At 36.6% G+C, this 144,179-nt stretch overlaps 1 long non-coding RNA gene across 1 annotated transcript; it reads left to right on the top strand.

Annotated features, from left to right (window-relative positions):
• Positions 1 to 38,457: 38,457 nt before the first annotated feature.
• On the top strand, positions 38,458 to 130,904 carry LOC149193224 (uncharacterized). The gene is made up of 3 exons (XR_016254928.1): positions 38,458 to 38,523; positions 38,614 to 38,643; positions 130,681 to 130,904. It is a non-coding gene; the product is annotated as an uncharacterized LOC149193224 (long non-coding RNA).
• Positions 130,905 to 144,179: the final 13,275 nt, after the last annotated feature.

Raw genomic sequence — 144,179 nt, 5'->3', positions numbered from 1 at the left:
ACTTCGTCTATTGGAAGGTAAGAATCACAGCCTACCTTCAATCTCTTGGTACAGAAGTCTGGGATATCATAGATACAGGGTACACATTTCCATCAACAACTCCTCCAGATCTGGCTGGGAAGAAGCAATATGAAACAAATGCAAAGGTTGTCAATACTCTGTTAGGGAGTCTATCTCAAACAAAATTCGTCAACATTATGCAGCTTAAAATGACAAAAGAAATATGGGACAAGATCATTCTGAGCTATGAAGGAGATGAACAGGTAAAACGAGAAAAACTTCAAACCCTTAGAATTCAGTATGAAAATCTCAGAATGCACAATGATGAAAGTGTGGCTAACTATTTCTTACGTATAGATGAGATTGTTAATTGTATGAAAAACTTGGGTGAAGAAATAAAAGAGGTTGTTTTGGTCGAAAAGGTTCTAAGGTCTTTGTCTTCTAAGTTTGAATCAAAAGTTTCCGCAATAGAAGAAAAACAGAATCTACAGAGCCTTACCATGTCGCAGCTACATAGAATTCTAACCGCTTATGAAATGAGGAAAGGGGGACCATTAGACAGAAGAGAAGCCACATTCAAGGCCTCAGGAAAGGGATATTCCTATGACTCAGGACATACGTCAGAAGAAGAGGAAGAATCGAATTTTGTCAAAAACCTTCAACAGGGTGCTGGAAGATTTAGAGGTAAGTTACCTTTCAAATGTTTTTCTTGTGGAAGAGGCGGTCACTATGCTGCCAAGTGTCCTCATAAAGACAAGCTTGACAAAGGCAAGGAACCAGTTAGATGGAGTAGAAAACAGAATGTAAATAAGAAAAGCTATTACACTCATGAAGATAGTGATGGACTTTCAAATAGTGATGAAGATAAACAAGGTAATAATTATAGACTTTTAATGGCTTTTGAAGATGATGATTTTTTGGATGCTATAGATGAAGAAGGTCATTATGAAGAGATTTCTAAACTCAAAAATCTGTTTAGAAGAGAAAAATATGATTATTGATACTCTGCAATTTCAACTGGCTGAAAGGGAAAAACATCATGAAAAGTTAGAATGTGAAATTGTGGGACTTAGAAAAGAGATTGAGAAAACAAAAGCTCTCAATCTTAGATTTGTTAAAGGATCTGAAACTTTGGATGAGATTATCAAAGTGCAGCGTTCTCCACTAATCAATATAGGTTTGGGATATAATGAAGAAGCATCTCAAGCTCAGAAACCATCCACCTCAAAAAGTTATCTTGATGCAGCAAGGAGAAATGAGCAAAGGCCCAATGGAGATCACCAAGTAAATCACGGACAATTTACCTCAAGAATGAACAAAGACTACCAAGTAAAACGGGGGCAATCTACTTTAAGGATGAACAGAAGCTACAACCAGCCACAGGTAAAGCCTTCTCAATTTTCCTCAAGAATGGATGTCAATAGAAACTACAATCATTTGGATGGTAGATTTGATGATCGCAGGAGTTTCTTCAATGGCCAATGTTTCTCTCGTCATAACTTTGGTCACAAAGCAGCTCAATGTGTTGCCTATAAGACAATCATGACTAGAGAAGCTCAAAAACAAATAAGTATGGCTGGGATCATGAAAAGGACCTACAATAACTTTTCTGCTCTTGAAAATGAAATAGATTGTTCTATTTGTAACAACTTTGGTCATGAAGAGTCTGAATGCAGGAGCAGGTTTTGGCTGAAAACTCAGAAGGAACAAGCCTCAAATGCCAAAACATGGAGAATGAAAGAACTGCAACCAGAAAGATGTGGTATTGCCCTATATGCGGAAGGACAGGAAAATCAATGGTACATTGACAGTGGATGTTCGAAACATATGACAGGCGATAAAAAAAAACTTCAGTCATATAGTGCCTTAGAAAAAGAGAAGAAGGTCTCATTTGGAAATGACACCCCTGCACTCATAAAAGGTAAAGGTTCTGTTCTTTTAAAGGAAAAGGTCAAAGAAGGAAATGTTATGTAAGTTGATGGCTAAAAGCATAATCTATTGAGTGTTAGTCAAATGTGTGATTAAGGAAATGAGGTGATATTTCGATCAAATGGATGTATTGTTCGTGAGCTTGATACATGAGAAACAATGATCAAAGGCATGAGGACTCCAAATAATCTATACATTCTCAAGGGAGGACAAGAACAATGCTATCTGAGCGAGAATGATGAACACTGGCTATGGCACAGAAGATTGGGCCATCTAAGCTTCTCTCAGATAAGGAAAGCATGCAAATATTAGGTAGTTCGTGGTCTTCCATACATCAGGATTCTAGACAATATAATATGCAAATCATGTCAGTTTGGCAAGAAAACTAGAACTAACTTCCTTGAGAAGGAAGGATCAGCTAGTAGGCCACTTGAACTTGTCCATACTGATGTATGTGGTCCATCTAGGAAAAGGTCACCTCGAGGAGAAGAATATTTTCTATTATTCATTGACGATTTTTCAAGGATGTGGTGGATAGGACTTATGAAGCACAAAGACGAAGTTTTTGAAAAGTTCAAATCATTCAAAGCCTTGGTAGAGAACGAATCAGATCGTAGAATCAAATGCCTCAGGTCTGATCGAGGAGAAGAATTTACCTCGAATGAATTTTTCGATTTTTGTGAAGAACATGGAATAAGAAGGGAATTCTCTAAAACCAGGAATCCTTAGCAAAATGGAGTAGTGGAAAGGATGAACAGAACGGTTCAACAAATGGCTCGTGCTATGCTTGATGAGTCTGGAACCCCCACAACCTTCTGGGGTGAAGCCGCATTTGTAGCAGTTATTAATGTCAACAAGACAAACGTCTGGGTAAACAACACTCAGACTCCTCACAAACTATGGTATGGTAAGACTCCCACGGTAAAATACTTCAAAAATTTTGGGAGCAAATGCTACATCAAAAATACTGATGAAAATCTTGGCAAGTTTGAACCTACAGCAGATGAAGGCATTCTCCTTGGTTACTCTCCCCATAGCAAAGCATACAAGTGTTACAATAAAAGGCTTGGAAAAATTGTTGAAAGCATTGATGTAGTGGTTGATGAAGAAGAAAGCACTCCTAGGCAGGTAAGATCTGAAGACTTTGAAGATGATGAGGACTACCCATCAACATAAAATCATATTCATGATGAAGAAGAAACACGTGAGGTACTAGAAGAACAGATAAGGATAGAAGAAAAGAATCCATCCAGGTACGTTCAGAAGAATCATCCAGAATCTCAAATTTTGGGGCAAAAAGAGGCAGGTATACAAACAAGAAGAACAATTGCAGAAACTTCAAGCTATTTGGCATTGCTCTCCTCCACTGAACCACAAATTGTAAGAGAGGCATGTAAAGATGAATGCTAGGTCAAGGCAATGGATGAAGAACTTGAGCAGATTGAAAAGAATAACACTTGGGAGTTGGTTCCTAGAACTAAAGAGAAGAATGTCATAGGGACAAAATGGATATTCAAAAACAAGTTGAATGAAAATGGGGAAGTTATTAGAAACAAAGCTAGACTTTTTTGTAAAGGGTATGCTCCTTGTTTGTAAAGGGTATGCTCAACAAGAAGGAATCGACTTTGAAGAAACTTTTGCTCCCGTTGCTAGACTTGAGGCCATCAGAATGTTCCTTGCTCTCTTTAGTTTTCAGAAGTTCAAGGTATTTCAAATGGATGTGAAATCTGCTTTTCTAAATGGAGACTTGGATGAAGAAGTGTATATTGAGAAACTAGATGGTTTTATACTTGGAAATGATCCAAAGCTTGTATGCAGACTCAAAAAGGCTCTCTATGGCCTTAAACAAGGTCCAAGGGCTTAGTATTATCGCTTGGATAAATACCTCTGTCAACAAGGTTTTATAAAAGGATCAACTGATATCAATCTTTATATAAAATTTGACAATGAAAAGTTGCTAATACTTGTTGTATATGTTGATGATATCATCTTTGGTAGCGACGAAGAAGACATGATTCATTTGCCTTAGTAATGCAGAAAGAGTTTGAAATGTCTATGCTTGGTGAGCTCACATATTTTCTTGGTTTACAAGTCCAACAAAACAAAGATGGCATCTTTCTATCACAAACCAAGTATCTCAAGCAGATCTTGAAGAAATATGGGATGGAGGATTCGAAGCCAGTATGTACCCCTATGGTGACAAGACGCAGCCTCAGCACAAATGATGAATCGGCAGCAGTACATCAACCAACCTATAGATCCATGATTGGTAGTCTAATCTATCTAACAGGTACTCGACCAAACATTATGCATGCAGTGGGAATAGTTGGAATGTTTCAGGCAAATCCAAAGGAAACTCATCTTCAGGCAGTTAAAAGAATGTTCAAGCATCTTCAAGGAACTCAAAACTATGGCTTATGGTATCCTAGAGATACAGATCTCACACTTCATCCATATACAGATGCGGATTGGGCAGGAAGCGTGGATGACAAAAAAAGAACTAGTGGTGGTGCATTCTTCATGGGTCCTAGATTAGTATCTTGGTTCAGCAAGAAACAAAGTTCTATTGCTTTATCTACAACTGAAGCAGAATATGTAGTTGTTTCATCTTATTGCACACAGCTCCTTTGGATGATGCAAACATTGCAAGATCTTCAAATCACTTGTACTCCACCTATCTCCATTTTTTGTGATAATACAAGTGCTATCAGTATCTCAAAGAATCATGTCATGCATTCAAAGACTAAGCACATACAGATCAAGTACCATTTTCTCTGGGAACAAGTACTGGAACAAAATGTCAAATTGGAGTATGTTCCCTCTAAGGAACAAGTTTCAGATATTCTCACCAAACCACTGCCCAGGGAAACTTTTGAATACCTCAGACAGAAGCTGGGAGTAGTTGATGCATCATCTTGCTGTTGAAACCTGTCTGTTTCAGAAAAAAATTGGTTGTACGCGAGTTGCCTGAGGAGGATCCGCGTACATACACAGTTTTATGCAAATACAGTCGCGTATATGTTGGTTTGAAGGAAATCAGTGGGGACAGACTTTGGTTGAAGAGAGTCTGATATGGGTCTGACAGAGACCATCTGGCACAGGTTCAGGGGGAGCAGATATATTTCTAATAATGCATTGTTGGCATTACATTAGAATATCTTGGTTCATGTACATAAGTTGTTTTTGGTTTCAGGGGGATCAGGTGCAGAAGGAGAACATGGTTGCTGATCTAAATAATGATGCTTCTGATATTTGTTATTGGTGATTTTCATAGTCTTGCTCTAAATTTTTCGTGTCTATATCTTTTACTGTCAAGGTCATGTAACGGCCTATTTTGGTTTCCCCATTATGCCTGGGATGAATGATGTAATGTACTTGGTTGTCATATGTAAACTTCTGATGTATCCCCACTTGTTTGGGTGGATGACCCCCACTTGGTTGGGTGTGTTAGAGTCGGTCTTTACATCCCTCTGTTAGATATCATTTCTCTTTTTTCATTTCATTTTTAGGTGTCTCTTTCGATTCACTCAGTTGCATTCTGCTAGGAGCATGCCATAAAACTGATGGAAGGGTCTTGTCATTCATTACCCCTCATGTCTTATCCATTGTTGGTTCAGGTTTGTTCATCAAAATCAAGTTTTAAAGTCACTTACAGTCCTGTTTCAGTTCCTAGATCACAAGAGTCATTTCAGTCATTAGGTCTAGGGTTAGTCAATTTGGTCTTCAACACTGTCTAATAATGCCAATAGGCTCATGAGGGAGGTTCTTAATAAGTTGTTATTTCAAAGATTTTCATCATCATATGGATGGATTATGACTGTTCTTCAAAACTCTGTTTTGAAGAAAAGTCAACATTTTGTCTTTTGTAATATTTTCAAAAGTTTTTTAGTTGATTTCTTCAGCTGCAGCCCTGGTCTCCTTTACCTAATTCCATGTTAGCTATCCCTGCAAAAAATTTCCAAGAATTTCATCATTTCAGTCAAAAAATCAAAAAGGAAATTTAAAAATAGAGTTGTATTAAAATGGAAAAAGTGCCAATGCCAAAACATTACAAAGATGGGTCTTGGAGAGTTAAAAATCAAATCCATGTCTTTAAAAAGATATTTTCATGAAGATCAATGTCATTTTCATGCCAAGGCCAAAGAGAAGCCACTCAAAGCCAATTGGTTGAGTTAGTGCATGATTTGGGTGAAGTTGGAGGAAACTTGGCCGGCGCGGCACATAGAGAAGGTGGCACGGTGCATTGGGAGAAGTTGTCCAGTGTAATTCTGAATGGGCGCGATGCACTAGGACGGCACGACACATTGGGTGTGCGGCGCGGCGCATACAGTCCAAAGCCCCAAAACGTTTGGAATTTCTCCAAATTTCCATTTATTTGTGTGGACTTGCCCGATAGGGTCAACATCTTGGTGTTTCATCCATTTTTGTGTTGAGTGATGGTGGTTTATGGATGCTAATGCTTGAAACAAAAATACAAACCCTATTTCAACGTGTCTCAAAAGAAATTGCTGTGGTTTTCACAATTCACTGTTTTGCTATCAAAGTCACTCCTCCTTCCCATTTCTCTCTTGTTTTTATCATGCCCTAATTTTCTACCCCACCTAAGCACATTAATCCCTTCTCCTAAATGCTCTGTCCCAAATTCTCCAATCTCACACCTCAAACCCTAAACAACAATTCCTAACCCTATACATAAAATCCCTCAAAACCCTCCTAAATTTCCCTAATCCATATAGTCCCAATAGTCCCTAATCCCTTACTAATTTCCCTATTCCTAATAATCCTTTGTTTCATTTGTTTCCCCTTGGTGGCAGAATTTGCACACATCACTAAAATAGCAGTCCAAACAGTTTTCATACACCAGCATCTTTTTCTCCAAGGCAGTTTAAAAAACAACAGTCATGGCATCTCAGCATTCATATGATTATGAAATGGAAACCCAAAGTGACTCTTCCATGGAGGAACATGCACCCCGGAGGCCTCATAGAGGAGGTAGACATATTAGAGAAGAACCAGTCACCCTCACTGAATTACATGCCTACCCTCTTGCCATGTTTTGTTTTCAACATCAGTCATGCTATGAGTTTTGTCAAAAGGTGGCTAGTGTTCAATTTCATCATGAGTTGGCTGGTCTATTTGTGTTGTATTTACATGGAGATCAAGCTACCTTAGCCGGTGTCACCTTCACACTTACACCAGAATCTGTCTCACTAGCAACCGGCATACCAAACATTGGGGAACCATGGACCAAGAGGAAGAAGATTGACCAAAAGCATTATGAGCCATACATTAAAACCAGTTTCTTGAGGCAGCTCAAGAGAGTGTTTCCATTTCGATATTTGAAAGATGAATATGCTCCACTAATGAAATTGATCATGAAATATTTCGGCTGTGAGGGATGGATCTCTCGTTTATATGCTTATCACATCAGGTTGCTCATGCATTTCACCAGGGTACGGATGATGAACATTCTATATTTTGTTTTCCGGAACATAGAGAGGATGGCCACCCTTGTGCAGCATAAAACCCCTCAGCAGCAACTTAACAGTGTGTATCATTTTGCTCTTATTAAGATTTTGGTGGTCCATTAGCTTGGATTATAGAGCATCACTTGGGACGATTTCATCTCTCGTGACTTCTTTAGAGCTTCAAAGGGATTATCAGAGGTAAAGAAGGAGACAGATGGACCTTCTCATCAGTATGAGTGCCATGAGACCGCTAGTGTGCCGGTATTCATCACATATCAGAGGGGCACTAGACATTTGTTTGCAGCAGCAAAGCGAGTGTTATCTCCACCCGGTGTGGAAGGGGCCTCACTTCTGACATCAGCACCACAGGTACAGGACAAAGGCAAGAGGCCAATGCAGGATGAGGGGCCTTCAGGTGAAAAAGACACCGACTTCATTCTCATTCATGATGATGACACAGATACGGGCCCACAAAGTGCCAAGATTAGGGAGATCATCCAGGAGCAACAAACAGAGATCCAAGCCTTATCCCTTGAATTGGAGAGAGCTAAGTGGAACATGAAATACTTGGAGCAGAGGAACAAATAGCTTGAAGATTAGCAAGCTATCATGGAGTTACAAAACATCCGCAAGAATCACCAAGCTGCACAAAGGAGAAGAATTGAGCTCACGTCATTGGAGCAAGAGATTAATGAGGATCGGGAGTCTAGTCTCGAGAGAATCAACATCCACTTGGAGAGACTGATGGACAAGGCCGATAAGGACCATGCATTGCTGAGACACATGGCTTTCCACTACATGGCGCAGAACAAGGTCTATAAGGCACGAATCAGGACTTTAAAGGCAAAATTGAGGAAGGCAATAAGGAAGAAAAAGAGGCAAAGGGAGCTTGATCATCTTCAGATATTGGCCGAAGCCTCTTTAGCCTAGCATGACACTTAATGAAGAAGCTCCAGCCCAAATTTCAGGAAATCTGGGGCATTTTTTGGCATTTTGACAAATTTTGGCACAAAAAACAAGGTTTTTCTCCCTATGTGCTGCGCCACCTGGCGCGCGCTTTTGCTACGGAGCTCCAAATTGAAAAAAGTTTATATTTCTAGATTTTTCATGCAAAATCATGGTTTTTGGTACATAGCCAAGAAATTTGGGCAAGTTTTGAGTCCTCAGGAGGTCAAAAACACTCAAAAAATGACATCACTGCCCCTATTTTGACACACAGGAAGTAGTCCTAGGAGATTGCAGTTTTGGAGGGACAAATGACATCCAAATTGAAAACTTCCACTTGGGTTGGAAATTAGACAGGTAGGGCTTTCCAATGAGCTATATTAGGCTCAATTTGGACTTCAGGAAGTGCCTCAAACTCAGCCTCAAAGTGGCGTGATGCATAGAGGATTTGGCTAGGCGCATAGAGGACTTTTGCTCAATTTTTCACCTTCTAGCTCAGAATTTCGGCCAGTTTGACTAGTTTTGCTTTTTGATGTAATTTTTGATCTACCTTGATGTAATTGGATAAACATGATGTAATTTTGGCACTTATTTACTTGTTCTAGAGGATTCATTCACTAAAAACTGAAAATTTAATGAATGAATCAGTTTCCTACCTTATAGAGGCAAGTGGTTTTGATTGCCTAGATTTTAGTGCTTTGTTTAGAATTGGTTGAAACAGCTCCTAGAATGATGAGCTCGACCCCTAGAGGCAAGGGAATGGGTTGGGCTAGTCTATATCATGTAATTCCTAAGTCATTTTCAGGGTTGGACACTAGGGATTGCTTTGGCATATCATTCTACATTCTATCTTTGCATTTTTGGCTAAGGAAAGACCAGGGTTTTGCATCACTGTTTTGGATCCATGTGGCTTTATGTTTTGATGGTGTTCTTCTCTAAGTAATTGTAAGCTCATTAGTGTTATGTGTATCATTTTCCTATCTCTTCTTTTGAATTTGAACAAATGAGTGATTAAAGTAGAATCCATTAACTGTTATGCTCTGCCTTTGAATTTGTTTAATTTTCCATGTTTTCATCTGTTCAAGGAGAATTATTGAGACTCTCTTGCTCCCCTTAGCTCCTCACCAGTCTGATCTATCCATTCACTCACTTGAAAGCATCAAAACGATTGCCTTCCTTGCCCCAATCATAACTCTGCAGAAACTTTTCCTCATCCTTGAGCCCAATTTGCCTTTCCCTGTTTCCAGCACAAAACCCCCAAAAACTTAAAACAAATCCTTGTACTTAATACATAGCTTAAGATTAGCTTTTATTACAGTCATCTCGAGCCCCATCGATTATCTTTTGCCGAGATTGACCCGGAGAGAGCCCTCTCCTGTCCTCGTAGGGCTAGCTACGAGGCTGAGCGTGGTTTGATGTGGACCTAGAACCTTATCTTTTCAGCTTGAGGCAAATCTAGGCTCTAACATAGTGGCGACCATACTGGGGAGAAAATGGTTTGCTTATTGATGTCATTTGTTGTATAAGCTACATACGGAGCCTGAAGTTATGCCAGGTAGCCTTCGAAATGCTTTTGCTTTGCATTAGCGCAAGTAGATAAACCCTGCTTCAGTCAATCTCCGATCTAGCTTGTAATTGTGACACTTGACCTGAAAATCGCCCCGGTACATTTGAGAATTCTAAGCTTTTGGATGATAAGTTTAGACTTTGAAACGCTGAACAAGTTGTTTATGTTCCTTTGATTTCTTGAAAATAACATGCTGGCTTCAAAGAGATATACTAGAACTAATCCAGATCCAAATCCTCCCCCTTTTTACGAAAATCCAAATCTGATTTAGGGAATTATTCATCAAGAGAGCTCTGTGACTCCCATGTTTAAATCTCGTTCATGTCCTACAATTTTCAAGTATCTTGAAGAGCTTAATTTTGATGAAAAGTTTGAATTGTTATTGTTTAAAACAAAATTCGAAAGTGCTCTTGAGTCTATCGTCCCGAATCCGGACTTTCTTGCTACTCTAGAAATTGAAAAATCCAATAAGTCCATCGAGAATTTCATTCTAAGATAGCTCCAAGCTGATATTGAGGCTGCAAATATGATTGATTTCCTAGAAGCTGCATCTGCAACTCTTGGAGTTGTCGCAACTCCATCTAGCTCAAGGGTTCCCACTGAACCGCCTTTCATTCCCACCCTTCCCCCGCAACCTACTATTTCTGATCAAAAGTCTACTGTAAATTCACCTCCGCATACACCTCCTCATACACCTCACGCATCAGTTGCACCTTCTCCCCAAACATCTCCAAGGCCGATTGCAAATCCACCAAGAGAAATGGCTGCTCGTTTTGCACCTCTCGCGCTGCCTCAAGTTTTGGGTGACACGCCCACATATTATCAGAGTAAGATTCCATTGTTTGATGACACTGCTAAAAGTACCACGGCTCAGCAACATGTGGACAAGATGACGGATTTCTTTGAGCTTCATGAGATTGATACAGAAAACGTTACCATGAGATTATTCGTGCAGACTTTCGTAGGTGAGGTGAGAAAATAGTTTAGAGCTTTGACAACTAGAAGTATTCCCACATTAGAAGAGCTTCAAAGACAGTTCTCGGATCGCTGGGAAGTCAAGAAAGATCCTCTTCAGATCACTTCTGAATATACCAAGATCAAGCGCAATGCTGGTGAGTCCGTGTAAGACTATTGTATTAGATTTAATGCGGTTTATAATGCAGTTCCTGATGATTAAAGGCCAACTAGAAATTCAGCTTTGCTTAAGTTCCCGGATGGTTTTGATCCAGACATGGCTTATCAATTAAGAGAGAGAGATCCAGCTACCTTAGAAGAAATGCAGAAAACCGTCGTTAGTGTTGAGGCAAATTTGAATGACAAGGGAGCTAGATTGAAAACCGAGAAGAGAGTTTCAATAAAGGAAGAAGCTTTACCTCAGATTAGGTGCTCCGCAAGGTAGAAAAGATGATTGAAAGGTTAACACTTGATAAGCCTGAACCGCAGATTCAGAATCCTAATTTCCGTGGACAGCAACAACCTCAATTCAGGATCAAACAACGTGAGCAACGAGCACAAGAAACAACATCACAACAACAACAAGTAAAGACACCTCTTCAGCAAAATTTTGTTGGTCCCGAATCTAATGATGAAGACCATGTAATAGGAGAAGAAAATCACTTCTTTACTCCTGATGATATGCCCACCTTTATCACTGAAGATGATGAGTATGCAGAAAGTTCAGCGGTACAGCAGGATGCATATTTTATCTTGCCGAATGACACAGCTCTTGAAGAGGAGTCAGATGAGTATTAGAGAGGGTATATGCATGCCTTGTCCACCCAGCAGTGTCATTATTCATTAAGAAACAAGAATGTCCCCATCAATCCAATCCATAAGAGAAAGGAAGGTCTAGCATCTAAGAATGAGCCACCTGTTGCACCAAATAAAGGAAAAGAAGTTGTTGATCCTATGCCTAACAAATCTCCACTAGCAAGTATCAAAAGATAAAGCTGAGAAGAAGGAGGTTCCAGCCAAAGAGGTAGAAAAGACTTCTTCCTTTAGTTTAGAAAATGAAATTTCTAAATTAAAGGCATCCATTCCCTTGATTGAACTGATGAGGAACAGAAGTTATAGAGGTCAGGTTTCCAAAATTTTGAATTTTGATCCAATGTCTGATATGGTGAGTGTGGAAGATGATCAACCTGAGCTGATTTTTGGACTAGCATTGAATGGTGAGTCTCCGGATAGTGATGTGCCTCCTTTCTATTTCAGTTTGAGAGTGTATGAGTTTGTGTTGCATAATGCTATGTTTGATTCTGGCACCTCCCACAATCTTATGCCGAAGGCTATCATGGAGAAGTTGGGTTTGGACATCACTAGGAAATACCATGATCTTTATTCATTTGATTCCAGTAGGGTGAGATGTATTGGGCTTATTAAAGACTTGGTGGTCAGTTTGGATCAGATTCCGGCAAAAAACGTTTTGATGGATGTGGTGGTGGCGGATATACCTCCTAGATTTGGAATGCTTCTTTCCAGATCTTGGGGAGCAAAGATTAAGGGAACTATACAGCTTGATTTCTCCTATGCAACAATTCCTATGTTTGGCCAAATGAGAAAACTTTATCGGGAGCAGAAAATGATTACATGATTACAAGCAAGGAGAAACCAATTAATCATCCGATTAATTATGTACATACAGATTTAGAGTCTTTTGTTTTGTATTCAGATAGTTTCAATGAGATTGATAGTCAGTTAGTTGCAGCAGATGATATTGCAGAGATAGTAGAGAATTTCAGAGAAGTTTTGAATAAAGAAGGACAAAAATAGCAGAATACCGTTGAGCAATCAGCCCAAAACAATGGACAACAAGTAGGAAAAACAAAGGTGACAGAGTTTCAACACTTGGAAGAGGAGGAAGATGGCCTGTGGAACATGGATTTCGATGGAGCAGTGGGAAATGATGGTGCTAGAATTGGAATTTGGGTACGCAGTCCTTTTTCTACTCCGAACAAAGTGCCTAGTAATGTGCGGGTATCTTCTTACAAACTTTCTTTTGATAGCTCAAACAATGAGGCTGAGTATGAGGATTTTATTGCTGGCCTAAAAATCCTAAGAAAGCTAAATTATAAAAGGATTGTTGTATATGGTGACTCCAAATTGTTGATTAAGCAAGTTAAAGGCAGATATCAAGCAAAGCATCCTCGGATGCAGGCATACTAGAATGATGTTCTAGACATTTTGAAGCTGTTTTCAGATTACACCTTGACGTGTGTGCCTCGTATTAAAAATAGTATTGCTGATGCACTTGCTAAGGCAGTGAGTAATTTGAAGATTCCTATGAGTTCAAGTAATAAATTTGAAATCCATGTGAAACATCGTCCGACTATCCCGGAAAATCAGAGATATTGGCAAGTTTTTCAAGATGATGAGGAGATTGATGATTTTTTGCAAAGTAAAGGTAAGTTCAAAGATACCTCAATTGATGTAGAATATGATGATGGTAAAGATGATGTGCAGATCAATCAAATGGAAGTGTTGCAGCTCAAGGATAACTTGATTCCTAAAGGCTTGATACCTTTAGAATAACTCTTTGATCATGATGACGTAGCCCACAAACCAACTTTGTAGCCAACAAAGAAGGAAGTCGAAGAGGTGAATATTGGAATAACTGAGCATCCGAAAATGGTAAAGCTGTCCAAAGCATTGCCCCAAAAGGTAAAGGCCAAATATATCAGTTTGTTGCCATCATTTGCTGATGTGTTTTCTTGGGACTATTCTGATTTGAAAACATATGACACCAATATAATTCAGCACACAATTCCTATAAGCCTAATCAGAAACCTTTCAGACAGAAGTTAAGAAGGCTTAATCCAAAATTGCTGCCATAGATTGAGAAGGAGGTAAACAGGTTGTACAAATCAGGAATCATTGTTCCCATCCAATTTTCAAATTAGATATCTAATTGGTGCCCGTATGAAAGAAGACAGGTGAGATCCGTTTGTGCATTGATTTTCGGAATCTCAACAAAGTTTCATTGAAGGATAATTATCCACTGCCAAAAATGGATCGCATACTTCAGCGAGTACTTGGAGCATCTTGCATGTCACTACTCAATGGTTATTCTGGATATAACCAAATTTTGGTCCATGAAGATGACCGGGATAAGACAGCGTTCACCACTCCGTGGGGAACCTTTAATTACGCCAAAATGCCTTTCAGTTTGAAGAATGCAGGTGCCACTTTTCAGCGGGCAATGGATATGGCTTTCGCAAATGAGAAGGATGTCTTCTTGGTTGTGTACCTCGATGATCTGACGGTGTTTTCTAATTCAGATGAAGAACACTTGTATCATTTAAAAATTGTCTTTCAAAAGTGCAGAAAATATGGTGTGTCGTTGAATCCGAAGAAGAGCTTGTTCGCCATGGATGAGGGCAAACTACTTGGGAACGTTATCTCAAAGGATGGCATTCGTATTGATCCAGCACATGTGGAAGTAATTCAACAAATTGACCTGCCCCAGAATAAGAAGGAGATTCAATCGTTTAATGGTAAGATGAATTTTCTGCACCTCTTTGTTCCTAATCTTGCTGAACATCTAAGAGAGATTAAAAACATGCTTAAGAAGGACAGCCAAGGGATGTGGATAGAAGAGGCTATAAAATCTTTCAATTTAGTAAAATTGGCCCTTTCTTCAGCCCCGGTTCTAATCATCCCGGATTATACTCAGGATTTTATATTGTTTTCATTTGCTTCCGATCATACTACGGTAGTTGTATTAATGCAGAAAAAAGATCAGCATGAAAGACCGACTGCTTTTTTCAGCCAAACTATAAGAGATGCTGCTTTGAAATACAACATTATTGAGAAGCAAGCCCTTGCACTTGTAAAAGCACTGAAATATTTCCATGTACATATTCTGCATTCCCATATTTTAGCTTATGTTCCTAACGTTGTTGTCAAAGATGTTTTGGTCCAAACAAATCCTGAAGGAAGACGTGGCAAGTGGATTGCAGCTTTACTAGAGTATGATGTGGAGATAAGGCCCACAAAGCTTGTTAAAGGATAGGGAATGGCAAAGTTAATGGCTGAATCAAATCTGCACGTCTTAGACATAAATCTGATTGCTACTATGTCTGATGAAAATGAGCAAGGTCCATCAATTCAGGTAGCTGAAATCTTTATTCTTTCTCCATGGTATTCAGATATCATATATGTACTTCAGAATTTTTCCACGCCACCTGGTATGGCTAGAGACAAAGCTAGAACTCTTAAGTTAAAGGCTGCTAAGTTTTGTATTTTGAATTCTGCACTTTACTAGAAAGATCCCGGTGGCGTTTTGTTGAATTGTTTGGTGGAAGAAGAAGCGAAGCAGGTCATGGAGGATTTCCATAAAGGAGATTGTGGCAGCCACCTTTTTTGGAAAACAAGGACAGATAAAATTCTGAGAGCTGGATACTATTGGGCGACATTGTTTGCTGATATGTTCAAGACTGTCAAGAGCTGTCATAACTGTCAGATTTTTGAAGGAAAGCAGAAATTACAGCCTTTTCCACTTAAGCCCATTGAAGTGAGTGCCCCTTTTCAGTAGTGGGGGTTGGATTTCATTGGTGAAATTCATCCTGCTTCTTTAGGTCAGCATAGATGGATCCTCACAGCAACAGATTATTTCACGAAGTGTATTGAAGAAATTCCCACTAGGAAAGCTACAAATGCGGTAATAATTTCACTCCTTGAGAATAATATTTTGTCTCATTTTGATTGCCCGAATAAGCTAATCACTGATAATGCAGCAGCTTTCAAGTCAAAAAGGATGGTTGGGTTTTGTAGTAAATATCACATTACTTTGGGGCACTCAATTGCCTATCATCCACAAGGCAATGGATTGGCGGAGTCTTCCAAGAAATATTTGGTTAATAGCATTAAGAAGATGCTGGAAATAAACAAGAAAAGTTGGCATAAGAAGTTGGTCCATGCACTTTGGGCAGATCGAGTGAGTCAGAAGAAATCCATTGGTATGTCCCCCTTTGAGCTAGTTTATGGAGTTGATACAGTGTTTCCTACCTCTCTCGCAGCTCCGGTAGTCAAACTTCTTTAGGAGGCTGGTAGTGAAGATGATCCAATGCAGAGAAGACTAAACCAAATGATCCACTTGTAGCAGACACGGGAAGATGTTTTTCAAAACACATTCAAGTTGTAGGAGAGAATTAAAAAGATTTATGATAGAAAAGTAAAGGCGGACAATCCAAAGCTCCAAAACGTTTGAAATTTCTCCAAATTGCCATTTATTTGTGTGGATTTGCCACGTAGGGTCGACATCTTGATGTTTCATCAATTTTTGTATTGAGTGATGGTGGTTTATGGATGTTAATGATTGAAACAAAAATCCAAACCCTATTTCAACGTGCCTCAAAAGAAATTGCTGTGGTTTTCAAAATTCATTGTTTTGCTACCAAAGTCACTCCTCCTTCCCATTTCTCTCTTGTTTTTATCGTGCCCTAATTTTCTACCCCCCTAAGCTCATTAATCCCTTCTCTTAAATGCTCTGTCCCAAATTCTCCAATCTCACACCTCAAACCCTACACAACAATTCCTAACCCTATACATCAAATCCTACATCAAATCCCTCAAAACCTCCTACATTTCCCTAATCCTATAGTCCCAATAGTCCCTAATCCCTTACTACTTTCCCTATTCCTAACGGTCCTTTGTTTCATTTGTTTCCCCTTGGTGGTAGAATTTGTACACATCACTAAAAGAGAAGTCCAAATAGTTTTCATACACCAGCATCATTTTCTCCAAGGTAGTTTAAAAAACAACAGTCATGGCATCTGAGTATTCATCTGATTATGAAATAGAAACCCAAAGTGACTCTCCCATGGAGGAGCATGCACCCCGGAGGTCTCATAGAGGAGGTATACATATTAGAGAAGAACCAGTCACCCTCACTAAATTACAGTCCTGCCCTCTTGCCATGTTTTGTTTTCAACATCAGTCATGCTATGAGTTTTGTCAAAAGGTGGCTAGTGTTCAATTTCATCATGAGTTGGCTGGTCTATTTGTGCTACATTTACATGGAGATCAAGCTACCTTAGTCGGTGTCACCTTCACACTTACACCAGAATCTGTCTCACTAGCAACCGGCATACCAAACATTGGGGTACCATGGACCAAGAGGAAGAAGATTTACCGGCAGCATTATGAGCCATACATTAAAATCGATTTCTTGAGGCAGCTCAAGAGAGTGTTTCCATTCTGATATCTGAAAGATGAATATGCTCCACTAATGAAACTGATCATGAAATATTTCAGCTGTGAGGGATGGTTCTCTCGTTTATATGCTTATCACATCAGGTTTCTCATGCATTTCACCAGGGTACGGATGATGAACATTCCGTATTTCATTTGCCGAAACATAGAGAGGATGACCACCCTTGTGCAGCATAAAATCCCTCAGCAGCAACTTAACAGTGTGTATCATTTTTCTTTTATTAAGATTTTGGTGGTCCATCAGCTTGGGTTACAGGGCATCATTTGGGATGATTTCATCTCTCGTGACTTCTTCAGAGCTTCACAGGGATTATCATAGGTCAAGCATGAGACAGGTGGACCTTCTCATCAGTATGAGTGCCATGAGACTGCTAGTGTGCCGATATTCATCACACATCAGAGGGGCACCAGAAATTTGTTTGCAGCAGGAAAGTGAGTGTTATCTCCACCAGTGTGGAAGGGGCCTCACTTCCGACATCAGCACCACAGGTGCAGGACAAAGGCAAGAGGCCAATGCAGGATGAGGGGCCTTCAGGTGAACAAGAGACTAACTTCATTCTCATTCATGCTGATGATACAGATACGGGCCCATAAAGTGCAAAGCTTAGGGAGATCATCCAGGAGCAGAAAACAGAGATCCAAGGCTTATCCCTTGACTTGGGGAGAGCTAAGTGGACCATGAAATACTTGGAGCAGAGGAACAAACAACTTGAAGATCAGCAAGCTATCATGGAGTTACAAAACATCCGCGAGAATCGCCAAGCTGCATAAAGGAGAAGAATTGAGCTCACGTCATTAGAGTAAGAGATTAATGAGGATCGGGAGTCTAATCTCGAGAGAATCAAAATCCACTTGGAGAGACTACTGGACAAGGCCGATAAGGACCATGCATCGCTGAGACACATGGCTTTCCACTACATGGTGCGGAACAAGGTCTGCAAGGCACGAATTAGGAATTTAAAGGCAAAATTGAGGAAGGCAATTAGGAAACAAAAGAGGCAAAGGGAGCTTGATTGTCTTCAAATATTGGCCGAAGCCTCTTTAGCCCAGCATGACACTTAATGAAGAAGCTACAACCCAAATTTCAAGAAATTTGGGGCATTTTTGGCATTTTGACAAATTTTGGCACAGAAAAAAGGGTTTTTCTCCCTATGCGCTGTGCCACCTGGTGCGTGATTTTTCTAGGGAGCTCCAAATTGCGAAAAGTTTATATTTCTGGATTTTTCATGAAAAATCATGGTTGCTGGTGCATGGACAAGAAATTTGGGCAAGTTTTGAGTCCTCAGGAGGTCAAAAACACTCAAAAATTGACCTCACTGCCCCTATTTTGACACACAGGAAGCAGTCCTGGGAGATTGCAGTTTTGGAGGGGAAAATGACATCCAAATTGAAAAATTCCACTTGGGTTGGAAAGTAGACAGGTAGGGATTTCCAATGAGCTATCTTGGACTCAATTTGGACTTCAGGAATTGCCTCAAACGCAGCCTCAAATTGGCATGATGCATAGAGGATTTGGCGGGACACATAGAGGATTTTTGCTCAATTTTTCACCTTCCATCCTAGAAATTCAGCTAGTTTGACTAGTTTTGCTTTTTGATGTAATTTTTGATCTATCTTGATGTAATTAGATAAACATGATGTAATTTTGGCACTTATTTACTTGTTATAGAGGATTCATTCACTAAAAAGTGAAAATTTAATGAATGAATCAGTTTCCTACCTTATAGAGGCAAGTTGTTTTGATTGCCTAGATTTTAGTGCTTTATTTAGAATTGGTTGAAACGGCTCCTAGAATGATGAGCTCGACCCCTAGAGGCAAGGGAATGGGTTGGGCTAGTCTATATCATGTAATTCCTAAGTCATTTTCAGGGTTGGACACTAGGGATTGCTTTGGCATATCATTGTACATTCTATCTCTGCATTTTTGGCTAAGGAAAGACCAAGGTTTTGCAACACTATTTGGGATCCATGTGGCTTTATGTTTTGATGGTGTTCTTCTGTAAGTAATTGTAAGCTCATTAGTGTTATGTGTATCATTTTCATGTCTCTTCTTCTGAATTTGAACAAATGAGTGATTAAGGTAGAATCCATTAACTGCTATGCTCTGCCTTTGAATTTGTTTAATTTTCCATGTTTTCATCTGTTTAAGGAAAATTCTTGAGACTCTCTTGCTCTCCTTAGCTCCTCACCAGTTTGATCTATCCATTCACTCACTTTAAAGCATCAAAACGATTGCCTTCCTTGCCCCAATCAGAACTCGACAGAAACTGTGCCTCATCCTCGAGCCCAATTTGCCTTTCCCTGTTTCCAGCACAAAACCCCCAAAAACTTAAAACAAATCCTTGTACTTAATACCTAGCCTAATATTAGCTTTTACTACAGTCATCTCGAGCCCCATCAATTATCTTTTTCCGAGATTGACCCGGAGAGAGCCCTCTCCTGTCCTCGTAGGGCTAGATACGAGGCTGAGCGTGGTTTGATGTGGACCTAGAACCTTGTCCTTTCAGCCTAAGGAAAATCTAGGCTCTAATATGATGATGGATGTTTGTATAGAGTCTTTTGGTGATAGGAAGGTCTTCTATGATATATAAGTCATGGATCTTGAAGAACCTCCTTTTGCAGATCTTGCCTACAGTCACGGGGAGCATGGTCAGCACAGCAGAGCAGAGATTCCGGCATGTACTCAGGGGGAGCATAACCCTTTGCCCTTGATGACAAAGGGGGAGAATGACTTTGGGGTTGCCATCAAGTCCAAAGGGGGAGATTGTTGGCATTATGACACAGGTTTGGCGCTATGGCACAAGTGTGGCACAGGTGTTGTCCTTGATGGAAACTCACTCTGGTAACAGATCTCAGTTCAGCCTCTCAGAATGAAGGAAAAATATATATACGTAGGTTCATCGTGATCAAGCCGCGTATACACGCGGGTTAGACGTTCTAAAGACACGTATGCGTATACACGCACTTTCACGCAAGGAAAAGCGCGTACATGTGGGAGAACTTATGTTTGGTCCATGGTATTTGTCCATGGTATTGATTTGTTATGGTTTTCGACTGTGGTATTGTGAAAGGCCTAAGACTATAAAAGAGGAAGGAGATCATTAGGCAAGGTCATGATCTGAATGATTGAATATTTGAAAAGTGCTAGATCTGGAATACTGGGATTAAGGTTATGGTGCAGAGCTAGATCTGAACAAAGGAGGAATCTAAGCGCAAAGAAAAGGATAAGTTGTGTTGATGGGTCAAAATCTTAAGGATTGAATAATAGTATCTTTGTATGATTTTGATTTGTTATATGTGGCGCATGCTTGATCTATAAATATGATAATCTGGGTTAACTAATGTCTGAATATTTGAAGGAGTAAATTATCTTTATTGATCTGTACATAGGTTCAGTGAAGTGAAGGCGTGTATACACGCTGTTTCTGTAAGTCAAAAGTGCGTATACGCACGTTGGTCTTAACACAGAAGCGTATGCACGTAGGTTTCTGAATATTGAAGTAGCGTATGTCTCTTAAATTATGTTCTAGCTGCTTTTGTTGATTACTACAGTGATCTTGGTTCAGAATTGGTGTATGGTTACTGTTACTGTGTTCTGGGTACAACTGTCAAGTGTCTATTTGATTCAATTTAGATTGGTGAAAAGGAGATTGTTTGATGATGTTTGATTAATGTTATTCATGGATCCAGTCTGAAAATTTATGAAACGAGGTCCCTGGAAGAAAGAGAAGGTTGTAGCCTTCTGTAGGTCAGCACCTATGTACTAGTATCTCAACTAGTACAAGAGAAAAGGGGGTTGTAGCTCCCTTCCAGGAGAAGCTGGAGAACGAGAGAGGGTTGTAGCTCTCTGCAAGTTGCAGCCTGCGTACAGGTAAAGGACTACACTAGTACAGAATCATTGTAAAAGGAAGTTTCTAATTGAAAAAGATAGAGACATATTGCAGCAAGTGGTTTTCACCCACATTGGGTTTCCACCTTATATCTTGTGTTCTTGTGTGTGATTGTCTGCATTTTCTTGTTCCTGGTTATTGTTTCTATGGTTCTGACACACAGATTTAAAATCAACATCTGAAGAATAATTAATTTACAAGTCTATAAGTTATACGCGGTTTTCCTTTACTGAAGTTGCGTATATACGTTGGTTTATCTAACTAAAGTAGTGTATACAAATCTGTGAAAGAATTGTCTTGATAAAACTGATTCACCCCCCCCCCCCCCCCTCTCAGTATTATTTCCAACAGCAAAAGGGGCTTTCAACATGTTTCATACTCGCATCCACTAAGAAGTATCTGTCAAAATTCATGGAATCAGGATGGATGTTCAACTCAAGGTAGTAATTAGATGTTTTATTATCGGCTTGCAAAGCTCTTTTGCAGCCACTCTATAGTTCTGTACTCATAGCATGAATTGTGTATTTTATTTGTTGTCGACCCTGATGGAACAATGTTACAACAACTTTGTGAGACAATGACCCATTTCTTCAGCTGTGCGATAAGCTTTAAAGTGATTTTGGCAAGTCTTTGGAGCTTCAAAGACAGTTCCAAAAATGATACGTTATGGCTGTTAGCAAGTATCTGATTCACATCGATAAAAATGCCTCCATGCTTCTACACATGGAATGATGATGAGGGGTTGCTCAATGTTGCAGGTAATGCTTGAATTATTTATCTTGTTCATTAGCTGTAAGGAACTTATATCTATCTTTTTATCTCCTGTATATATTATTTTCTGTAATATGGTACACTATCCCATCATGCAATTTTTGTCACGTGTGCATTCTGATAGGATATTGATATTAATCAGAGTAACTAATCACATACATAAGTACTACTCTGACTCATGTGGCTACAATTCTAACATTACAAAATATTGACTGCACTGAACTGACTAAATTCTTACATAAGCAGACACGAAATTGAGAGATTCTCATGTCCTGCCAGGGCAGGCAATATGGACATCGTGTGTTGTATACCTATTGTGAGGTCATGTCCATGGATTTTAAACCTTTGCTATCATGGAACTACTGGCCTCATCAATAATCCTTGTCCTCTGTCTCCAAACAATTTTTGAATTTTTGTGGAAATTGTTTCTGCTTCTTGTATCCAGTAATCATCTCTTGCCTCCAGTTACTGGTATCTATTATTTGGATGTTTGACTGATGAGCCATTACATTCTGTACTCCTCTGCGCTCATTGGACTGTCTTCCTAATCAATCATGATAGCCCTATGTCGCCAAACACATCATGAATGTTTGTCGAAATTATTCACGCTCATTGGTTCTATCTGGTAATTGTATCTTCCTTTTGATTACTGACATCTATTATTGGGCTATTGGAAAGAACAGTCATTCTTATCCTGTATTCCTTTGCATTTCAAATCGATTCAAGTTCTAGCTTTTTTGCTTTGTCCGATAACCATCCTGTGGCTGTATTTTTGTATGAAACCTTGATGGTTTTTAGAGTTGTTGCGACTCCTCCATCTGGGTTCCCGCTGGATTCTTGCCATATTTTGGCTTGCATAACACAATTCTTTTTCATACTCTACGTTTAGCTAATTAGAATGTTTAAAGGTACATCATATTTAAACATGCCTATCTCTACTATTTCATGGATGTTCTCATTTTTAAATTTTTTTTCCAAATCTGTTTTGCAATACCTTTCTTACCAGATAATACAAGTTACCACTACCACATAAATCAAATTAAGTTGAAATTTCAATCATGGTTTCATTTTTTTATTTTCACTTCCCTAGTAAATTGTGGTAATGAATTCAGTTAATGATGAACGAGAAATAATCAAATGAAACTCTGTCTTTGCATGTTCTTAAATTACATAATTTAAAGGAAATACTGGCAAGTATACTGGTAGCATTCAATTTGTCAAATTTATTCGGAATTTGCAGATGATTTATAATTTATTATATATGGCTGATTGATACTCAACGTTACCATTTACCAGATGTCTAGCAAACAAATTTTCATCCATTTAGTCAACAATTAAAATTGGATCAATGAGATGTAATCTGCAAATGAGATCTATGAAGAATCAATGGGAATAATTAAGATAAAATTCTAGGTTTGCACTTACAGGTATACTGGTAGCATTCAGTTTGTCAAATTTATTCAGAATTCGCAGATGATTTATAATTTATTATATATGGCTGATTAATACTCAACATTACCATTTACTAGATGTCTAGCAAACAAATTTTCATCCATTTAGTCAACAATTAAAATTGGATCAATGAGATGTAATCTGCAAATGAGATCTATGAAGAATCAGTGGGAATAATTTAGATAAAATTCTAGGTTTTCCTCTAGCTTCAAAGGCTAAATGACACATTGTCAAGTATTTCAATATAATGTAGCAGAATTGATTAAATCATAGACATTTTGAGTTTGCAGGATACTGTTTAATTTCTTATGCACTGTTATACTTAGCACTGCACACGTTGAATTCCTTCTCTTTATCACACATGTTATAGAAGATCGTTCAACATGTCTTTAAGTAACATGGGATCTTGCCAGCATTCTAAGACATTCGGGGATGGGTTCAACTCTCCAAAGAAGAATCATACAGAGAAGAGAAACATGGTTCCTCAATTGCATTTTCTTAATCTCAAGATTCTAAGATGCGCTCTTTTGTTATTGTTTTTGTACTCAGCTAGTTGCACTACAATTTTCCAGCACAACTAAATTAATAAGTGTCCAAGGATTCAGATTCCTCCAGCTGGTGCTGCATGCATTGACCACAACATTTTTCTCCATTGTTGGTCCTCTTCTTGCAGTAGGTGCAACATCCTCCCAACGGCAGCGCCCCATTTACCTTCGTGCATATGGTAAAAATGATCTCTGGGAAACCCTTTATGGGGTACTCTGCTACATGAGTGGCATTAATGTCCATATTTAATAATTAGTTCCAGGTATGATTATAGATCAGACCTTCCTTCTTTAGTTGATGGCCCCATCAATTGGATCTTTATCTTTACTTTCCACATGCTTAAGCTAGGTCCTGTGGGTTTCAGATCTTGTGGATTGGCTTTGGCTCTTGCTCAAACTTTTGCTCTAGCTATATTCAGACTCTCAGGCTTTAACTCTGACTTGGTTTTGGGTCTAGCTTCACGGGTTGAATCTTAGAAAGAGTCTCCTACATAAACTTTACAGATATTACAATTTAAGCCTGGCATTGGCAACAAGGATTCAGATTCCTCCAGCGGTGCCAAATGCATTGAACACAACATTTCTCTCCATTGTTGGTCTTCTTCTCGCAGCAAGTGCTACATCCTCCCAATGGCAGTGCCCCATTTACCTTCGTGCATATGGTAAAAATGATCTCCGGGAAACCCTTTATGGGGTACTCTGCTATAGGAGTGGCATTAATGTCCATATTTAAGAATTAGTTCCAGGTATGATTACAGATTAGACCTTCCTTCTTTAGTTGATGGCCCCATCAACTAGATCTTTATCTTTACTTTCCACATGCTTAATCTGGGTCCTGTGGGTTTCAGGTCTTGTGGCTTGGCTTTGGCTCCTGCTCAAACTTCTGCTCTAGCTATATTTAGACTCTCAGGCTTTAACTCTGACTTGGTTTTGGGTCTAACTTCACGGGCTGAATCTGAGAAAGAGCCTCCTACATATTTCTCTACATTTCTTTTAACAAACCCTTCCAGACATATATGACTCTTATTCACAGCTGATTATTTTGTCTTTTGGATATTTATATGACTTCTTCTTAGATAAAGTGCAAATCAATCTAAACAAATGTTTAGATAGAGTGCAATCAAACTAAACAAATGTTCAAATAATGTTGTTCTAAATTGTCCTTTTCAGCATTCAACTGAGATTCTTCTGCCAATGCTTTTGCCTTCTTTTGAAGATCTTTCTGCAAAACTATCAATTATTCCATATCTTGTGTTTTTTATTCTTGTTCTAGCAACCTCCACTGGGTGTTAGAATTTTACCTTTGTTACTCTAAACGTGTTCATCCTTCAGCAACACAGCAATACACTGCAATATCCCATAAACAAAGAAGCATACCCAACAGCAACCTTGCACTGTGTGCAGATGGGTTAAAGGTGTAGTGAAAATCAGAATCAACATGGTGCAAAAGTGATGGTGGAGTTTACATTTTTGAAGGTATTTCTCCTTGAGCATTATTTCATCTCAGCAGATCCGTGGAACTACATATTCAAATAAAAACTTTAGCTCATAAGTATTTTGTACAAATTCATACTCCTGTGCATATAAATTATCGATTAAATTCGTAGAATTACCATTCCATGATAATAAAACAATTGTAATCTCGTAACCTTATTCTTATTTACAAGTTTCTTTGTTTGCCTTTAGGATAGTAGGCAATTCTTATAATTAATAATTTGCAGTATTCACATCACACAAAAAATGTAATCTCGTAATCTTTTGCTTATTTACAAGTTTCTTTGTTTTCCTTTAGGATAGTAGGCAATTCTTATTATTAATAATTTGCAGTGTTCACATTACACAACTGTACACTTTTCTCCTCTTTCTTTGCTTTTTCTGCCAAATGTTTGCACATATCAATGGAATACAATCCGTTCTATTTTCACAGGCCACGTAACTTGCTCTAATAACAAAATAATATGTCTGGGTACTCCTGCAAAACATATTTCATAACTAGGGAACATTGCTGCTAGAATATGGTTTGGAGAAGCAAGGAAACCCAGCTACTAAACGGTTTTAATATGATGCTCTGTTAAATCTAAGTGCGGTTCAAAATACTAGTTTCATCATTAAATATAGGTCTATGAAGGTATGATGCTCTGTTAAATCTAAGAGCAGATCAAAATACCAGTTTCATCCATTAAATACAGGTCTATGAAGGTGCCCAAAAACATAACTAAATTTGTGCTTAAGGCATGATTATTCTTCTCTGCTACGCTACATCAATGAGTAAAATCAAACAGTAAAAGGAGATTAAATCATACAACTTCGTTTCTCTACAGACAATAATAGTTCTTTATTAAAGGAGACTTTACATATATTACAATTGAAGCCTGGCATTGGCAACATACTCTAGCAAGTGTTGCATCCATTGACAACAACATTTTTGACTTGAGACTTCTGTGATCCATATCAATTTTTTGAAGAATCTTCAGCGAAAATCACATAGAAAAACGTTTGTCAATGTGTTTCGAACCAACCAGTGTGGTTCATCGTCAGGAAAAGTTGAATGAGCAGACCTCACTTTGCACATTAAATAGATTGGCTGACAATGAACCACACTGGTTGGTTCGAAACACGTCGACAAAAGTTTTTCTATGTGATTTTCGCCGAAGATTCTAAAAAAACAGCATTTTTCTCTGTCATTGTTCTACTTCTTGCAGCAAGCGCTACATCCTCCCAAACATCAACGCTTCATTACCTTCGTGCATATGGTAAAAATGATCTCCAGGAAAACCTTTATGGGCTACTTTGCGACAGGAGTGGCATTAATGTCCATATTTAATAATTAGTTCCAGGAATGATTACAGATCAGACCTTCCTTCTTTAGTTGACGGCCCCATCAACTAGATCCTTATATTTACTTTCCACATGCTTAATTGAGCCAATAGTTCTTTTTTAATAGAGACATGTTCTCAATGAAGTTCAACAAATTTTCACCCATACATTGCTTTTAGAAAAATTGTTTTACAATACTGCAAATTTGATAGACTTCAAATACAGCTCCCCTCTTAACCAAACCCTTGCAATGTTTGCAAAGCCCATGGCTGTATGCAAAGTACAATTTGCGCTAGATAAAACAAAAGCAGCAATTTCCAAGCCATTACCGAGAAAACAAGCATTACTAGGAAGTTGTGAAGTTGTATCCGCAGGAAGAAAATTGAGGAATTTGGGCTAGATAAAACAAAACCAACAATTTCCAAGCCATTACGGAGAAAACAAGCATTACTAGGAAGTTGTGAAGTTGTATCTATAGGAAGAAATTTGAGGAGACTTGGAAAAATAGTCACTATCTATTGAATGTAGTAAGGCTAGAGACCTTGAGTTACGACACCCTGCGTTAGATTTGGGAATTGCTTCCATAGAAAATGAATGGATAAAATTTGTGCTAGAAAACTCAAATGCCAATTTGTAGAGTGATGAGGTTCCAATTATTTTATGTAAAAATGGGGGCATTTTCAGAGTGTCTCTTTTGTAACTGTTTCATGTAATTAAGATGGAAAACAAGTTTTGTTTGAAATCAAGTTTCTTCTTGCCTTATCTGTCTTTCTATGATCCGTCTGATTTCATGTTAGACGATTAAAACATTTACGACCATTAGATTAAAGTTCTCGTTATAACTAAAACTATCCATATCTTACCTCCTTGAAACCATATAAATAACGATTTCCGTAGGTTTTATGAAACACTGTTCTACGAATCCATGTTCGTTTTCTTGAATCTGCTCATAAATTTCAATCGTCCAGGATCTTGCTTGAATCTCCCGGCCATTGTGCAGGTAAATTTCAAATGGCAAGGGCATAAATTTCAAAATGGAGTGTGTAGTCTCGATTGTTTTTAGTTTTCAATGATTTGTTTTTAATGATTTTTGTTTTAACTGCGAGGATGATTTGTTTTTAATGACTTTGGGTTTTAACTACGAGGAGTTCTGTGGCGGAAAACTAGAAATTGTCAGGATTTCTATGACAAAAAACTAGAAATTGCAGAGGTTTCTCAGTTTATGCAAAATCTTGGATGAAATCTGTTGGGCAATGTGCAGGTAAATTTCAAAGTGGAGTTAGTACTATTGAAACGATTATTTTTAGTTCTCGCCCTCCATATACCACAATGCTTCTTTTTAAGATACCCTAATGTCCAATGTTGATCTTCCACCAACCATTTGAAGGGGACTATACTACTAGTATGTCATGAATGCCCATGTCGCTGTGTTGAGTAATTATTTCAAGGTATGAGACCTTCCATCAATTTTATGGCCCCCATAAGCAAGATTCCTCTCTTCTCGTTCAATGGGCCTACCTGTGGCAACAAGATCTTGTGCCTTCTTTGAAGAACCCTAGCTTTTAGAATTCAAATTCCTTTGCACTATTGATTTTTTTTGTTTTGCAAGTTTAAATTTAGGCACATTGATTGTTTGTCATACATTGTGTTTTCTCTGGTTATTTTGCTAGAGTAGGAGCAAGGAATCGTCTTGCAGTTCAATGAATTCTAACAGGCCTTCCACGGGAGAGCGATGTCTTCGTACTCTACAAAAACAGGGTGCTTCAATGAATAAACACAGTGTGTGCATTCTCTCGTTGTTTTTACAGATAATTTATATGCTGCAAACATGTCATTCCCTCAATTGGGTTTATTACAGTGAAATGTGTCTAGGGGGCAAGAGGTTATCAGCCTCTCTTCTCAACCATCGAATTTTTTTTACGTGGATACCCTTTTTTGGTACGTTTAGTTGGAAGTGTGAATCAGGATTTCGTTTTATTGTTTTTGCCATCACAGAGCGACAGATTTATCCTGGCAAGAGGATCCATCGATTTGGAGGTAGCTAGATTCATGATCATGCAGAAGCAAAAGGACAGTGATGATACCCATGTCCTCTCCCCTTCCCCCTCCCCTTCCAGAAAAGCATACAAGAAGGAGATGGCAGCCACTTTATTGAAAAATGCCCATTCTATGGACAACAATTTCAGAATTCTTTCTTTCAATGGTAAATCATCGACTATTTCCTAGGCTTCAGAAGAAAATGTGCTAGCTAATTTCCCTATTTCTAGAAGAGCACGCAGATATATTGCCCAGGTAGGCCTGGATTTCATTTTTTTTATAGTCATTTTCACTAGATATTCCATAATCAAATCTTGAATACCATTGATGTTTACTCATTATTGAATCAGAGCCCTTGATCCTATTTTCAATTGCAGCATTATCAAGCTTGAAGTTTAAAAACATTGGCGAATCTCACTATAATGGATTGGAATGTGCCTCTATACAATGTTGGCGAAATTTTTTTCTTCTTCATTTGTAACGCTGAAATCACTACCACACCCATTCCAATTTCTTAATTTTGTTTTTTTTATTTTTATTTTTTTTATAACAGAATGCTGTTAGAAATCATTTTATTACAGGAAAAGTACCCCTTTGCAAACAAAGCCATGATAGCATTCCTTTTTTTAAACCATTGATAGATTCTTCAGACATCACAGAAACTACATAGTATTTGGGGTTTTTGTTATTAGTACACTAGATATGCCTATTTGAGGACCATTGTCCTTTGTCCCTTTTTTTTCACCTAGTAATTTAACTTATCCATGTTGATTGTACCCTGCAGATAGAACCCTGGATGCGCACGACCTTCTGGATGATTATTACTTGAATCTATTGGATTGGAGTTCCACCAATGTTTTGTCCATAGCCCTGAACAACATTGTATACTTGTGGCATGCTTTTGATAGCTCTATATATGAGCTTCTAATTGCATATGAAGAAGAGGGTCTCGTTACCAACGTTAGTCGGGCACTCGATGGGATGCAAATTGCAATTGGGTTGAATAATTTTGTTGTACAGTTGTGGGACTTGCAATCTAATAAAAGGGTAAATAAAACCTGTTTATCTCTTCCAAGGTTTTCTCATTCTAAGATAATGGAAATCGCTAAATTTGACATGATACAAATTCAATTGCAGCTAAGAGCCTTGAAAGGTCATCATGAACGTGTTGGTGCACTTGATTGGAATGGTCTTATTCTCACCACAGGAGGGCTGGATGGGATTATAATCAATCATGATGTTCGCATCCATGGCCACATTATTCAAACATACAAAGGACGTACCCAAGATTTTTGTGGATTGAAATGGTCTCCATCTGGCCAACAACTTGCAAGTGGCGGAAATGACAATCTACTCTACATTTGGGACAAGAGCATGGCATCCCATAATCCTTCCTCTCAATACTTCCACGAATTAGATGAACATTGTGCGGCAGTCAAGGCCTTGGCATGCATGCTTTTTCTGATTACTTATGCATGCATCCATGTTTTCCCTTTAAATTTGTCCTAACGACCCTTACCATTGATTTAGTTCTTCGGAGTCCTGATGGGTACACAGTTGCATCTGCTGCAGCAGATGAAACACTCAGGTTTTGGCAAGTTTTTGGGGCTACCAATGACTCAAAGAAGACTAAGAATAAAGATGCAAAAAGGGGATTTCAAAATGTTTCATACTCACATCCGCTAAGAATTATTTGTCCAAATTCATGGAATCAGGATGGATGTTCAACTCAAGGTAGTAATTAGATGTTTTATAATCTGCTTGCAAAGCTCTTTTGCAGGCACTCTATAGTTCTATACTCATAGCATGAATTGTGTATTTTATTTGTTGTGGACCCTGATGGAACAATGTTGCAACAACTTTGTGAGACAATGACCCATTTCTTCAGCTGCCTGATAAGCTTTAAAGTGATTTTGGCAAGTCTTTGGAGCTTCAAAGACGGTTCCAAAAATGATACGTTATGGCTGTTAGCAAGCATCTGATTCACATCTATAAAAATGCCTCCATGTTTCTACACATGGAATGATGATGAGGGGATGCTCAATGCTGCAGGTAATGCTTGAATTATTTATCTTGTTCATTAGATGTAAGGAACTTATATCTATCTTTTTATCTCCTGTATATGTTATTTCTGTAATATGGTACACTATCCCATCATGCAATTCTTGTCACGTGTGCATTCTGATAGGATATTGATATTAATCGGAGTAACTAATCACATACATAAGTACTACTCTGACTCATGTAGCTACAATTCTAACATTAAAAAATATTGACTGCACTGAACTGACTAAATTCTTACATAATCAAACACTAAATTAAGAGCTTCTCATGTCCTGCCAAGGCAGGAAATATGGACATCGTGTGTTGTATACCTGTTGCGAGGTCATGTCCATGGATTTTAAACCTTTGGTATCATGGAACTGCTAGCCTCATTAATAATCCTTGTCTTGTGTCTCCAAACAAATTTTGAATTTTTGTGGAAATTGTTTCTATTTCTTGTAACCGATAATCATCTCTTGCCTCCAGTTACTGGTATCTGTTATTTGGCTATTTGACTGATGAGCCATTACATTCTGTACTCCTCTGCACTCATTGGACTGTCATCCTGATCAATCATGATAGCCCTATGTCGCCAAACACATCTTGAATGTTTGTCGAAATTGTTCACACTCATTGGTTCTATCTGGTCATTGTATCTTCCTTTTGATTACTAGCATCTATTATTGGGTTGTTGGAGAGACCAGTCATTCTTATCCTGTATTCCTTTGCATTTCAAATCGGTTCAAGTTTGGCATTTTTTCTTTGTCCGATAGCCATCCTGTGGCTGTATTTTTGTATGAAACCTTGACGCTTTTTAGAGTTGTTGCGACTCCTCCATCTGGGTTCCCGCTGAATTCTTGCCATATTTTGGCTTGCATAACACAATTTTTTTCATACTCTACATTCAGCTAATTAGAATGTTTGCAGTTACCTCATATTTAAACATACCTATCTCTACTATTTCATGGATTTTCTCATTTTTTATTTTTTTTTTCAAAATCTATTTTGCAATACCTTTCTTACCAGATAATAGAGGTTACCACTACCATGTAAATCAAATTAAGTTGAAATTTCAATCATGGTTTCATTTTTTTATTTTCACTTCCCCAGTAACTTGTGGTAATGAACTCAGTTAATGATGAACGAGAAATAATCGTATGAAACTCTGTCTTTTCCTATTCTTAAATTACGTAATTTAAAGGAAATACCGACAGGTATACTGGTAGCATTCAATTTGTCAAATTTATTCAGAATTTGCAGATGATTTATAATTTATTATATATGGCTGATTGATACTCAACATTACCATTTACCAGATGTCTAGCAAAAAAAATTTCATCCATTTAGTCAACAATTAAAATTGGATCAATGAGATGTAATCTGCAAATGAGATCTATGAAGAATCAGTGGGAATAATTAAGATAAAATTCTAGGATTTCACTAACAGGTATACTAGTAGCATTCAGTTTGTCAGATTTATTCAGAATTTGCATATGATTTATAATTTATTATATATGGCTTATTGATACTCAACATTACCATTTACCAGATGTCTAGCAAACACATTTTCATCCATTTAGTCAACAATTAAAATTGGATCAATGAGATGTAATATGCAAATGAGATCTATGAAGAATCAGTGGGAATAATTTAGATAAAATTCTAGGTTTTCCTCTAGCTTCTAAGGCTAGATGACACATTGTCAATTATTTCAATCTAATGTAGCAGAATTGATTAAATGATAGACATTTTGAGTTTGCAGGATACTGTTTAATTTGTTATGCACTGCTATACCTAGAACTGCACACATTGAATTCCTTCTCTTTACCACACATGTTATAGAAGATCGTTCAACATTTCTTTAAGGAACATGGGATCTTGCCAGCATTCTAAGACGTTCAGGGATGGGTTCAACTCTCCAAAGAAGAATCATACAGAGAAGAGAAACATGGTTCCTCAATTGCATTTTTTTAATCTCAAGATTCTAAGGTGCGCTCTTTCGTTATTGTTTCTGTACTCAGCTAGTTGCGCTACAATTTTCCAGCACAACTAAATTAATAAGTGTCCAAGGATTCAGATTCCTACTTCCAGTGCTACATGCATTGACCACAACATTTTTCTCCATTGTTGGTCCTCTTCTTGCAGTAGGTGCTACATCCTCCCAACGGCAGAGCCCCATTTACCTTCGTGCATATGGTAAAAATGATCTCCAGGAAACCCTTTATGGGGTACTCTGCTACAGGAGTGACATTAATGTCCATATTTAATAATTAGTTCCAGGTATGATTACAGATCAGATCTTCCTTCTTTAGTTGATGGCCCCATCAACTGGATCTTTATCTTTACTTTCCACATGCTTAAGTTCGGTCTTGTGGGTTTCAGATCATGTCGATTGGCTTTGGTTCTTGCTCAAACTTCTGCTCTAGCTATATTCAGACTCTCAGGCTTTAACTCTAACTTGGTTTTGGGTCTACCTTCATGGGCTGAATCTGAGAATGAGTCTCATACACAGACTTTACAGATATTACAGTTTAAGCCTGGCATTGGCAACAAGGATTCAGATTCCTCCAGCCAGTGCTACATGCATTGACCACAACATTTTTCTCCATTGTTGGTCTTCTTCTCGCAGTAGGTTCTACATCCTCCCAACGACAGCGTCCCATTTACCTTTGTGCATATGGTAAAAATGATCTCCGGGAAACCCTTTATGGGGTACTATGCTACAGGAGTGGCATTAATGTCCATATTTAATAATTAGTTCCAGGTATGATTACAGATTAGACCTTCCTTCTTTAGTTTATGGCCCCATCAACTGGATCTCTATCTTTACTTTCCACATTCTTAATCTGGGTCCTGTGGGTTTTAGGTCTTGTGGCTTGGCTTTGGCTCTTGCTCAAACTTCTGCTCCAACTATATTCAGACTCTCAGGCTTCAACTCTGACTTGGTTTTGGGTCTAACTTCACGGGCTGAATCTAAGAAAGAACCTCCTACATAGTTCTCTACATTTCTTTTAACAAACCCTTCCAGACATATATGAATCTTATTGACAACCGATTATTTTGTCTTTTGGATATTTATATGACCTCTTCTTAGATAAAGTGCAAATCAAGCTAAACAAATGTTTAGATAGAGTGCAATCAAACTAAACAAATGTTCAAATAATGTTGTTCTAAATTGTCCTTTTCAGCATTCAACTGAGATGCTTCTGCCTATGCCTCTGCCTTCTTTTGAAGATCTTTCTGCAAAACTATCAATTATTCCATATCTTGTGTTTTTTATTCTTGTTCTAGCAACCTCCACTGGGTGTTAGAATTTTACCTTTGTTACTCTAAACGTGTTCATCCTTCAGCAACACAGTAATACACTGCAATATCCCATAAACAAAGAAGCATACCCAACAACAACCTTGCACTGTGTGCAGATGGGATAAGGGTGTAGTGAAAATCAGAATCAACATGGTGCAAAAGTGATGGTGGAGTTTACATTTCTACAGGTATTTCTCCTTGAGCATTATTTCATCTCAGCAGATCCGTGGAACTACATATTCAAATAAAAACTTTAGTTCATAAGTATTTTGTACAAATTCATACTCCTTTGCATATAAATTATTGATTAAATTCGTAGAATTACCATTCCATGATAATAAAAAAATTGTAATCTCGTAATCTTGTTCTTATTTACAAGTTTCTTTGTTTTCCTTTAGGATAGTAGGCAATTCTTATAATTAATAATTTGCAGTATTCACATCACACAAAAAATTGTAATCTCATAATCTTGTTCTTATTTACAAGTTTCTTTGTTTGCCTTTAGGATAGTAGGCAATTCTTATAATTAATAATTTGCAGTGTTCACATCACACAAATGTACACTTTTCTCCTCTTTCTTTTCTTTTTCTGCCAAATGTTTGCACATATCAATGGAATACAATCCGTTCTATTTTCACAGGCCACGTAACTTGCTCTGATAACAAAATAATTTGTCTGGGTAGTCCTGCCAAACAGATTTCATAACCAGGGAACATTGCTAGTAGAATATGGTTTGGAGAAGCAAGGAAACCAAGCTACTAAACAGTTTTAATATGATGCTCTGTTAAATCTAAGTGCAGATCAAAACACTAGTTTCATCATTAAATACAGGTCTATGAAGGTATGATGCTCGGTTAAATCTAAGAGCATATCAAAACACTAGTTTCATCCATTAAATACAGGTCTATGAAGGTGCCCAAAAACAGAACTAAAGTTGTGCCTAAATGCATGATTATTATTCTCTGCTACGCTACATCAACGAGAAAAATCAAACAGTAAAAGGAGATTAAATCATACAACGTCGTTTCTCTACAGACAATAATAGTTCTTTATTAAAGGAGACTTTACATATATTACAATTTAAGCCTGTCATTGGCAACATCCTCTAGCAAGTGCTGCGTCCATTGACAACAACATTTTTTAATTGAGACTTCTGTGATCCATATCAATTTTTTGAAGAATCCTCATCGAAAATCACATAAAAAAGCTTTTGTCGATGCGTTTCGAACCAACCAGTGTGGTTCATCGTTAGGACAAGTTGAATGAGCAGACCTCACTTTGCACATTAAATAGATAGGCTGACAATGAACCACACTAGTTGGCTCGAAACGCGTCGACAAAAGTTTTTCTATGTGATTTTCGCTGAAGATTCTTCAAAAGACATCATTTTTCTCCGTCATTGGTCTACTTCTTGCAGCAGGCGCTAAATCCTCCCAAACAGCAACGCTTCATTACCTTCGTGCATATGGTAAGAATGATCTCCAGGAAACCCTTTATGGGCTACTCTGCGACAGGAGTGGCATTAATGTCCATATTTAATAATTAGTTCCAGGTATGATTACAGATCAGACCTTCCTTCTTCAGTTGACGGCCCCTTCAACTAGATCTTTATATTTACTTTCCACATGCCTAATTAACTAGAGACAAGTTCTCGAAGAAGTTCAACAAATTTTCTCCCATACATTGCTTTTAGAAAAATTGTTTTACAATACTGCAGATTTGATAGACTCCAAATATAGCTCCCCTCTATAGAAAATTCAACCAAACCCTTGCAATGTTTGCAAAGCTCATGGCTATATGCAAAGTACAATTTGCGCTAGATAAAACAAAAGCAGCAATTTCCAAGCCATTACCGAGCAAACAAGCATTACTAGGAAGTTGTGAAGTTGTATCTGCAGGAAGAAAATTGAGGAATTTGGCCTAGATAAAACAAAACCAACAATTTCCAAGACATTACGGAGCAAACAAGCATTACTAGGAAGTTGTGAAGTTGTATCTGTAGGAAGAAATTTGAGGAGACTTGGAAAAATAGTTGCTATTTATTAAATGTAGTAAGGCTAGAGACCTTGAGTTACGACAACTTGCTTTAGATTTGGGAATTGCTTCCATAGAAAATGAATGGACAAAATTTGTGCTGGAAAACTCAAATGCCAATTTGTAGAGTGATCGGGTTCCGATTATTTTATGTAAAAATGGGGGCATTTTCAGAGTGTCTCTTTTGTAACCATTTCATGTAATTAAGATGGAAAACAAGTTTTGTTTGAAATCAAATTTCCTCTTGCCTTATCTGTCTTGCTATGATCCATCTGATTTCATGTTAGACGATTAAAACATTTACGAGCATTAGATTAAAGTTATCGTTATAACTAAAACTATCCCTATCTTACCTCCTTGAAACCATATAAATAACGATTTCCGTAGGTTTTATGAAACACTGTTCTAAGAATCCATGTTCGCTTTCTTGAATCTGCTCATAAATTTCAATCGTCCAGGATCTTGCTTGAATCTCTTGGCCATTGTGCAGGTAAATTTCAAATGGAAAGGGCATAAATTTCAAAATGGAGTCTGTAGTCTCGATTGTTTTTAGTTTTTAATTATTATTTTTTAATGATTTTGGTTTTAACTGCGAGGATGATTTATTTTTAATGACTTTGGGTTTTAACTGTGAGCAGTTCGTAACGGAAAACTGGAAATTGCCAGGATTTCTATGACAAAAAACTAGAAATTGCAGGGGTTTCTCAGTTTATGCACGATCTTGGATGAAATCTGTTGGGAACTGTGCAGGTAAATTTCAAATTGGAGTGGGTAGTCTCGAAATGACTTTTTTAGTTCCTGCCCTCCATATACCACAATGCTTCTTTTTAAGAAACCCTAATGTCCAATGTTGATCTTCCACCAACCATTTGAAGGGGATTGTACTGCTAGTATGGCATGAATGCCCATGTCGCTGTGTTGAGTAATTATTTCAAGGTATGAGACCTTCCATCAAGTTTATGGCCCCCATAATCAAGATTCCTCTCTTCTCCTTCAATGGGCCTATCTGTGGCAACAAAATCTTGTGCCTTCTTTGAAGAACCCTAGCTTTTAGAATTCAAATTCCTTTGCACTATTGATTTTTTTTTTTTGCAAGTTTTAATTTAGGCACATTGATTGTTTGTCATACATTGTGTTTTGTCTGGTTATTTTTCTAGAGTAGGAGTAATGGAATCGTCTTGTAGTTCAATGAATTCCAACAGGCCTTCCACGGGGGAGCGATGTCTTCGTCCTCTACAAAAACAGGGTGCTTCAATGAATAAACACAGTGTATGCATTCTCTCCTTGTTTTTACAGATAATTTATATGTTGCAAACATGTCATTCCCTCAATTGGGTTTATTACAGTGAAATGTGGCTAGGGGGCAATAGGTTATCAGCCTCTCTGCTCAACCATCGAAATTTTTTTAAGTTGATACCCTTTTTTGGTACGTTTAGTTGGAAGTGTGAATCAGGATTTGGTTTTATTGTTTTTTTCCATCATAGAGTGGCAAATTTATCCTGGCAATAGGATCCATCGATTTGGAGGTAGCTAGGTTCATAATCACGCAGAAGCAAAAGGACAGTGATGATACCCATGTCCTCTCCCCTTCCCCCTCCCCTTCCAGAAAATCATACAAGAAGGATATGGCAGCCACTTTATTGAAGAATGCCCATGCTGCGGACAAAAATTACAGAATTCTTTCTTTCAATGGAAAATCATCGACTATTTCCTAGGCTTCACAAGAAAATGTGCTAGCTAATTTCCCTATTTCTAGAAGAGCACGGGGATATATTGCTCAGGTAGGCCTGGATTTCATATTTTTTTACGGTCATTTTCACTAGATATTCCAAAATCAAATCTTGAATACCATTGATGTTTACTCATTATTGAATCAAAGCCCTTGATCCTATTTTCAATTGCAGCATTGTCCCATATGGAGGAATGTGCTACATATATTTTTTTTTTCTTCATTTGTAACGTTGAAATCGCTACCAAACCCATTCCAATTTCTTAATTTTTTTTTTTATATAACAGAATGATGTTAGAAATCATTACAGTACAGGAAAATTACCCCCTTGCAAACAAAGCCATCCTAACAATTTTTTTTTTAAACCATTAATATACTCTTCAAACACCATATAAACTACATAGTATTTGGGGTTTTTGTTATTAGTACATTGGATATGCCTATTTGAGGACCATTGTCCTTTGTCCCTTTTTTTTCACCTAGTAATTTAACTTATCCATGTTGATTGCAGCCTGCAGATAGAACCCTGGATGCGCACGACCTTCTGGACGATTATTACTTGAATCTAGTGGATTGGAGTTCCACCAATGTTTTTTCCATAGCCCTAAACAACACTGTATACTTGTGGCATGCTTCTGATAGCTCTATATCTGAGCTTCTGATTGCAAATGAAGAAGAGGGTCCCGTTACCAGTTTTAGTCGGGCACTCGATGGTACGCAAATTGCCATTGAGTTGAATAATTTTGTTGTACAGTTATGGGACTCGCAATCTAATAAAAGGGTAAATAAAACATGTTTATCTCTTCCAAGGTTTTCTCATTCTATGATAATGGCAATATCTAAATTTGACATGATACAAATTCAATTGCAGCTAAGAGCCTTGAAAGGTCATCATGAACGTGTTGGTGCACTTGCTTGGAATGGTCCTATTCTCACCACAGGAGGGCTGGATGGGATTATAATCAATCATGATGTTCACATCCGTGGCCACATTGTTCAAACATACAGAGGACATACCCATGAGGTTTGTGGATTGAAATGGTCTTCATCTAGCCAACAACTTGCAAGTGGCAGAAATCACAATCTACTCTACATTTTGGACAAGAGCATGGAATCCCATAATCCTTCCTCTCAATACTTCCACCAATTAGATGAACATTGTGCGGAAGTCAAGGCCTTGGCATGGTGCCCCTTCAAGAACAATCTTTTGGTATCTGGTGGAGGGAGTTCAGACGGTTCTATAAAGTTTTGGAACACTCAAACAGGTGCCTGCCTGAATACTGTGGATACCCATTCCCAAGTCTGTTCATTGCTCTAGAATAGACATGAGCATGAGTTATTGAGTTCGCATGGGCCAAAATCAGAACCAGTTAACCTTATGGAAATACCCATCCATGGTGAAAATTATTGAACTTACAGGGCATACTGCTAGATTTCTTCATATGGCACAAGTATGAAAATTCATGCTTTTTATGATTACTTATGCATGCATCCATGTTTTCCCTTCAAATTTGTCCTGACAACCCTTACCATTGATTTACTTCTTCGGAGTCCTGATGGGTACACAGTTGCATCCACTGCAGCAGATGAAACACTCAGGTTTTGGCAAGTTTTTGGGGCTACCGATGACTCAAATAAGACTAAGACTAAAGATGCAAAAGGGGCTTTCAACAGGTTTCATACTCACATCCGCTAAGAAGTATCCATCCAAATTCATGGAATCAGGATGGATGTTCAACTCAAGGTAGTAATTAGATGTTTTATTATCTGCTTGCAAAGCTCTTTTGCAGGGACTCTATAGTTCTGTACTCATAGCATGAATTGTGTATTTTATGTGTTGTGGACCCTGATGGAACAATGTTGCAACAGCTTTGTGAGACAATGACCCATTTCTTCAGCTACGTGATAAGCTTTAAAGTGATTTTGGCAAGTCTTTGTAGGTTCAAAGACGGTTCCAAAAATGATACATTATGGCTGTTAGCAAGTATCTGATTCACATCTATAAAAAGGCCTCCATGATTCTACACATGGAATGATGGTGAGGGGATGCTCAATGTTGCAAGTAATGCTTGAATTATTTATCTTGTTCATTAGCTGTAAAGAACTTATATCTATTTTTTTATCTCCTGTATATGTTATTTCTGTAATATGGTACACTATCCCATCATGCAATTCTTGTCACGTGTTCATTCTAATAGGATATTGATATTAATCAGAGTAACTAATCACATACATAAGTACTACTCTAACTCATGTGGCTACAATTCTAACATTAAAAAATATTGACTGCACTGAACTGACTAAATTCTTACATAAGCAGACACTAAATTAAGAGCTTCTCATATCCTGCCAGGGTAGGCAATATGGGCATCGTGTGTTGTATACATATTGCAAGGTCATGTCCATGGATTTTAAACCTTTGCTCACATGGAATTGCTGGCCTCATCAATAATCCTTGTCCTGTGTCTCCAAACAAATTTTGAATTTTTGTGGAAATTGTTTCTGCTGCTTGTATCCAGTAATCATCTCTTATCTCCAGTTACTGGTATCTTTTATTTGGTTGTTTGACTGATGAGCCATTACATTATGTATTCCTTTGCACTCATTGGACCGTCTTACTGATCAATCATGATAGCCCTATGTCGCCAAACACATCTTGAATGTTTATTGAAATTGTTCACGCTCATTGGTTCTATCTGGTCCTTGTATCTTCCTTTTGATTACTGGCATCTATTATTGGGTTTTTGGAGAGACCAGTCATTCTTATCCTGTATTCCTTTGCATTTCAAATCGGTCAAGTTCTGGCATTTTTTCTATGTCCGATAGCCATCCTGTGGCTGTATTTTTGTATGAAACCTTGATGGTTTTTAGAGTTGTTGCGACTCCTCCATCTGGGTTCTCGCTAGATTCTTGCCATATTTTGGCTTGCATAACACAATTTTTTTTCATGCTCTACGTTCAGCTAATTAGAATGTTTGCAGGTACCTCATATTTAAACATACCTATCTCTACTATTTCATGGATGTTCTCATTTTTTAAGTTTTTTCCAAATCTGTTTTGCAATACCTTTCTTACCAGATAATACATGTTACCACTACCACGTAAATCAAATTAAGTTGAAATTTCAATCATGGTTTCATTTTTTTATTTTCACTTCCCTAGTAAATTGTGGTAGTGAATTCGGTTAATGATGAAAGAGAAATAATTAGATGAAACCCTGTCTTTGTCTGTTCTTAAATTACGTAATTTAAAGGAAATACTGACAGGTATACTGGTAGCATTCAGTTTGTCAGATTTATTCAGAATTTGCAGATGATTTATAATTTATTATATATGGTTGATTGATACTCAACATTACCATTTACCAGATTTATAGCAAACAAATTTTTATCCATTTAGTCAACAATTAAAATTGGATCAATGAGATGTAATCTGCAAATGATATCTATGAAGAATCAGTGGGAATAATTAAGATAAAATTCTAGGTTTTCACTTACAGGTATACTGGTAGCATTCAGTTTGTTAGATTTACACAGAATTTGTAGATGATTTATAATTTCTAATATATGGTTGATTGATACTCAACATTGCCATTTACCAGATGTCTAGCAAACAAATTTTCATCCATTTAGTCAACAATAAAAATTGGATCAATGAGATGTAATCTGCAAATGAGATCTATGAAGAATCAATGGGAATAATTTAGATAAAATTCTAGGTTTTCCTCTAGCTTTGAAGGCTAAATGACACATTGTCAAGTATTTCAATCTAATGTAGAAGAATTGTTTAAATGATATACATTTTGAGTTTGCAGGATACGGTTCAATTTGTTATGCATTGCTATTCTTAGCACTCCACACGTTGAATTGCTTCTCTTTACCACACATGTTATAGAAGATCATTCAACATTTCTTTAAGGAACATGGGATCTTGCCAACATTCTCAGACATTCGGGGATGGGTTCAACTCTCTGAAGAAGAATCATACAGAGAAGAGAAAAACGGTTCCTCAATTGCATTTTTTTAATCTCATGATTCTAAGGTGCACTCTTTTGTTATTGTTTCTGTACTCAGCTAGTTGCACTATAATTTTCTAGCCCAACTAAATTAATAAGTGTCCAAGGATTCAGATTCCTCCAGCCGGTGTTGCATTCATTGACCAAAAAAAATTTCTCCATTGTTGGTCTTCTTCTTGCAACAAGTGCTGCATCCTCCCAACAGCAGCGCCCCATTTACCTTCGTGCATATGGTAAAAATGATCTCCGAGAAACCCTTTATGGGTTACTCTGCTACATGAGTGGCATTAATGTCCATATTTAATAATTAGCTCCTCGTATGATTACAGATCAGACCTTCCTTCTTTATTTGATGGCCGCATCAATTGGATCTTTATCTTTACTTTCCACATGCTTAGTCTGAGTCTTATGGGTTTCAAATCTTGTGGCTTGGCTTTGGCTCTTGCCCAAACTTCTACTCTATCTATATTCAGACTCTCAGGCTTTAAATCTGACTTGGTTTTGGGTCTAGCTTCACGGGCTGAATCCAAGAAAGAGCCTCCTAGATAGACTTTACAGATATTACAATTTAAGCTTGGCATTGGCAACAAGGATTCACATTCCTCTAGCGAGTGCTACATGCATTGACCACAACATTTTTCTCCATTGTTGGTCTTCTTCTTGTAGCAGGTGTTGCATCCTCCCAACTGCAGCGCCCCATTTACCTTCGTGCATATGGTAAAAATGATCTCCAGGAAACCCTTTATGGGGTACTCTGCTACAGGAGTTGCATTAATGTCCATATTTAATAATTAGTTCTAGGTATGATTACAGATCAGACCTTCCTTCTTTAGTTGATGGCCCCATCAACTAGATCTTTATCTTTACTTTCCACATGCTTAATCTGGGTCTTGTGGGTTTCAGGTCTTGTGGCTTGGCTTTGGCTCTTGCTCAAACTTCTGCTCTAGCTATATTCAGATTCTCAGGCTTTAACTCTGACTTGGTTTTGGGTCTAGCTTCATGGGCTGAATCTAAGAAAGAGCCTCCTACATAGTTCTCTACATTTCTTTTAACAAACCCTTCCAGACATATATGACTCTTATTCACAGCTAATTATTTTGTCTTTTGGATATTTATATGAATTCTTCTTAGATAAAGTGCAAATCAAGCTAAACAAATGTTTAGATAGAGTGAAAATCAAACTAAACAAATGTTCGAATAATGTTGTTCTAAATTGTCCTTTTAAGCATTCAACTGAGATGCTTCTGCCTCTGCCTCTACCTTCCTTTGAAGATCTTTCTACAAAACTATCTATTATTCCATATCTTGTGTTTTTTATTCTTGTTCTAGCAACCTCCACTCGGTGTTAGAATTTTACCTTTGTTACTCTAAACATGTTCATCCTTCAGCAACATAGCAATGCACTGCAATATCCCATAAACAAAGAAGCATACCCAACAACAACCTTGCACACTGTGCAGATGGGTTAAAGGTGTAGTGAAAATCAAAATCAACATGGTGCAAAAGTGATGGTGGAGTTTACATTTCTGTAGGTATTTATCCTTGAGCATTATTTCATCTCAGTAGATTCGTGGAACTACATATTCAAATAAAAACTTTAGTTCATAAGTATTTTGTACAAATTCATACTCCTGTGCATATAAATTATCGATTAAATTCGTAGAATTACCATTCCATGATAATAAAAAAATTGTAATCTCGTAATCTTGTTCTTATTTACAAGTTTCTTTGTTTGCCTTTAGGATAGTAGGAAATTCTTATAATTAATAATTTGCAGTGTTCACATCACACAACTGTACACTTTTCTCCTCTTGCCTTGCCTTTCTTGCCAAATGTTTGCACATATCAATGGAATACAATCTATTCTATTTTGACAGGCCACGTAACTTGCTCTGATAACAAAATAATCTGTCTGGGTAATCCTACCAAACAGATTTCATAACCAGGGAACATTGCTGCTAGAATATGGTTTGGAGAAGCAAGGAAACCAAACTACTAAAAGGTTTTAATATGATGCTCTGTTAAATCTAATTTCATATCAAAACACCAGTTTCATCATTAAATATAGGTCTATGAAGGTATGATGCTCTGTTAAATCTAAGAGCAAATCAAAACACCAGTTTCATCCATTAAATACAGGTCTATGAAGGTGCCCAAAAACATAACTAAATTTGTGCCTAAATGCATGATTATTCTTCTTTGCTACACTACATCAACGAGAAAAATCAAACAATCAAACAGTAAAAGGATATTAAATGATACAACGTCGTTTCTCTACAGAAAATAATAGTTCTTTATTAAAGGAGACTTTACATATATTACAATTTAAGCCTGGCATTAGTAACATTCTCCAGCAAGTGTTGCGTCCATTGACAACATCATTTTTCTCCATCATTGGTCTGCTTCTTGCAGTGGGCGCTACATCCTCCCGAATGGCACCGCTTCATTTACCTTCGTGCATATGGTAAAAATGATCTCTGGGAAACCCTTTATGGGCTACTCTGCGACAGGAGTAGCATTAATGTCCATAATTAATAATTAGTTCTAGGTATGATTATAGATTAGACCTTCCTTCTTTAGTTGATGGCCCCATCAACTAGATCTTTATATTTACTTTCCACATGCTTAATTGAGCCAATAGTTCTTTCTTACTAGAGACAAGTTCTCGAAAAAGTTCAACAATTTTTCTCCCATACATTGCTTTTAGAAAAATTGTTTTACAATACTGCAGATTTGATAGACTTCAAATACAGCTCCCCTCTATAGAAAATTCAACCAAACCCTTGTAATGTTTGCAAAGCTCATGGCTGTATGCAAAGTACAATTTTGGCTAGATAAAGCAAAAGAAGCAATTTCCAAGCCATTACCGAGCAAACAAGCATTACTAGGAAGTTGTGAAGTTGTATCTGCGGGAAGAAAATTGAGGAATTTGGCCTAGATAAAACAAAAGCAACAATTTCCAGGCCATTATGGAGCAAACAAGCATTACTAGGAAGTTGTGAAGTTGTATCTGTAGGAAGAAATTTGAGGAGACTTGGAAAAATAGTTGCTACCTATTGAATGTAGTAAGGCTAGAGACCTTGAGTTACGAAAACCTGCTTTAGATTTTGGAATTGCTTCGATAGAAAATGAATGGACAAAATTTGTGCTGGAAAACTCAAATGCCAATTTGTAGAGTGATGAGGTTTCAATTATTTTATGTAAAAATGGGGGCATTTTGAGAGTGTCTCTTTTGTAACCATTTCACGTAATTAAGATGGAAAACAAGTTTTGTGGATTTCAAAATTTGATCAAATTTTAATTATGTGCATTTTCAGAGTGTCTCTCTTGTAATGGTTTCATGCAATAAAGATGGAAAACAAGTTTTGTGAATTTCAAAATTTGATCAAATTTTAATTATGTGAGTGTTTTGTAAAAAGCTTTGATCAATAAAGGATATTTATTTGGTTCATCTCATTACCTCTTAAATTGAACCTTTTTTCATTTAAGAGATATGCCACTAGCAATGGACACTTTCAAGCATTTAATAGCTCACATGAAACTGTTGCTTATGATTTAAGACATATGAATAGTATTTTGTTTACTAATTTTATCTTCAATGATTTTTTTTGTCACGATGCTTCTCAAATTTAACTTAATAGAATGCCACTGTCAATGGACACTTTCAAGGTTTTAATAGCTCACATGAAACTGTTGCTTATGATTTAAGACAAATAAATAGCATTTTGTTTACTTATTTTTATGTCATGATGCTTCTCGAATTATGCCTTAACGCGTTCCTTTGCAACATTTGGCGCAATTGCTAGTTATTTTTTTTTTAAATAATTCATGTTTATAACTTAAATGTTTTATTAAATAAAATAACATATCACATTTTCTTGCTTCTATGTTACTCTTTCTTATTTTACAACTTTACCACATGTGATGCAATTGCAAGTTATGATTCTAATTAAACTAATTACCCTTGGACTTTCAAAAATGGTCACCCCAACTCTTGGGAAAGCCCTATTTCTAATCCTATAGCATTTTAAATGCGCCCTGACATAGGCCCTGGATACCCAGAGCATATTGATCTCTGTTTCTTTTTCAGTGGTAGTGACATGGCAGCGTGTTATATCGAGATATCGAGCGGCCATGTCAGGCAGCATTTAAAATGCTATAAGATTGGAAATAGGGCTTTCCCAACTCTTGGGCTCCACGTCTGTCATGTCACGCGCTGAGTAAGTTGATTTAGCAGCGTGATTTCAGCTCGTTTTGTGGTGATTCAATCTTTATAGGCTGTTCATTGACATGGTGATGGGCGCTTGGGTGACGCTGTTGAAGGACAAGGTCGTGAACTAGAGGTTCACGTCGACATAGCAGGTGTTGAGCATAGTGTGGAAGGTGCACAAAATTGCCATGTTGGTATTTGGCATAATCTGGAAGGTGCAATCTTCTGCCATGTTATTTCGGTCTAACGTGAAGAGAAAAAAAACAACTCTTCAAAAGGATGCTGGCGGGTTCCGAGCAGGGCCGCAATGGACACTTGCGATTGGAATATCTGAGGTGACAGAGTCGATATTTCTTAGTCGTGGGTAACCTAGAATTCTTTTTTTCTTTAATTGCGTGCCACTAAGAAGCCTTGTGGACCACTCCCATTTAGTATTGCGCCGTATTTATAAGAGTGGTCATGTAAGAGTGGTATTTAGTATTGCGCTGTATTTATAAGAGTGGTCATGTAAGAGTGGTATTTAGTATTGCGCTGTATTTATAAGAGTGGTCGTTGTCGTGGTACCTTTCAAGAAAATCATTTTAAGCGAAACAACTTCTCTTAGATTAGCATGTGGAGAACGTTGTAATGAAAGGGCACCACGGAATCGTGATTTGGGAGTTAATTCCAGATCGCAGCGGCAACTTTGAACGAAGTTTTCGTCGCCTCTCGGGACATTTTATTAGCGAGAAAGGACGTGTCACCAGACGTAGACGGAGACGATGAGCTTTCTCTACTTCTGGTAAGCAAATTGTGACTAGCTCTCCAGGGAACATTAAATTGCTAATTTGTCTGTTAAAAATATGCTATATTTGCAGAGTTTCGAGCAAAATTTCCCACAGATGCATAAATGTCATCGATGCAAATGACTTCTAAAGGAGCAGGACCGGCCACGTCTAGTGCTGACTCACCGGTTGGACATGACTTAGAATCAGGGTAGAAATTTCAACAAAGGATTTTTTTGTAATTTAGCACAAGTGTATAGGAATTTTATTCGGTCGGCCGTTATATATTGTCGTTTAAGTTAAACATTTGACTTTATTCATTCCCATTTACTTTCCGTTGAATTATTGTCGTGAATAAAAGGTAAAATATGCATACGATTGAGGTGATTTTCTCGTCAACGTTGCTAGGTTAGGTTATCTAAAAGAAAGGTAGACGTGAAAAGGTTACACGTGAAATAAATATTACCATAGAAAGTGATAGTATTTACGGCTGATTGGAAAACGAAGAAAATCTTCGAATTCATTGTGCGTTTAGAAAGTTCTCACACCAATATTGAAATACTTTCTCTAAGAGGGAAGAGGTGCTATTTAGTGCAATACATAAGACATGTTACAATCTCACGTTAAATAAACATGTGAATTAGTGAAATTATATAAAAATAAATTAGATTTTTAAAAATAAAATAAAATTAATAGTTTCAAACTATATTTAAAAAATAAAATAAAATAAACAAATAATTAGAACCCGCGTAACTGTTTCGAAAGCTTTCTTCTCTTAATAAATAAACATGCCTATCTAGGGAAAAATATATCAGTATGTTATAGTCAATTTTCGGAAAGGTTGGTTTTTTTTTGGATGATAAGGTATGTAATTTCACGTTTTTGGTAATTTTAGGGTTTTAAGTTTTTGATAATTTTAAGGTTTTATGTGATGATTAGGGGATTTTATAACTAATTTTTTTGTAATACTCAATGATGCATCAATATTTATTTTTACCAAGTTTTACTTATTACTGTTAATTTTATTCTGTATTAACCTGGATTGTTAAAACAATTAGGCTGAAAAGCCAGAACATATGTTGTTAATTATTAATTAGAATAATTTGATCAGTTTGTAAAAGAACTGAGGGATTGGTTAAAATAACTCCTGAAACAGTTACAAGGAGTTTCCCATTTTTTCCTTAAAAAGGAAAATGATAGAACCTTGAGGGGGTTGGGAAAAAGTGGTAGAAGGGATTACGTTGTGAATAGTTACAAGGATTTTCCCATTTTTTCCTTAAAAAGGAAAATGATAGAACCTTGAGGGGGTTGGGAAAAAGTGGTAGAAGGGATTACGTTGTGAATAGTTTTTCCTGAGCTAGACAAATTAGCCAGTGGGAAAAATACCTTGGATAACAGCTGAGAGGTACGAGACTTGAGGCTGGACATAGCCCTGGCGCCCAAGGTACCATGATGTTTTAGCCATTGTCAGGAGTTGGAAGAGCTTGGAGGGGGATTCTGGAGATAATTGCCACATCCATGGCTGGGTGGTGAGACCTTCCAGGTAGGAGAAAGCATGTGCATGCTTACAAGTAAAGCATAGAAATAGATAAGTAGCAATTCCGTGCTTAATAGTTATCAGTAGGAGAAAGACTAGCTCCTTTATTTTATGAAATGAACAGGTTAACATGGTAGTGAATTACTAGTAAGACTGTCAATGATAATATGAAGCATAATTTCTTCCTTTACAATTTCAATACAGTCAGCTAGTTACAGATATCATTACATAAAAGAAAAACAAGGTAATGAAATTTAATTTCCATCTACTGAAACAAAATGCATCAGTTATTCTAAACCTGAAGCAAAAGAACAAATTCCTGTGGTGGGGCAGCTATTGATGTTATTTTCTGATTATAAACTATCGCATTAAAAACTTAATAGCCTACTGAGTTATTAAGACCAGAAATTAACAGGTATTTCCGAAACCATCTTAATCAAAGGAAAACATATTGATAATGTCAAACTATGGAATTCTCATTCAAAAGATGATATTCACCCTTACCCACTTCAACTATTCACGGAGCTCTGACCCGAGCTGTTCAGTACCAAAGCTAAACTTAACCCATCAAAACAAAGATCGACGACCCTGAACTATAACAATGAAAATAGAGATAATAATGAAAATCATTTATAACTTCCCAACTGTATAGATGTGTGTCAAATAAGTGCTTATAGGTGGCCAAATCCATGATGGGAAAACCCTAACGACAAGTTGCCACGAAAAGAAAAGTAACCGAGCAATTATTTTGAAATGCATAATCACAGCGAAGTTATTCAAACCCTCAGTTAAAGCTACATGCATATAACCCCATCTAACAATATCAATGTAGTAACAGGCTCAAAATTAGGCATATCCACTGCCCATCATTTTGTTCTAAAATAGCCCTAAGAAATATATATCTATTGAGAGTCTGTGGTACTTCGGCCAGTGAGAAACCTTAATACATTAACATAAATAAAATCAAACAATCCTCCATCTAAACGGAGATTGTTGCTTGGAACGTATTCGTGAGACAAGCCGGAGAGGAACCAACCTGAAATCGAAGGCAGTAACCATTGTAAGGACGCGGCTTCACTCCAGAAAACTTCCTCTGGGTATGTATTCATAAACCCCACAATAGAATGTACCTACAGACAATTTTAACATATTAGAGTAAGATTGAGAGCAAAATGAAAGAGTATTATTAGAGAAATGTGGGTACAGAGAACGAGCTTACCTGAAGGAGGAATTTCCAAACAAAATGTGGCAAGGTGCACATGAAATTAACGACATTGTCATAACTAGCTCTCGAGAAAAATGAATCTTGTATGGAACCTTTCGGGCCAGATTACCATTACCTCTGGTTTGTAGGATGAACCCTCCACACGTTCCTTCAGAGCCAAATTCCTGCTATCAACATTTCCACCCGTGCATGAGCCAAGTAGTTGATTCAGAGAAATGTAAGTATCAAATAAGGAAAGAGACGATTGTCAGGTGAGATTTGAGGTTCAAGGCATATCTACGCTATACCTGTGTGCCTGTAGGGGTGAATTGGACAGGGAATCAGTGTCATTCCACCATACCGCCATCTAGGTCACCTTTTGTCATAGAGTCGATGTTCAATTGTCTCTGCACAACCAAATGACCCTTACCTTGCTAAGAATTGCATTAACTCGCCATTCTACATCCAAAGCCGCTTAGATCGTGGACCTCCTCGGATCCAATGGTGTAGTTGGTGCCAGGTGCAAGGATTCGAGATCGTTCCACAAAACCTGTCTCATCGACATTAATGAAGGATTGCTGTGACAGTTAATGAAGGGCTGTTGTGATAAGGAAAAGCCTCAGGGTTCTCTCCGCCTTAATGGAGAAGTGCTACCCAAGGTATGCCAGTGAGGGAAGCATTAATGTGATCAGAGTGGATGTACAACTAAGTATTGGCACGTACCCCACCAGTGATCTCAAATGATTCGAATTTTAATATAAAGTTGTAACGTTGAATAACAACCATATAATAAAACAAAATATGAATTAAATTCTTCATTTAATTCTTTGGTATGGGTATTAAGGTTTTAGACTGTTACAAATGGTATTAGAGTGACATTTTCACACATTGAGACTTACGGCTCAATATATACACCTACAAATATGAACCAATATATATATATATATATATATATATATATATATATATATATATATATATATATATATATATATATATATGAAATATGCTTGTATATAAATCAGTAACATTAACCAAGTAAGTGTGAATGTGTACATAGAGACATAGGTCAGCACCAAAGAGTATAAATGCAGGGGAGCCCCAGATTATCACACTAGCTGGAAGTGCCTTATGCGGAGGCCAACTTGGATATATGGATACAACTAGGATAAGAATCTCGGCAAGCCATCGATGCCCTACTTGAAACAGTGCAACAACTACATGCAGAAATGATGAACTTGAGGACGGACAACGAACGACTGAGGTAAGAACAGGAAAAGATCCTTAAAATATTGTCTGACCGACAGAATCAATGAGGACCAGATCCCAGTACAGAGAATAGGGAGAAGACCCCAATAGCCCATCACGACAAATATAATGTAGAGTCAATAGAGGGACATAAGGAGGATGAAGAGGGGCGTTCGGATAATGTTTCCGACCAAAGAAAGACAAAATGACAGAAAGTGGAATTACAAGGTGAGTTAAAAAAAAAAAAATTGTCACTGTTTGAGGGAGAATCTGAAGAAGTAGCTGAAGCATGGCTGATCGACATGGGTAAATATTTTTAGATTTATGAATATACTTACAAACTTAAAGCACGTCTAGCAGTCTACTAGTTAAGGGGAAAGGCCACTCTCTGGTGGGAAGAGATTAAAACTGTGAGAAAAATCGATGAAGAACAAGTGACGTGGCAAGAATTCCAGAAACATTTTAAGGCCAAATATTTACCCGAATGTTACTACGATGAAAAAGTAAAGGAGTTCCATGAGTTAAGGTTGGGAACCTTGACATGGACGAGTATGTGAAACGGTTTACCTCGCTATTATGATATGTCCCATACATGCAGGAGGGAAAAGCCAAAATTCAGCGGTTTATTAGAAGTTCACCCAACTTTGTGAAGGAGAAGTTAGAATTTGATTATCCTAGAACAATGGATGATGCGGTGCAAAAATCATGTATCTGTTATCAACAAATGAAATAGAAGAATGAGGGTCCCAAAGGAGCCATTGGCAAGAGAATGAGGAATTTACCCGCAAACAGACAACCGAAAGTCACAAATGGAAGGAATAATCATCAAAGAACTTTCGTAAAATTTGCAATGAACCCGCCCAAAGTTCTAGCTTACACCAAGAATAGACAGACAGATGGAGTTAGTAAACCTGCTAATGATCAACTGCCAAAATAACCTCTGCAATGCTGGGGATGTGGGGAATCTCATTACTACAAGAATTGTCCACATAGGGCCAGAACAAAACAACTCTCAAATATGCAAGAGGCCTCCACAGTTGGAGACATAGTAAGAAGCATGCTCATAATTAACGTTGGTTTGGACAATCACCAAGAAGAATACCAACCCACCATGATCGAGTGCGAAGGTATGATTGTTTATCAACATGTTTATGTTTTATTTGATCGGGGTGCTAGTCTAAGCTACATTAGTCCTAAAGTAGTAGAGAAATGTCAGCTACAAAGCAATAAATTTAAGAAATCTTTGCTAGTGCAGCTAGACACCGGAACAAAAAAAAGAGTGTCTGCAAAAACATAAAACTGCCCTATAACAGTCTCAGGATAGCCCTTTGAATATACTCCCCTTAGGTTTGTACGATGTATTAATATGGATGGCCTGGTTGGAAGGGCATTGGTCCCTAATTGACTGTAAAGAGAAATTTGTAAGCTATCTCACAGAGTCGAGGCAGAGAAAGGAAATTCAAGGGATGAAGCAAAACATTAAATTACATCCTATTACAGCTAACGAGCTCGGAAGATGCATTAGGAAGGTCTACCAGATTTATGATGTCCAAGTAGGATACACCAATGACCAAAACAGGATGACTTCATTGGAGAATATTCCTATGATTCAGGATATCATGGATGTGTTCCTTGAATCCATCTCTGGATTACCGCTTAGACGTGATATTGATTTTACCACTGAATTAATACCTGGAGTAGCTCCTGTTTTGAAAGCCCCTTACCACATGAGCATCCTTGAGTTAAAAAAACTCAAAATGCAGCTTCAAGAACTTTTGGATAAGGGGTACATTCACCCTAGTGTATCTCCTTGGGGAGCCCCTGTGTTGTTTGTGCGAAAGAAGGATGGTATCTTAAGACTATGCATTGATTATCGTTAGCTAAATAAACTGACGGTAAAAAATAAGTACCCTTTACCCCATATTGATGATTTATTTGATTAAGTGTAGGGGCCTAATGTATTCTCAAAATTTGACTTAAGGTCTGGTTACCACCAGATTAGAATAAAGGATGAAGACATTTGTAAAAATGCATTTTGAACTCGTTACAGTCATTACGAGTTCGTGGTACTGCCTTTCGACCTTACCAATGCTCCAGCCACTTTCATGAGCCTGATGCATGCCATTTTCAACCATTTCTAGATAAGTTTGTACTGATTTTTATTGATGATATACTAATTTATTAAAAAAATCAGGAGGAGCACGAGAAGCACACGAGGACAGTATTGCAGATTTTGCGAGACAATTAGTTGTACACAAACTATAGCAGGTGCGATTTTTACAAAAGTAAAATTCAGTACGTAGGCCATGTTATATCAGCTGAGGGAATAACAGTGGATCGAGAAAAGATCAAAACTATTATGGAATGGACCACTCTAAAAAATGTTGTTGACATTAAATCCTTTTTGGGCCTGGCAGGTTATTACTGCCGATTCATTAAAGGCTTTTCAAAAATAGCTTTTCCTCTAACCTCGCTACAGAAAAAGGGGCATTCCTTCCACTCGACAGCGGAATGTCAGTAAAGTTTTGAGCTGTTAAATCAATGACTTACCATTGCACCAGTGCTAAAGGTAGCATATCTAGAAAAATCATTTGTGATATGCACAGATGTGAGTAAGGAGGGTGTGAGTGGTGTATTAACACAAGAAGGAAAGGTCATAGCCTATGAATCGCACAAACTAAAGGATTATGAGCAGTGATACTTGGCATATGATCTAGAGTTGAACACAGTAGTACACACGCTCAAAATGTGGTGACACTACCTCCTCAGAAAGACATTTCTATTATTAACCGATCATAGTAGTCTTACAAATTATTTAACCAGTCTAGTTTAAATTCTCGGCATGCCAGATGGACTGCATTCTATAGCGAATTCGACTTTGACATGAAACACCTCAAGAGGAAGGTCATCCGAGAAGTATCCCTTAAAGACCCAGACTATGCATTCCTTTGGCAGCAAGCGTCGGAAGCCCAGGCAAAAGGGGAATAGTTTGATTATGGTATTAATCTCGACAAAATGCTAACATTCAAAAATAGAATATATATTCCTAACCAGAATCCTATCAAGTAATTATTATTGGATGAGTTTCATAGAAATCCTTATGCCGCTCACCCACGATACCAGAAACTGTTTTCTGCCATCAGAAAAAGTTATTTCTGGCCCGGTTTAAGGAAGGATGTGGCTGAATATCTATCCAAATGCTTAGAGTTCCAATTGGTGAAAGCAGAACATCATCATCGTGCTGGTCTGTTACAACCATTACCCATTCCTGAGTGGAAATGGGAGACGATCACCCTAGAATTTATCACTGGGTTACCTCGTACTAAGAAGCAGCATGACTCAATCATGGTTGTGGTGGACAAGCTGAGCAAGATTTCTCATTTCATACCTGTAAACTTCACCTATAAGACAATAGAGATCGCAAACATATTTATGAGGGAAATCTTCTAACTACACAGAATACCTCGAGTAGTAATCTCTCACATGGATGTAAAATTCACATCCACATTTTGGAAAACCCTCTTTGTTGGGTTAGGTACTCAGATTCAATTCAATACTGCCTACCATCCACAGATGGAGCGTGTGAATCAAGTTCTGGAAGACATGTTGAGGATGTTGGTAATGCAACAACCACACAAGTGGGAGGACTGCCTCCACCTCTTAGAGTTTTCCTACAATAATGGACATCACGAATCATTGGGTATGAGCCCTTTTGAGGTGTTGTATGGAAGAAAGTGTCAGGTACCCACTGATTGGAATAGTCTAGTTAGTAAGTTAGCATTAGGTCCCGATATGTTAGTTGAAATGGAGGCCACTTTTAAAAAGGTTCGCCAGAACTTAAAAGTCACTCTGGATAGGAAAAAGGTTTATGTAGATAATAAAAGGACTCATAAAGAATTCCAGTTGGGGGATCATGTGTATTTGAAAGTTAAACCCCGGAAAGGTACTTTACATTGGAAGGGTTGTGGTAAATTGGTACCCCAGTACTGTGGACCCTTTCAAATAATGGAACGGATTAGGCCTGTAGCATACAAGCTAGCACTCTGAGGCCATATCTGAGTCCACAGTGTTTTTCATGTTTCTTTGTTAAAAAAAATATGTGTACCACCCTCGACATATTATTAACTGGGAAAACATACAAGTAATAAAAGAATAAAGTCAATAATTTATGAATTTTTGTTTTGAAAAATTTCTAACAACAGATTACATTTGTGCAAGTCAAACCCGAGGGAGAGTTTATGGTAGAGCCTCTTCGTATCCTCAATTGGAGAAAATCCATCTTGAAGAAACGAGTCATCACCCATGTTAAAGTGTAGTGGAAGCACTTTGGCTCGGATGAGGCTACTTGGGAAGAAGAGGAACTTATGCAGGAAGCATACCCAACACTGTTTGCTTGAAAAGAACACCAGGGACGATGTTCCTCTCAAGGGGAGGGAGCTGTAACACCCAATGATGCACCAACCTTTATTTTTACCAATTTTTACTTATTACTGTCAATTTTATTCTGTATTAACCTAGATTGTTAAAACAATTAGGCTGAAAAGCCAGAACATATGTTGTTAATTATTAATTAAAAGAATTAGACCAGTTTGTAAAATAACTGAGGAATCAATTAAAATAACTCCTAAAACAGTTACAAGCAGTTTCCCATCTTTTCCTTCAAAAAGGAAAATCTCAGAACCCTGAGGGGGTTGGGAAAAAGTGGTATAAGGGATTATGCTGTGAATAGTTTTTCCTGGAGCTAGAAAAATTAGCCAGTGGGAAAAAGACCTTGGATAACAACTGAGAGGTACGAGACTTGAGGCTGGACATAGTCTTGACACCTAAGGTACCAAGATTTTTTAGCCACTTTCAGGAGTTGGAAGAGCTTAGAGGGGGATTCTGGACATAACTTCTAGATCCATGGTTGGGTGATGAGACCTTCCAAGCAGGGGAAAACACATGCATTCTTACAAGTAAAGTAGGGAAACCTATAAATAGCAATTATGTGTTTAATAATTATCAGTAGGAGAAAGATTCGTTGCTTTATTTTATGAAATGAACAGGTTGACATGCTATTGAATTACTAGTAAGACTATCAATGATAATATGAGGCATATTTTCTTCCTTTACAATTTCAGTATAATCAGATAGTTACATATATCATTGCATAAAATTAAAACAAGGTAATGAAATTTAATTTCCATCTACTAAAACAAAATGCATCAGTTATTCTAAACCTTAAGAAAAAGAACAAATTCCTGTAGTGGAACAACTATTCATGTTATTTTCTGATTATAAACTATCACATTAAAAATTTAATAGACTACTGAGTTATTAAGACTAGAAACTGTATTCGGTCAATCCATGGAAATTAACAGGTATTTCTTTAAACCATCTTAATCAAAAGAAAACATAATGATAATGTCAAACTATGGAATTCTCATTCAAAAGACAATATTCACCCTTATCCACTTCAAGTGTTCACGGAGATCTGACCGAAGCTGTTCAATACCCAAGCTAATCTTAACCCATAAAAAACAAAGATCGACAACCCTGAACTATAACAATGAAAACAAATATAGTAATTAAATTCATTTATAACTGCCCAACTATATAGATGTGTGTCAAATGAGTGCTTACAGGCGGCCAAACCCATGATGGGAAAACCTTGACAACGAGCTGTCACGAAAAGAAAGGAACAGAGCAATCATTTTGAAATGCATAATCACAACGGAGTTATTCAAACCCTTAGTTAAAGCTACATGCATATAACCCCATAATGTCACAATATCAGTGTAGTATCAGGCTCAAAATTGGGCGTATCCATTGTCCATCATTCTGTTCTACAAGAGCCTTAAGAACACTATATCTATTGAAAAGTCATGGAACTTCAGCTGGCGAGCAACCTTAATACATTAACATAAAGAAAATCAAACAATCTTCCATCTAAACGGAGATTATCACCTAGAACCCATTCGCCAGACAAGCCGAAGAGGAACAAACATGAAATCGAAGGCAGTAACCATTATAAGGATGCAGCTTCACTCCATAAAACTTCCTCTGGGTATGTATTCATAAACCCCATAACATAATCTACATGTAGATAGTTTTTACATATTAGAGTAAGCCTGAGAGAAAAATGAAAGAGTATTATTAGAGAAATGAGGGTACAAAGAACGAGCTTTCCTCTGGAGCCAAAGTTCCACTATCAAAATTTCCACCTGTGCATGAGCCGAGTAGAGTGATTCAGAGAAATGTATGTATCAAATAAGGAAAGAGACAACTGTCAGGTGAGATTTGGGGCTCAAGGCATATCTACGTTATACATGTGTGCCTGTAGAGGTGAATCAGACAGGGAAACTGTCATTTCACCATACAGCCATCTAGGTCGCCTTCTATCACAGAGCCGATGTTCAACCATCTCTGCACAACCAAATGACCCTTAAACCTTGTATGAAACCTCTCGGACCAGATTACCATTACCTCTGGTTTGTAGGATGAATGCTCGACGCGTTCCTCCGGAGCCAAAGTCCCACTATCAACATTTCCACCTGTGCATGAGTCGAGTAGAGTGATTCAGAGAAATGTGAGTATCAAATAAGGAAAGAAACAATTGTTAGGTGAGATTTTGGGCTCAAGGCATATCTACGTTATACATGTTTGCCTGTAGAGGTGAATCGGATAGGGAAGCTGTGTCATTCCGCCATACCACCATCCAGGTCACCTTCTATCACAGAGCCGATGTTCAACCATCTCTGCACAACCAAATGACCCTTACCTCGTTGAGAATTGCATTTACCCGTCGTTCAATGTCCCAAGCCACTAAGACCGTTGATCTCCTCAAATCCAACAGTGGAGTTGATGTCAGGTGCAAGGATTCGAGATTGTTCCACAAAACTCGTCTCATAGACATTAATGAAGGATTGCTGTGGCAGTGAATGAAGGGTTGTGGTGATAAGGAAAAGCCTCGGGGTTCTCTCTGCCTTAATGGAGAAGCGCTACCTAAGATATGCCAGCGAGGGAAGCATTAATGCGACCAGAGTGGATGTACACTTGGGAATTGGCGCGTACCGTGCCAACAATCTCAAATGGTTCGAATTTTAATATAAAGTTGTAATGTTGAATAACAACCATATAATAAAACTAAATATGAATTAAATTCTTCATTTAATTCTTTGGTATGGGTGTTAAGGTTTTAGGCTGTTTTCTAAGGATTTAAGTAGCTTGGTGTGAATTATTTGGATACAAATGGCTATTGTAACTTCTGCAAAGAGTAGTACTATGATGAAATTGACATTTTCCACCATCAAGAATGCATGTTGCCTTCAGTCCAACAAGGAGATTCTATGGTGTCTGAAAAACTTTGACGTCCAGGAAAATTTTTATTAAATAAAAAATATTTTAATAATAAAATATAATACAAATAAAAATATTATAATAATAAAATATAATACAAACAAAAAATATAATAATAAGAATCACATCTTATGACATTATAAAATTATTCAATTATTTATTAGTAAAAATTTCTCATGATATAAAAATGTTCACCAATATTATTATTTATTAAATTATTTCGTTAATCATTAAAGAAATTTTATATCATTATTTAAATTCAAACAAGTTTAGAATGAACTATTTTGGTGTGTAGATTTTTTTTTAAATGTGAAAAGGTGTGTTTTTACCTAAAAATATATTGGTTATATCTCTTTAACTGGGTTTTTATATTAAAAATATTATTTATATTTCCATATTCTTTTTCATACTTAATAGCATTTAAACAAGTGTAACAATAATGTCCCGCTGTTCGATACATTCAATTTTCCTTTTGGAAATATTACGCTGCTTAGATTTTTTAATGTGAAAAATTGAATTTTTATATAGAAATAAATTTGGTATATTTCTTTAATTGGTTTTCTATATAAAAATAAAGCAATAATCAACACAAAGCATAGAATTTTATCAATAAACATGTCAAGTTTTATGAAAAAACGCTTCAAATTTTTAAAAATTTATCATTTCGAAATTCAAAAGTTTCATGTAACACCTCCTCGTGTCAGAAATTACTTTATCTCGTTTAAGGTTTTAGTAAAAATTACTTTATCTGGTTTAAGATTTTAGTAAATAGAATTCAGGAAAGATGAATGACATTTTAGATGAATATTTAAATGTTAAATAATATTGTTTTTTTTAATTATGGAATCTCAGAATTTAAGAATAGAGATTGGAAACAAATTTCAACCTCCAAATAGTTAGGAACAGTTAAAGATAGTTACACTTTTCTTTCCTGGAGGTAAAAAGAGATCTAAGTGGAAAGAAAGAGGTTCAGTCTAGAATTAAGGAAAAGAAAAAGGAAAGTCTCTAAGGAAAACAACACTTTGTTAGAGGAGATATCTAGAGCTGGACCTAGGCTAGTGGATAACCTCGGAACACAATTAGAATTAGTGGTATTTTAGGCTGGATTGTAGTCTAGATATCTATTACCAGATTCAAGAGTTACCCTGTTACATGTTGTGTGGGGGAGAAATGGACTTGATTTCCCTTCTCAAGGTTGGGTGGAGAAGGTCTCACCTCAGTTGAATTTGTGTATTGACATAGATAGAGAAGTATTCCTTCTTTGCTTAAGTCTAAAGCTATGAGTTCATGAATATATATATATATATATATATATATATATATATATATATATATATATATATATATATATTTTGGTTACTCCATTTGCTAAAATAGGTATAAACCCAAGTGTTTATGTTCTAGTGAACAAAGTGGCTTGAGAATATGATAATTGTGTAATTTATTGTAAATATAATTATAGAAACTGTTCAATGATAATACTGTGAAATTTTACCAGGTCTCTGTAAAAGAAGACAGTGACTCAGGTCATTGCATGCACCCTTAAACTTCTTTACTACATAGGGTGTATTTCCTTATCTTTTAACTTGTGAAAGAAACCACTAGAAAATTGGACTCTGCTAAGGGAGACCCACATGCATGTTTACTCATAAAAAAAAAGGAACAATTATGGTTTCCTGTAGGAAAAGAACATATGTATATTTGTACCAAAATTTCATTAAGGGTTGAAATCCTTCTCTTTCCAATTATATAAATAGAGATGTTCATTGGTTTAGTGAAGGGGTTAGGACCAAGTAGCCATTTCCACAACCATTCTGGACCAGTCCCCTAAAAGATCTACTAACGAGAAAATCGAACCCTGGAAATAGTAAAACTAATACAATGAACTTATCTGAAGCATAAGGATCATCCATTCATATATACGAGAACTAGTTTACTAAATAACAACAATGCTAGTACTAGCAATTGTCCCAAAAGGTACAAAGAGAGGTCGATAGGATTATTAAATTAGAGTTGTTGAATTTCTCTAAAAGAGATATTGGTTGAAGCCTACAAGGAGCAAAGAGATTTGATGTTTGGAGTTCTATGCTATCTGGACATCATATTTCTTTAAATACAATGTAATTTTTTATAAAAGTTCAAGCCTAATGTAGTTCTGCCATGCAGACATACACTTAAATCGCTACTGGACTTATTATATTGACAAAGTTAAAGTGGTATACAAGAGAATGTATCAAGCTAAACCACAAGTTACACATCTTTAGACCTAAAACAGTACATAACAATGGTCTGGCAAATCAATAGCGATATCATACTTGCCTTTCCTTCCACATACATACAATCGCTCCAAAGGCAAGGACAAGAAAATTTTCAGCTCTAGTGAGCACCAGTGGGTCATTAAAACGAGTGACCACAAGAAGAGACACAATTGTATTAATCGAAAGAAAATATAAAGTTGCTAATTAGAAATCTATTGTCAAACACTATTGTTATCATAAGTAGAGTTTGTTATCACATGCGTTTACAATGGCCATTCAAGTTTCAATTTTATTAGATCAATTAGAACTTGTTTTGGTTCACAATCAATATTTTCTATTCAACTATATGTGTTTTATGTTTTGCAGATAACATAAAGAACAAAACAGTAAATCTCATCCTCTCATCAATAATCACTATTAAGTTGTTTACATATTTTACTCTTCAGTGAGCCAATGAAGTGTAATTAAGATGGCCATCATTCTAATGTCAGCCAATGGAGTGTAACCATAAACTCATCCGATAGAGATCAACCACAGAATAATGTCAAGTTTTTGTGTCGTGAGATATCAACTTAGTCTTCTTTATATATTTGTTTCCAAGGATTGTCTGGTCTGGTGCAGTTACAAATTCCATTGGATAGGTTAGACAATGCAACTACATTAATACAGGCCTTTTTTGAAGCCTCCATCAAACATACACAATTGCATATGTTCCCTCTTCTACAAAAGGGTGCAGTTAGTAAGAAATTTCAGATTTCTCTATAGTTTTCCTTCTTGGTAGCCATTGGAAGAGAAGGAACTTTTGGTTATCTGCTTATGTGAACCATTTCTGAAAATTAATGATCTTTCTATGGATCATATTAATTCAAATTGTCTTATGTCAACTATAAAATAAATCAAATCTCAGCCCAAGGGTCCATTATCATCTTTGACTTTTCACAACATTGTGTCTAGTTGAAGCCATGATTTCTTAACCGCCTCTCCTTGTGGATCTTCTCTTTGATTATGGCATATTATCTCATTGAAACATTAGAATGCTGGATTGATACGGGCCTTTTATCGAAACATACATTGAATAGGCACAATTTCATTGTCCTCTCTACAAAAGGATAAAGGCGTTAAGAAATTTTAGCCATCTGTTTCCTTTTTGATAACTACCAGAGGAGAAGGAACCTTTGCTGCTCTGCATACGTGTAAGGTCATCTAAGTTTTTTAAAACTTAATGATCTTTCTATGGATCATGTTAATTCAAATTGTCTCAATTCACATAGAATATCAGTTCAGGAGGGTACCAACGGAGGTTTTCATACGCTCATCTCTGTGTGTTTTTTATTATACTCACCATTCCCAGTAGTGCATCATTATGCTTCCTACTACAGACATGATTTCCATCCTACCGGATGCTCTGCTCTGCCTTATCCTTTCCAGAATTTCAGTAAAAGAGGCAATCCGATGCTCCATCCTTTCCAAGAGATGGAGATTTCTTTACACCCAAATCAGCCAACTCACGTTATCCCCCTATCTTCTGTTGGGCCCTTATGTCACTCCTAATCCATTCTCCATCTTAACAGTGGAGAATATAATCTCCAATATTCTACTTTTGCGTTCATGGGATCTGGAGGCATTTCATTTATCCAACGACACTTGCGAATGGCACAATGTCTTTAATCGGGAATGGCGATTTAACCGCCAAAGCATATCAAAATGGGTGCAGTACGCAGCATGGAAGAATATCCAATGCCTCACTTTGTGTGATTCCCCTCTAAGTGAAATCCCGCCTCATGCCCTCTTCTCCTGCAATTTTCTTACGGAGCTCACACTTTCTAATTACATTCTCTCCCATCTCCCCACCCATTTCTCTTGATTCAGCCATCTCATTACTTGCAACTTGACTAATATTGAAATCACAGATGCCTCCTTAGCCTGCTTTATTTCCCTTTGCCCGTTGTTGCAAAATCTGAAGTTACAGACATGTAAAGGGCTGTGGAAACCTGTCATCTCTGCTCCCAACATGATATATTTAGATGTACATAATGGGGTGGAGTTTTTAACTGTCAATTGTCCCAAACTTAGAACTATGGAAGCGTACCTGAGAAAAGATCTAAGAGTGAACGGGGTGTTGCTTCATGAGTTTTCCTATGCGGTATCTCAACTTAAAATGCAGCTTGGCACTAATTTGATCAAATTGACAATGTTTTTGTGGCAAGAGGAAGCAAACAATTTATCGGCAGAGAGGTTTCTTGGGATAGTGGGGAGTTTCGAAACTTTGAAGCAACTTGACATTGGACTTTGGCCATCGCTTGAAAAGATGTTGGTTCCTTTCTACAAGCTACTCAAGAGACTTCCCAATCTCGAGCGTTTGGAGGTTCGTTGCATGTCTATTCGGGTAAGGAATTCTTTTTTATGATAATTTCTTCTTACTCTTATTCTCATTATGCATGTATAATGTTAAAGCCTTGCTTCCCATGGTATGATGACAATATGGAGTCCAAAGTTGTGTTGTGTATTTATGTGCATCGTGGGCAAACTGACCCGCTCTTTATTTATGTGCATCGTTGGTGTGCATCAGCAAAGGCTAGGGCTAAAATCTCATCTAGGGCAGAGTTGACTGATATGCTTTCTAATTTAATGCAGGAGCTAGCCAGAGATCCAGTACCAGCACGCTTAAGCATTCTGTTGATTAATCTTCAATTCTTAGGGGTAGATTTAGTTCAATTAGATGATAGGGAAATCGTCGTGGTAGGTTGCTTGCTTCAGAGCACTCCTGCTCTTAAAATTATGGACTTCAGCTTACCAGAGGAATATGCGAAGGCACAATATATAACGTTTTTGGAAAGGATATTGGAATTGGGGAGAGCTTCCACGCAGACAAGGATACACAAAGAGTGGTACCATAGGAGCCGCTGAAAGATACTCACTTCAGTAACCGTTGATTAAACATATAATAATGGAAGATACATATTCATATATTTTATTTTACAGTGTTCAAATGTATTTCAGAGGAATTTCCTTCTCGAGGTTTACTGTTTGAACAATTGATGGTATTCACTATGTAGGCTTTCGTAAATCACGGTATTATATATCGAATGGACATGATTTTCGGACATCGATAACAATTGTATTAGCGTGAATATAATTGTAATTTAGGCGTTCAAAGCTTTGACTAAGAAGAATTTGTTAAACACAATGGGCATTAATACTAAAAAAAAAATCTATTATTCTTCATCCTACAGTATTAGATGAGAAACCGAGCTTGTGTTAGACTGAGGTGCCATAAATGGACAAGTTCCTCATTCTCATGTTATCCATGATGATGAACCAGCCCATAGATGGATAAATTTTACATTATCTTGGAGTTTCAAGTTACCAGCTGCTTGTGTGCAGTGTCTCAAGTATTGTAGTTTCTTTTATTACACTAAAATATGGAATGTATTGTAATTTCTTTTATTACACTAAAATATGGACTGTACATGCCATTAGGCTACAGGCCTTTTCTGAAGCTTCTGAATCTCCAACAACCCGACAGAAGTTCATTTGTCCTCCTTTATACTACATGCTACAGGTGGCAATGAATTTCACCCATTTGTAAAGTTTTCCTTTTGGTTACCACTGGAGGAGCCGAAACCGTTTGCTTCTCTGCTTACGTGTAGATCCATCTATTTCTTTTTGAAACATGATCGTCATATGTATTTTCAGTGAGCTAGCTGAAGAGATGTGCAAATGATTAAATTAGTTACTGAGGGGCGCCGAAATGCCTTAAAAAGTGCTTATAGACTTTAACTATATTTATTAAGGATCCCAACTGGAATTTGCAGAGAAAAAGGTTTTGCCCCTAGGTTTGTTATTATCATGTTCTTGTTCTCTAAAAGTTTGCTCCAAGTAGATCAAGTGGGCGAAGGACTTTACATGGACTCCACTCAACTTCAGACACAGCTTCAACCATTATGCAGAGTGATTGAAATTGAACACAGCTAAGTAGTGACATTGGCTCATAGTAATACACCACATATAAAATATTGAAGCTTTTACAGAAGAAAGCAGTAAGAAAAATTATGAAGCTCAGAGAAGTAGATTTAAAATCTGGACTACTGTTTGATACCAAATCATCATCAACTCCAAGAATTGCGAGTGATAAATGAATTTATTGAGGATGTATCTGGAGCAAACTCTGGGAGTTGGTGCTCAGGCACTGCATCAATGTATACTTTATTGTTCTCGTCAATATCCCCACTGATGAGCATCCAAGATAGCAGAGTGAGAACTTTACTTTTCAACCATCGTTGCAAGGGGCGAGCACCATAAACCTGCAAGTACCAGGTTACCACGTTATCCATTTAGAGGTTTTAAATGAGAATCCCCAACTAGTCTTGCATTTTACTCACAATTTTTGACCTAAATTGCCCACAAACCACAAAGGCTAATAATGATCCTGCCTGCTTCACTAGTATTAACAAGTAAACAATGCATTAATTTATATTAATAAGCAAACACACCAAAAACATCCCTTTACTATATACTTTGAACTAAGTTCGCCGAGTACGCAGAGACAGGCAGCACCCCATGTTTAAAGTTCAAGTGCGAGAGGAAAATGTTAAAATTTAAAGAACAGAACTGAAATTTATATCGATGGGATCCATACAGAAGGAAGAAAATCATGTGAAAATTAGAAAATCTGAAACTGAATGTGAAAATTGAGAAAATTGAAAATCTCAGAAAGCAACTCTGTAAACTGAAGAGTTCATACCTCTTAAAGATCAACCCTTGGCCACCACAACCAACTGCCAGCAAAAATATCAGACTAAAATTACTCCCTAGATAGGTTCATGCAAAATATATGACAGACCATTGAAAATATGAGAAAATGAAATTGTAAACTGAAAAGTCCTGCACTTTTAATATTCACTGTTGGCCACCACAACCAAAACTCTGCAAAACATCAAACTCCTAGAATAACTTTCCACACAGGTTTATATGACAGGGCATGGAAAATAGAAAACAGACCTTGAATAAAATCATTGTACATGAAGAACACCCAGCAAACATTATGAATGAAAAATATGAGGCATCAGAATAGAACATATAAATCGCAATTCTAGATTGTTTCAAAGGGAGGTAAGTCCAATTTAGTCAGGGAACCCTCCCACAACATCTCCTACGATGTGGAGACATGTGTCCAAGGAGTGGGTCATGTCCCCTGCAATAGGGAAAGGGAGGACTTGTGAAGGAGATGCAGTGTCAAGTTTATTAGGGTAGGGGGCACATCCCCTGGCAAGTTAGACTGAATAAAACAAGAAACAAAGTGATTACTTACAGGATCATAGGCTTCGTGAACAACAAGATCCAGAGCAGCATCTGTAAACCCTAAAGCAACACCTCTCTCTGCAAGACGAATTGCTACATCTTTCATCTGTAGTCTAGCAACTTTCTTGAGCTCATCATGAGAAAGAGGATCAAATAGAACTATCTCATCAAGTCTATTCAATAACTCTGGCCTGAAATGTCTTCTAACCTGCAACAATATTCAAAGGCATACACAGAGTCCAGGAATGCATTGGGTCAGGCTGTTTTCTTTTGTGAAAACAATAAATTGAAGTTTATTGGAAGCAAAATTATGCACCAGCATACATTTTTGTATGCGCACCTTCTAATTTGTGCGGCTACAATTATAACATGCATACATTTGTTCACTTATCAGAATGAATTGTGTTGTGAGAATATTTTCAATAACCTTGTTGTGAATGAATATGGTACATGCTAAAAATAAGAAAAGTATGCTGCTGATGCTTCTGCTGGTGATTGATGGTTTTATCATTTAAACAATCTAGGTCTATGATCTGTCCTATTCACTTTCTTGCTAACAAATATATCTTTCGGGCTATGTAATTGTGCAGCAACAGGACGGGATGGGGATTTCAGAAAATGAATTCAATTTAGATGGGGTATTGACTGGATAATGTTCATGTCAATTGAAAAATGTTTGTACTGTTATCCGAAGAGAAAGACGGCCTTCCCACCCTCAAGTGAGTTGAGTGGCATATAGCCCTATGCTGCTCATTGCTCAACCCAAACGTGACTTTATGCTTGCGCACTACAAAATAGTGGTAGCATTTCTGGATGAGTGTGGGGATCATTGTGGAAAGGATTATGTGAAAATGTAGATGTAGTTGTATCATACTGTCGTGCACCTAGATTGGGTTAAAAGTTAAAACTTCTTAGATATAATCTCATGACACATTTCAGAGGAATCTCACGCTCTTATGTGATTGCAAGTCTTATTACTATGACATTTGGATTTGTTAGAGAAAATAAAAAGGCCGAAACAAATTGCAAATCCCTTCAATTACAACAGGAATTTCACTTGGTTGAAACGGTGGAGTTTCTCTACACACGTGTAGGCAACTGGAATTATCCAGCACTAAATAGCTGGCTTGCAATGGGTTGTACGTGCTGGTTTCTTAGATTCATTTAAAAGAAATAACAGTAATTTGAAAAGACTCTAGCAGAAGCAGATGCACTCACTGTATACGAAGTTGTAATTACGTCGTTTACTCCATCTTTAACATCTCCACTTTACAGGAATTTCTCCTCCAGAAAAATTCTTCGATGCTAACCATATTCAACAGTGACATTGGCAAACCCGGTTTATCTGTCTTTCTGTGCAACGAGGGATCTATGCTGCCGCCTCAGCATGGATGAAGAGGATCTAATTTAAAAAAACAAGAAACCACCTCTCAGCGTCGATGAAGAGGGTCTAATTCAAAGGAATTAATTTAAAAAGCCAAGAAACGTGGATTGAGAGGATCTAATTTATTGTAAATCAAGAAACCGCCTCAGCATGGATGACCTTCAAGCATGAACACCACCTCTGTCATGAATGGCCTGTCCAGAGGATCAGGGGCTGTGTAGGGGCTGTGCACAGAAGAGCCACTTTCACTGCCAGCAGAAACTCCTCCCGCTCTGAAGATTCTGGGTCCACTTCCAGAAGGCTTGGATCAAACAGCTCTGAAATCTGCCCTGTTTGAAGCTGTCTCTTTCACCCATTTCACTATATCTTCGTCCTCGGTGAACATGACCGGCCTCCTACCAGTAAGAAGTTCCAACAATACAATTCCAAAGTTGTAGACATCAGATTCTTTTGTCATCTGCCCCGTTGAATTTATTTCAGGAGAAACTTACCCCGGAGAGTCAGCAGGGGTAGGTGTAGATGAAGAGGGATCTGCTGGAATGGCTGCCAGTCTATCCAGGCAAAAATCTGAGAGATGGGCTTCAAATCTCCGTCGAATTGGACATTGTTTGGCTTCACATCGCCATGGATCATGGTCAGGTGCACGTTGGTGTGAAGAAATGCCAGGCCTCAAGCTATTCCCAGAGCAATGAGATGCGTCTTGGGCCAATTGAGAACATGGCTAGGAAAGATCCAGTCGGTTGTTGAGGTCTTTCAAGTCCAGCCCACGATCTTAACACAGCTTCCGCAACCGCTTGAACCGCCTCATCTTGTCCAACAACGTTCACCGCACCACATGCAGGTTGTTGGGTAGAGGTTCCACAATCCACCGCACCACACGCAGGTTGTTGGCCAGAGGTTCCACAATCCACGGATTAACAACGCATACAGGGTCATTAACAAATGCGAAACTGCAAAGATGAAAAAATGCCAGGTGTCAACCTTAGAATGAAAGGGACGACGAAAGTCTCTTTCAAAGGGAAGGCCTATCGGCCTAATAAACAATGAACAGAAATAATAGTTTTCCCTTAAACCCAGAACTCAGATGATGAGGGCACCTGGTTTAGCTCAAAATTCGACAACGACTAAGGAGGATGAGCCAAAATAAATATTACTGAAAATTGGAATGTTTAATAAGTTACATAGAGAAACAATCTCTTAGAAAAACACTAAACCCTCCTCAAAGGGTTTTCTAAAAACTGTTGTTTTAAAATACCCTAGAATTCAACTAGAAACTCTAAACCCCAAAGGACCCTCATTTCTATTCACCGCAAGTCAAAAGGCATATCTTAGGAAAAAAGCACTTGGGAAAGGATATCGAAGTAGTGTGACAGCCGCCAATCAAAACCCACTTAGACAGAAGCTTGCGTTTTACAAACAAAAAGGGTAAGGTTTTATTGAAAAACATTAAGAGCACCGAATAGAAATTATATCAACATTGTGCATAATGTTTGTGAAGAATATACTAAAAAAAATGTGGGTTATCTCCAGTGAGGGTTTTGATTCTCCAGAGATCTAAAAACCAAATCTCTCTCGCTTGCGAAAAATAGTGCCCTATCCATAGAATTCGACACTTGTAGGTTGGGACCTACATTGAAAGAAACTGCGAGGAAGTTAGATTAATAACTCAGGGTTTGAGGGTTTGCAAAGAAAATCAAAACAACATAATGATTTAGGAGACTTGAACCTGTAGCGGGTGTAGAGAAAATAGACTAAGTGTTGGTGGGAGCTCCAAGAGAGAATCCCTTCATATGGCAAAGGAATCTATAAAGAAATTCTCTCTTCATATGGAAAAGGAATCTATAAAGAAACTGAAAAATCGTAGGCATTATTGAGAAGCTAGCCACAAAGAAAGAAGTAAACCTGAATCACAATCCAAATTCATTCATAAATCAACCAATTAAGGGGAAATATTTACCCCTTGCACTGTGTTGTAGATTTCTTCCTCACAGGGTTGCACCAAGTGAATGGAGCCGAATGGGAACGAAGACACCCTATCCAGAACCCTAAATGTGCACCAACAAATCCCTGTCGTTGGGCCGGAGTGGGAAAGATCGATGGTTTTATAGCATCTAGTTGTCCATTGTCATGGAACCCAGATGTAATCCCATAATACTTCTTGATGTTTTGGTCGAGTTCCTGGAATTGGTTAAGGCACATATCTTATCAAGACCAAAAACCATAGTGTGAACCCCCATATGTTATATGTTCACCGACCACGAAATTAATATGCATACAAATAATTAAATATGGTATGCGATTACAAAACACCATTATATATACATATATTGTGTATGTACCGATAACAACCTTTTTTATAGATAAGTATAAATGGAAATGATAGGTTGGTTAAGTAAGGTACTCATGTTGGAGGCATGGTCTTGATTGATCAGTAAATAAAAGTAGATTTTTTTGTTATATATGCCTTTGCATGTTACAAGTGGTATCAGAGCCACAGGTTCTAGCTCTGTGGGCTTGGGCAAGAAAGTTGTCAATAACCAAATGTTTAAATGCACAAAGAGGAGCAAAGAAATAGTATGAGAAGGGTATTAGAGAAACTACCCCATATAACCTGGAAATGTGGGTCCAGTTCGTGGAAAATATGAAAAATGAGAATGTTGTGTTGCTAGAGATTGTTCAACGATTACGAGCAGAAATGATGAACTTGCGCGCTGACAATGAGAGATTGTGGTTGGAGTAGGAGAGAATCCTGAAAATCCTCTTAGATCGACAAAATCTGAGGGATCCAGATCCTAGTGCAGACAAGGCAGCAACAGAGAAGTCCTCCGAAAACAAATCAAACTTGAAGGAAGAATCACGGAACACTTCCAAAGGTAGAGGGCCTAAGAAACCAAGAATTGAGTTACAGGTAGAATTTAAAAAAATAAAACCTTCATTATTTGACAGAGAAGCAGAAGAGACAACATAATCTTGGTTGATTAATATGAACTATTATTTTCAGATATACATATAGGATGATAATTTAAGGGCTTGAATAGTTGTTTACCAATTGTGAGGTAAAGCCACCCTTTGGTGGAAAGAGATTAAAACAGTTCGAAACGTGGACAAGCAGGGGGTAACTTGGGATAATTTCCAGAAGTATTTTAAGGATAAATACTTGATATAAAGGTTCTATGATGATAAGGCAAAGGAATTCCATGGCTTGAGGTTAGGACAATAGTCCATGGACGAATTTATAGCCAAATTTACATCTTTGTTGCATTATGTTTCATACATGCGAGAGGAGAAAACAAAAGTACAGTGCTTCCTAAGAATTTTGCCTACTCATATGAAGGAACAAATAGAGTTTTGCGATCCTAAAACAATGGATGAAACTATTCAGAAGGCTCGTATCTGCTACCAGTAGATGCGGCAAAAAGGAGAAGGTAATAAGAGTTGTCTAGGTAAAAAGGGGCAGAAAGGATTTTCAAGCAATTTTAAGGGCAACATATCAGGTGGAATGGAATTTGTACCTAGAAAAGGAGGAGGAGGACCCTTTGGAAATTATCAATGGTGAAACTAGAATCTGGATGAAGCCAAAACAATTAAACTCACAACAAGACAGAACTTGGACAACCACCAAAACCGCCCTTACAATGTTCGGGTTATGGAGAACCCCACTACTACAAGAATTTTCCTCACCGTACCAGAAATATAATTACAAGTGTTCAAGAAGATTCCACAGTTGGAGATGTGGCTAGGAACATACCAACGATTAATGTTGTATTGGAGGATCATCAGGCAGAGTATCAACCTGCTATGGTGGAGTTTGAATGTAAGATAGTTAACCATACTGTGTCTATTTTTATTGACCCCGGAGGAACTCTTAGTTATTTTAGTCCAAAATAGTGGAAAAATGTTATTTGTCAAGAATGAAATTTAAAACTTTGTGGCTAGTGCAATTAGCCATAAGGGAAAAACGTATAGTGACAGCCAAGATTGAAAATTGTCCTATAGAAATTGTAGGTCAATCCACTAAAGTAAACTTAAATATATTACCTTTGGGTTCTTATGATGTGTTAATTGGGATGGATTGGCTAGAAGGACATTGGTCCTTAGTAAATTGTAAGGATAAAACCATTAGTTTCCTCACAGAGGAAGGAAACAGACAAGAGATACAAGGCATTAAAAGAAATATTAAGTTGTGGTCAATCACCGCTAACCAATTAAAGAAATGAGTCTGAAAAGGTTTTCAAATATATGTGATGCAAGTTGGTTATGCAAATTCAAAGGATAAATTGTTAGCTTTGGAAGATATGCTTGTTGTGCAGGAGTTTATAGATGTGTTTCCAAAAGATATACCTGGGTTGCCGCCAAAAAGGAGCATTGAATTTTATTATAAAACTCATTCCTGGAGCTGCCCCAGTGTTTAAAGCACCATACTATATGAGTATTCCTGAGTTTTCTGAACTTAAAATGTAGCTACAGGAATTACTCAACAAAGGGTACATCCGACCAAGTGTATCCCCATGGGAAGCGTTCGTACTGTTTATAAAGAAGAAAGATGGAACATTGAGAGTTTGTATTGACTATAGGTAATTAAACAAGTTAACCGTCAAGAATAAGTATCCTTTGCCTTGAATAGATGACTTGTTTGATCAGGTCAAAGGTGGCACAGTATTCTCCAAAATCAATTTGTGATCAGGGTATCGTCAAATTCAAATTAAAGACGAGGATGTTCGTAAAATAGTGTTTAGAACATGCTATGGCCATTATGATTTTACCGTGCTACCTTTTAGGTTGATTAACACCACAACAACCTTTATGAGTTTAATGAATGGGATTTCCCACCCCTACTTGGACAAGTTCATTCTAATTTTCATTGATGATATTTTAATCTACTCAAAAATGCAGAAGAACATAAGGAGAATCTGAGGATTGTTCTCCAAAACCTTAAGAGAAAATCAACTGTATGCCAAATTCAACAAATGTGACTTTTTCAAGGAACAAACACAATATCTAGGGCATGTGATATCTTTCGAAGGCATCGTTGTTCACCATGAAAAGATTAGGACTATCCTAGATTGGTCCATCCCTAAAAATGTAGTAGACATTCGATCCTTTATGGGTTTGCGAGTTATTATCATCAATTTATTGAGAGGTTTTCTAGAATTTCTTACCCCATGACATCTCCACAGAAGAATGGGAGAGTTTTTAAGTGGACAACAGAATGTCAACTCAATTTCAAACAATTCAAACATTTGTTAGTATCTTCTCCAATGCTGAAAGTCGCAGATCCAAAAAGAACTTTACTGTTTGTACAACTTATTGTCAGCAAGTTGGAGACGTGGTGGCTTATGAAGTCAAGAAAGCTCAAAGAGAATGAACAATGATATTAGGGTTATGATCTAGAATTTACTATAGTAGTGCATGCACTGAAAGTGTGGTGCCATTACTTGTTGGGAAATAAATTCTTATTTATTTCCCAAAGTTCTCACACCAATATTGAAATACTTTCTCTAAGAGGGAAGAGGTGCTCTTTAGTGCAATACATAAGAGATGTTACAATCTCAGGTTAAATAAACATGTGAATTAGTGAAATTATATAAAAATAAATTAGATTTTTAAAAATAAAATAAAATTAATAATTTCAAACCATATTTAAAAAATAAAATAAAATAAACAAATAATTAGAACCCGCGTAACTATTTCGAAAGCTTTCTTCTCTTAATAAATAAACATGCCTATCTAGGGAGAAAGATATCAGTATGTTATAGTCAATTTTTGGAAAGGTTGGTTTTTTTTGGATGATAAGGTATGTAATTCCAAGTTTTTGGTAATTTTAGGGTTTTAAGTTTTTGATAATTTTAAGGTTTTATGTGATGATTAGGGGATTTTATAACTAATTTTTTTGTAATACACAATGATGCACCAACATTTATTTTTACCAAGTTTTACTTATTACTGTTAATTTTATTTTGTATTAACCTGGATTGTTAAAACAATTAGGCTAAAAAGCTAGAACATATGTTGTTAATTATTAATTAAAATAATTTGATCAGTTTGTAAAAGAACTGAGGAATCGGTTAAAATAACTCCTGAAACAGTTACAAGGAGTTTCCCATTTTTTCCTTCAAAAAGGAAAATGATAGAACCCTGAGGGGGTTGGGAAAAAGTGGTAGAAGGGATTACGCTGTGAATAGTTTTTCCTGAGCTAGACAAATCAGCCAGTGGGAAAAATACCTTGGATAACAGCCGAGAGGTACGAGACTTGAGGTTGGACATAGCCCTGGTGCCCAAGGTACCACGATGTTTTAGCCATTGTCAGGAGTTGGAAGAGCTTGGAGGGGGATTCTGGACATAATTGCCACATCCATGGCTGGGTGGTGAGACCTTCCAGGTAGGGGGAAAGCATGTGCATGCTTACAAGTAAAGCACAAAAATAGATAAGTAGAAATTCTATGCTTAATAGTTATCAGTAGGAGAAATATTAGCTGCTTTATTTTATGAAATGAACGGGTTGACATGCTAATGAATTACTAGTAAGACTGTCAATGATAATATGAAGCATAATTTCTTCCTTTACAATTTCAATACAATTAGCTAGTTACAGATATCCTTACATAAAAGAAAAATAAGGTAATGAAATTTAACTTCCATCTACTGAAACAAAATGCATTAGTTATTCTAAACCTTAAGCAAAAGAACAAATTCATGTGGTGGAGCAGCTATTCATAAGCAAAAGAACAAATTCATGTGGTGGAGCAGCTATTCATGTTATTTTCTGATTATAAACTATCGCATTAAAAACTTAATAGCCTACTGAGTTATTAAGACCAGAAACCGTATTCGGCCAATCCATGGAAATTAACAGGTATTTCTTTAAACCATCTTAATCAAAAGAAAACATACTGATAATGTCAAACTATGGAATTCTCATTCAAAAGACGATATTCACCCTTACCCACTTCAACTATTCACGGAGCTCTGACCCAAGCTATTTAGTACCCATGCTAAACTTAACCCATCAAAACAAAGATCAACAACCATGAACTATAACAATGAAAATAGAGATAATAATGAAAATCATTTATAACTTCCTAACTGTATAGATGTGTGTCAAATAAGTGCTTATAGGTGTCTGAATCCATGATGGGAAAACCCTAACGATGAGTTGCCATGAAAAGAAAAGTAACAGAGCAATTATTTTGAAATGCACAATCACACCGAAGTTATTCAAACCCTCAGTTAAAACTACATGCATATAACCCCATAATCTGACAATATCAATGTAGTAACGGGCTCAAAATCGGGCGTATCCATTGCCCATCATTTTGTTCTCCAATAGTCCTAAGAAATATATATCTATTGAAAGTCCATGGCACTTCGGCCAGCAAGCAACCTTAATACATTAACATAAATAAAATCAAGCAATCCTCCATCTAAACAGAGATTGCTTCCTGGAACATATTCGCGAAAGAAGCCAGAGAGGAACCAACCTGAAATCAAAGGCAGTAACCATTTTAAGGACGTGGCTTCCCTCCACAAAACTTCCTCTGGGTATGTATTCATAAACCCTGCAACAGAATGTACCTGCAGACAGCTTTAACATATTAGAGTAAGATTGAGAGCAAAATGAAATATTATTATTAAAGAAATGTGGGTATAGAGAACGAGATTACTTGAAGGAGGAATTTCCAAACAACAGGTGGCAAGGAGCACATGAAATTAACGACATTGTCATAACTAGTTCTCGAGAAAAAGACATCTTGTATGGAACCTTTCGGGCCAGATTACCATTACCTCTAGTTTGTAGGATGAACCCTCCACGCGTTCCTTCAGGGCCAAAGTCTCGCTATCAACATTTCCACCTGTGCATGAGCCAAGTAGATTGATTCAGAGAAATGTAAGTATCAAATAAGGAAAGAGACAACTATCAGGTGAGATTTGAGGCTGAAGGCGTATCTACGCTATACCTGTGTGCCTGTAGAGGTGAATTGGACAGGGAATCAGTGTCATTCCGCCATACCACCATCTGGGTCGCCTTTTGTCACAGAGTCGATGTTCAACTATCTTTGCACAACCAAATGACCCTTACCTTGCTAAGAATTGCATTAACTTGCCGTTCGACATCCAAAGCCACTTAGATCGTGGATCTCCTCGGATCCAATGGTGGAGTTGGTGCCAGGTGCAAGGATTAGAGATCGTTCCACAAAACCTGTCTCATCGACATTAATGAAGGACTCTTATGACAGTTAATGAAGGGTTGTTGTGATAAGGAAAAGCCTCGGGGTTCTCTCCGCCTTTTGGAGAAGTGCTACCCAAGGTATGCCAATGAGGGAAGCGTTAATGTGATGAGAGTGGATGTACACCTGAGAATTGGCACATACCCTGCCAGTGATCTCAAATGATTCGAATTTTAATATAAAGTTGTAACGTTGAATAACAACCATATAATAAAACAAAACATGAATTAAATTCTTCATTTAATTCTTTGGTATGGGTGTTAAGGTTTTAGGATATTAGAAATGGTATCAGAGCGACATTTTTGCACATTGAGACTTACGACTCAATATATACACCTACAAATATGAACCAATATATATATATATGAGAAATATGCTTGTATATAAATCAGTAACATTAACCAAGTAAGTGTGAATGTGTACACAGAGACAGAGGTTAGCACCAAAGAGTATAAATGCAGGGGAGCCCTAGATTATCACACTAGTCGGAAGTGCCTTATGCGGAGGCCAACTCGGATATATGGATACAACTAGGATAAGAATCTCGGCAACCCATCGATGCCCTGCTTGAAACAGTGCAACAACTACATGCAGAAATCATGAACTTGAGGACGGAAAACGAACGACTGAGGCAAGAATAGGAAAAGATCCTTAAAATATTGTTCGATCAACAAAATCAACGAGGACCAGATCCCAGTACAGAGAATAGGGAGAAGACCCCAATAGCCCATCACGGCAAATATAATGTAGAGTCAACAAATGGAAATAAGGAGGATGAAGAGGGGCATTCGGATAATGTTTCCAACCAAAGAAAGACAAAAAGACAGAAAGTGGAATTACAAGGTGAGTTTAAAAAAATAAAATTGTCACTATTTGAGGGAGAATCTGAAGAAGTAGCTGAAGCATGGCTGATCGACATGGGTAAATATTTTTAGATTTATGAATGTACTTACAAACTTAAATCACGTCTAGCAGTCTACTAGTTAAGTGGAAATGCCACTCTCTGGTGGGAAGAGATTAAAACTGTGAGAAAAATCGACAAAGAACAAGTGACGTGGCAAGAATTCCATAAACATTTTAAGGCCAAATATTTACCTGAACGTTACTACGATGAAAAAGCAAAGGAGTTCCATGAGTTAAGGTTAGGAACCTTGACCATGGACGAGTATGTGAGATGGTTTACCTCCCTATTACGATATGTCCCATACATGCAGGAAGGAAAAGCCAAAATTCAGCGGTTTATTAGCTGTTTACCCAGCTTTGTGAAGGAGAAGTTAGAATTTGATTATCCTAGAACAATGGATGATGCGGTGCGAAAATCCTGTATCTGTTATCAGCAAATGAAATAGAAGAATGAGGGTCCAAAGGAGCCATTGGTAGGAGAATGAAGAATTTACCCCCAAACAGAAAACTGGAAGTCGCAAATGGAAGGAATAATCATCAAAGAAATTTCAGAAAATTTGCAATGAACCCGCCCAAAGTTCTAGCTTACACCGAGAATAGACAGAAATATGGAGTTAGTAAACCTGCTACTGATCAACCACCAAAATAACTTTTGCAATGCTGGGGATGTGGGGAATCTCATTACTAGAAGAATTGTCCACACAGGGCCAGAACAAAACAACTCTCAAATATGCAAGAGGCCTCCACAGTTGGAGACGTAGTAAGAAGCATGCTCATAATTAACGTTGGTTTGGACAATCACCAAGAAGAATACCAACCCACCATGATCGAGTTTGAAGGTATGATTGTTTATCAACATGTTTATGTTTTATTTGATCCGGGTGCTAGTCTAAGCTACATTAGTCCTAAAGTGGTAGAGAAATGTCAGCTGCAAAGCAATAAACTTAAGAAATCTTGGCTAGTTCAGCTAGCCATCGGAACAAAAAGAAGAGTGTCTGCAAAAACATAAAACTGCCCTATAATAGTTTCAGGATAGCCCTTTGAATATACTCCCCTTAGGTCCGTACAATGTATTAATAGGGATGGACTGGTTGGAAGGGTGTTGGTCCCTAGTTGACTGTAAAGAGAAATTTGTAAGCTATCTCACAGAGTCGGGGTAGAGAAAGGAAATTCAAGGGATCAAGAAAAACATTAAATTACATCATATTATGGCTAACCAGCTCGGAAGATGCAATAGGAAGGGCTACCAGATTTATGATGTCCAAGAAGGATACACCAATGACTAAAACAAGATGACTTCATTAGAGAATATTCCAATGATTCGGGATTTCGTGGATTTGTTCCTTGAATCCATCCCTAGATTACCGCCTAGACATGATATTGATTTTACCATTGAATTAATACCTGGAGGAGCTCATGTTTCTAAAGACCCTTACCTCATGAGCATCCCTAAGTTAACAGAACTCAAAATGTGGATTCAAGAACTTTTGGATGAGGGGTACATTTTCCCTAGTGTATCTCCTTGGGGAGCCCCTGTGCTATTTGTACAAAAGAAGGATGAGATCTTAAGACTATGCATTGATTATTGACAACAAAATAAACCGACGGTAAAAGATAAGTACCCTTTACCCCGTATTGATGATTTATTTGATCAAGTGCAAGGGGCTAGTGTATTCTCAAAAATTGACTTAGGGTCTGGTTACCACTAGATCAAAATAAAGGATGAAGACATTTGCAAAACCGCATTTTGAACCCGTTATAGTTATTACGAGTTCATGGTATTGCCCTTCGGCCTTACCAATGCTCCAACCACTTTCACGAGCTTGATGCATGCCATTTTTCAGCCATTTCTAGATAAGTTTATACTGATTTTTATTGATGATATACTAATTTATTCAAAAAATCAGGAGGAGAATGAGAAGCACATGAGGACAATATTGTAGATTTTTCAAGACAATTAGTTGTACGCAAAGTATAGCAAGTGCGATTTTTATAAAATAATTCAGTACTTAGGCCATGTTATATTAGCTAAGGGAATAACGGTGGATCTAGAAAAGATCAAAACTATTATGGAATGGACCACTCTGAAAAAAGTTGCTAACATTAAATCCTTTTTGGTCCTGGCAGGTTATTACCATCTATTCATTAAAGGCTTTTCAAAAATAGCTTTTCCTCTGACCTCGCTACAAAAAAAGGGGCGTGCCTTCCACTGGAGAGTGGAATGTGAGCAAAGTTTTTAGCAGTGAAATCAATTACTTACCACTGCACCGATGCTAAAGGTAGCAGATATGGAAAAATCATTTGTGATATGCACAGATGTGAGTAAGGAGGGTGTCGGTGGTGTATTAACACAAGAAGGAAAGGTCATAGCCTATGAATCGCACAAACTAAAGGATTATGAGCAGCGATACTCGGCATATGATCTGGAGTTGACTGCAGTAGTACACGCGGTCAAAATGTGGTGACACTACCTCTTAGGAAAGAAATTTCTGCTATTAACCGATCATAGCAGTCTTACAAACTTCTTTACCCAGTCTAGTTTAAATGCTCGACAAACCAAATGGACCGCATTCTTGAGTGAATTCGACTTTGACATGAAACACCTCAAGGGGAAGGTCATCCGATAAGTATCCCTCAAAGACCCAGAGTATGCATTCCTTTGGCAGTAAGCCTCAGAAGCCCAGGCAAAAGGGGAATAGTTTGATTATGGTATTAATCTTGACAAAATGCTAACATTCAGAAACATAATATATATTCCTAACCAGAATTCTATCAAGTAATTATTATTGGATGAGTGTCATAGAAATACTTACGCCACTCACCCATGACACCAGAAACTGTTTTCTGCCATTAGAAAAATTTATTTCTGGCCCGGTTTAAGGAAGGATGTGGCTGAATATCTATCCAAATGGTTAGAGTTCCAATTGGTGAAAGCGGAACATCAGCATCCCGCTGGTCTGTTACAACCATTACCCATTCCTAACTGGAAATGGGAGATGATCACCCTAGACTTTATCACTGGGTTACCTCGTACTAAGAAGCAGCATGATTCAATCATGGTTGTGGTGGAAAAGCTAAGCCAGACCGCTCATTTCATACCTGTAAAGTCCACCTATAAGAAGATAGAGATTGCAAACATATTTATGAGGGAAATCTTCCGACTACAAGGAATACCCCAAGTAGTAATCTCTCATAGGGATGTAAAATTCACATCCACATTTTGGAAAACCCTATTTACTGGGTTAGGTACTCAGATTCAATTCAATACTGCCTACCATCCACAGACGGATGGCTAGGCGGTGCGAGTGAATCAGTTCTGGAAGACATGTTGAGGATGTTCGTAATGCAACAATCACACAAGTGGGAGGAATGCCTCCACCTAGTAGAGCTCGCCTACAATAATGGACATCACAAATCATTAGGTATGAGCCCTTTTGAGGTGTTTTACAAAAGAAAGTGTCGAGTACCCACTGATTGGAATAGTCTAGTTAATAAGTTAGCATTAGGTCCCGAAATGTTAGCTGAAATGGAGGCCACCATTAAAAAGGTTCGCCAGAACTTAAAAGCCGCTCAAGATAGGCAAAAGGTTTATGTAGATAATAAAAGGACTCATAAATAGTTCCAGCTGGGTGTTCATGTGTATTTTAAAGCTAAACCCCATAGAGGTACTTTACATTGGAAGGGTTGTGCTAAATTGGCACCCCAGTACTGTGGACCCTTTCAAATAATGAAACGGATTGGGCTCGTAGCATACAAGCTAGCACTCTGAGGCCATTTCTGAGTCCACAATGTTTTTCATGTGTCTTTGTTAAAAAAAAATTGTGTACAACCCTTGACATATTATTAACTAGGAAAACATACATGTAATAAAAGAATAAAGTCAATGATTTATGAATTGTTGTTTTGAAAAATATCTAACAACAGATTACATTTTGCAGGTCAAACCTGAGGGAGAGTTTCTAGCATAGCCTCTTCGTATCCTTGATCAGAGAGAACCATCTTGCAGAAACGAGTCATCACCCAGGTTAAAGTGCAGTGGAAGCACTTTGGCTTGGATGAGGCTACTTGGGAAGAAGAGGAAGCTATGCAGGAAGCATACCTGACACTGTTTGCTTGAAAAGAACACCAAGGATGATGTTCCTCTCAAGGGGAGGGAGCTGTAACACCTAATGATGCACCAACATTTATTTTTACCAACTTTTACTTATTACTGTCAATTTTATTATGTATTAACCTAGATTGTTAAAACAATTAGGCTGAAAAGTGAGAACATATGTTGTTAATTATTAATTAACAGAATTTGATCAGTTTTTAAAAGAACTAAGGAATCAGTTAAAATAACCCCTAAAACAGTTACAAGTAGTTTCCCATCTTTTCCTTCAAAAAGGAAAATCACAAAACCCTGAGGGGGTTGGGAAAAAGTGGTAGAAGGGATTACGCTGTGAATAGTTTTTCCTAGAGCTAGAAAAATTAGCCATTGGGAAGAAAACCTTGGATAAGAGCCGAGAGATACGAGACTTGAGGTTGGAAATAGTCCTGACGCCTAAGGTACCAAGATGTTTTAGCCACTGTCAGGAGTTGGAAGAGCTCGGAGGGGGATTCTGGATGTAATTTCCAAATCCATGGCTAGGTGGTGAGACCTTCCAGGTGGGGGAAAACACGTGCATGCTTACAAGTAAAGAAGGGAAACAGATAAGTAGAAATTTTGTGTTTAATAATTATCGGTAGGAGAAAGATTAGCTGCTTTATTTTATGAAATGAATAGGTTGACATGCTAATGAATTACTAGTAAGACTGTCAATAATAATATGAGGCATATTTTCTTCCTTTACAATTTTAGTACAATCATATAGTTACAGATATCATTGCATAAAAGAAAAACAAGGTAATCAAATTTAATTTCCATCTACTGAAACAAAATGCATTAGTTATTCTAAACCTTAAGCAAAAGAAAAAATTCCTCTAGTGGAGAAACTATTCATGTTATTTTCTGACTATAAACTATCACATTAAAAATTTAATAGCCTACTGAGTTATTAAGACCGGAAACCGTATTCGGTTAATCCATGGAAATTAATAGGTATTTCTTTAAACCCTCTTAATCAGAAGAAAACATATTGATAATGTCAAACTATGGAATTCTCATTCAAAAGACGATATTCACCCTTATCCACTTCAAGTATTCACGGAGATCTGACCCGAGCTGTTCAATATCCAAGCTAAGCTTAACCCATCAAAATAAAGATCAAAAACTCTGAACTATAACAATGAAAACAAAGATAGTAATGAAATTAATTTATAACTGCCCAACTGTATAGATGTGTGTCAAATGAGTACTTATAGGAAGCCAAACCCATGATGGGAAAACCTTGATGGTGAGTTGTCACGAAAAGAAAGGAACATAGCAATTATTTTGAAATGTATAATCACAGCGAAGTTATTCAAACCCTCAGTTAAAGCTACATGCATATAACCCCATAATGTCATAATATCAGTATAGTATTAGGCTCAAAATTGGGCGCATCCATTGCCCATCATTCTGTTCTACAAGAGCCTTAAGGACTATATATCTGTTGAAAAGTCATGGAACTTCGGCTAGCGAGCAACCTTAATACATTAACATAAAGAAAATCAATCAATCCTCCATCTAAATGGAGATTATCGCCTGGAACCCATTCGCCAGACAAGCTAGAGAGGAACCAACGTGAAATCGAAGGCAGTAACCATTGTTAGGATGTGGCTTCACTCCATAAAACTTCCTCTGGGTATGCATTCATAAACCCCACAATAGAATGTACCTGTAGATAGTTTTAACATATTAGAGTAAGCCTGAGAGCAAAATGAAAGGGTATTATTAGAGAAATGCGGGTAGAGAGAATGAGCTTACCTGAAGGAGGTTGTCGAACAGCAGGTGGCAAGGCGCACCTGAAATTAACAACATTGTCATAACCAACTCTCAAGAAAAAGAAACCTTGTATGAAACCTCTCGGGCCAGATTACCATTACCTCTGGTTTGTAGGATGAACTCTCGACGCGTTCCTCCGGAGCAAAAGTTCCACCATCAACATTTCCACCTGTGCATGAGCCGAGTAGAGTGATTCAGAGAGATGTAAGTATCAAAGAAGGAAAGAGACAACTGTGAGGTGAGATTTGGGGCTCAAGGCATATCTACATTATACATGTGTGCTTGTAGAGGTGAATCAGACAGGGAAGTTGTGTCATTCCGCCATACCACCATCCGGGTCGCCTTTTATCGCAGAGATGATGTTCAACCATCTATGCACAACCAAATGACCCTTACCTCACTGTGAATTACATTAACCCACTGGTTTATGTCCCAAGCCATTGAGATTTTCAATCTCCTCTGATCCAATGGTGGAGTTGATGCTAGGTGCAAGGATTCGAGATCGTTCCACAAAACCCACCTCATCGACATTAATGAAGGACTGTTGTGGTGGTTAATGAAAGGCTGCTGTGATAATGAAAAGCCTTGGGGTTCTCTCCGCCTTAATGGAGAAGCGCTACCCAAGGTATGCCAACGAGGGAAGTGTTAATGCGATCAGAGTGGATGTAAACCTTAGAATTGGCGCGTACCCCACCAGCGATCTCAAATGGTTCAAATTTTAATATAAAGTTGTAACGTTGAATAACAACCATATAATAAAACAAAATATGAATTAAATTATTCATTTAATTCTTTGGTATGGGTGTTAAGGTTTTAGGTTGTTACACTTTTCTAAGGATTTAAGTAGCTTGGTGTGAATTATTTGGTTACAAATGGCTTTTGTAACTTCTGCAAATAGTAGTACAATGATGAAATCAACATTTTCGTCCATCAATAATGCATGTTGACTTCAATCCAACAAAGAAATTCTATGGTCTCTAGAGAAATTTGGCGTCCACAAAAAAATTAATAAATAAAAGAATATTTAATAATAAAATATAATATAAATAAAAAATATTATAATAATAAAATATAATACAAATAAAAATATTATAATAGTAAGAATCACATCTTATGACATTATAAAAAATATTTAATTATTTATTAGTAAAAATTTCTCATAATATACAAATGTTGACCAATATTATTAATTATTAAATTATTTTGTTAATCAAATTTTATATCATTATTTAAATTCAAACAAGTTTCGAATGAAATATTTTGGTGTGTAGATTTTTTTTTAATGCGAAAAGGTGTGTTTTTACGTAGAAACATATTGGTTATATCTCTTGGGTTTTTATATTAAAAATACTATTTATATTTCCATATTCTTTTTCATACTTAATATCATTTAAACAAGTGTAACAATAATGTCTTTTTGTTCGATACATTCAATTTTCGTTTTGGAAATATTATGCTGCTTAGATTTTATAATGTGAAAAATTGAATTTTTATGTAGAAATAAATTTGGTATATATCTTTAATTGGTTTTCTATATAAAAATAAAACAATAATCAACACAAAGCATAGAATTTTATCAATAAACATGTCAAGTTTTATGAAAAAACTATTCAAATTTTTAAAAATTGATCATTTCTAAATTCATTGCGAAATTCAAAAGATTTCATGTAACACCTCCTCGAGTCAGAAATTACTTTATCTGGTTTAAGATTTTAGTAAATAGAATTCAGGAAAGACAAATGACATTTTAGATGAATATTTAAATGTTAAATAATATTATTTTTTGTAATTATTAAATCTCAGAATTGGAGACTGGAAATGAATTCTAACTTCCGGCTAGAAACAGTTAAAGACAGTTACACTTTTCTCTCCTGGAGATAGAAAGAGATCTCAGTGGAAAGAAATAGGTTCAGTTTAGAATTAAGGAAAATAAAAAAAGGAAAGTCTCTAAGGAAAACAACACTTTGTTAGAGGGGATATCCAACGTTGGACCTGGGCTAGTGGATAACCTCATAACACAATTAGAATCAGTGGTATTTTAGACTGGACTGTAGTCTTGATATCTATTACCAGATTCAGGAGTTAAACTGTTACATGTTGTCCTCGAGTGGAGCTCAGGGGGTGAAGTGGACAAGTGGACGTGATTTCCCTTCTCAAGGTTGGGTGGAGAAGGTCTCACCTCAGTTGAATTTGTGTGTTGACATAGACAGATAAGTATTCCATCTTTGCTTAAGTCTAAAGCTATGAGTTCATGAATGAAAATAGATATATATTTGGTTACTCCATTTTCTAAAATAGGTATAAACCCAAGTTTTTATGTTCCAGTGAACAAAGTAGCTTGAGAATATGATAATTGTGTAATTTATTGTAAATATAATTACAGAAACTGTTCAATGATAATACTGTGAAAGTTTACCAAGGTCTCTGTAAAATAAGGCCAGTGACTTAGGTCATTACATGCACCCTTAAACTTCTTTACTACATAGGGTGTATTTCCTTATCTTTTAACTTGTGAAAGAAACCACTAGAAAATTGGACTTTGCTAAGGGAGAACCACATGCATGCTTATTGATAAAAAAACAAGGAACAATTATGGTTTCCTGTAGCAAAATAACATATGTATATTTGTACCAGAATTGTGATAAGGGCTGAAATCCTTCTCTTTACGATTATATAAACAAAGATGTACATTGGGTTAGCGAAGGGGTTAGGACTAGGCAGCCGTTTCCACAGCCATTCTGGACCAGTCCCCTAAAGGATCTACTAACAAGAAAATCGAACCCTCGAAATAGTAAAACTAATACAATGAACTTATCTGAAGCATAAGGATCATCCATTCATATATACGAGAACTAGTTTACTAAATAACAATAATGCTAGTATAAACAATTAACAAAAATAATAGTTTTCCCTTAAACCCATAACTCAGATGCTGAGGGCATCGGGTTTAGCTCAATAGTTGACACCGACTAAGGAGTATGAGCCAAAAGAAATATTACTGAAAATTGGAATGTTTAATAAGTTATAGAGAGAAACAATCTCTTAGAAAAACACTAAACCCTCGAAGGGTTTTCCAAAAATTGTTGTTTTAATATACCCCAGAATTTAACTAGAAACCCTAAACCCCAAAGGACCCTCATTTCTATTCACCGCAAGTCAAAAGGGCATATCTTAGGTGAAAAGCACCTGGGAAAGGATATTGAAGTAGTGTGACAACCGCCAATCAAAACCCACTCAGACAGAAGGTTGCATTTTACAAACAAAAAGGATAAGGTTCTATTGAAAAACATTAAGAGCATCGAATAGAAATTATATCAACATTGTGCATAATGTTTATGAAGAATATACCAAACAAAACATGGGTTATCTCCAGTGAGGGTTTCGATTCTCCAGAGATCTAAAAACCCAATCTCTTTCGCTTGGGAAAAATGGTGCCCTATCCATAGAATTGGTCGCTTGGAGGTTGGGACCTGCATTGAAAGAAACTATGAGGAAGTTAGATTAATAACTTAGTGTTTGATGGTTTGCAAAGAAAATCGAAACAACATAACGATTCAAGAGACTTGTATCTATAGTGAACACAGAGAACATAGACTAATTGTTGGTGGGAGCTCCAGGAGAGAATCCCTTCATATGGCAAAGGAATCTATAAAGAAACTGAAAAATCGCAGGCATTATTGAGAAGCTTGCCATGGAGAAAGAAGCAAGTGTGAATCACAATCCAAATTCGTCCATAAATCAATCAATTAAGGGTAAATATTTACCCCTTGCACTGTGTTGTATATTTCTTCCTCATAGGGTTGCACCAAGAGAATGGAGCCGAATGGTAATGAAGACACCCTATCCAGAACCCTAACGGTGCACCAACAAATCCCTGTCGTTGGATCAGAGTCGGAAAGATCGATGGTTTTACAACGTCTAGTTGTCCATTTTCATGGAACCCAGCTGTAATCACATAATACTTCTTGGTGTTTTGGTCCAGTTCTTGGAATTGGTTAAGGAACATATCTTATCAAGACCAAAAACTATAGTGTGAATCCCCATATGTTATATGTTTACCGACCACGAAATTAATACGCATACAAATAATTAAATATGGTATGCAATTACAAAACACCATTATATATATACATATATTGTGTATGCACCGATAACAACCTTTTTATAGATAAGTATAAATGGAAATGATAGGTTCGGTAAGTAGGGTACTCATGTTGGAGGCATGTTCTTGGTTAATTAGTAAATAAAAGTAGATTTTTTTTGTTATATATCCCTTTGCATGTTACAAGTGGTATCAGAGCCACATGTTATAGCTCTGTGGCCTTGGGCAAGACAGCTGTCAATAACCAAATGTTTAAATGCACAAAGAGGAGAAAAGAAACAGTATGAGAAGGGTAAGAGAAACTACCCCATATAACTTTGAAATGTGGGTTCAGTTCGGGGAAAATATGACAAATGAGGATGTTGTGTTGCTAGAGATTATTCAACAATTACGAGCATACATGATGAACTTGCGCGCCAACAATGTGAGACTCAGGGTAGAGTAGGAGAGAATATTGAAAAGCCTCTTGGATCTATAGAATCTGAGGGATACAGATCCTAGTGCAGACAAGGAAGCAACAGAGAGGTCCTCCGAAAATAGAGGAAACTCGAATGAATAATGATGAGCAAGAATCAGGGAACACTTCCAGAGGTAGAGGGCCTAAGAAGCCAAGAATTGAGTTACAGGTAGAATTTAAAAAAATAAAACCTTCATTATTTGACGGAGAAGCATAAGAGGCAACATAACCTTGGTTGATTAATATGAACCATTATTTTCAGATATACAAATAGGATGATAATTTAAGGGCTCGACTAGCTGTTTACCAATTGCGAGGTAAAGCCACCCTTTGGTGGGAGGAGATTAAAACAATTCAAAACGTGGACAAGCGGGGGATAACTTGGGATACTTTCTAGGAGTATTTTAAGGATAAATACTTGATAAAAAGGTTCTATGATGACAAGGTGAAGGAATTCCATGAGTTGAGGTTAGGACAATAGTCCATGGATGAATTTATAGCCAAATTTACATCATTGTTGTGTTACGTTCTGTACATGCAAGAGGAGAAAGAAAAAGTACAACGCTTCCTAAGAATTTTTCCTACTCATATGAAGGAACGAATAGAGTTTGACAATCTGAAAATAATGGATGAAACTATTCGGAAGGCTCATATTTGCTACCAGCAGATTTGGCAGAAAGGAGAAGGTAATAAGAGTTGTCCAGGAAAAAAGGGGCAAAAAGGATTTTCAGGTAATTTTGAGGGCAACAGATTAGGTGGAGTGGAAGTTGTACCTAGAAAAGCAGGAGGAGGACCCCTAGGAAATTATCAACAGTGAAACCGAAATCCGGATGAAGCCAAAACAGTTGAAACTCACAACAAGACAAAACTTGGACAACCACCAAAACCGCCCTTGCAATGTTGGGGTTGTGGAGAACCCCACTACTACAAGAATTGTCCTCACCGCACCATAAATATAATTACAACAAGTTTTCAAGAAGATTCCATGGTTGGAGATGTGGCTAGGAACATATCAAAGATTAATGTTGCATTGGAGGGTCATCAGGCAGAGTATCAACCCGCTATGGTGGAATTTAAATGTAAGATAGCTAACCATACTGTGTCTATTTTGATTGACCTAGGAGGAACGCTTAGTTATGTTAGTCGAAAAATGTCATTTGTCAAGAATGAAATTTAAAACTTTGTGGCTAGTGCAATTATCCATAAGGGAAAAACGTATAGTGACAACCAAGATTGAAAATTGTCCTGTAGAAATTGCAGGCCAATCCACTAAAGTAAACTTAAATATATTACCTTTGGGTTCTTATGATGTGTTAATTGGGATGGATTGGATGGAAGGACATTGGTCCTTAGTAAATTGTAAGGATAAAACCATCAGTTTCCTCATAGAGGAAGGAAACAGACAGGAGATACAAGGCATTAAAAGAAATATTAAGTTGTGGTCAATCACCGCTAACTAGTTAAAGAAATGAGTCCGGAAAGGTTTTCAATTATATGCGATGCAGGTTAGTTATGAAAATTCAAAGGATAAATTGTCATCTTTTGAAGATATACTGGTTGTGCAGGAGTTATAGATGTGTTTCAAGAATATATACCTAGGTTTCCCCCAAAAAGGAGCATTGATTTTACCATAAAATGCATTCCTGGAGCTGCCTCAATGTTAAAAGCACCATACTATATGAGTATTCCTGAGTTGTCTAAACTTAAAATGGAGCTACAAGAATTACTCGACAAAGGGTACATCCGACCAAGTGTATCCCCATGGGAAGCATCTATACTATTTGTAAAGAAGAAAGATGGAACGTTGAGACTTTGTATTAACTATAGGCAATTAAACAAGTTAACCATCAAGAATAAGTATCCTTTGCCTTGAATAGATGACTTGCTTAATTAGGTCAAAGGCGCTACCATATTCTCCAAAATCGATCTGTGATCAGGGTATCATCAAATTCAAATTAAAGATGAGGATGTTTGTAAAACAGTGTTTAGAACACGCTATGGCCATTATGATTTTATCGTGCTACCTTCTAGGTTGACTAGCGCCCCAACAAAACTTATGAGTTTAATGAATGGGAATTTCCACCCCTACTTTGACAAGTTCATTCTAATTTTCATTGATTATATTTTAATCTACTCGAAAAATGCAGAAGAACATAAGGAGCATCTGAGGATTGTTTTCCAAACCTTAAGAGAAAACCAACTCTATGCCAAATTCAACAAATGTGAATTTTTTAAGGAACAAATACAATATATGGGGCATGTGATATCTTTCGAAGGCATCGTTGTTGGCCTTGAAATGCTTAGGACTATCCTAGATTGGCCCGTCCCTAAAAATGTAGAAGACATTCGATCCTTTATGTGTTTGGCGAGTTATTATCATTAATTTATTGAGAGGTTTTCTATAATTTCTTACCCCATGACATATCTACAGAAGAATGGGGAAGTTTTTAAGGGGAAAACGAAATGTCAACTCAGTTTCAAACAATTGAAACATTTGTTAGCATCCGCTCCAATGCTGAAAGTAGCGGATCCAAGAAAGAACTTTACTATTTGTATGACTTCCTGTCAGCAAGTTGGAGGCGTTTTGATGCAGGACGGTAAAGTGGTGGCTTATGAGTCAAGAAAGCTCAAAGAGCATGAACAACAATATTAGGGTTATGATCTAGAATTTACTACAGTAATGCATGCATTGAAAGTGTGGTGCCATTACTTGTTGGGGAAAGAAATTCTTATTTATGACAAACCATAATAGTCTAACTAATTTCTTTAAGCAACCTAATTTAAATGCACGCCAAACTCGGTGGACAACATTCCTGAGTGAATTTGATTTTGATATAAGACGCCTTAAAGGCAAGGAAAACTGAGTGGTTGATGCTTTAAGCAGAAAGCTTCAATGTGTGTATGAAATACGGTATCATTGCATAGAGTTTGATTTGATAGAACATCTCAAGGAATCTACCCTTAAGGATCCTGAATATAAATTTTTATGGAAACAAACTAAGAAAATGAAGGATTCGGGGAAACCAACATAATACGACATAGATAGGAAATTGTTGATTTTTAAAGGAAGGGTGTATGTTCCCAATCAGGTAAGCTTCAAACAAATGTTGTTAGATGAGTTTCACCATAGTCCTTATGTTGCTCACCCAAGTTATCAAAATTTTTTCTTTGCAATTAAAAAAGTTATTTTTGACCTTGAATGAGGAAGGACATCATGACATACTTGGCGAAGTGTTTAGAATGTCAGGAGGTTAAAGCTGAGCATCAACACCCCACTTGACTACTCCAACCACTTCCTACACCTGAGTGGAAGTGGGAAATGATTACATTATACTTCATAAGTGGACATCCAAGAACTCGAAAGCAGCATGACTCCGTCATGGTCGTGGTGCAAAAGTTGAGCAAAGTCGGTCATTTTATTCCTGTTAAATCTACCTATAAGGCAGTGGAAATTGTAGACATATTTATGAAGGAAATATTCCAACTACACGGTATGCCAAAATTAGTAATTTCAGATAGAGATGTGAAATGTACATATGCATTCTAGAAGCTCTTTTTACAAAGCTAGGTACTCAGATCCCATTTCATACCGCTTATCACCCCCAAATGGATGGACAAATGAAGAAAGTGAATAAAGTAGTGGAAGATATGTTACGAATGTATGTGATGCAACAGCCAACCAAATGGGAAGACTATCTCCATTTGGTTGAATTTGTTTATAACAACAATGACCATGAATAGTTAAATATGAGCCCCTATGAAATTTTGTATGGAAGAAGGTGTAGGACTCTAGTTGGTTGGCATAAGCCAGAAGACAAGATGAACCTAGGACCTGAAATGTTAGCAGAAATGGAAAAAGAAGTAAAGAAAGTTCGACATAACTTGAAAGCAGGTTAAGATAGAAAACAAGTTTATGCAAATAAAAAGAAAAGTTTCAAATAATTCCAAGTCAGAGATCATGTTTATGTCCAGATAAAACCAAATAAAAACACCTTACAGTGGGGTAGTTACGCAAAATTGGAACCCCGCTACTGTGGCCCTTTCCAAGTTCTGGAAAAGATAGGACTAGTAGCTTATCAACTTCCTCTTCCTCATGACATAAAAGTTCATAATGTGTTTCACGTGTCACTATTAAAGAAGTATGTGTATGACCCTAAGCACATTATTAATTGGAAATATGTGTAAGTAAGTATGACTTAATTTGAATTATATTATATCCAAGCTAGAACTAATAACTAATGGTGATAATGATGTTTTTGACTGGTCAAACCGGACAGGGAATTTTTTGTAGAACCCCTATGTATTCTCGATCAGAGAGAAACAACATTGGAGAAGAGAGTTATCACCCAAACTAAAGTGCAGTGGAATCACTTTAGCCCAGAGGAAGCTTCTTGGGAAGATGAAAGTCTTCTTAGGAAAGCTTATCCTACTCTGCTCCATGGGCTACAGTAGACACCGAGGATGGTGTTTTACCTAGGGGGCAAAGGTGTAACACTTTCGGGATAAAAGGCAGAATAAATAAGGTGTTTAATAAAAGGAGATTAATACCATAACTATTAACTGAAATTGAAATGGGTCACTTATAACTGTTTTTGCAATTGAAATTGTCTGAAATTGAAATGGGTTACTTATAACTATTTTTGCAACGGACATTTTCATTCCATTCCCTGTTATCTCCAAGCTAGTTTAGTATTCAAGTTTATCATTGTTTTGTATGGTAGTTTTACTTTCATTTTATCACTTGTTTTATATTGTTTTTTAACTTATTTAGTATTTAGTTTATTCAATATTTCTCTTTAATTTGTATAATGAAAAATGAGATTGCTAATATCATGTGAACATTGCATTATTTTTCACAATAATTTTTTGTTTTTTTTAATTTATATATATAATGGTAAATGAGAGTATTAATACTTTGTTAGTTTGACACTCAAACAACATTTTACAATGAGACTGTTAATACCTGGGAAACCTTACACTATTATCCACAAACAAAATCTAACTCGCATATGCAAACCCTAATGCCCCTCCTCTTCAAAATTGAAGATATAACCTTGAAAAAAACATAGATTCTTTACCATTGAAACCCATTCATACTGTACTCAGTAATAACCAGTTCAAACATAACAATGATAGTGACCACTGTCTCTTTACTTGTCATAGAGTATCCATTGACTGTGACATTAAATCCTAATTACAGATCTCAAACCTTAAATATGGTATTAGATGCTTCGGCATGTATAAATATGTATTTTAACATTGAAAGGAACATAATGAAAAATCAAGTTGGTAGTCCCAGTTTTGGGATCCAGGGGAAAATCTATGTGTATATGTGTTTTATGTGTTCTGCTCTCGCATTATTTATTTTCTGTGTTTTAGAATTTGTATGCAGGTAATTTCTTTACGGGGTTAAAACCTACACATTCTGCCACAAAATTTTGAATATTAGATTTAAGGCCATCCCAAAAAAACTCCTTCTTAATCCTTTGGTAAGTTTTAAAAAAATCTCGAGTGCCCTCCTGAGGGAGAGGTGTGCAATTCCATAAGAATATTTTGTTTGAGTTTGGAATTCTAACATAGGTATAAGCGATCTTTGTACCATAACGAATCGTTCTTGCACCTAAATTTATCAAATGTACTGGGATCTTTTTGTATATTTTGAATGAGTTTCCACACTTCTTCGTCATTATTCCATTCATCCCTTGCTTCGTTTATCCAATTTGGTTGGATAATAGAAATGGCACAAAGCAATGCTTCCACATCCTCATCCTTTCTTGAGAGTGCATCTGCCACAACATTTTGCTTCCCTTTTTTGTATATGATTTCATAGTCATAAGCCAACATCTTTGTGACCCCTTTTTGTTGCTCTTCTAAAGATAGTATTTGTTCTAAAAGGTATTTCAAACTATCATGATCCGTTTTTACCTTGAAGTGTCTTCCCATTAGGTATGGTCGCCATTTCTTAATTGCATGTAGTATTTCCAACATTTCCTTCTCATAAATAGCTTTGTGTAAATACTTTCCTTTGATTGGAATACTTTCGAAAGCAATGGGTCTATCTTCTTGCTTTAAAACAACACCAATCCCATTTCCTAAGGCATCACATTCCACAATAAAGGTTTTTGTGAAGTCCGGAATAGCTAAGATGGTGCTTGCAACATTTCCTCTTTAAGATGTTCAAAGTCTTTCATTGCTTCTGGAGGCCATAAAAATGGATCGTTCTTCAATAATGTTGCTAGAGGTGCTGCTATTCTCCCATAATTCTTAACAAACTTGCGATAATACCCTGTCAACCCGAGAAACCTCATAGATTCTTTATGGATGTGGGGATTTTCCATTCCTTAATGGCTTTAATTTTGCTAGGGTCTACATTAACACCTTCATGAGATACAATATGACACAGATATTCCATCTCTTGTACTCCAAAGAAACATTTGGAGCTTTTTGAATATAATTGTTTCTCCTCCAATAGTTTGAGCACCCTGTGAACATTTTGAACATGATCCTTCCAAGACTTGCTATAGATTAATATATCATCAAATAATACTAACACTATTTTCTAAAGAAGGGTTTGAAAATGGAATTCATCAAACCTTGAAATGTAGAAGGTGCATTGGTAAGGCCAGAATTCATGACCAAAAATTCATAATGATCCTCATGAGTTCTAATTGTTGTTCTCGGAATGTCTTCAGTCTTCATTCTGATTTGATTATATCTTGAACGAAGATCCAACTTGGTGAAGTAAATTGATCCATGCAATTCATCCAATAGTTCATCAATGACAGGAATGGGAAATTTATCTTTAATAGTGAGTTTGTTAAGCTCCCTATAATCTGGACACATGTGCCATGATCCATCCTTCTTGTGCACCAATACTACTAGAGTAGAGAAAGAACTTTGACTAGATTGAATTATACCAGCCTCTAGCATTTCTGCGATCATACATTCAATTTCACTCTTTTGGGCATAGGGATATCTGTAAGGCTAGATGTTTAAGGAACACTTCCTGGAATCAAATGAATAGCATTATCATGATCAATAATAGGTGGGAGACCTTTGGGAGTCTCAAATACCTTGGAATGATAGTCTAAGACATTTTGGAGATCTGGATAAATAGATGATTTTTATGTGGGAACCTCTAGTGAACATAATTGTGCAATTATTCCTCGTCATTCTTTCTTTAGAAGCTTTGTCATTCCATTAGAGCTAATTATCTTTCTTGGTTTCTCTGCGATACCTTTTAATTCTACTTCCTTTCCTTCTTAAGAAAATTTCATGAAAAGTTCTTGAAAATTAAAAGCTATTGTACCAAAGGATTGTAGCCATTGGACTCCTAGTACAACATTAGCACCACCCATTGGAATGGAAATCATTGGGCTATTCAATACATATTATCCCATGTATAGCTTAATATTATGGCACTTTCCAGAGCAATTTATGGTTCCTCCACTTGCAACCATCACTTGACACTCTAGTGCTGGAATTAGGAAGCAATTCAATTCCTTGGATATCTTGAAATGAATAAAATTATGGGTACTGCCCAAATCAATCAATACTATTACTTTTCTCTTCTTGATATGTCCTTCTATCTTGATAGTTTGAAGAGTGGTAATTTCGGCCAATGATTTACAAGATATGGTAGAATTCATTTCTTTTTTATATAGGGTTTGTTCCTGGTGTATATTCTCTTCTTTTGACGTTTCTTGTTCCTTTTCTTCCTCCTCTTCACAATCTATGTGAAATAATTTCTTCTCAGCACACTTATGACCTTTAGTGTATTTGCTATCACAACTGTAATAAAGCCCTTTTGCTCTTTTTTCTTCCAATTGTTGGGGTTTCAACCTTGTAGGTTGTGGAAGGCTAGGGGAAACAACACTTCCATCGTTATAGTTGTGAGTGGTAGGCTTCCTTGTTGCCATAATTTTTATTTCCATTTTTCTTGCCAACCTGAATGCCTTCTCCAATGAGCCAGGTTCCCAAAGGCGAACCTCAAGTTGGATGTTATATTTTAAATACCCTATGAACACATCAATCATATGCTCCTCTAGAATATCTTTCACCCTTATATTCAATTTTTGGAAGTCCTCAATCTTCTCCATCATTGAACCCTTTTGTTTGAGGTTTATCAATTGGCTAAAAAAAGTGTTTCTTCTTGTAACCTCATAATGTGCTATCATTTCTTCTGTAAAAATTGCCCAAGTGATAATTTGTTTACGAGAGAAAAGCCATCGATACCATACAAACTGCTTTGGTTCCAAATATAAAGTTGCAATGTGTACCTTTTGTGTGTTTTTCACATTATGGAGATCGAAATATTGCTCCATCTGTAGTATCCATGTTACGGGATCCTTTCCGTCAAACTTCCTCATATCGATCTTTGGAACACGGTGGGACATCAATCCAACATTAGAGTCTATGAAATCATGATTAACATTTCTTTTGTTCTCATCATGAGTTTCCTTTACTACCCTTTCACCATTAGTAAGCAGTTCTTGTAGCAACTTAGTCAAATCTATCTTCAAATCTTCCATCTTAGCGTCCATGCCATTCATCTTAGCTTCCATGCCATCCATATTAACTTCCACGCCATCCATCTTAACTTGCACGCCATTCATATTAGCTTCCACGTCATTCATCTTAGATTCCACACCTTTCTTTAAACCATCAATCTTAGCTTTTGTTACCTTTTGTGAGAGTGAAAGTTTGTTGCACTTGGTCTCGTAATTTTGAGATATCATGTGCATTTCTTCCTCTTCTTCACGAGTCATGTTAGATCCTTCAGGTTGCTTACTAGGTGTCTCCATTTTCTTTTTTCGTGACATCAATTAATGATAATTATGCTTCACTATGCCCTTTTAACTTCAACCTAACTTTTCAACCCAAACTTATGCAAAATTTTGAAAAGACTACACACCTTTTTTTCTTTGTAGAAGCTCGATATTGAATCTATTGTATATTTGTAATTGCAGATATGAAATGTCTAGAATTTCTTCCTATAGTAGCCCTCTGAGCTCTCTTTCTAATGCCACCAGTGTGATCAAAATTGGATTCTCCAAGAAAGAGTTATGCCCAATCTCCCAAGATGACGTGATTATATAATTTTTCAGTAGAGCGCACTTGTACGATGTGCCATGTGTCATTGTTTCGACCTTCGGATCTGAAAAAGATACAAAGAAAAATACAGTCCGTTCTTTTTCTATAACTTCTTACGAAATTTCAATTTGATACTCAGAGAGAAAGTTATGATGAATTTTCCAAGGTCACATGTTTGGAATGTAATTCGGGAGTTTGCAAAAACCCTAACTGCCTCAGATCATATCTCCGAAAATATAACAAGAGAAGATCTGAAATTCGGACCTGAGGTTCATAACGATTTTGGCTCAAATGGTTTTTTGGTTTAGCTTCTGAAACATTGCAGAAAAATAGTTATAGCGTAAATGCCACGATGACCTGTTTGGAGCAACAAAACCCTAGAATCGAAACCTCTCGTACCAAATGTTATGAAACCATCTCACAAAAATATAGAAAAGAAATGTCAACACCTTATAAATCAACCTCTTCGAGGGGGAAACCCTTTTTACATTACACAAATGAACAATTATTCGATGATACAAATGACAACACCCCCTTTCTATATATGAGTCTAAGGGGTCCAATATAATCAAAGTCAACATAACAATAATAATATAAGGGCACAACAATAACAATAGTGGGCTTCTATGGGGCACAATAATAACAATATGGGGACAATAGGGGCAAAACAATAAAAATAAGGGCTACAATGACAATAGTAATGGGGGAATCACCAGTATTATAGGGACATAACATGAAACGACAAGGATTTAATGTTAAGGGCCTTCTCAAAACAACTCCAGTAAAAGAGGAAAATCAACCATTTATTGGTTGTATTGGAAATCTTCAGGTTTGAAGAGTAAATGGTAAAAACAATTGCCTATGCCATCGAGTGAAAAATGAAAAATTTACAGTGGTGATTGCTATGTTATGTGATACGCTTATCCTAGAGAGGAAAATTAAAAATACTTGCTTTGCACTTGGATTTAAAAGGGGGTGTTTTAGAAGAAAGAACTCCTGGCCTATCACTAATGATTATAATGGTCGAATCATTGAAAGCAGAACTGGTTTAGGCTTAAGGTCTTTGAGGGCAATGAGCGCATCCTATGTTTTGCTATTTGTCAAAGCTTCATTGTCCTTAAGGGTGGACTTAGCTTTCAATATAACAGGTTTTTTGTTGTACACGATGATGCATTTACGAGAGATTTGAAAAAAAATCTTATGATATGTGCATTTTTTATCTCAGCTATATCTGTCACTTCAATATTTTGTTTCTTTTAATGGTGCGTGATTCGATCAATTGGAACCAACATAAACTAGGAAACCTCTTCATTTGAGGCTCGAAAAATCTACAAGTATAGTAGAGTTACATGGTTTCAACAGGAAAAAATATTTGTTTCGATGCTTGGTTGGTCTTTAGGGTTCTTTTCTCTAAAATGTTGTCCAAGTTTAAGATAATATTTTCCTTTTATATATTATTTAACTGGTTGGGTCTTTTATCAAAATTCCTCCTACATCTTTTTTACCAAGGTTTTTTTTAAGTTGTTATATTTGATCTATTTGATTTTTAAATTATCTACTTGTCTGATACCATTCCATTTTAAACAAGGAAATTAACTTCAATTATTTATATTCTTGTTGCCAGAATCAATTGAAGTATGATGAGGATGATTTATCTGTTTTTTTGCTTATGTCACATCATTAAAACAATTTTGTTTCATTACAACGGTAGCCAACACAAGACTCAAAAACATAACCCATAGCCTTATATGTGAGATTGTTATTTTCAAAAGATTGGCAAGACATTGACATTTTTCATCTACTAATATGCTACCATAATTTTTCTAGCTCATATTTTGACTTGAATTGATCATAGCATTTAATGCGCCTTACCTATTTCTTTTCCAAAAGGAAAAAGATGAAAATGCTAATATTTATACTATATGGACAATGAAAGCTTTGCAAGATGGTCTCGCTTGAGAGGGAGAAGCAATTGCTTTTAGTCAGCTCTAGTGGAACCATTCAAAGGGTCATGATTTCAGTTATAATCATCTTAGTCCTTTTTAGAATAACACATACATACCATGTCTATGAAGTAGACCTCATGGAAACAAATTATCTACTTGGATGCTACGCATGCCAAACATGATGATAATATGCAACAATTCAAATCTCTGCACCAGGGACACATTCATGTGCCATCCCACCCATATTGCTAAATTTATTTGGAAAACAACCACATCATGAGTTGTAAATATGGCCATTGCATTGGAATTAATCATGACAAATGACTTAACACTAAAGTAAGACAAGTTTTAACCAAAGAGATTATTTTTCTATGACTTTTAATCAACTAATAAAACCACAATATTTTATATAGAAATGCATTTGGTTGTCACATCCCACGAAGCATTTAGAAACTTTGCTAATACTATTCACTCTAGAAGTACACCCGCTATGTTAGTAGGTAGGAAGGACTAGTATATAAACATAGATGAGGTCATTAGGCTTGTAAACTAAGTTTGGATAACACGAAAATTTCATGTTTGGAGTCCTTTAACTACCACAAATTAGTTATAGCTTCTCTGAGTTAAAAGAACAAGTATTGCTTGTTATATCTCTCTTTTAAAATGAGTGTTTATGCCTATTGTGTTGTATTTTTATAAAGGAATTATAATATAAAATAAAGACCTCTTATCTTAATTACTACAAAATAATTTTTTGGAAAAATTTAAAATTGCTTATCTTCTAATAAATGGCAGCATGGTTATCTTAATTACTGCAAAATCATTTTCTAGAAAAAAATTAAAATCCTTAAAATTGTCTATCTTCCAATAAAGTAGCAACTTGTAGCAATTTTGCCAAAGAGCTTTTCTACGGCAACCATCGACCAGACGTAGACGGAGACGATGAGCTTTATCTACTTCTGGTAAGCAAATTGTTTTTAGGAAGTTTTGTGACTAGCTCTCCAGGGAACATTAAATTGCTAATTTGTCTGTTAAAAATATTCTATATTTGCAGAGTTTCGACCAAATTTCCCACAGATGCATAAATGTCATCGATGCAAATGACTTCTAAAGGAGCAGGACCGGCCACGTCTAGTGCTGACTCACCGATTGGACGACTTAGAATCAGGGTAGAAATTTCAACAAAGGATTTTTTTGTAATTTAGCAGAACTGTATAGGAATTTTATTCGGTCCGCTGTTATATATTGTCGTTTAAGTTAAACATTTGACTTTATTCATTACCATTTAATTTCCGAAATCTGTAACCTAAATAAATATAACCAATTTAATTTGTTAACTTTCCTTAGTACCATGGAAAGGATCTGTTCCGCTGAATTATTGTCGTGAATAAAAGGTAAAATATGCATACGATTGGGGTGATTTTCTCGTCAACGTTGCTAGGTTAGGTTATCTAAAAGAAAGGTAGACGTGAAAAGGTTACACGTGAAATAAATATTACCATAGAAAGTGATAGTATTTACGGCTGATTGGAAAACGAAGAAAGTCTTCGAATTCATTGTGCGTTTAGAAAGTTCTCACACCAATATTGAAATACTTTCTCTAGGAGGGAAGAGGTGCTATTTAGTGCAATACATAAGAGATGTTACAACTCAGGTTAAATAAACATTTGAATGAGTGACATTATATAAAAATAAAATAGATTTTTAAAAATAAAATAAAATTAATAATTTCAAACCATATAAAATTAAAATACAATTCAAAAAATAAAATAAAATTAACAAATAATTAAAACCAGCCTAACTGTTTCCAAAGCTTTCTTCTCTTAATAAATAAACATGTCTATTTCGGGCAAAAGATATCAGTGAGTATGTTATAGTCAATTTTGGAAAGGTTGGTTTCTTTGTGGATAATAAGGTATGCAATTTCAAGTTTTTTATAATTTTAGGGTTTTAAGTTTTTTTATAATTTTAAGGTTTTATGTGATGATTAGGGGATTTTATAATTATTTTTTTTGTAACACTCAATGATGCACCAACATTTATTTTTACCAAGTTTTACTTATTATTGTCAATTTTATTTTGTGTTAATTTGGATTGTTAAAACAATTAGGCTCAAAAGCCAGAACATATGTTGTTAATTATTAATTAATTGAATTTGATCTGTTTGTAAAAGAACTGAGGAATCAGTTAAAATAACTCCTGAAACAGTTACAAGGAGTTTCCCATTTTTTCCCTCAAAAAAAAATGACAGAACCGTGAGGGGGTTGGGAAAAAGTGGTAGAAGGGATTACATTGTGAATTTTCCTGGAGTTGAACAAATTAGCCAGTGGGAAAAATACCTTGGATAACAGCTGAGCGGTACGAGACTTGAGGTTGGACATAGTCCTGGCGCCCAAGGTACCAAGATGTTTTAGCCACTGTCAGGAGTTAGAAGAGCTCGGAGGGGGATTTTGGACGTAATTGTCAGATCCATCGCTGGGTGGTGAGACCTTCCAAGGGAAAACACGTGCATGCTTACAAGTAAAGCACGGAAATAGATAAGTAGCAATTCTGTGTTAAATAGTTATCAGTAGGAGAAAGATTAGCTGCTTTATTTTATGAAATGGACAGGTTGACATGCTAATGAATTACTAGTAAGACCATCAATGATAATATGAGGCATATTGTCTTCCTTTACAATTTTAGTACAGTCAGGTAGTTACAAATATCATTACATAAAAGAAAAACAAGGTAATGAAATTTAATTTCCATCTACTAAAACAAAATGCATCAGTTATTCTAAACCTTAAGCAAAAGAACAAATTCATGTAGTGGAGCAGCTATTCATGTTATTTTCTGATTATAAACTATTGCATTAAAAATTTAATAGCCCACTGAGTTATTAAGACCAGAAACCGTATTCGGTTAATCCATGAAAATTAACAGGTGTTTCTTTAAACCATCTTAATCAAAAGAAAACATACTGATAATGTCAAACTATGGAATTCTCATTGAAAAAATGATATTCACCCTTATCCACTTCAAGTATTCACGGAGCTCTGACCCGAGCTATTCAGTACCCAAGCTAAACTTAACCCATCAAAACAAAGATCGACAACCCTGAACTATAACAATGAAAACATAGATAATAATGAAAATCATTTATAACTTTCTAACTGTATAGATGTGTGTCAAATGAGTGCTTATAGGCGGCCAAACACATGATGAGAAAACCCTCACGGTGGGATGCCACAAAAAGAAAAGGAATAGAGCAATTATTTTGAAATGCATAATCACAACGAAGTTATTCAAACCATTAGTTAAAGCTACATGCATATAATCCCATAATTTGACAATATCAGCTCAAAATTGGACGCATCCATCGCCCATCATTTTGTTCTACAATAGCCTTAAGAAATATATATCTATTGAAAATTCGTGGCACTTTAGCCGGTAAACAACCTTAATACATTAACATAAATAAAATCAAACAATCCTCCATCTAGATGGAGATTGTCGCCTGGAACCCATTCGCCAGACAAGTTGGAGAGGAACCAACCTGAAATCGAAGGCAGTAACCATTCTAAGGACGTGGCTTCACTCCATAAAACTTTCTCTAGGTATGTATTAATAAACCCCACAACAGAATGTACCTGCAGACAGTTTTAACATATTAGAGTAAGCTTGAGAGCAAAATGAAAGAATATTATTAGAGAAATGTAGGTACAGAGAATGAGCTTACCTGAAGGAGGAATTTCCAAACAAGAGGAGGCAAGGGGCACTTGAAATTAATGGCATTGTCATAACCAGCTCTCAAGAAAAAAAAATCTTGTATGAAACCTCTCGGGCCAGATTACCATTACCTCTGGTTTGTAGGATGAACCCTCCACGCATTCCTTCTGAGCCAAAGTCCTGCTATCAACATTTCCACCTGTGCATGAGCCAAGTAGATTGATTCAGAGAAATGTAAGTATCAAATAAGGAAAGAAACAACTGGCAGGTGAGATTTGGGGCTCAAGGCATATCTATGCTATACCTGTGTGCCTGTAGAGGTGAATCGGGCAGGGAATTTGAGTCATTCCGCCATACCGCCATTTGGGTCATCTTTTGTCGCAGAGTCGATGTTCAACCGTCTCTGCAAAACCAAATGACCCTTACCTCGCTAAGAATTGCATTAACCCATAGTTCTACATCCAAAGTCGCTTAGACCATGGATCTCCTTGGATCCAATGGTGGAGTTGATGCCAAGTGCAAGGATTCGAGATCGTTCCACAAAACCTGTCTCATCGACACTAATGAAGGACTGCTGTGACAGTTAATGAAGGGCTGATGTGATAAGGAAAAGCCTGGGGGTTCTCTCCTCCTTAATGGAGAAATGCTACCCAAGGTATGACAGTGAGGGAAGTGTTAATGTGATCAGAGTGGATGTACACCTGAGAATTGGTGGGTACCCCACTAGCGATCTCAAATGGTACAAATTTTAATATAAAGTTGTAAAAATGGTCAGCACCAAAGAGTATAAATGTAGGGAAGCCCCAGATTATCACACCAGCTGGAAGTGCCTTATGTGGAGGCCAACCCGGATATATGGATACAACTAGGAGAAGAATCTTGGCAAGCCATCGATGCCATACTTGAAACAGTGCAACAACTACGTGCCAAAATGACGAACTTGAGGACGAACAACGAACGACTAAGGCAAGAACAGGAAAAGATCCACCGAGAGAATCAACGAGGACCAGATCCCAGTACAGAAAATAGGGAGAAGACCCCAACAACCCATCACAACGAATATAATACAGAGTCAACAGAGGGACATAAGGAGGATGAAGAGGGGCATTTGGATAATTTTTCCAACTAAAGAAAGACAAAAAGACAGAAAGTGGAATTACAAGGTGAGTTCAAAAAAATAAAATTGTCATTGTTTGAAGGAGAATCTAAAGAAGCAGTTGAAGCATGGCTGATCGACATGGGTAAATATTTTCAAATTTATGAATATACTTACAGACTTAAATCATGTCTGGCAGTCTACTAGTTAAGAGGAAAGGCCACTCTCTAGTGTGAAGAGATTAAAACTGTGAGAAAAATTGATGAAGAACAAGTGACATGGCGAGAATTCCAGAAACATTTTAAGGACAAATATTTACCTGAGCGTTACTACGATGAAAAAGCAAAGGAGTTCCATGAGTTAAGGTTGGGAACCTTGACCATGGACGAGTATGTGAAATGGTTTACCTCCCTGTTACGATATGTCCCATACATGCAAGAGGAAAAAACCAAAATTTAGTTGTTTATTAGTAGTTTACCCAACTTTGTGAAGGACAAGTTAGAATTTGATTATCCTATAACAATGGATGATGCGGTACGAAAAGCCTGTATCCGTTATCAGCAAATGAGATGGAAGAATGAGGGTCCCAAAGAAGCCATTGGCAGGAGAATGAGGAATTTACCCCCAAATAGACAACCGAAAGTTGCAAATGGAAGGAAAAATCATAAAAGAATTTTTAGAAAATTTGGAAGGAACTTGCCCAAAGTTCTAGCTTCACCGAGAATAGGCAGATAGACGGAGTTAGTAAACCTGCTACTGATCAACCACCAAAACAACCTTTGCAATGATGGGGATGTGGGGAATCTCATTACTACAAGAATTGTCCGCACAAGGCCAGAACAGAACAACTTTCAAATATGCAAGATGCCTCCACAGTTGGAGATGTAGCAAGAAGCATGTCCATAATTAATGTTGCTCTGGACAATCACCAAGCAGAATACCAGCCCACCATGATCAAGTGTGAAGGTATGATTGTTGATCAACCTGTTTCTGTTTTATTTGATCTGAGTGCTAGCCTAAGCTACATTAGTCCTAAAGTGGTAGAGAAATGTCAACTACAAAGCAGTAAATTTAAGAAATATTGGCTAGTTTAGCTAGCCACCAAAACAAAAAGAAGAGTGTCTGCGAAAACTGAAAACTGCCCTATAACAGTTTCAGGCTAGCCCATCCATGTTGATCTGAATATACTCCCTTTAGGTTCGTATGATGTATTAATAAGGATGGACTGGTTGGAAGGGTGTTGGTCCCTCGTCGACTGTAAAGAGAAATTTGTAAGCTATCTCACAGAGTTGAGGTAGAGAAAGGAAATTCAAGGGATCAAGCAAAACTTTAAATTACGTCCTATTACGACTAACCAGCTTAGAAGATGCATTAGGAAGGGCTACCAGATTTATGATGTCCAAGAAGGATACACCAATGACCGAAACAAGATGACTTCATTGGAGAATATTCCTATGATTCAGGATTTCGTGGATGTGTTCCTTGAATCCATCCCTAGATTACCGCCTAGATGTGATATTGATTTTACCATTGAATTAATACCTGGAGGAGCTCATGTTTCAAAATCCCCTTACCGCATGAGCATCCTTGAGTTAACAGAACTCAAAATGTGGCTTCAAGAACTTTTGGATAAGGGGTACATTTTCCCTAGTGTATCTCCTTGGGGAGCCTCTGTGTTGTTTGTGCGAAAGAAGGATGAGATCTTAAGACTGTGCATTGATTATCGACAGCTAAATAAACTGATAGTAAAAGATAAGTACCCTTTACCCCATATTGATGATTTTTTTGATCAAGTGCAAGGGGCTAGTGTATTCTCAAAAATTGACTTAAGGTCTGGTTACCACCATATCAGAATAAAGGATGAAGACATTTGCAAAACCGCATTCTGAACTCGTTACGGTCATTACGAGTTCATGGTACTGCCTTTCGGCCTTACCAATGCTCCAGCCACTTTCATGAGCCTGATGCATGGCATTTTTTAGCCATTTCTAGATAAGTTTGTACTGATTTTTATTGATGATATACTAATTTATTCAAAAAATCAGGAGGAGCATGAGAAGCACATGAGGACAATATTGCAGATTTTGCGAGACAATTAGTTGTACGCAAAGTATAGCAAGTGCGATTTGTATAAAATTCAAATTCAATACTTAGGCCATGTTATATCAGCTAAGGGAATAGCGGTGGATCTAGAAAAGATCAAAACTATTATGGAATGGACCACTCTGAAAAACGTTGCTAACATTAAATCCTTTTTGGGCCTGGCAGGTTATTACCGTCGATTCGTTAAAGGCTTTTCAAAAATAGCTTTTCCTCTGACCTCGCTACAAAAAAAGCGGCGTGCCTTCCACTGGACAGTGGAATGTGAGCAAAGTTTTTTGCAGTGAAATCAATTACTTACCACTGCACCGATGCTAAAGGTAGCAGATCTGGAAAAAGCATTTGTGATATGCACAGATGTGAGTAAGGAGGGTGTCGGTGGTGTATTAACATAAGAAGGAAAGGTCATAGCCTATGAATCACACAAACTGAAGGATTATGAGCAGCGATACTCGGCATATGATCTGGAGTTGACAGCAGTAGTACACGCAGTCAAAATGTGGTGACACTACCTCCTAGGAAAGAAATTTTTGCTATTAACCGATCATAACAGTGTTACAAACTTCTTTAACCAGTCTAGTTTAAATGCTCAGAAGACCAAATGGACCACATTCTTAAGCGAATTTGGCCTTGACATGAAACAACTCAAGGGGAAGGTCATCCAATAAGTATCCCTCAAAGACCCAGAGTATGCATTCCTTTGGTAGTAAGCCTTAGAAGCCCAAGCAAAAGGGGAACAGTCTGATTATGGTATTAATCTTGACAAAATGCTAACATTTAGAAACAGAATATATATTCCTAACCAGAATTCTATCAAGCAATTAATATTGGATGAGTTTCATAGAAATCCTTACGTCGCTCACCCACGATATCAGAAACTATTTTCTCCCATCAGAAAAAGTTATTTTTGGCCAGGTTTAAGGAAGGATGTGGCTGAATATCTATCCAAATGCTTAGAGTTCCAATTGGTGAAAGCGGAACATCAGCATCCTGCTGGTCTGTTACAACCATTACCCATTCCTGAGTGGAAATGGGAGACAATCACCCTAGACTTTATCACTTGGTTACCTCGTACTAAGAAGCAGCATGACTCAATCATGGTTGTGGTGGACAAGCTAAGCAAAACCGCTCATTTCATTCCTGTAAAGTCCACTTATAAGACGATAGAGATTGCAAACATTTTTATGAGGGAAATCTTCCGACTACACAGAATACCCCAAGTAGTAATCTCTCACAGGGATGTAAAATTCACATCCACATTTTGGAAAACCCTCTTTGCTGGGTTAGGTACTCAGATTCAATTCAATATTGCCTACCATCCATAGACGGATGGCTAGACGGAGCGAGTGAATCAGTTCTGGAAGACATGTTGAGGATGTTCGTAATGCGACAACCACACAAGTGGGAGGAATGCCTCCACCTAGTAGAGTTCGCCTACAATAATGGACGTCACGAATCATTAGGTATGAGCCCTTTTGAGGTGTTTTCCGAAAGAAAGTATCGAGTACCCACTAATTGGAATAGTCTAGTTAATAAGTTAGCATTAGGTCTCGATATGTTAGCTGAAATGGAGGCCACCATTAAAAAGGTTTGCCAGAACTTAAAAGCCGCCCAAGATAGGTAAAAGGTTTATCTAGATAATAAAAGGACTCATAAAGAATTCTAGTTGGGGGATCATGTGTATTTGAAAGTTAAACCCCAGAGAAGTACTTTACATTGGAAGGGTTGTGCTAAATTGGCACCCCGGTACTGTGGACCCTTTCAAATAATGAAATGGATTGGGCTCGTAGCATACAAGCTAGCACTCTGAGGCCATATCTGAGTCCACAATTTTTTTCATGTGTCTTTGCTATAAAAAAATTGTGTACGACCCTCGACATATTATTAACTGGGAAAACATACATTAAATAAAAGAATAAAGTCAGTAATTTATGAATTGTTGTTTTGAAAAATATCTAACAATAGATTACATTTGTGCAGGTTGAACCCGAGGGAGAGTTTCTGGCACAGCCTCTTCGTATCCTCGATCAGAGAGAAACCATCTTGCAGAAACGAGTCATCACCCAAGTTAAAGTGCAGTGGAAGCACTTTGGCTCGGATGAGGCTACTTGGGAAGAAGACGAAGCTATGCAGGAAGCATACCCAACATCGTTTGCTTGAAAAGAACACCAGGGATGATGTTCCTCTCAAGGGGAGGGAGTTGTAACATCGAATGATGCACCAACATTTATTTTTACCAAGTTTTACTTATTACTGTCAATTTTATTATGTATTAACCTAGATTGTTAAAGCAATTAGGCTGAAAAGTGAGAACCTATGTTGTTAATTATTAATTAAAAGAATTTGATCAGTTTGTAAAAGAACTGAGGAATCAGTTAAAATAACTCCTGAAACAATTACAAGCAGTTTCCCATCTCACAAAACCCTGAGGGGGTTGGGAAAAAGTGGTAGAAGGGATTACACTATGAATAGTTTTTCCTGGAGCTAGAAAAATTAGCCATTGGGAAAAAGACCTTGGATAATAGCCGAGAGGTACGAGACTTGAGGCTGGACATAGTCTTGAAGCCTAAGGTACCAAGATGTTTTACCCATTGTCAAGAGTTGGAAGAGCTCAGAAGGGGATTCTGGACGTAATTTCCAGATCCATGGCTAGGTGGTGAGACCTTCCAGGTGGGGGAAAACACGTGCATGCTTACAGGTAAAGCAGTGAAATAGATAAGTAGAAATTTTGTGTTTAATAATTATCGATAGGAGAAAGATTGGCTGCTTTATTGTATGAAATGAATAGGTTGACATGCTAATGAATTACTAGTAAGACTGTCAATAATAATATGAGGCATATTTTCTTCCTTTACAATTTTAGTACAATCAAATAGTTACAGATATCATTGCATAAAAGAAAAACAAGGTAATCAAATTTAATTTCCATCTACTGAAACAAAATGCATCAGTTATTCTGCACCTTAAGCAAAAGAAAAAATTCCTCATGGAGAAACTATTCATGTTATTTTCTGATTATAAACTATCGCATTAAAAATTTAATAGCCTACTAAGTTATTAAGACCAGAAACCGTATTCGGTTAATCCATGGAAATTAATAGGTATTTCTTTAAACCATCTTAATCAGAAGAAAACATACTGATAATGTCAAACTATGGAATTCTCATTCAAAAGACGATATTCACCCTTATCCACTTCAAGTATTCACGGAGATCTGACCTGAGCTGTTCAATACCCAAGCTAAGCTTAACCCATCAAAACAAAGATCGAAAACCCTGAACTATAACAATGAAAACAGAGATAGTAATGAAACTAGTTTATAACTGCCCAACTGTATAGATGTGTGTCAAATGAGTACTTATAGGCGGCCAAACCCATGATGGGAAAACCTTGACGACAAGCTGTCACGAAAAGAAAGGAACATAGCAATTATTTTGAAATGCATAATCACAACGAAGTTATTCAAACCCTCAGTTAAAGCTACATGCATATAACCCCATAATGTCATAATATTAGTGTAGTATCAGGCTCAAAATTGGGCGCATCTATCGCCCATCATTTTGTTCCACAAGAGCCTTAAGGACTATATATCTGTTGAAAAGACGTGGAACTTTGGCTGGCAAGCAACCTTAATACATTAACATAAAGAAAATCAATCAATCCTCCATCTAAACGGAGATTATCGCCTAGAACCCATTCAACAGACAAGCCAGAGAGGAACCAACGTGAAATCGAAGGCAGTAACCATTGCAAGGATGTGGCTTCACTCCATAAAACTTCCTCTAGGTATGTATTCATAAACCCCACAACAGAATGTACCTGTAGATAGTTTTAACATACTAGAGTAAGCCTGAGAGCAAAATGAAAGGGTATTATTAGTGAAATGCGGGTACAGAGAATGAGCCTACCTGAAGGAGGAATTGTCGAACAACAGATGGCAAGGCGCACCTGAAATTAACGACATTGTCATAACCAACTCTCAAGAAAAAGAAACCTTGTATGAAACCTCTCGGGCCAGATTACCATTACCTCTGGTTTGTAGGATGAACTCTCGACGCATTCCTTCAGAGCCAAAGTCTCGCTATCAACATTTCCACCTGTGCATGAGCCAAGTAGAGTGATTCAAAGAAATGTAAGTATCAAATAAGGAAAGAGACATCTTTGAGGTGAGATTTGGGGCTCAAGGCATATCTACATTATACATGTGTGCCTGTAGAGGTGAATCAGACAGGGAAGTTGTGTCATTCCGCCATATCACCATCCGGGTTGCCTTTTATCGCAGAGACGATGTTCAACCATCTCTGCACAACCAACTGACCCTTACCTCACTGAGAATTACATTAACCCACCGTTTTATGTCCCAAGCTGTTGAGACCGTTGATCTCCTCTGATCCGACGGTGGAGTTGATGCTAGGTGCAAGGATTCGAGATTGTTCCACAAAACCCACCTCATCGACATTAATGAAGGGCTGCTGTGGTGGTTAATGAATGGCTGCAGTGATAAGGAAAAGCCTCGAGGTTCTCTCCGCCTTAATGGAGAAACGCTACCTAAGGTATGCCAGCAAGGGAAGTGTTAATGCGATCAAAGTGGATGTACACCTGGGAATTGGCGCATACCCCGCCAGCGATCTCAAATGGTTCGAATTTTAATATAAAGTTGTAACATTGAATAACAACCATATAATAAAACAAAATATGAATTAAATTCTTCATTTAATTCTTTGGTATGGGTGTTAAGGTTTTAGGTTGTTACACTTTTCTAAGGATTTAAGTAGCTTGGTGTGAATTATTTGGTTACAAATGGCTATTGTAACTTCTGCAAAGAGTAGTACTGTGATGAAATCAACATTTTCGTCCATCAATATTGCATGTCGCTTTCAGTCCAGCAAAGAAATTCTATGGTCTCTGGAGAACTTTGATGTCCACAAAAAAAATTTAAGAAATAAAAAAATATTTTAATAAAAAAATATAATACAAATAAAAAATATTATAATAATAAAATATAATACAAATAAAAAATATTATAATTGTAAAATATAATACAAATAAAAATATTATAATAATAAGAATCACATCTTATGACATTATAAAAATATTTAATTATTTATTAATAAAAATTTCTCATAATATAAAAATGTTGACCAATATTATTAATTATTAAATTATTTTGTTAATCATTAATGAAATTTTATATCATTATTTAAATTCAAACAAGTTTAGAATGAAATATTTTGGTGTGTAGATTTTTTTTTTAATGCGAAAAGGTGTGTTTTTACGTAAAAACATATTGGTTATATCTCTTTAATTGGGTTTTTATATTAAAAATACTATTTATATTTCCATATTCTTTTTCATACTTAGTAGCATTTAAACAAGTGTAACAATAATGTCTCTTTGTTCGATACATTCAATTTTCCTTTTAGAAATATTATGCTGCTTTGATTTTTTAATGTGAAAAAATGAATTTTTATGTAGAAATAAATTTGGTATATACCTTTAATTTGGTTTCTATATAAAAATAAAACAATAATCAACACAAAGCATAACATTTTATCAATAAACATGTCGAGTTTTATGAAAAAACTATTAAATTTTTTAAAAATTGATCATTTCTAAATTCATTTCGAAATTCAAAAGGTTTCATGTAACACCTCCTCGAGTCAGAAATTACTTTATCTACTTTAAGATTTTAGTAAATAGAATTCAGGAAAGACGAATGACATTTTAGATGAATATTTAAATGTTAAATAATATATATTTTTTTTTGGTAACTATGAAATCTCAGAATTTAAGAATGGAGACTGTAAATGAATTCTAACCTCTAGTTAGAAACAGTGAAAGAGAGTTACACTTTTCTCTCCAGGAGATAAAGAGAGATCTCAATGGAAAGAAAGAGATTCAGTTTAGAATTAAGGAAAAGAAAAAAGGAAAGTCTCTAAGGAAAACAACACTTTGTTAGAGGGGATATCCAAAGTTGGACTTGGGCTAGTGGATAACCTCAGAACACAATTAGAATCAGTGGTATTTTAGACTGGATTGTAGTTTTGATATCTATTACCAGATTCAGGAGTTAAACTGTTACATGTTGTCCTCGAGTGGAGCTCGGGGGGAGAAGTGGACGTGATTTCCCTTCTCAAGGTTGGGTGGAGAAGGTCTCACCTCAGTTGAATTTGTGTATTGACATAGACAGATAAGTATTCCATCTTTGCTTAAGTCTAAAGCTATGAGTTCATGAATGAAAATAGATATATATTTGGTTACTCCATTTGCTAAAATAGGTATAAACCCAAGTGTTTATGTTCTAGTGAACAAAGTAGCTTGAGAATATGATAATTGTGTAATTTATTGTAAATATAATTATAGAAACTGTTCAATGGTAATACTATGAAATTTTACCAGGGTCTCTGTAAAATAAGGCCAGTGACTTAGGTCATTACACGCACCCTTAAACTTCTTTACTATATAGGGTGTATTTCCTTATCTTTTAACTTGTGAAAGAAACCACTAGAAAATTGGACTTTGCTAAGGGAGAACCACATGCATGCTTATTCATAAAAAAACAAGGAACAATTATGGTTTCATGTAGCAAAAGAACATATGTATATTTGTACCATAATTGCGATAAGGGCTGAAATCCTTCTCTTTCCGATTATATAAACAAAGATGTACATTGGGTTAGCGAAGGGGTTAGGACTAGGCAGCCGTTTCCATAGCCATTCTGGACCAGTCCCCTAAAGGATCTACTAATGAGAAAATCGAACCCTGGAAATAGTAAAACTAATACAATGAACTTATCTGAAGCATAAGGATCATCCATTCATATATACGAGAACTAGTTTACTAAATAACAACAACGCTAGTATAACTAATTAACAAAAATAATAGTTTTCCCTTAAACCCATAACTCAGATGCCGAGGGCATCGGGTTTAGCTCAATAGTCGACATTGACTAAGGAGGATGAGCAAAAAGAAATATTACTAAAAATTGGAATGTTTAATAAGTTACAGAGAGAAACAATCTCTTAGAAAAACACTAAACCCTCGAAGGGTTTTCCAAACATAAATATATTACCTTTGGGTTCTTATGATGTGTTAATTGGGATGGATTGGTTGGAAGGACATTGGTCCTTAGTAAATTGTAAGGATAAAACCATCAGTTTCCTTATAGAGGAAGGAAACAGACAGGAGATACAAGGCATTAAAAGAAATATTAAGTTGTGGTCAATCACCGCTAACTAGTTAAAGAAATGAGTCCAGAAAGGTTTTCAATTATATGCGATGTAGGTTAGTTATGCAAATTCAAAGGATAAATTGTCATCTTTTGAAGATATACTTGTTTTGCAGGAGTTTATAGATGTGTTTCAAGAATATATACCTGGGTTGCCCCCAAAAAGGAGCATTGATTTTACCATAAAATGCATTCCTGGAGCTGCCCCGATGTTAAAAGCACCATACTGTATGAGTATTCCTGAGTTGATTGAACTTAAAATGCAACTACAGGAATTACTCGACAAAGGGTACATCCGACCAAGTGTATCCCCATGGGAAGTGTTTATACTATTTATAAAGAAGAAAGATGGAACGTTAAGACTTTGTATTGACTATAGGTAATTAAACAAGTTAACCGTCAAGAATAAGTATCCTTTGCCTTGAATATATGACTTGTTTGATCAGGTCGAAGGCGCCACCGTATTCTCCAAAATCGATCTGCGATCAGGGTATCGTCAAATTCAAATTAAAGATGAGGATGTTTGTAAAACAGTGTTTAGAACACGTTATGGCCATTATGATTTTATCGTGCTACCTTTTAGGTTGACTAACGCCTCAAAAAACTTTATGAGTTTAATGAATGGGATTTTCCACCCCTACTTGGACAAGTTCGTTCTAATTTTCATTGATGATATTTTAATCTACTCAAAAAATGCAGAAGAACATAAGGAGCATTTGAGAATTGTTCTCCAAACCTTAAGAGAAAATCAACTCTATGCCAAATTCAACAAATGTGAATTTTTTAAGGAACAAATACAATATCTGGGGCATGTGATATCTTGCAAAGGCATCGTTGTTGGCCTTGAAAAGTTTAGGACTATCCTAGATTGTCTCATCCTTAAAAATGTAGAAGACATTCGATCCTTTATGGGTTTGGTGAGTTATTATCGTCAATTTATTGAGAGGTTTTCTATAATTTCTTACCCCATGACATATCTATAGAAGAATGGGGGAGTTTTTAAGGGGACAATGGAATTTCAACTCAGTTTCAAACAATTGAAACATTTGTTAGCATCCACTCCAATGCTGAAAGTAGCGGATCCAAAAAGGAACTTTACTGTTTGTATGACTAACTGTTAGCAAGTTGGAGGCGTTTTGATGCAGGATGGTAAAGTGGTGGCTTATGAGTCAAGAAAGCTTAAAGATCATGAACAACAATATTAGGGTTATGATCTAGAATTTACTGCAGTAGTGCATGCATTGAAAGTGTGGTGCCATTACTTGTTGGGGAAATAAATTTTATTTATGACAAACCATAATAGTCTAACTAATTTCTTTAAGCAACCTAATTTAAATGCACACCAAACTGGGTGGACAACATTCCTAAGCGAATTTGATTTTGATATAAGACACCTTAAAGGCAAGGAAAACTGAGTGGCTGATGCTTTAAGTAGAAAGCTTCAATGTGTGTATGAAATTCGGTATCACCGCATAGAGTTTGATGTGATAGAACATCTCAAGGAATCTACCCTTGAGGATCCTGAATATAAATTTTTATGGCAACAAACTAAGAAAATGTAGGATTCAAGGAAACCAACATAGTATGGCATAGATAGGAAATTATTGATTTTTAAAGGAAGGGTGTATGTTCCCAATTAGGTAAGCTTCAAACAAATGTTGTTAGATGAGTTTCACCACAGTCCTTATGCCGCTCACCCAGGTTATCATAATTTTTTCTCTGCAATTAAGAAAAGTTATTTTTGACCTTGAATGAGGAAGGACATCATGACATACTTGGCGAAGTGTTTAGAATGTCAACAGGTTAATGTTGAGCATCAACACCCCACTGGACTACTCCAACCACTTCCTATACCTGAGTGGAAGTGGGAAATGATTACATTAGACTTCATAAGTGGACTTCCAAGAACCCGGAAGTAGAATGACTCTGTCATGGTTGTGGTGGAAAAGTTGAGCAAAGTCGGTCATTTTATTCCTGTTAAATATACCTATAAGGCGATGGAAATTGTAGACATATTTATGAAGGAAATATTCCAACTACACGGTATGCCAAAAGTAGTAATCTCAGATAGAGATGTGAAATTTACATATGCATTCTAGAAGCTCTTTTTACAAAGCTAGGTACTCGGATCCCATTTCGTACCGCTTATCACCCCCAAATGGATGGACAAATGAAGAAAGTGAATAAAGTAGTGGAAGATATGTTACAAATGTATGTGATGCAACAACCAACCAAATGGGAAGACTATCTCCATTTGGTTGAATTCGCTTATAACAACAATGACCATGAATCGTTAAATATTAGCCCCTATGAAATGTTGTATGGAATATGGTGTAGGACTCTGCTGGTTGGCATAACCCAAAAGACAAGATGATCCTAGGACCCGAAATGTTAGCAGAAATGGAACAAGAAGTAAAGAAAGTTCAACATAACTTGAAAGCGGGGCAAGATAGAAAACAAATTTATGCAAATAAAAAGAAAAGTTTCAAATAATTCCAAGTCAGAGATCATGTTTATGTCCAAATAAAACCAAATAAAAACACCTTACAGTGGGGTATTTATGCAAAATTGGCACCCCGCTACTGTGGCCCTTTCCAAGTTCTGGAAAAGATAGGACTAGTAGCTTATCAACTTCCTCTTCCTCATGACATAGAAGTTCATGATGTGTTTCACGTGTCACTATTAAAGAAGTATGTGTATGACCCCAAGCAAATTATTAATTGGAAATATGTGCAAGTAAGTATGAATTAATTTGAATTATATTATATCCAAGCTAGAATTAATAACTAATGGTGATAATGATGTTTTTGACAGGTCGAATTGGACAAGGAATTTTTTGTAGAACCCCTGTGTATTCTCGATAAGATAGAAACAACGTTGCAGAAGAGAGTTATCACCCAAACTAAAGTGCAGTGGAATCACTTTAGCCCAGAGGAAGCTTCTTGGGAAGATGAAAGTCTTCTTAGGAAAGCTTATCCTACTATGCTCCATGGGCTACAGTGGACACCGAGGATGGTGTTTTACCTAGGGGGCAAAGGTGTAACACTTTCGGGATAAAAGTTAGAATTTACTTTATCTTGTTTAATATTTTAGTAAATAGAACTTAAGAAAGATCAATGACATTTTAGATGGATATTTAAATAGTAAATAATATTTTTTTTGTAATTATGAAATCTCAGAATTCAAGAAGGGAGACAGGAAACAAATTCCAACCTCCATGTAGTTAGGAACAGTTAAAGACAGTTACACCTTTCTCTCTTAGAGATAAAAAGAGATCTCAGTGGAAAGAAATGGGTTCAATCTTGAATTAAAGAAAAGGAAAAAGGAAAGTCTGTAAGGAAAACAACACTCTGTTAGAGGGGATATCCAGAGCTAGACCTAGGCCAGTGGATAACCTCAGAACATAATTAGAATCAATGGCATTTTAGACTGGAAGAGTCCTAATGTCTATTACCAAATTCAAGAGTTAAACTGTTACCTGTGGTCCTGGAGTGGAGCTCGGGGGAAGAAGTGGACCTTATTTCCCTTCTTATGGGTCGGTGGAGAAGGTCTCACCTTAGTTGAATTCGTGGATTGACATAGATAGATAAGTATTCCAACTTTGATTTATTCTAAAGCTATGAGTTCATGAATGAAAATAGATATATATTTGGTTACTGTATTTGGTAAAATAGGTATATACCCAAGCGTTGATGTTCTACTGAACATAGTAGCTTGATAATATGGTAATTGTGTAATTTATTGTAAATATAATTGTAGAAATTGTTCAATTCTAATACTATGAAATTTTACCAAGGTCTTTGTATAATAATACCATCAACTCAGGTCATTGCATGTACCCTTAAATTCCTTTACTACATAGGGTGTATTTCCTTATCTTTTAACCTGTGAAAGAAACCATTGGAAAACTGGACTTCGCTAAGGAAGAACCACATGCATGCTTATTCATAAACAAATAAGGAACAATTATGTTTTCATGTAGGAAAAGAACATATTTATATTTGTATCAGAATTGCGTTAAGGGTTGAAATACTTCTATTTTCGATTATAACAATAGAGATGTACATTGGGTTAGCGAAGGGGTGATTACCAGGTAGCCATTTCCATAACCATTCTGAACCAGTCCCCTACAGGTCCTGCTAATAGGAAAATAGAACCCAGAAAATAGTAAAACTAATACAATGAAATTATCTGAAGCATAAGGATCATCCATTCATATATACAAGAACTATTTTAGTAAATAACAACATCGCTAGTATAAAAAATTAATAAAAAAACAATTTTTCCTTAAACCCAGAATTCATATGCCGAGGTCACCACTTTTAGCTCAATAGTTGACACCGACTAAGGAGGATGAGCTAAAAGAAATATTGCTGAAATTGGAATGTTTAATAAGTTAAAGAGAGAAACAATCTCTTTCAAAAAAACTAAATGCTTGAAGGGTTTTCCAAAAATTTTTGTTTTAAGGTACCCTAGAATTCAACTAGCAACTCTAAACACCAAAGAACCCTCATTTATATTCACCGCAAGTCAAAAGGGCATGTCTTAGGCGAAAAGCACCCGGGAAAGGATATCAAAGCAGTGTGACAACCGCCAATTGAAACCCGCTCAGATCAAAGCCTGTGTTTTACAAACAAAAAGGATAAGCTTCTAATGAAAAACATTAAGAGCACCGAATAGAAATTATATCAACACTGTGCAAAATGTTTATGAAGAATATACTGAACAAAACATAGGTTACCTCCAGTTAGGGTTTCGATTCTCCAGAGATCTGAAAACCAAATCTCTCTCGCCTGGGAAAAAGGATGCCCTGTCCATAGAATTGGACACTTGGAGGTTGGGACTTGCATTGAAAGAAACTACAAGGAAGTTAGATTAATAACTCAGGGTTTGAGGGTTTGCAAAGAAAATCAAAGCAACATAATGATTCAGGAGACTTGTACCTATAGCGAACGCAGAGAACATAGACTGAGTGCTGGAGGGATCTCCACGAGAGGCATCCTTCATATGGCAAAGGAATCTATAAAGAAAATGAAAAATTGCAGGCATTATTGAGAAGCTAGCCACAGAGAAAGAAGTAAACCTTAATCACAATCCAGATTCATACATAAATCAATCAATTAACGGGCAAGATTTACCCCTTGCACCGTGTTACAGAGTTCTTCCTCATGGGGCTGAACTGAGTGAACAAAGCTGAATGGGAACGAAAAAAAAATAAGTAAACACATCGATGGACACTGATATAATGTGGAAACGTTGTAGGAAAAAAATAGTGAATGTTTATTTTTTAAAAGTTTCGTGAGGGTGTTCATCCCTCACTCAATGGTAATAAAGGAGTCCATCCCTTGAACTTTGTTAAAAAAATTACAAAGAATATCATATTAAACTCAAACTTAACTAGATAGAGGGCATTAGATTAATCATGATATCATTTACCCCACAATTCCTTGAGCACTATGTCTTTATGCCCTGGTTGTTCCTTGCAGTGGATTATCTTGCATTTGACAATCCCTCAATCGATATGGACCATTAATTCATTTCTTGTCATAATGTTAAATATAATCCATCCTTCACATAAGTCACAATCCTTTCCTACAATTACTACTGTTAGAAAACTCTCACGTCGTGATTATATAAAATATCCATTTATCAAACCCAAATAATCAATCTTTACTAGTTATGCTTTAAACTTCCTTTCATGTTCCACTTACTTGCACATGCATAATAATGTTAAAATATGTCTTTGATCTTTTATTTTACATGCATCCTCAAGTGCACAACTAATTTCTGACACGTATGTAGATGAAATGTATAACGAGTATCAAGACATGCCTTTTTATTGACACCCACATGTATTAATCAATGACATATAATAACAAAACATATATATTTATCCATGCATGTGTATGATTATGAAATATGTCTAACCATCCAAGTCTCACATGCATAAATTAAATTGCATAAAAATCACCAAGGCATGTTCATTTATCCCTACTTCACATGCATCATAATAAAGGGAAATAGTTGCATTCTATTTTTTCCCACATGAACACGGTAATATTTAAAAGAATCTCGATGGTTATCACTATCTCTTAGCACAAGAAGAGAGAAATCTTTCCAAAGATAAACACCACATTAGGACACATTATTTTCCTAAGAAAATACCACAACTACTAATATCTATATATATATATATATATATATATATAAACTAACACAATAGCTATGATTTTTGTGCATGTAAATACAAAGCCTTTTTTTCTAAAAAATATTAGTACAACAACTACTATCTTGATGCATGTAAAAACATATTTCTTTTCCAAAGGAAGCTAACACAATAGTTATTATTCTTCTACACATGAACACATATTCTTTCTCAAGAAATCTAACACAATAACCTTTACTTTTGAGTATAGAAACACACAATTTTTTCAATAAAACTAACATGGGTTCTTATCATTGTATGCACCAGATTCATATGCAACCTTTAAAGAAAATAATGTTGATTCTTACCACTTCATGTACAAAATTCATATTCAAGATTTCAAGAAAATAACCGTGACGGGCCTAATGGTATACAAATTGAGTGGGCCTAATTGATAAAAGTGTGTGTTTCCTTTCAAGAGGTCACAGGCTCAAAACCATAGGGGGGTAGAGTATGTATGTCCTTTTAGACTTAGCAATCAAATTGTTGCGTAGAGGCAGGTCCCTTGTCCCACAAACAAGGGGGTCTCATACACCAATTTGGTGCCTGTCTTAGCCATGACCTTAAAATTGGATAATTATTATTATTATTATTATTTCATGCTCAAGATTTCATATGTAATGTTTCAAGAAATAATATGGTTACTTATATTTTATGTAGAAGATTCATATACATTCCTTTCCAAAATATTACCACAACTAATTTATATTTTACCATGCAATCTTTCTAAGAAAATAACTTGGTTAATCTTTTATGCAAACGACATTCATATGCACCCTTTTTTTTTCAAGAAAATGGATACTTTCTTTTCTTTTAAATGCAAAAGAGTCGTATGCAATCTCTTATTTTTAGAAGAATAACATGAATACTTATCTCTTATGAACAATATCCATGAATTCCTATTTGCATTACTTATGTCCAAGCATGTCAATATGATAGATACATAATTGTTAAAGAATAATGAAGCTGGCTCACAGAAAAAGAACAACCCTTTAAAAGTACGACATATAATTCAAGAAAAATTATGAATAAGTAACGAGGGCAGACTTCTCCTCGTCTCTGCATACAACAACAGAGATTGGTCCATGTCTGGTCTATAAAACATGCTCTTGTCCATCCCAAGGAATCATTTTGACATCTACAGAAATAGAGTCGTTTGAGTCTCCCATTACTCACACAATTCTGTTGGCATTATGACACAGGTTTGGCACTATGACACAGGTGTTGTCCTTGATGGCAACTCACTCAGATGACAGATCACTGCTCAGGCTCTCAAAATGAGAGAAAAAGAGGTATACGCAGTTTCCCTTTTTCTAAGTCGCGTGTACACGTGGGATTGCCGATCAAAAGTCGCGTATGCATATGCATGCACTTTCATGCACGAAAAAGCCCGTACCTGTGGGAAAACTTATTTTTGGTTCATGGTATTTAGTCCTTGGTATTTGGTCCTATGGTTTTGGACCATGGTATCTCGTCTGAAGTGTTGAACTCAGGTATTTGGTCCAAGGTATTGATTCTTTATGGTTTTGAACCATGGTATTGTATAAGGCCTAAGACTATAAAAGGGGAAGGAAATCATTAGGCAAATGCATTGTCTCACGCATTGAATATCTCATGAAGAACTAGATCTGGAACACTAGTCATTGGGTTATGGTGTATAGCTAGATTTGAATCAAGGAGAACCTGAATGCAAGAAGAAGGATAAGTACTATTGATGGATCAAGATCTTAAGGCTTGAATAGTAGTATCTTTGTGTGATTTTGATTTGTTATTTTGGCGCATGACTTGATCTATAAATCAGATAATTTGGGTATAATTGATGTCTGAATAAGTGAAAAGGATAAATTATCTTTTATAGATCTGTTCGCAGGTTCAGCGAAGAAAAGGAGCGTATACACGCTAGTTTTGTAATGCAGAATAGCGTATACGCTAGTTGGCCTTAATTCAGAAGTGTATGTATGTAGGGTGTACACATTGAAGTAGCGTACGTCTCTTGAAATATTTTTTAGCTACCTCTGTTTATTGCTGCAGTGTTCTGGGTTTAGAATTGGTGTCTAGTTACTGTTACTGTTTTCTGGGTACAGCATTCAGAGAAGTGACTATTTGATTCAGTTTTGTTTGGTGCAAAGGAGATTGGTTGATGCAGATATACTTGATGTTTGATTGATGTTATTGATGGATCCAGTCTGAAAATTTATGAAACGTGGTCCCTGAAAGAAAAGAGAAGGTTGTACCCTTCTGTAGGTCAGCACCTACGTACTAGTACCTCAGCTAGTACAAGAGCTAAGGGGGTTGTAGCTCCCTTTTAGAAGAAGCTGGAGAATGAGAGAAGGTTGTAGCCTTCTGCAGGTAGCAGCCTGCATACTGGTATAAGACTGCACCAATACAGAATCATTGTAAAAAGAAGTTTCTAATTAAAAGAAGATAGAGACGAATTGCAGCAAGTGGTTTTCACCCACATTGGGTTTCCACCTTATATCTTTGTGTCCATGTGTGTGATGATCTGTTCTATTTTACTGCTCCTGTTTACTGTTCTTATGATTAATGAAGTCCTGATGCACTGATTAAAGATCATCAATTAATGAATCTTAAGCTTTCTGATATACGCTGGTTTCTTTAGACACAGTAGCGTATATACGCAGTTTCCCATAGCTAAAGTAGCGTATACACATCTGATTGTGAAATGAAAAATAATTGATTTGATAATACTGATTCACCCCCCCCTCTCAGTATTATTTCCAACAATTGGTATCAGAGCCAGGTCCTTCAGAAGAAGCTTGATCACTTGAAGGAAGATCTATCATCATGAGCAACTACGGAAAGGAAGCATCTATCAAGCCACCTATCTTTGATGGAAGCAACTTCGTCTATTGGAAGGTAAGAATCACAACCTATCTTAAATCTATTGGTATAGAAGTTTGGGATATCATGGAAACAGGATACACATTTCCATCAGCAACTCCTACAGATATGGCTGGTAAGAAGCAGTATGAAATAAATGCAAAAGCTATCAATACTCTATTAGGGAGTTTATCTCAATCAGAATTCGTCAAGGTTATGCAGCCCAAAACCACAAAAGAAATATGGGACAAGATCGTTCTGAGCTATGAAGGAGATGATCAGGTAAAACGTGAAAAACTACAAACTCTCAAAATCCAATATGAAAATCTCAGAATGCACAATGATGAAAGTGTGGCTAATTATTTCTTACGTATAGATGAGATTGTTAATTGTATGAAAAACTTGGGTGAAGAGATAAAAGAAGCTACTTTGGTTGAAAAGGTTCTAAGATCTTTGTCTTCTAAGTTTGAATCAAAAGTTTCGGCCATAGAAGAAAAGCAGAATCTTCAAAGCATTACCATGTCACAGTTGCACGAAATCCTAACTGCTTTCAAAATGAGAAAAGGGGGACCATCAGACATGAGAGAATCTGCATTCAAAGCCTTAGGAAAAGGAGAATACAATGAGTCAGGACATATGTCAGAAGGAGAGGAAGAATCAAACTTTGTCAAGAACCTTCAACGGGGTTCTGGAAGATTCAGAGGTAAGCTACCTTTTAAATGCTTTGCTTGTTGAAGAATCATGATTTGGGAGTTAATTCCAGATCACAGCGGCAACTTTGAACGAAGTTTTCGTCGCCTCTCAGGTTTATGACTTCAACTACGTGGACATTTTATTAGCGAGAAAGGACGTGTCACCAGACATAGACGGAGACGATGAGCTTCATCTACTTCTGGTAAGCAAATTGTTTTTAGGAAGTTTTGTGACTAGCTCTCCAGGGAACATTAAATTGCTAATTTGTCTGTTAAAAATATTCTATATTTGCAGAGTTTCGAGCAAATTTCCCACAGATGCATAAATGTCATCGATGCAAATGACTTCTACGAAGAGAGGGGAGAGAAAGGAGCAGGACCGGCCACATCTAGTGCTGACTCACCGGTTGGACATGACTTAGAATCAGGGTAGAAATTTCAACAAAGGATTTTTTTGTAATTTAGCAGAAGTGCATAGGAATTTTATTCCGTCAGCTGTTATATATTCTCGTTTAAGTTAAACATTTGACTTTATTCATTACCATTTAATTTCCGAAATCTTTAATCTAAATAAATATAACCAATTTAATTTGTTGACTTTCCTTAGTACCATGGTTGGTGCAACTCGGACAAAAGATGGAAAGGATATGTTCCGCTGAATTATTGTCGTGAATAAAAGGTAAAATATGCATACGATTGAGGTGATTTTCTTGTCAATGTTGCTAGGTTATCTAAAAGAAAGGTAGACGTGAGTTTTTTTGGTGGCTTTGCTCCTCTTGCCAAGAGGTCCAACAACGACGATGAATCACAACCTGAAGCTCTTCTAGCAAAGATATTCTTCATACAACAAGGTCATGCAAAACCCATTGAAGGAAATTCATTGACAAGAGAAATGAACACAAATGAGAGCTTCATGTTAGACTGTGGAATTGAGATATTTATTTGGATGGGTAGGAACACATCGCTTGAGGATAGAAAAGCAGGAAGCTAAGCTGCAAAAGAGTTGATTGCGAGTAAAGGAAATTTGAAGCAGGCTCAGGTAACTCGTATTATGGAAGGATTTGAAATTGTCATGTTTAAATCAAATTTTGATGCATGGCCTCAAAGTATAGATACAAGTATATCTAAAAATGGAAGAGGCAAATTAGCAACCTTGTGAAATTTTGTGAAACCAACTCACAAAAATATAGAAAAGAAAGATCAATGCCTTAGAAATCAGCCACTTCGAGGGGGAAACCTCCTTTACATTACACGAATGAACAATTCTTCGATGATACAAATGACAAAACCTCCTTTCTATATATAGGTATCTAAGGGGTCCAATATAATCAAAGCCGACATAACAATAATAGTGTAAGGGAACAACAATAACAATAGTGGGCTTCTATGGGGCACAATAATAACATTATGGGGACAATAGGGGCACAACAATAACAAAAAGGGCTACAATGAGAATAGTAATGGGGAAATCACTAGTATTATAGGGACCTAACATGCCCCTCTCCTTCAAAAAAGTGTTGTTCTCAATGCTTTATTAGTTCTGGATGCTTCTGTATAAAATTCTCATCCTCCCATGTGGAATCTTCCACAGGTAAGTTCTTCCACTTGACAAGATACTCCGAAATTGATGATTTCGCAACTGTCGAGTTCTTGTTTCTGTGACTGCTTTAGGTTTCAATATGATTTTTCCTTCCTCGTCAAGTTTTGGCAATATTGTTTGAACTGGGAGCTTTTCACCAATAACCTTCTTTAAGCACGAAATATGGAAAACTCGGTGCACTCGGGAAGCTGCATGAAGCTCCAATTCGTATTCCATAGTACCAATCTTTTGCAACACCTTGTATGAACCATAATACTTGGGTGATAATTTATTATCCTTCTTAGCTTGCTTGAGGGACATTTGTTTATATGGTTGTAGCTGTAGAAATACCCAGTTACCTATATCAAAACTTCTTTCATTGCGATGTTGATCTGCCTGTTGTTTCATTCTATTCTGTGCCAAAGTTAGGTTATCCTTTAAGAGTTGGAGAACTTGTTGTTGATGCTCGATGTGATATTCCACTGCTTGAACCTTAGAATTTTCTCTTAAATATGATGTGATGTACAACAGGTGATATCCATAAAGTGCCATAAATAGGGTCATTTCTGCTGCAATATGGAAGGAAGTGTTATACCACCATTCAGCCAAAGGAAACCATTTGACCCATTATGTATGTTTATCAAATACAAAGCAACGAATATATCCTTCCAAACATGTGTTTACTATCTCAGTTTTCCCATCATATTGAGGATGATAAGATGAGCTATGAGATAACTGAGTACCAAGACAAGAAAATAATTTTGTCCAAAAATTTCCAGTGAAAATGGGATCTCTATCACTTACAATAATCTTTGGGTTTCCATGTAGATTTTGGATTGTTTCCATAAATCCAGTAGAAACTGTACTGGCTTTAAATGGATGAGATAATGCACAAAAGTGTGCATACTTGGTAAGTCTATCAACTACCACCATGATGACACTCTTTCCTTTTGACTTGGGTAAACCTGTGATGAAATCCATTGAAACCTCCTCCCAACGTTGACTTGGAATGGATAAAGGTTGTAATAGACCTGGGGTCTTAATTGTTTCAACTTTATTTTGTTGTCAAACCAAACATTCTACCACAAACTTTTGAATATTAAATTTCAGGCCATCCCAAAAAAACTCCTTCTTAACCCTTTGGTAAGTTTTTAAAAAATCTCGAGTGCCCTCCTAAGGGAGAGGTGTGCGATTCCATAAGAATCTTTTGTTTGAGTTGGGAATTTTGACATAGGTATAAGCGATCTTTGTACCATAACGAATCATTTTTCCACCTAAATGTATCAGATGTACTGGGATCTTGTTGTATCTTTTGAATGAGTTTCCACACTTCTTCGTCATTCTTCCATTCATCCCTTTTTTCGTTTATCCAATTTGGTTGGATAATAGAAATGGCACAAAGAAATTCTTCCACATCCTCATCCTTACTTGAGAGTGCATCTACCACAACATTTTGCTTCCCTTTTTTGTATATGATTTCATAGTCATAAGCCAACATCTTTGTGACCCCTTTTTGTTGCTCTTCTCAAGATAATATTTGTTCTAAAAAGTATTTCAAACTATCATGATCTGTTTTTACCATGAAGTGTCTTCCCATTAGGTATGGTCGCCATTTCTTAAGTGCATGTAGTATTGCCAACATTTCCTTCTCATAAATAGCTTTGCGTAAATACATTCCTTTGATTGGAATACTTTTGAAAGCAATGGGTCTTTCTTCTTGCATTAAAACAACACCAATTCCATTTCCTGAGGCATCACATTCCACAATAAAGGTTTTTGTGAAGTCCGGAATAACTAAGACGGTGCTTGCCACATTTCCTCTTTAAGATGTTCAAAGGCCTTCATTGCTTCTGGAGGCCATAAAAATGCATCTTTCTTCAATAATGTTGCTAGAGGTGCTACTATTCTCCCATAATTCTTAACAAACTGGCGATAATACCCTGTCAACCCGAGAAATCCTCGCAGATGCTTTATGGATGTGGAGATTTTCCATTTTAATTTTGCTAGGGTCTACATTAACACCTTCATGAGATACAATATGACACAGATATTCCATCTCTTGTTCTCCAAAGAAACATTTGGAGCTTTTTGAATATAATTGTTTCTCCTCCAATAGTTTGAGCACCCTGTGAACATGTTGAATATGATCCTTCCAAGACTTGCTATAGATTAGTATATCATAAAAAAATACTAACACTATTTTCTAAGGAAGGGTTTGAAAATGGAATTCATCAAACCTTGAAATGTAGAAGGTCCATTGGTAAGGCCAAAAGGCATGACCAAAAATTCATAATGATCCTCATGAGTTCTAAATGTTGTTTTCGGAATGTCTTCAGTCTTCATTCTGATTTGATGATATCCTAAACGAAGATCCAACTTGGTGAAGTAAATTGATCCATGCAATTCATCCAATAGTTCATCAATGACATGAATGGGAAATTTATATTTAATAGTGAGCTTGTTGAGCTCCCTATAATCTGGACACATGTGCCATGATCCATCCTTCTTGTGCACCAATACTACTGGAGCAAAGAAATAACTTCGACTAGATTGAATTATACCAGCCTCTAGCATTTCTACAACCATACGTTCAATTTCACTCTTTTGGGCATAGGAATATCTATAAGCCCTGATGTTTGAAGGAATGCTTCCTAGATTCAAATGAATAGCATGATCATGATGAAGAATAGGTGGGAGACCTTTTGGAGTCTCAAATACCTTGGAATGATAGTCTAAGACTTTTTGGAGATCTGGATAAATAGATGATTTTTATGTGGGAACCTCTAGCGAACATAATTGTGCAATTATGCCTCGTTGTTCTTTCTTTAGAAGCTTTGTCATTCCATTAGAGCTGATTATCTTTCCTAGTTTCCCTGTGATAACTCTTAATTCTACTTCCTTTCCTTCCGAAGAAAATTTCATGAAAAGTTATTGAAAATTAAAAGCTATTGTACCAAAGGATTGTAACCATTAGACTCCTAGTACAACATTAGCACCACCCATTGGAATGGAAATCATTGGGCTATTCAATACATATTATCCCATGGATAGCTTGATATTATGGCACTTTCCAGACCAATTTATGGTTCCTCCACTTGCAACCATCACTTGACACTCTAGTGTTGGAATTAGGAAGCAATTCAATTCCTTGGATATCTTGAAATGAATAAAATTATGGGTACTGCCCAAATCAATCAACACTATTACCTTTTTCTTCTTGATATGTCCTTTTATCTTGATAGTTTGAGGAGTGGTAATTTCAGCCAATGATTTACAAGATATGGTAGAATTCATTTCTTCTTTCTATAGGGTTTGTTCCTGGTGTATATCCTCTTCTTTTGACGTTTCTTGTTCCTTTTCTTCCTCCTCTTCACAATCTATGTAAAATAATTTCTTCGCAGCACAGTTATGACCTTTAGTGTATTTGTTATCACAATTGTAATAAAGCTCTTTTGCTCTTTTTTCTTCCAATTGTTGGGGTTTCAACCTTGTAGGTTGTGGAAGGCTAGGGGAAACAACACTTCCATCGTTATAGTTGTGAGTGGTAGGCTTCCTTGTTGCCATAATTTTTCTTTCCATTTTTCTTGCCAAGCTGAATGCCTTCTCCAATGAGCCAGGTTCCCAAAGGCGAACCTCATGTTGGATGTTATCTTTTAAATTCTCTATGAACACATCAATCATATGCTCCTCTGGAATATCTTTCACCCTTATATTCAGTTTTTAGAATTCCTCAATCTGCTCCATCATTGAACCCTTTTGTTTGAGGTTTATCAATTAGCTAAAAAAAGTGTTTCTTTTTGTAACCTCATAATGTGCTATCATTTCTTCCGTAAAAATTGCCCAAGTGATAATTTGTTTACGAGAGAAAAGCCATCGATACCATACAAACTGATTTGGTTCCAAATATAAAGTTGCAATGTGTACCTTTTGTGTGTTTTTCACATTATGGAGATCGAAATATTACTCCATCTGTAGTATCGATGTTACGAGATCCTTTCCATAAAACTTCCTCATATCGATCTTTGGAACATGGTGGGTCTTCAATCCAACATTAGAGTCTATGAAATCATGATTAACATTTCTTTTGTTCTCATCATGAGTTTCCTTTACTACCCTTTCACCATTAGTAAGCATTTCTTGTAGCAACTTCGTCAAATCTATCTTCAAATCTTCCATTTTAGTGTCCATGCCATTCATCTTAGATTCCATTCCATCCATCTTAGCTTCCACGCCATCCATCTTAACTTGCACGCCATTCATATTAGCTTCCACATCATTCATCTTAGATTCCACACATTTCTTTAAACCATCAATCTTAGCTTCTGTTACCTTTTGTGAGAGTGAAAGTTTGTTGCACTTGGTCTCGTAATTTTGATATATCATGTTGCATTTCTTCCTCTTCTTCATGAGTCATGCTAGATCCTTCAGGTTGCTTACTAGGTGTCTCCATTTTATTTTTTCGTGACATCAATTAATGATAATTATGCTTCATTATGCCCTTTGAACTTCAACCTAATTTTTCAACCCAAACTTATGCAAAATTTTAAAAAGACTACACACCTTTTTTTTCTTTGTAGAAGCTCGATATTGAATCTATTGTATATTTGTAATTGAGGATATGAAATGTCTAGAATTTCTTCCTACAGTAGCCCTCTGAGCTCTCTTTCTAATGCCACCAGTCTGATCAAAATTGGATTCTCCAAGAAAGAGTTATGCCCAATCTCCCAAGATGACGTGATTATATAATTTTTAAGTAGAGCGCACTTGTACGATGTGCCATGTGTCATTGTTTCGACCTTCGGATCTGAAAAAGATACACAGAAAACTACAGTCCGTCCTTTTTCTGTAACTTCTTACGGGATTTCAATCTGATACTCAGAGAGAAAGTTATGATGAATTTTCCAAGGTCACATGTTTGGAATGTAATTCGAGAGTTTGCAAAAACCTTAACTACCTTAGATCATATCTCCGAAAATATAACAAGAGAAGATCTGAAATTCGGACCCGAGGTTCATAATGATTTCGGCTCAAATGGTTTTTCGGTTTAGCTTCTGAAACATTGTAGAAAAATAGTTATAGCGCAAATGCCATGATGACCTATTTGGAGCAGTGAAACCCTAGAATCCAAACCTCTCGTACCAAATGTTATGAAACCAGCTCACAGAAATATAGAAAAGAAAGATCAACACCTTATAAATCAGCCTCTTCGAGGGGGAAACCCCCTTTACATTACACAAATGAATAATTCTTCAATGATACAAATGACAACACCTCCTTTCTATATATAGGAGTCTAGGGGGTTCAATATAATCAAAGTCAACATATCAATAATAATATAAGGGCACAACAATAACAATAGTGGGCTTCTATGGGGCACAATAATAATAATATGGGGACAATAGGGGCAAAACAATAACAATAAGGGCTACAATGACAATAGTAATGGGGGAATCACTAGTATTATAGGGACCTAACATGAAACGACAATGATTTAATGTTAAGGGCCTTCTCAAAACAACTCCAGTAAAAGAAGAAAATCAACCATTTATTGGTTGTATTGGCAATCTTCAGGTTTGATGAGTAAATGGTAAAAACAAATTGCCTATGCCATCAAGTGAACAATGAAAATTTTACAGTGGTGATTGCTATATTATGTGATACGCTTATCCTAGAGAGGAAAATTAAAAATACTTGCTTTGCACTTGGATTTAAAAGGGGGTGTTTTAGAAGAAAGAACTCCTAGCCTATCACTAATGATTATAATGGCTGAATCATTGAAAGCAGAACCAGTTTAGGCTTAAGGTCTTTGAGGGCAATGAGCCCATCCTATTTTTTGCTATTTTTCAAAGCTTCATTGTCCTTAAGGGTGGACTTAGCTTTCGATATAACAGGTTTTTTGTTGTACATGATGATGCATTTATGAGAGATTTGAAAAAAAATCTTATGATATGTGCATTTTTTATCTCAGCTATATCTGTCACTTCAATATTTTGTTTCTTTTAATGGTGCATGATTCGATCAATTGGAACCAACATAAACTAGGAAAACCTCTTCATTTGAGGCTCGCTAAATCTACAAGTATAGTAGAGTTACATGGTTTCAACAAGAAAAAATATTTGTTTCGTTTCTTGGTTGGTCTTTAGGGTTCTTTTTTCTAAAATGTTGTCCAAGTTTAAGATAATATTTTCCTTTTATATATTATTTAACTGTTTGGGTCTTTTCTCAAAATTCCTCCTACATCTTTTTTGCAAGGTTTTTTTTAAGTTGTTATATTTGATCTATTTGATTTTTAAATTATCTACTTGTTTGATACCATTCCGTTGTAAACAAGGAGATTAACTTCAATTATTTATATCCTTGTTGCCAGAATCAATTGAAGTATGATGAGGATGATTTATCTGTTTTTTTGCTTATGTCACATCATTAAAACAATTTTGTTTCATTACAACGGTAGCCAACACAAGACTCAAAAACATAACCCATAGCCTTATATGTGAGATTGTTATTTTCAAAAGATTGGCAAGACATTGACATTTTTCATCTACTAATATGCTACCATAATTTTTCTAGCTCATATTTTGACTTGAATTGAGCATTACTAGGAAGTTGTGAAGTTGTATCTGTAGGAAGAAATTTGAGGAGACTTGGAAAAACAGTTGCTATCTATTGAATGTAGTAAGGCTAGAGACCTTGAGTTACGACAACCTACTTTAGATTTGGGAATTGCTTCCATAGAAAATGAATGGACAAAATTTGTGCTGGAAAACTCAAATGCCAATTTGTAGAGTGATGAGGTTCCAATTCTTTTATGTAAAAATGGGGGCATTTTCAGAGTGTCTCTTTTGTAACCGTTTCACGTAATTAAGATGGAGAACAAGTTTTGTTTGAAATCAACTTTCCTCTTGCCTTATCTGTCTTGCTATGATTCGTTTGATTTCATGTTAGACGATTAAAACATTTACGACCATTAGATTAAAGTTCTCGTTATAACTAAAACTATCCCTATCTTACCTCCTTGAAACTATATAAATAACAATTTCCGTAGGTTTTATGAAACACTGTTCTACGAATCCATGTTCGCTTTCTTGAATCTGCTCATAAATTTCAATCGTCCAGGATCTTGCTTGAATCTCCTAGCCATTGTGCAGGTAAATTTCAAATGGCAAGGGCATAAATTTCAAAATGGAGTGTGTAGTCTCGATTGTTTTTAGTTTTCAATGATTTGTTTTTAATGATTTTGGTTTTAACTGCGAGGATGATTTGTTTTTAATGACTTTGGGTTTTAACTGCGAGGAGTTCCGTGACGGAAAACTGGAAATTGCCAGGATTTCTATGACAAAAACCTAGAAATTGCAGAGGTTTCTCAGTTTATGCACGATCTTGGATGAAATCGGTTGGGCACTGCACAGGTAAATTTCAAAGTGGAGTGGGTAGTCTCGAAATGACTGTTTTTAGTTCCCGCCCTCCATATACCACAATGCTTCTTTTTAAGAAATCCTAATGTCCAAAGTTGATCTTCCACCAACCATTTGAAGGGGACTGTACTGCTAGTATGGCATGAATGCCCATGTCGCTGTGTTGAGTAATTATTTCAAGGTACGAGACCTTCCATCAAGTTTATGGCACCCATAAGCAAGATTCCTCTCTTCTCCTTCAATGGGCCTACCTGTGGCAACAAGATCTTGTGCCTTCTTTGAAGAACCCTAGCTTTTAGAATTCAAATTCCTTTGCACTATTGATTTTTTTTGTTTTGCAAGTTTAAATTTAGGCACATTGATTGTTTGTCATACATTGTGTTTTGTCTAGTTATTGTTCTAGAGTAGGAGTAATGGAATCGTCTTGTCATTCAATGAATTCCAACAGGCCTTCCACGGGGGAGCGATGTCTTCGTCCTCTACAAAAATAGGGTGCTTCAATGAATAAACACAGTGTATGCATTCTCTCCTTGTTTTTACAGATAATTTATATGCTACAAACATGTCATTCCCTCAATTGGGTTTATTACAATGAAATGTGGCTAGGGGGAAACAGGTTACCAGCCTCTCTGCTCAGCCATTGAAATTTTTTTAAGTCGATACCCTTTTTTGGTACGTTCAGTTGGAAGTGTGAATCAGGATTTGGTTTTATTGTTTTTGCCATCACAGAGTGACAAATTTATCTTGGTAAGAGGATCCATCGATTTGGAGGTAGCTAGATCCATGATCACGCAGAAGCAAAAGGACAGTGATGATACCCATGTCCTCTCCCCTTCCCCATCCCCTTCCAGAAAAGCATACAAGAAGGAGATGGCAGCCACTTTATTGAAGAATGCCCGTGCTGCGGACAACAATTATAGAATTCTTTCTTTCAATGGAAAATCATCGACTATTTCCTAGGCTTCACAAGAAAATGTGCTATCTAATTTCCCTATTTCTAGAAGAGCACGCAGATATATTGCTCAGGTAGGCCTGGATTTCATATTTTTTTACAGTCATTTTCACTAGATATTCCATAATCAAATGTTGAATACCATTGATTTTTACTCATTATTAAATCAAAGCCCTTGATCCCATTTTCAATTGCAGCATTGTCCCATATGGAGGAATGTGCTACATAGATTTTCTTCTTCTTCATTTGTAACGTTGAAATCGCTACCACACCCATTCCAATTTCTTAATATTATTATTTATTTATTTATTTTTTTTTAATAACAGAATGATGTTAGAAATCATTTCAGTACAGGAAAAGTACCCCTTTGCAAACAAAGCCGTGAGCCATTACATTCTGTATTCCTCTGCGCTCATTGGACTGTCTTCCTGATCAATCATGATAGCCCTATGTCGCCAAACACATCTTGAGTGTTTATTGACACTGTTCACGCTCATTGGTTCTATCTGGTCATTGTATCTTCCTTTTGATTACTGGCATCTATTATTGGGCTATTGGAGAGACTAGTCATTCTTATCCTGTATTCCTTTGCATTTCAAATCAGTTCAAGTTCTGGCATTTTTGCTTTGTCCGATATCCATCCTGTGGCTGTATTTTTGTATGAAACCTTGATGGTTTTTAGAGTTGTTGCGACTCCTCCATCTGGGTTCCCGCTGGATTCTTGCCATATTTTGGCTTGCATAACACAATTTTTTTTCATACTCTACGTTCAGCTAATTAGAATGTTTGCAGGTACCTCATATTTAAACATACCTATCTCTACTATTTCATGGATGTTCTCATTTTTTAATTTTTTCCAAATCTGTTTTGCAATACCTTTCTTACTAGATAATACAGGTTACCACTACCACGTAAATCAAATTAAGTTGAAATTTCAATCATGGTTTCATTTTTTTATTTTCACTTCCCCAGTAAATTGTGGTAATGAATTCAGTTAATGATGAATGAGAAATAATTAGGTGAAACCATGTCCTTGTCTGTTCTTAAATTACGTAATTTAAAGGAAATACTGATAGGTATACTGGTAGCATTCAGTTTGTCAGATTTATTCAGAATTTGCAGATGATTTATAATTTATTATATGTGGCTGATTGATACTCAACATTACCATTTACCAGATGTCTAGAAAACAAATTTTCATCCATTTAGTCAACAATTAAAATTGGATCAATGAGATGTAATCTGCAAATGAGATCTATGAAGAATCAGTGGGAATAATTAAGATAAAATTCTAGGTTTTCACTTACAGGTATACTGGTAGCATTCAGTTTGTCAGATTTACTCAGAATTTGTAGATGATTTATAATTTATTATATATGGCTGATTGATACTCAACATTACCATTTACCATATGTCTAGCAAACAAATTTTCATCCATTTAGTCAACAATTAAAATTGGATCAATGAGATGTAATCTGCAAATGAGATCTATGAAGAATCAATGGGAATAATTTAAATAAAATTCTAGGTTTTCCTCTAGCTTTGAAGGCTAAATGACACATTGTCAAGTATTTCAATCTAATGTAGCAGAACTGATTAAATGATAGACATTTTGAGTTTGCAAGATACCATTTAATTTGTTATGCATTCCTATACTTAGCACTCCACACGTTGAATTGCTTCTCTTTAACACACATGTTATAGAAGATCATTCAACGTGTCTTTAAGGAACATGGGATCTTGCCAGCGTTCTAAGACGTTCGGGGATGGGTTCAACTCTTCGAAGAAGAATCATACAGAGAAGAGCAACATGGTTCCTCAATTGCATTTTTTTAATCTCAAGATTCTAAGGTGCACTCTTTTGTTATTGTTTATGTACTCAGCTAGTTGCACTACAATTTTCTAGCACAACTAAATTAATAAGTGTCCAAGGATTCAGATTGCTCCAGCAGGTGCTGCATGCATTGACCATAACATTTTTCTCCATTGTTGGTCTTCTTTTTGCAGCAGGTGCTGCATCCTCCCAACAACAGTGCCCCATTTACCTTCGTGCATATGGTAAAAATGATCTCCGAGAAACCCTTTATGGGGTACTCTACTACATGAGTGGCATTAATGTCCATATTTAATAATTAGTTCCAGGTATGATTACAGATCAGACCTTCCTTCTTTAGTTGATGGCCGCATCAATTGGATCTTTATCTTTACTTTCCACATGCTTAACCTGGGTCTTGTGGGTTTCAGATCTTGTGGCTTGGCTTTGGCTCTTGCTCAAACTTCTGCTCTAGCTATATTCAGACTCTCAGGCTTTAACTTTGACTTGGTTTTGGGTCTAGCTTCACCGGCTGAATCTGAGAAAGAGCCTCCTACATAGACTTTACAGATATTACAATGTAAGCCTGGCATTGGCAACAAGGATTCACATTACTCCATCCAGTGCTACATGCATTGACCACAACATTTTTCTCCATTGTTGGTCTTCTTCTTGCAGCAGGTGCTGCATCCTCCCAACCGCAGCGCCCCATTTACCTTCATGCATATGGTAAAAATGATATCCAGGAAACCCTTTATGGGGTACTCTGTTACAGGAGTGCCATTAATGTCCATATTTAATAATTAGTTCCAGGTATGATCACAGATCAGACCTTCCTTCTTTAGTTGATGGCCCCATCAACTAGATCTTTATCTTTACTTTCCACATGCTTAATCTGGGTCCTGTGGGTTTCAGGTCTTGTGGCTTGGCTTTGGCTCTTGCTCAAACTTCTGCTCTAGCTATATTCAGACTCTCAGGCTTTAACTCTGACTTGGTTTTGGGTCTAGCTTCACGGGCTGAATCTGAGAAAGAGCCTCCTACATAGTTCTCTACATTTCTTTTAACAAACCCTTCCAGACATATATGACTCTTATTCGCAGCTGATTATTTTGTCTTTTGGATATTTATATGACTTCTTCTTAGATAAAGTGCAAATCAAGCTAAACAAATGTTTAGATTGAGTGCAAATAAAACTAAACAAATGTTTGAATAATGTTGTTCTAAATTGTTCTTTTCAGCATTCAACTGAGATGCTTCTGCCTCTGCCTCTGCCTCTACCTTCCTTTGAAGATCTTTCTGCAAAACTATCAATTATTCCATATCTTGTGTTTTTTATTCTTGTTCTAGCAACCTCCACTGGGTGTTAGAATTTTACCTTTTTTACTCTAAACATGTTCATCCTTCAACAACATAGTAATACACTGCAATATCCCATAAACATAGAAGCATACCCAACAGCAACCTTGCATCATGTGCAGATGGGTTAAAGGTGTAGTGAAAATCAAAATCAACATGGTGCAAAAGTGATGGTGGAGTTTACATTTCTGAAGGTATTTCTCCTTGATCATTATTTCATCTCAGTAGATCCGTGGAACTACATATTCAAATAAAAACTTTAGTTCATAAGTATTTTGTACAAATTCATACTCCTGTGCATATAAATTATCGATTAAATTCGTAGAATTACAATTCCATGATAATAAAAAAATTGTAGTCTCGTAATCTTGTTCTTATTTACAAGTTTCTTTGTTTTCCTTTAGGATACTAGGCAATTCTTATAATTAATAATTTGCAGTATTCACATCACACAAAAAATTGTAATCTCGTAATCTTGTTCTTATTTACAAGTTTCTTTGTTTGCCTTTAGGATAGTAGGCAATTCTTATAATTAATAATTTGCAGTGTTCACATCACACAACTGTACACTTTTCTCCCCTTTCTTTTCCTTTTTTGCCAAATGTTTGCACATATCAATGGAATACAATCTGTTCTATTTTCACAAGCCACGTAACTTGCTCTGATAACAAAATAATCTGTCTGGGTACTCCTGCCAAACAGATTTCATAACCAGGGAACATTGCTGCTAGAATATGGTTTGGAGAAGCAAGGAAACCAAGCTACTAAACGGTTTTAATATGATGCTCTGTTAAATCTAAGTGCAGATCAAAACACCAGTTTCATCATTAAATACAGGTCTATGAAGGTATGATGCTCTGTTAAATCTAAGTGCAGATCAAAACACCAGTTTCATCCATTAAATACAGGTCTATGAAGGTGCCCAAAAACAGAACTAAATTTGTGCCTAAATGCATGATTATTCTTCTCTGCTACGCTACATCAACGAGAAAAATCAAACAGTAAAAGGAGATTAAATGATACAACGTCGTTTCTCTACAGACAATAATAGTTCTTTATTAAAGGAGACTTTACATATATTACAATTTAAGCCTGGCATTGGCAACATCCTCCAGCAAGTGCTGCGTCCATTGACAACAACATTTTTCTCCATCATTGGTCTGCTTCTTGCAGCAGGTGCTGCATCCTCCCAAACGACAGCGCTTCATTTACCTTCGTGCATATGGTAAAAAAGATCTCCGAGAAACCCTTTATGGGCTACTCTGCGACAGGAGTGGCATTAATGTCCATATTTAATAATTAGTTCCAAGTATGATTACAGATCAGACCTTCCTTCTTTAGTTGACGGCCCCATCAACTAGATCTTTATATTTACTTTCCACATGCTTAATTGAGCCAATAGTTCTTTTTTACTAGAGACAAGTTCTCGAAGAAGTTCAACAAATTTTCTCCCATACATTGCTTTTAGAAAAATTGTTTTACAATACTGCAGATTTGATAGACTTCAAATACAGCTCCCCTCTATAGAAAATTCAACCAAACCCTTGCAATGTTTGCAAAGCTCATGGTTGTATGCAAAGTACAATTTGGGCTAGATAAAACAAAAGCAACAATTTCCAAGCCATTACCGAGCAAACAAGCATTACTAGGAAGTTGTGAAGTTGTATCTGCAGGAAGAAAATTGAGGAATTTGGCCTAGATAAAACAAAAGCAACAATTTCCAAGCCATTACGGAGCAAACAAGCATTACTAGGAAGTTGTGAAGTTGTATCTGTAGGAAGAAAATTGAGGAGACTTGGAAAAACAGTTGCTACCTATTGAATGTAGTAAGGCTAGAGACCTTCAGTTACGACAACCTGCTTTAGATTTGGGAATTGCTTCCATAGAAAATCAATGGACAAAATTTGTGCTAGAAAACTCAAATGCCAATTTGTAGAGTGATCAGGTTCCAATTCTTTTATGTAAAAATGGGGGCATTTTCAGAGTGTCTCTTTTGTAACCATTTCACGTAATTAAGATGGAAAACAAGTTTTGTGGATTTCAAAATTTGATCAAATTTTAATTATGTGCATTTTCAGAGTGTCTCTCTTGTAACAGTTTCATGCAATAAAGATGGAAAACAAGTTTTGGGAATTTCAAAATTTGATCAAATTTTAATTATGTGAATGTTTTGTAAAAAGCTTTGATCAATAAAGGATATTTATTTGGTTAATCTCCTTACCTCTTAAATTGAACCTTTTTTCATTTAAGAGATATGCCACTGGCAATGGACACTTTCAAGGATTTAATAGCTCACATGAAACTGTTGCTTATGATTTAAGACAGATGAATAGTATTTTGTTTACTAATTTTATCTTCAATGATTTTTTTTGTCACGATGCTTCTCAAATTTAACTTAATAGAATATGATTGTCAAATTTCAAGTGCTAAATGAATTTTCATTTCAGAGATAGAGAGATGCCACTGGCAATGGACACTTTCAAGGTTTTAATAGCTCACAGGAAACTGTTGCTTATGATTTAAGACAAATAAATAGCATTTTGTTTACTAATTTTTATGTCATGATTCTTCTCGAATTATGTCTTATGGGTGTTCCTTTGCAACATTTGGTGCAATTGCTAGTTTTTTTTTAAATAATTCATGTTTATAATTTAAATGTTTTATTAAATAAAATAACATATCACATTTTCTTGCTTCTATGTTACTCTTTCTTATATTACAACTTTACAACATGTGATGCAATTGCAAGTTAGGATTCTAATTAAACTAATTAGCCTTGGACTTTCAAAAATGGTCACCCCAACTCTTGGGCTCCACGTCTGTCATGTCACGCGCTGAGTAAGTTGATTTAGCAGCGTGATTTCAGCTCGTTTTGTGGTGATTCAATCTTTATAGGCTGTTCATTGACATGGTCATGGGCGCTTGGGTGACGCTGTTGAAGGACAAGGTCGTGAACTAGAGGTTCACGTCGACATAGCAGGTGTTGAGCATACTGTGGAAGGTGCAGAAAATTGCCATGTTGGTATTTGGCATAATCTGGAAGGTGCAAGAAACTGCCATGTTATTTCGGTCTAACGTGAAGAGAAAAAAAAAACTCTTCAAAAGGATGCTGGCGGGTTCCGAGCAGGGCCGCAATGGACGCCACAATGGACACTTGCGATTGGAAACATAGATATCTAAGGTGACAGAGTCGATATTTCTTAGTCGTGGGTAAGCTAGAAATATTTTTTTCTTTAATTGCGTGACATTAAGAAGCCTTGTTGACCACTCCCATTTAGTATTGCGCTGTATTTATAAGAGTGGTCATGTAAGACCAACAACTAACAGGCTATGCATATGTTTTTTTTTGGGCCACAGAACACCCAAAACAAATGAGATCTATTTGTGATATCATATTTCACTCTTCCTGTCGTTGTCGTGGTACCTTTCAAGAAAATCATTTTAAGCGAAACAACTTCTCTTAGATTAGCATGTGGAGAACGTTGAAATGAAACGAATGAAAGGGCACCACGGAATCGTGATTTGGGAGTTAATTCCAGATCGCAGCGGCAACTTTGAACGAAGTTTTCGTCGCCTCTCGGGTTTATGACTTAACTACGTGGACATTTTAGTAGCGAGAAAGGACGTGTCACCAGACGTAGACGGAGACGATGAGCTTTATCTACTTCTGGCAAGTAAATTGTTTTTAGGGAGTTTTGTGACTAGCTCTCCAGGGAACATTAAATTGCTAATTTGTCTGTTAAAAATATGCTATATTTGCAGAGTTTCGAGCAAAATTTCCCACAGATGCATAAATGTCATCGATGCAAATGACTTCTAAAGGAGCAGGACCGGCCACGTCTAGTGCTGACTCACCGGTTGGACATGACTTAGAATCAGGGTAGAAATTTTAACAAAGGATTTTTTTGTAATTTAGCAGAAGTGTATAGGAATTTTATTCGGTCGGCCGTTATATATTGTCGTTTAAGTTAAACATTTGACTTTATTCATTACCATTTACTTTCCGAAATCTGTAATCTAAATAAATATAACCAATTTAATTTGTTGACTTTCCTCAGTACCATGGTTGGTGCAACTGGGACAAAAGATGGAAAGGATATGTTCCGCTGAATTATTGTCGTGAATAAAAGGTAAAATATGCATACGATTGAGGTGATTTTCTCGTCAACGTTGCTAGGTTATCTAAACGGAATGTAGACGTGAAAAGGTTACACGTGAAATAAATATTACCATAGAAAGTGATGGTATTTACGGCTGATTGGAAAACGAAGAAAATCTTCGAATTCATTGTGCGTTTAGAAAGTTCTCACACCAATATTGAAATACTCTCTAGGAGGGAAGAGGTGCTATTTAGTGCAATACATAAGAGATGTTACAATCTCAGGTTAAATAAACATTTGAATGAGTGAAATTATATAAAAATAAAATAGATTTTTAAAAATAAAATAAAATTAATAATTTCAAACCATATAAAATTAAAATAGAATTTAAAAAATAAAATAAAATTAACAAATAATTAAAACCAGCCTCACTGTTTTGAAAGCTCTCTTCTCTTAATAAATAAACATGTCTATTTCGGGCAAAAGATATCAGTGAATAGGTTATAGTCAATTTTGGAAAGGTTGGTTTCTTTGTGGATAATAAGGTATGTAATTTCAAGTTTTTGATAATTTTAGGGTTTTAAGTTTTTTTATAATTTTAAGGTTTTATGTGATGATTAGGGGATTTTATAATTATTTTTTTGTAACACTCAATGATGCACCAACATTTATTTTTACCAAGTTTTACTTATTATTGTCTCTGTGTTAATTTGGATTATTAAAACAATTAGGCTGAAAAGCGAGAACATATGTTGTTAATTATTAATTAAATGAATTTGATCAGTTTGTAAAAGAACTGAGGAATCAGTTAAAATAACTCCTGAAACAGTTACAAGGAGTTTCCCATGTTTTCCCTCAAAAAAAATGACAGAATCATGAGAGGGTTGGGAAAAAGTGGTAGAAGGGATTACATTGTGAATTTTTCCTGGAGTTGAACAAATTAGCCAGTGGGAAAAATACCTTGGATAACAGCTGAGAGGTACGAGACTTGAGGTTGGACATAGTCCTGGCGCCCAAGGTAGTGCCCAAGGTACCAAGATGTTTTAGCCACTGTCAGGAGTTAGAAGAGCTCGGAGGGGGATTCTGGACGTAATTGTCAGATCCATCGCTGGGTGGTGAGACCTTCCAAGGGAAAACATGTGCATGCTTACAAGTAAAGCACAAAAATAGATAAGTATCAGTAGGAGAAAGACTAGCTGCTGTATTTTATGAAATGGATAGGTTGACATGCTAATGAATTACTAGTAAGACTGTAAATGATAATATGAGGCATACTGTCTTCCTTTACAATTTTAGTACAGTCAGGTAGTTACAAATATCATTACATAAAAGAAAAACAAGGTAATGAAATTTAATTTCCATCTACTGAAACAAAATGCATCAGTTATTCTAAACCTTAAGCAAAAGAACAAATTCATGTAGTGGAGCAGCTATTCATGTTATTTTCTGATTATAAACTATCGCATTAAAAATTTAATAGCCTACTGAGTTATTAAGACCATAAATCGTATTCGGTCAATCCATGAAAATTAACAGGTATTTCTTTAAACCATCTTAATCAAAAGAAAACATACTGATAATGTCAAACTATGGAATTCTCATTCAAAAAATGATATTCACCCTTATCCACTTCAAGTATTCACGGAGCTCTGACCCGAGCTATTCAGTACCCAAGCTAAACTTAAGCCATCAAAACAAAGATCGACAACCCTAAACTATAACAAGGAAAACATAGATAATAATGAAAATCATTTATAACTTTCTAACTATATAGATGTGTGTCAAATGAGTGCTTATAGGCGGCCAAACACATGATGGGAAAACCCTCATAGCGAGATGCCACAAAAAGAAAAGGAATAGAGCAATTATTTTGAAATGCATAATCACAGCGAAGTTATTCAAACCATTAGTTAAAGCTACATGCATATAATCCCATAATCTGATAATATCAATGTAGTATCGGGCTCAAAATTGGGCGCATCCATCGCCCATCATTTTGTTCTACAATAGCCTTAAGAAATATATATCTATTGAAAATTCGTGGCACTTCAGCCAGCGAACAACCTTAATACATTAACATAAATAAAATCAAACAATGCTCCATCTAAATGGAGATTATTGCCTGGAACCCATTCGCCAGACACGTCAGAGAGGAACCAACCTGAAATCGAAGGTAGTAACCATTGTAAGGATGTGGCTTCACTCCATAAAACTTCCTCTAGGTATGTATTAATAAACCCTGCAATAGAATGTACCTGCAGACAATTTTAACATATTAGAGTAAGCTTGAGAGCAAAATGAAAGAGTATTATTAGAGAAATGCAGGTACAGAGAATGAGCTTACCTGAAGGAGGAATTTCCAAACAACAGGAGACAAGGCGCACTTGAAATTAACGACATTGTCATAACCAGCTCTCAAGAAAAAGAAAATCTTGTATGAAACCTCTCAGGCCAGATTACCATTACCTCTGGTTTGTAGGATGAACCCTCCACGCATTCCTTCAGAGCCAAAGTCCTGCTATCAACATTTCCACCTGTGCATGAGCTAAGTAGATTGATTCAGAGAAATGTAAGTATCAAATAAGGAAAGAAACAACTGGCAGGTGAGATTTGGGGCTCAAGGCATATCTACGCTATACCTGTGTGCCTGTAGAGGTGAATCGGACAAGGAATTTTAGTCATTCTACCATACCGCCATCTGGGTCGTCTTTTGTCACAGAGTCGATGTTCAACCGTCTCTGCACAACCAAATGACCCTTACCTCGCTAAGAATTTCATTAACCCACAGTTCTACGTCCAAAGTCACTTAGACCATGGATCTCCTTGGACCCAATGGTGTCGTTGATGCCAAGTGCAAGGATTCGAGATCGTTCCACAAAACCTGTCTCGTCGACACTAATGAAGGACTGTTGTGACAGTTAATGAAGGGCTGATGTGATAAGGAAAAGCCCGGGGTTCTCTCCTCCTTAATGGAGAAGCGCTACCGAAGGTATGATAGCAAGGGAAGTGTTAATGTGATCAGAGTGGATGTACACCTGAGAATTGGCGGGTACCCCGCTAGCGATCTCAAATGGTTCAAATTTTAATATAAAGTTGTAACATTGAATAACAACCATATAATAAAACAAAATATGAATTAAATTCTTCATTTACTTCTTTGGTATGGGTGTTAAGGTTTTACGCTGTTACAAATGGTATTTGAGCGACATTTTCACACATTGAGACTTATGGGCTTAATATATACACCTACAAATATGAACCAAATATATATATATATATATATATATATATATATATATATATCTATATATATATATATATATATATATATATATATATATATATATATATATATATATATATATATATATAAATGAAGTATTCTTGTATATAAATCAGTAACACTAACCAAGTAAGTGTGAATGTGCACACAGAGACAGAGGTCAGCACCAAAGAGTATAAATGTAGGGAAGCCCCAGATTATCACACCAGCTGGAAGTGCCTTATGTGGAGGCCAACCTGGATATATGGATACAACTAGGAGAAGAATCTTGGCAAGCCATCGATGCCCTGCTTAAAACAGTGCAACAACTACGTGCCGAAATGATGAACTTAAGGATGAACAACGAACGACTAAGGCAAGAACAGGAAAAGATCCACCGAGAGAATCAACGAGGACCAGATCTCAGTACAAAGAGAAAAGGGAGAAGACCCCAACAACCCATCACAGCAAATATAATGCAGAGTCAACAGAGGGACATAAGGAGGATGAAGAGGGGCATTTGGATTTTTCCGACTAAAGAAAGACAAAAAGACAGAAAGTGGAATTACAAGGTGAGTTCAAAAAAATAAAATTGTCACTGTTTGAAGGAGAATCTGAAGAAGCAGTTGAAGCATGGCTGATCGACATGGGTAAATATTTTCAAATTTATGAATATACTTACAAACTTAAATCATGTCTGGCAGTCTACTAGTTAAGAGGAAAGGCCACTCTCTAGTGTGAAGAGATTAAAACTGTGAGAAAAATTGATGAAGAATAAGTGACGTGGCGAGAATTACAGAAACATTTTAAGGACAAATATTTACCTGAGCATTACTACGATGAAAAGCAAAGGAGTTCCATGAGTTAAGGATGGGAACCTTGACCATGGACGAGTATGTGAAATGGTTTACCTCCCTGTTACGATATGTCCCATACATACAAGAGGAAAAAACCAAAATTTAGTTGTTTATTAGTAGTTTACCCAACTTTGTGAAGGACAAGTTAGAATTTGATTATCCTAGAACAATGGATGATGCGGTGCGAAAATCCTGTATCTGTTATTAGCAAATGACATGGAAGAATGAGGGTCCCAAAGGAGCCATTGGCAGGAGAATGAGGAATTTACCCCCAAATAGACAATCGAAAGTTGCAAATGGAAGGAATAATCATAAAAGAACTTTTAGAAAATTTGCAAGGAACCTGCCCAAAGTTCCAGCTTCACCGAGAATAGACAGACAGATGGAGTTAGTAAACCTGCTACTGATCAACCACCAAAACAACCTTTGCAATGTTGGGGATGTGGGGAATCTCATTACTACAAGAATTGTCCGCACAAGGCCAGAACATAACAACTTTCAAATATGCAAGAGGCCTCCATAGTTGGAGATGTAGCAAGAAGCATGTCCATAATTAATGTTTCTCTAGACAATCACCAAGCAGAATACCATCCCACCATGATCAAGTGTGAAGGTATGATTGTTGATCAACCTGTTTCTATTTTATTTGATCCGAGTGCTAGCCTAAGCTACATTAGTCCTGAAGTGGTAGAGAAATGTCAGCTACAAAGCAGTAAATTTAAGAAATATTGGCTAGTTTGGCTAGCCACCAAAACAAAAAGAAGAGTGTCTGCGAAAACTAAAAACTGCCCTATAACAGTTTCAGGCTAGCCCATCCATGTTGATCTGAATATACTCCCATTAGGTTTGTATGATGTATTAATAGGGATGGACTGGTTGGAAGGGTGTTGGTCCCTAGTCGACTGTAAAGAGAAATTTGTAAGCTATCTCACAGAGTTGGGGTAGAGAAAGGAAATTCAAGGGATCAAGCAAAACATTAAATTACATCCTATTATGGCTAACCAACTCAGAATATGCATTAGGAAGGGCTACCAGATTTATGATGTCCAAGAAGGATACACCAATGACCGAAACAAGATGACTTCATTGGAGAATATTCCTATGATTCAGGATTTCGTGGATGTGTTCCTTGAATCCATCCCTAGATTGCCACCTAGATGTGATATTGATTTTACCATTGAATTAATACCTGGAGGAGCTCATGTTTCAAAAGCCCCTTATCGCATGAGCATCTCTGAGTTAACAGAACTCAAAATGTGGCTTCAAGAACTTTTGGATAAGGGGTACATTTTCCCTAGTGTATCTCCTTGGGGAGCCCCTGTGCTGTTTGTGCGAAAGAA

The sequence above is a fragment of the Pinus tabuliformis genome, chromosome 2_2 (genome assembly GCF_031772625.1).
Source record: "Pinus tabuliformis cultivar Carrire ecotype Pingquan chromosome 2_2, CPIR1, whole genome shotgun sequence".
NCBI classification, from domain to species: domain Eukaryota; kingdom Viridiplantae; phylum Streptophyta; class Pinopsida; order Pinales; family Pinaceae; genus Pinus; species Pinus tabuliformis.
This window is presented reverse-complemented; position numbering and strand designations above follow the sequence as displayed.